General features: G+C 46.1%; 3 protein-coding genes and 2 pseudogenes across 4 annotated transcripts; 4 read left to right on the forward strand and 1 right to left on the reverse strand.

Moving 5' to 3' along the window:
- The first annotated feature begins 429 nt into the window (after nt 1-429).
- LOC147358291 (2-acylglycerol O-acyltransferase 2-like) lies at nt 430-15,528 on the forward strand (annotated as a pseudogene).
- Nucleotides 15,529-21,552: 6,024 nt separating this feature from the next.
- Nucleotides 21,553-38,271, forward strand: LOC147358292 (2-acylglycerol O-acyltransferase 2-like). Of its 2 annotated transcripts, none has more exons than XM_086338460.1 (6): nt 21,553-21,680; nt 31,715-31,893; nt 34,788-34,992; nt 35,309-35,483; nt 36,548-36,747; nt 38,004-38,271. In XM_086338460.1, exons 1-6 carry the CDS (start codon nt 21,599-21,601, stop codon nt 38,156-38,158), a joined length of 996 nt encoding a protein of 331 aa, XP_086194586.1. In that variant the 5' UTR covers nt 21,553-21,598; the 3' UTR covers nt 38,159-38,271. The 2 variants fall into 2 exon arrangements, with proteins under 2 accessions (XP_086194586.1, XP_086194587.1); XM_086338461.1 differs by lacking the exon at nt 21,553-21,680 and adding an exon at nt 26,629-26,734.
- Nucleotides 38,272-45,304: 7,033 nt separating this feature from the next.
- LOC147358293 (2-acylglycerol O-acyltransferase 2-like) lies at nt 45,305-64,550 on the forward strand (annotated as a pseudogene).
- Nucleotides 58,906-60,019, reverse strand: LOC147358294 (lysosomal enzyme trafficking factor-like). The gene has a single exon (XM_086338462.1). It carries the CDS (start codon nt 59,797-59,799, stop codon nt 59,308-59,310), a length of 492 nt encoding a protein of 163 aa, XP_086194588.1. The 5' UTR covers nt 59,800-60,019; the 3' UTR covers nt 58,906-59,307.
- A 22,947-nt stretch (nt 64,551-87,497) lies between the features above and the next one.
- Nucleotides 87,498-92,128, forward strand: LOC147358295 (2-acylglycerol O-acyltransferase 2-like). Its single transcript, XM_086338187.1, has 5 exons — nt 87,498-87,566; nt 88,321-88,522; nt 88,842-89,016; nt 90,318-90,517; nt 91,172-92,128. The coding sequence occupies exons 1-5, from the start codon at nt 87,498-87,500 to the stop codon at nt 91,324-91,326; spliced, it is 801 nt and encodes a 266-aa protein (XP_086194313.1). The 3' UTR covers nt 91,327-92,128.
- Nucleotides 92,129-102,243: the final 10,115 nt, after the last annotated feature.

Genomic DNA, 102,243 nt, shown 5'->3' on the forward strand with positions numbered 1-102,243 from the left:
AATATTTTCTCTGGACTTTGTGTGACCGGAAGTGCCCTTTTGTGTGTTAAGGACTGATACTGGGCTGTTTGTTAAGCAGTTGAGCTCCCCATGAATACAGAGAGCCAGAAGCTGCACAGCAAGGGTCCAATACCACACAGTACCTGCTCCCTGACACCCTCTCAGGGCCCCAGCCTGCCCAAAGGGACTTGCCCTTGTGAGAAGATCTCCCACCAGCACACAGGCTGACTCACACAGCCCGAGGAGCGCAGGAGCTGTCAGATGTGGTAGAGAGACTCAGAGCCTGTCAGGGTTGGACAGAGCTAGGGTCTCCTCCTGAAATCAGGCTGCCCTTTGACCTGGAACAAGTTTTCAGACATCATTTCTCACAAAAGATAAAGGGCCTACTGGGACCTAGCCTGGTGATGACAAAGGCCTAGCCTAGCCAGAATGCTGGATGGTGACAACAAGTGGGACAGAGGTCAGCAGCACAGCTCTGCCAGCAGCCACGTGGTCCAGCCAAGCCTCACCCTCTCAGGGGAATTGGGCTTTGCTAGGGATCAGGAGGAGGCAGAGATGGAAACATGGGAGCTGCTGAGGGAGTAAAGGAGGGAGAGGACAGAGCACATGTAGGTGAGACTTCCTGGTGAAGGTCAGGGTCAAGGTGAGGTTTAGGGAACAAGAGGCTGAGGTTTATGCCATTGTGCAGCAAAGTTCTATTGAGATAGAGGGGGGCAGGGCAGACAGCGACCCTGAGGATGCCTGGCCTTCTGTCTGGGGGGCTATTGTCAGGTTCAGGGGTTAGGAATTGACTCCCACCCCCCAGGTAGGGAGGAGCCCTGGGAGGTGCTTGAGCTGGAGCGGGTCACGGACCAGATGGAGAGGCAGTGGATGCCTCAGGCTGGGCTGAGCATCTGTCTTAGTGACCCTACAGCAGGGCAGAGTCAGCTCCCTGAGCCACTATCTAAGAACCCGCTACATGCTGGGCTCTGGATGGATGCTACACACACAGTATCTCAGTGTAACTGACAGTGACCTCTTTATGCAGATGAAGTTCATGTCTAGAATCCTGGTCCCAGTGTGAAAGCTGCCTGCGCAGGCATCCTGCTCTCACCTTGCCTACTGTGGCCTCAAATTCGGGAGAGCTGTACATTGAAAACAGCAATGGCACCAGCTGTAGCCACGGGCTAAATGAGGCTAAATCCCTAAATGAGGGCACAACCAATGCCAGCTCTTCCGTGTCCCTTCTGTTTGTAAATGCCTGGAGATGGATTTAAAAGACCTGAGAAGGTTTGTGTCAATCATAAACTTAGTTGGGACTTTTCTTAGATTTATGTCTTCCCCTCACTGTCTGCCAGAGAGCTAACCTGAGTGTTTCCTTCTTCAACAAGTTGAACAGGTGCCACGAAAGTCATGTTATATCCCCAGTGAGAGAATGGATAGAAATAGATGGGCACGAAAATTCCTTCTCTCAGCTATTTCAAAAGGGGCCCTGAATAGAACAAAACACCATCAAACGCTGGTCTTATCAGTAAATATCAGTTTGAAGGATCAAAAGAGTCACCTCCCTCAAATAGTGTTAAAACTGTCGGATGATCTTGTTGGAGTTGCCCTAGTTAGTGGGCATATCACCTCAACATGCTGTGGCACAGGTCCAGATTTTTGTGTTATTTCTTTTTCCTAACCCACCATCAACTTCTCTTTGTTGTTGTTTAGTCCCTAAGTCATGTCCAACTCTTTGCAATGTAGCCCACCAGGCTCCTTTGTCCACGGGATCCCCCAGGCCGAGATACTGCACTTGGTTGCCATTTCCTTCTGCAGAGGATCTTCTTGACCCAGGGATCAATCTTGTGTCTTCTGCATTGGCCAGTGGAATATTTACCCCTGAGCCATCAGGAAGCCATCTATTTGTAAAATACAACATAAATTACCCAGAAATGAAGAAAACAAAGAAAACGAGTTCAATCCAATTTTAATTTATTAGTTTAATTACACATAGAACTACTGTGCCACATTGCTCTAAGGTTTCTGAGCAGTCCTCTCCAGCTCTGTACTTACCTTGTCAGGAACCAGTAACAGGCAGCTGGTGGACACAGGCAGGTCCTCAGACCACACAGGGGCCGCGCTGCCCCAGGAAGTATGGTGCTGCCTGGCTGTTGGCCTGTAAGGGGCTTGTGAGGTGGGGGGCACAGAAACCCCGGTGGACTGCTGAGCGCTGTACACGGGTCACTAGGGGCTGTATCTCAGCCCCTGATACCTGGTAGGATGAGGGGCTCTGGGAAGGGAAGGACTCTTCTGAAGTACCACAGCTGCCAAGTGGCCAATGCAGGACTGGTCTCAGCTCTCATCAGGGCTCTTCCAACCTGCCTTGAGGGAGGACCCTGGAAAATGCCTCCCAGATGCACCTTCAAGGAAGGAGGGGTGGTTCGAGCTGCAGAGCTGCCTGCACAGGGGCAGCTGATCCTAAGACAGACCCAGGCAGGATGTCAGCCTCGGCCGCGTCAGCCCAGTTCAGGGCCGCTCTGATGGGCCATTCTGGTTTGCCCTTGCCCTCCGCCCAATTCCACTGTCTTCCTTCCTCATAAACTTTTCACACAGTGGGAATGCAATGAATAAAGTCATGGTCACCATTTGTGATGTTAAATGGAAATCAAGACCCCCAACTTGATATCTGTCTAACACCAGGAAATAAGATGTCTGAATTTACCAAGGAGGAGACATGATCTGCATCCATGGGACACTGATATATTCTGGGTGAGATGTATATTGGTGCTGCTGTTTTGGGAAAGCCTGATACCACTACTCTGTAGCTTGTGCAGTCATGTAGCCTTAGACCCGGCCGTCCCTCTGGCTGTTGAGACTGTGGCAGGGAGAAAGGACACAGAGGCTTAGACCAGTGAGATAATCAGCGATAATCAGAGAGGCTGGCTGTGGGGGTGGGAAGCAGCTTTCCTATGCAAGAAATACTTAAATCAACAAAGACTAGAACACGAACTTATCATAAAACGATATTCAATTGAACAGTGAACATTTCTTTTTCACAGAAACTTTTTAATGCTCAACACTAGGCACTATGCATGGGAACAGTATGTTTATTAAGTCCAAGAGAAAAGATAATTCACTGACAGAATGAAACAGTCAAATATATTCTTTTAAAATTTAGAAGTACTTTAATTGTAGACAGATTCAGGTAGAGCAGAATTCTAATCCAGATCCTCCCAAATTAAGTTCCTATCTTTCAGAGAAGTCTCTTCTTGACAGAATTGCTTTTCCTGTAATCTTAGTAGGTTCTGGAGTGACTCGCTACAGTGTTCACTCAACCCCAACAATCACCCACAACCAGCTAAGTGGACAACCATACCACGAAGCCTCCAGGGTCACTTTACACCTGTGCAGGGAACCTCTCAACACATGATTTCTGATTGTAACGAGACAGCTATCACTGAGAAGGGCAGCAATTTCATCAGACACTGACTGAAGCTTATTTGGGAGAATGGTGGTCTTCCTGAGAGAACTGATCCATAGCCTCTCTACTCATAGGTCTTTTTCTTCTATTCTGAAGATGTGTATTTTCCAGTCCATATAGTAACTTCAAACTTGGCCTGAGGCTGATGAAGGAACAACCTGTTGGATAATCCCCAGCAGAGAGCCAAGGATGGAGGCTGCCATGTTGTCCCGGCCCATCAAATATTTTTAAATGTTCTCAACCTCCGTTAAGCACTAAGAAACCACTGTTAAACCCAGTGAAGTACACGAGGAACCCCAGACAGAGCACTGAAAGTGCAGAGTCCTAACCAGTTGACTACCAGCTTAATTTATAATGACCTTGGAAAACTCTATGGCTATGTGGAGACTGCAGCAAGGGCAGGTGAGAGGAAGTCAAGTTCAGTTTTAGACAGGTTGTGCTGGAGCTGCTGAGGAGACTAGCAGAGAGGATGTCAAGTACCCACCTACAAAGTTAAGTCTGGAGCCCGGGGGAGGTCAGGCTGGAGAAGCAGTTTGAAAGATTCCAAGGCCATGAACCTGGATAAGGTCTCTGCGGGAGAGAGGGTGGAGAGAAGAGGGAGGGTCCAGGGACTGAGGGGGCAGGAGGACCCTCAAACACTTAGTCTGATGAAGGATAAGAGCCACCATGGAGACCCACGAGTAGCCAGAGGGGCAGGAGGCAAACCAGGAGAGGGTGGTGCCCACAGGCTAAGTGGTTTCAAGGAGGAGGGAGGGAACAGCTGTGTCTGAGGCTGCTGAGAGGTCAAGATGAGAGCTGAGCATTAACCACTGGATTCAGCAGTGTGGAGGCCACTGGTGAACTTGTCAAGGGCAGTTCCACAGGACAGTGATGTCTGAAGCCTGGAGGAGGGAGGACAGAATGGGAGGGGAGGGTGTTTAATGCACATGGCTCTTTCTTGAGCTGTGCTGTGCAGGTGAGCTGAGGAACAGGGCAGGAGATGGAGGAGACGGTGGGGCTGATGGATATTTATATGGGAGCTGGTATTGCTTGTTTGTAAAGGGAACAGTGGACCTGGCACGTGAAAGGAGACAATTATTGCAGCCAAGTAGTTCTGTAAGTGAAGGGAGGGCAGGATTGCGCTATACTTGCTGCTTCACTTGCTAAGTAATGGGCAAGATTTGAGCAAAGATGATCTGGCAGATAATGTATTGCCTGAGGAGTAAACTGTACTTCTCTTCTCCCATATTCAGCTAGGTTCCAACCAGGTGCTTTTAAAGATTTCTCCTAAGAATCTTGTTCCTGCAATGACACCTTACGGCTGGCTAGTAACCCACCCGCATCCCCTACGAGTGCTTAGAAAACTGCTGGCAGCAATGAACCAGAGGTGTCTCAGACCACAGCAGAGCTCAGAGAAGCTTCCTGAGACAGCAGGTCAAACAGCACGGTGGAGTTCGCCCCCTTGTTTGTGCCTTGGGGACGCAGGCTGCAAACATTCGCGGTCCTGTAGCGGGTCAGCTGTTTCCTGGCCGTGGGTAAGGCGAGCTGGTTTGGAAACTGGTAACCTTGAGCACCCGTCACTTCGGTGCACACAGTGCATTGATGGGAAGAAAATACAGATCCTAAACTGTTTGCTGGCTCAGCATCCTGCTCAGATGGCCATTGAGAGCTTTGCCAGAAGGAGTGTGTATGGTTACCTGTGCCCACCCCTAGCCCAGCCTGGTCCCTGGGACCATTAGGAACAGCACAGGGAGGTCTAGTAGCCCTGAGCCTGGAGCTACAGTGAGGGCAGCTGAGAGATGGAAGATGAGTCCACCAGTGTTAGAAATAAGAGATTGTACTTTGTCCCTTATCCTGAGGGCAAAGGGCAGCCCCAGGGGGGCTTTACATACTGAAATGATGTGGTCCAATCTGTGTGTGACAGGCTGCAATTGAGGAATCTCAATTGTGTTGTGGTGACTGGGGGAGGCAGATGACAGGGAGAAGTTGTTACTAAATCAGATTTGGGCCTGCTTTCCTGAGCACAGTAAAGCTCATATACTGATACTTGGTTGAGACAAAAATTTTTAGAAAGTGCAGTGTTTATTGCAGGAGCCAAGAGAGGAGTCTGAGTATGTATGGCTCAAAATTACAGAAACGCTGCCCGCCCCCCATGAATTTCAGGGAATGGTGTCTAGATACTGGATGAGGTAGAGATTCTGGGCACATGACCAGCTCCTAGACAACTGTCTGATTGTTTGGTGGTGAGGTAACTGGGAGCTAACATCACCAACCTTCTGGTTTCCCCCGGTCTGGGGTCTACAGGCTGGTGAGCAACTTCCTCTACCTGGTGGGGGTTCAGTATCTGCAAAACAGCTCAAAGATGAGGTTCAGAATGTTATCTATAGCCCTTGAGGAGTTACTAAAATTTCTTGATTTATTGAATAAGTAAAACTATTATTATTAATATTTTCTCTTGACTGTTTTCCTTTCTTTCTGTGTTTATCATTTCTCTGGTTCATTTGATCCTTTAGAAATTGGAGAAAGCTTATGAGGCCACAGTATTTCTACAAATAAAGGGCAGACCGAGGATATGAGAGGTCTTTTCTAGGAAGGCTGCATAGGCCCTGCTCAGGTACAAGGTCACGGTTTGCAACAGGGGTCACAACGCAGGTCTGTGGGCCACATACAGCCCCCTGACTCTTTCTGTATTTCTACAGCCCAAAAGCCAAGAATGGTTTTTACAGTTTAAATGCTTGAAATGATTTTGTATCTATGCAATATCCTCCTAGTTGCCTCTTGAGCCTCACATTCTGAATTATGGCTCTGAATTCTGAAAAGATTCCTTACCCTGATCTAGGGAGGCTAGCGGTAGGTAGAGGGATGGGACCGCTTTTCAAAGATACTTAAGAGATTGTCCATGGGCAAAATGTACAGACTGGCAAGAAAGTAAGGGCTTGCCGTGGGCCATACATGCTGTACATGTAGTGAACCATGTAGTGGCCATACAGCAGGCATCTGGGGGAGGGGCAAAGAAGTGACCAGAAAGTTCAACAGGGACCCGTCACCATGGACTCAGGTCCCAGACAAATACTTTCTAGTGGGTTACTTGTTTACTCTGTTCTTTTTTCTTTAATTCACACACTTACACAGAAAGGTAAGCTCCTTTCAAACAGGTGGTCTTGTTCTCGTCTGCATCTCTAGCTCCTTGAAGAGTTGATGTTGGTATATGTTTGTTAAATGAAAGAATGTTGGGAGCATAATGGAGCCAAAATAGTAGAATTGAATGCCAGGTCCCATCCTCCTAGCTTTCTGGATGACCTAGCCAACCTGGCTACACTCTCCAGGTCTCGGTAAAATGGGGTTTTGCATTTTTCTTTCTGAGTGTTATAAGGGGAAAGAAGGGATCTTCCTTTCTCAGGGACTGGAAATACTCCCAAGTTTGGCATTGCCTGCTGACAGGAGCTAAAAGGTGAGCCCAGGGTGCAGTATACTGTGGGGTGAGGAGAATTCTTTTGGTCAAGTGGAAATGCAAGCATTTAAAAAATCTTTTATTTTATTTTTCTGAGTGAAAAATGAATCCATGCTATTGTTACTCATTCAAAGAGAATACGTATTCTAAAAATGAATCCAGGGAAAAGTGAATCCTACCCCGCAGGGAGCCACTATGAACAACTTGGGTTTTATTCTCTAGACCGGATATGGGAGTTCTCATTTCATGGGTACAGAGGTTCAGTTTGGGAAGATGAAAAGAGTTCCAGAGATGAAGGATGGTGATTATTACACAGCAATATGATGAATTAATGCCATCGACAATACACTAAAAATCATTTCAGGTGTATGCCCAAGAGTAGGAATGCTGGGTTTTACGGTAGCTCTATTTTTGGTTTCATAAGGTATCTCCATTTAGTTCTCTATAGTGTCTTTGTCAAGAAAACCATAATATGAAAAGATCCATGCATCACAATGTTCATTGTAGCCCTATTTATAATAACTAATACATGGAAACAATCTAAATGTCCAATGACAGGAATGGATATAAATGGAATGTTTACTCAGTCATTAAAAAGAACAAATGATGCCATTGTAACCATATGGATGGACCTAGAAATTGTCATGGTGAATGAAGTAAGTCAGACACAGAAACACAAATATTGTATGATATCACTTATGTGCAATATCAAAAAAGGGTACAAATAAACGTATTTATTTATATAGCATGTGGACATTGAAACAAATTTATGGTTACCAGAGGACCAGGAAGGAAGGAAAAACTGGGGGGTTTGGATTGACATATACACGCTACTTCTTGCCTGGAAAATTCCGTGGACAGAGGAGCCTTGTAGGCTACAGTCCATGGGCTTGCAAAGAGTCGGACACAACTGAGCGACTTCACTTCATACACACTACTATCATAAAATAGATAACTAATAAAAATCTCTAGAGAGCATAGAAAACTCCACTCAAGATGCTGTAATGGTTTATATGGAAAAAGAACCAAAAAAAAGTGTGGATATATGTATATGTATAACTCATTTAATTTCCTGTACACCTGAAATGAACATAATATTGTGAATTAACTATAATATAAATTTATAAAAGATAATAAAATTAAAAAATTATTTTGATACATGTTATGTTTAACATAGGTTTTACTGCCATAAAACTTGAAAAGACAATACAAAGAGCATCAAACACAGCACTGAAATCAGCACTCTGAGGGCAGGTACATCTGTGCGTTGTTCACGGTTGTAGCACCAGCACCTGGCACGTTGCGTGTGCTCTGAATAAAGTGAGCCTCCGTGAGCCCTAACCTACTTTGGCTTATGCATTTTATTACTATTCAGACTGGGTCAAAAGTCCCCTCCCCCGGGTAGTCAGCCATGAATGACAGGCCCAGTTTATCCAACTTTCAAATGCAATACAAGTAGAAGCTGACCTTTAAGAGTTTGAGCACATGGTTTCATGGAGGGGATGGAATGGAGAGGACACAATATTTTCTAAGAATAAAGGCCATTGGCATCAGATTAAAGACAGCCCTACAGACCACCTGAACCTGAGTCAAAGCCGGGATTAGCCTGGGAAAAGGAACTCAGAATCCTAAGACTGGGAGGAGTTGCTCATTGAGCCTGTCCTAGCCCTTCTGCATTCCTGACGGACAGGCCAGGTATAGATTGCCCTCTTCCTTCCTCCCTTCTTCAGCAGGAAATGGCCTGGCAGCAGAGCAAAGAACTGAACAAAAGCTAAAGAGCTCAGGGAGTTGTATCCACACTGAGCAGCTTGGCATGGCCAGAACAAGAAGGGCATGTGGTAAGTGAGGCTGGAGCAAGAGGGACATCAAGTTAGCAGTGGGGAGGTTGAAGTCAGGCTAAGCTGTTTGAGCTGAGCCTCAAGGTTATGAGAAGTCATGTGGGGACTTCAGCTAAAGGGGAGACATATCTATGGAATATAGGATTTATCTATGGAAAGATGGGCTGAGGTAAACAGGAGGTGGGCTAGGTAGAAAGCCTCTTCATTCATAGAATGCATACTAGAAAGATTTCATCCTGTCACATCTCTACCCAGCATTTATTGAGCACCTGGTGAATACAGACTATTGAATAGGGCAGAGATGGCAGTAGAGGGAGAAGACTGAAAGGAACGAGGTGTCTGGGAAAAAGTGTAGTGGGGAAAAAGTCAGTTTGAAGTTAGGTCTACCTGGCTTCAAACCCAATCTCCCAGTGTGACACAGGACAAGCTCATTTCTTCTTCCTTTAAGGCAGAGTAGGCTGACCCCTTCTTCTTGGGGCGAGGCCTGGACAGGACTGTGCTGCTAGTGCTGGGCAAATGGGGAGAGCTTGTGCTTCATACCTCTGATCACTAATGCTCCTGCCTCCCTCCCCAGGCGTTGTCTGCTATGTGGTCTTCATAGGCCTCCAGTTCACAAGATTCTGGATCTTCAGTATCCTGTATGCGATCTGGTGGTATGTGGATCGAGCCGAGCCTTGGCAGGGGGGCAGGCAGAGTGATGTACTAAGGCAGTGGGTCATATGGAGGTACATGAAGGACTATTTCCCCATCTCAGTGAATAATGGGGGAGGTTGTGTTGTGGCCAGGATGGAAGTCCCCAAGTGTCCATGGGAAAATGTGTTCCTGTGTGCAGTGAGCAGAATACTGGGCTGGGAGGCAGGAGACAGACTTTTACCACTCTGTGACCTGAGAATAGTTGGTTTCTCTCTGGGTATGGTGTCCCATGTATAAAGATGCGGAGCAAATATTAGGATTGAGGTTTGAAAGAGATTTGGAGGTTCTGTGGGCCGTGTAGTATGGCACATATACATATCTTAGCACAGAGGTGTAAAGCCTTTAGTAGTGCAAGGCAGGGACAGGCCTTCATCTGGAGGCAGGCACTCTTCTGGATACAGAAGAGAAGCGTGTATAGAGTGTAACCTCTGAAGGTGAACATCATAGATTCTAATACAGGGTCTGCAACATGCCAGCTGTATGACCTTGGATGAGTTACACATGCTTGCTGAGCCTCGACGTCTTCATATGTAAAGTAGAGATGCTGCCACATACCTCCTTGAGGTATGTGGATTCCATGACCAGCAGGTCATCCTGGGGCCTTCTAAGAACAACATCTGGCTCTCTTTTCACACCTGGAGCTGCTATCAATTGCACATCTGAAAGAAAAGTGGTGCTGAGTTGCTCTGTGCCTGTCTTATCTACGTCTATTCTGTCCCTCCTAACGCGCTATCTCCCCCAGAGTATTTCTCACCTTGGGCACTATTGATAATATTGTGAGAAACTGAACCTGATTTCCAGAAATTCCACGCGCACAGTGTTCAGAATTGTAGGCCACTGTAGTCCTGTGGCATCAACACCTGCAGATGGCGGGCAGTACCCCCAAGTGTCCAGTAGAGGCAGAGATGACGTGCACTTTGACCTCTCTGTCCTGGACTGAGGCCTGAAAGGGGGCTACGGTAGGCAGATTCTGGACTCTGTCACCCCTCAGGAGAACTTCCAAGTCATCCACACCCCTTTACAGAGCAGGCCGTGCAGGAATTTTAGCATGGCAGGAGGTAGGGCAGCCAGGGAGAGCCTGCCGTCTACTGAAAACAAGTGCACAACCTTAAAGCTGTGAGGGGTTTTGTCCTAAGTTGTTACTGAGGACTGTAGTCAGCAGATAGCCTCTCAGCAACCTCGGAGGAGCTGTTCTGAAAGTAACGGAGGGGTCAGGACTTATGGGTTTCGCTGGGGGGAAAAAAACCACCTATGTAGACAAACATCAAAATATTACTGCCAGTCACAAAAAGCAGACAGCTCAAGTTATTGATTTTCATGTTTTTCTGTATATGGGGAGATGCAAAATCTGGGCTCACTGCAATCATTCCTTTGATGTGCGTCCTCACTCACTGTGACCAGTATCCTTTTTTCCTCCATCCTGACTTCCTTTCAAGAACCATCGTCAGTGGCAGCTACAGTGGCTGCTGGCTTGAAGGCAGGAAAGCAACATTCCTTGTCTTAACCACTCTGCTGGGCCTACTCCACATCACAAACCTTTGCACTGTGATTCTATGAAATCACAGTGAAATTAGGAGAGTTTCTAGTGAAATTAGGAGACTATGTCTGAGCACTAGAACTTTCTAAACACAGCCTATGGGCTTCCTGAGGACCTAATGGTAGAGAATCAGGCAGTGTTTCCCCTAGGACAAGCTGCCTCCACTTTATGCTGAAGATCAGTCCAGGATCTGGGTTTCTCTGTGAAGATTTCATTATCCCAGAGCAGCAGTGTCTACACAGACCAAGCCCTGAGCAGGGGTGCAGTGCTGTGGGCAGGCTGTGACCTGGTGTCAGGGAGTGCTGCAGACTTGGCAGGACACCTCCCTGACCCCTTCCCACTCACACTTGTGGGCCAGGACTTCATGTCCCTCCTCCTGGCCCCCACATCCCTGCACCTTGGAGTCTCTTACACTGAGTCACAGGGGCTCAGTGGTCAGCCCTGACCTGGGACAGAACTCCAGATGCCACAGCCCTTGGAGAGATGCTCACTCTCTCCTGCAATGGCTCCTTCATTCTGGGCGGGCTCTGCCTGGGATACGGTTTCCCTTCACGTAGGACAGGGGCTTGTGTCCCAGTCACCCTTCTAGGGGTTCTACCTCTGCCTTGGGCAGGGGCCTTCCTTATCTGGTGGGCTGTTTTGGCTTCATCCATTCATGGGTCCGTTCTCTCCCTCTTCATCCAACGGTCTCCCAGAGCATCTCCTCTGCTCCAGGCCTGCACCAGGGACGAGTATCCTCAGATAGGCGTCTCTAATTTCAGGACACTCACATGGGGGTGTGACAGCACTTGGGGACACATAGAAGAGGTCAGCACAGACAGTTAGCAGAGACTGGGGAGGGCATGAGGTGCAGCCCCGATTCACCAGGCTGCTGTCCCTGCAGCTGGTCAAGACTGCGGACCTGGACCCCTCCTGGAACTACCTCGCTGGCTTCGACCCTCTTGGGATCAGGGTGATTGGAGCTTTCACCAACCTGTGCACTGAGGGCACTGGGTTCTCCTCAGTTTTCCTAGGCATCCGCTCACATCTGAGGATGCTAAACTTGTGGTTCTGGGTCCCTGTCTTCAAGGGATTACATCACGTCCGTGGGTGAGTCTTCCCAAATCTAGCCAGCATGAGAAGGTGAGGGCTGGAGACATGGAGGAAGGATTTCAGGGAGGGCTTCTAAGATTTCTATACTTCTTGCAAGAGCATGTGCAGTGGAGAAGGAGGCTGGACACAAGAAAGCATTTCCCACATCTCTGTGCCCAGCAATGACCTTAGTGACGGATTGGGAAGAAGGGAATGATTTAGTCCCAGCCCTCAGGGAGCTCCCAGCTGCGGGAGGAGGGTGAGTGGAGACCTGCCACACGTACCCCACGGTCTCTCCCTGTCACCCCAAACCTAACCACCTTCCTCTTTCCCCAGGGCTGGTCTCAGCAGACAAGGAGAGTGCTGCTCACATTCTGAGCAGGAAAGAAAGCATCAATCTGCTGTCCATCCTTGTTGGGGGCATCCAGGAGGCACTGGATGCCAGGCCTGGAGCCTACAAGCTGGTGCTGTGGAACTGCAAGGACTTCATCAGGCTTGACCTGATGCATGGGTATTGGGGAGAGGGCTCTGGGTTCAACTGGAGGTTGATAAGGATTGTGTTTTTGTGGGATACACCAGAGATTAAGGCAGATTCCATTTTGGCAGGTAGATTCCCAATCCATTGACATTGAAGAGTCTATCTTGGTGATCAATGTTTTGTCTCATTTGCAAATACCCGGAGAAGATTCTAGAAGGGAGTTTGGTGATTAAAGGGAATAAGTGTCAAAGGTCATATTGTTGAAAGCTTGCATTACATCTGACTCGAAGGGACTTGGACAACAAAGTTTGAGACATAGCTTAGAGGCTGTTCTCCTAAAGCATCTGTGAAGAATACAAGGTAGCTGGGGCAGAAGAGATTTTTCAGAAAATTTGCAGATATTTTCTATGTAGGAGGACTCTTTGCAGCATTCTGGACTCCCTGTCATGTTACAACAGCCTGACAGTGGCCCTGAGACAGGCCAGGTCCCAAGGCTGTGGCAGGTCTGGGACACACCCGAGGCCTCCTACTTTTGTCCCAGGGCTCTGTCCTCTGTTCCAGTTCCTGCTTACTACGTCCCTTCAGTAGGCCAGGGTACCAGATTGTGCTTTCTTGCCTCTCCACACATCCTCTGTCCTGTCTCCCTCTAGGGCAGATCTGGTGCCGATCTTCTCCTTTGGGGAGAATGACATATTTGACCAGGTTGAGAACTCTCCTGGTTTCTGGTTGCGGTGGTTTCAGGACTGACTTCACAAGAGCACTAGAGGCTCCATCCTGCTCTTCTATAGCTGTGGAGTCTTCCAGTGCAGCTTTGGTCTTATGCCCTGCCACTCACCCATCACCACTGTGGGTGAGCCTAGACCCGGGCTGGGAGGGGAAGGGCTATTGTGTAAGAGGCCTGGGCTTGTGCAGCAAGGAGACCTGGACATAGAGCAGTACACCCTTGACTTTGTGGAGCACAAGTTCTAGAGTGTGAAACAGACACACAGGCAAGTAACCCTCTGAAAGGCAGTCCAGAATGAGAAGAGTAACAGGGGCATGAAGACCAGTAGCCACTACCAATTACTGAGTCCCTGCAGTGTGTCAGGCACTGCACTGGCTCCTTACATGCAGCGGCTTAGTCTTCCCAACAACTTGTGAGGAGGGACTCTCATCCCCATTTTATTGATTGCAAACACAGACCCACAGAAGGTAAATCACTTCCAAGAGATCAGCCTGCCCTTGGTAACAAAATTGAGTTTGATAAGGGTATTTGCCTTTTTATTATGCAAGACAAATCTGACCACAGGGTCTAACGACAGTAATTGGAGAAGGTGGACACAAGACCATGGCAGCTCTGTTAGATCTGTGTGTAAAGTAGCAATCAGCAGTCTCTGAAGGAGAGCCAGAGGGATTTCCTGGTAAATAATGGACATGGGCTTTAGTCCATAGACTTAGCACCATCTTTCAACTATTTGCTTTCTTCTTGAATTTCAACTAGGTTCCAAAGGCAGTACTAATAGAGCTGTTCATCTTCACTCACCCAGTCATTTCTTAGTTGAATACAAGCAAACCCCTCTACCAAACTTTCTTTGCATTATGGGGTGATGATGAAAGTGAAAGTGGAGAGTGAAAAAGTTGGCTTAAAGCTCAGCATTCAGAAAATGAAGATCATGGCATCCGGTCCCATCACTTCATGGGAAATATATGGGGAAACAGTGGAAACAGTGTCAGACTTTATTTTGGGGGCTCCAAAATCACTGCAGATGGTGATTGCAGCCATGAAATTAAAAGACGCTTACTCCTTGGAAGGAAAGTTATGACCAACCTAGATAGCATATTCAAAAGCAGAGACATTACTTTGCCAACAAAGGTTCGTCTAGTCAAGGCTATGGTTTTTCCTGTGGTCATGTATGGATGTGAGAGTTGGACTGTGAAGAAGGCTGAGTGCCAAAGAATTGATGCTTTTGAACTGCGGTGTTGGAGAAGACTCTTGAGAGTCCCTTGGACTGCAAGGAGATCCAACCAGTCCATTCTGAAGGAGATCAGCCCTGGGATTTCTTTGGGAGGAATGATGCTAAAACTGAAACTCCAGTACTTTGGCCAGCTCATGCGAAGAGTTGACTCATTGGAAAAGACTCTGATGCTGTGAGGGATTGGGGGCAGGAGGAGAAGGGGACGACAGAGGATGAGATGGCTGGATGGCATCACTGACTCGATGGACGTGAGTCTGAGTGAACTCCGGGAGTTGGTGATGGACAGGGAGGCCTGGCGTGCTGCGATTCATGGGGTCGCGAAGAGTCGGACATGACTGAGTGACTGAACTGAACTGATTCTCAGGAATGTTTACAGTGCTGCTGCCTCAGGATGGTTCCCAACAGAAGAAGACATGGCAGCTGCTTTCTGATCCACCTCGTCCCACAGACACAGTCTCTTCCAATCATGGCATCTGAGACTCCCAGATCCACCTTTCCCTGAGGTTAAGAGCCCATCCTTAGGGCTTACACCCTGGTACTGATTTTTTCTTGGCTATGTGACCTTGAACAAGTTATTTAACCTCCCTGGGGCTCATTTCCTCAGCAGTCAAACAAGAATAGAACCAAGTTATATCCCTACATAATTGTTAGGATAACATAAGAGATAATGCATAAAAATGCCTGCTGGCTGTGCTGTTGATATACAGATTGTTGAATTTGACCTAATATCTCAGAATCTATAATGCAAAATAGAATTGAACGGGAGGGATTTAGAGTGCTTATCTACTCAGATGACCACTGTAGTGGGAATACCAAGGTCCCTGCACTTTCAGTGGTTCCTGCTCTGAGCCACCACTCACCTCTGAGTCTTGCAGTGGGGAAGCCCATCAAGGTGCAGAAGACACTGCATCCCTCTCAGGAGGAGGTGGACAGGCTGCACCATGCTACATGAAGGAGTTGGAAAATCTCTTCGAAACCCACAAGCTCAAGTACAACGTCCCCAGAGACCAACACTTGGAGATCTGCTAAACGCCACCGAGAGGAGAGGCTCCTCCAAAAGGCAGGGCTGGCATTAGGGAGGATGGAGGGAGGTGCTGTGGCCCCAGAAGGCTTCCTGCAGGTGTCTGTTGAACACATCTCCAGAACCTTCACTGACCCCATGCCAGTCCTTGGGTCACAGCTGGCTCCTGGGAGAGAAGACCAGACTCTGGCATAGTGATTTGCTCTCCTGCTGTGACTCCTCTGTAATGGGTCCTCTTCGTGTCTGCCCACCTAAGAAATGGGAGAGATGCTGGGAGAGAATGATGTCTGTGTCTGTGTCCTTTGTGATCCTGTCACTCAATGAGCAGGACGAACAGCTGCTCCAGTGAGCAGGTTTCTCTTCCTCTGCCTTGAGTGACAGCGGAGAAGCCACCAGCAAGTACAAGGCTTTCTCCAGAAGCTCCTCCAGTCAAAACTTCCGGATTCAACCAGGCACTTTTGAGTTTCTGAGTCATCTGAGCCCTGGGCTGGCAGTCACAGAGGCCCACAGGTGGGGAAGGAGACTTCAGCTCTGTCACTGGCTAAAGGACCATGAGTATACCTCTTTAACCTTCTTCTAAGTCTCTGTTTTCCTGAGTGACTAAGGTGACCTCTGACCTCAGGTCTGATGCCACTTGAGTTGAGAGCTCCGTGAGTTAGCCCCTACATGCTTTGTAAATTCAGCCTCGAGCTTGACACAAAGGGAGGTCCATAAATGTCAGTTTACCAATGAAAGGATTCTGTTTCAGCCTTATTCTTTTCCTCCACCCTACTCCCCAACTGGGAACACTGGTCAAAGCCTCCCATTTAATCCCAGCCTGGCCCTGCAGCCCTGCTGCCATGGTTCCCCTTCCCACATGGTGGATCCAGAGGGCCACAGAATAGCATATTGCCCTTTCCTCCATGACCAGTCAGCTCCAACTACCATCTCTGCCCTGTTCTGTGGGAGACAAGGGGGAGGCTATGTACAGACACAGGGCAGACTAGGGAGAGAAGGAACATGAGGAGTGAATGGTCAGTGTCTGCAAGCAGGGTAGATGAGGACATGCCTCTGGTGAGAGGTATTCTGGGCCAGTGGTTAGCAACACACATCATAAGGGAGGGGACAGGATGGGAGCATAGGGCCAGTATTGTGAGCCTAACAGCTATGTGCAAAAATAGCTTTTCTTCCAACAGAAGCTAATAACACCAATACGTATGAATGTGGTCCATCTCAAGATGCAAATATGCGTCCAAGCCTGACCTAACCCTTATCAGTGACCATGTGCAAGTCACATCCCCTCCAAACCTCACTTTTGTTATCAGAGAAAGAAGCATCACAAAGTGGACCTCGAATCTTAGGAGTGGAATAGAGTTAATGAAATAACCATTCTACATCTTGTGAGGAAGGCTGGGAAAGTGAAAGGCACTCAGTCATGTCCAAATCACTGGGACCCCATGGACTGTAGCCTGTCAGGTTCCTCTGTCCATGGACTTCTCCAGGCCAGAATACTGGAGTGGGTAGCTGTTCCTTCTCCAGGGGATTGTACCAACCCAGGGAATGAACCCAGGTCTCCTCCATTGCTGGTGGATTCTTTACCATCTGAGCCACTAGGGAATGTTGGGGAGCAGGTGTAATTAGAAATCAGGTTGTATATGCTCCCAGCATCTCATGATGGCCTGTTCTGACCTGATCAGGTGGGTGCGATAGGTTCCCAAGAGAAGTGGGAATCAAGAGCAATAGGGTTGGGAGCGGGAATGATGGTTTCCACTGGGGAAGACCAAGGAGGTGGCAGGTGGGCACGACCATGAAGGCAAGGCAAGATTCGCCAAGGAGATAAATTTCTGCCCACTGCAATTTTCCATTCTTGGGTAATAAACTACTGCAGACCTTAGTGTCTGAACGCAGGAAGGAGTTACTATGCCTTCACTGTTGTGGGTGGCTGGGTGGTTCTATGAGTTCCTGCACGCTCACCTAGTGTGTTCTGGGACCTGCTGACCTCTTTCCTTAGATACCTCATCTCCTCCGATTGGTCAATGAATGTCACCTCCTTTATCACATCAGCTCCACACCCCTCTCAATCCCAATCCCTTGCCCTCCCAACTCACTCTCCTGATCACAGTCAGTTACTTCTGTTGTGGGCTTGCTTGGGGTGAAAGGCCATGAACACTAATAGATGAATGGACAATTATGTACCCTGGGCACTGGGAGCAACTGAGGCTTCCCACTCAGTTCATTCATGAGAAGGCAGGCAACCTGTTCTAGTGTGAGGGGACAAGAGCCTTGATTTGGGCTGGAGGGCCCACTCTCAAGCTCACTCACAAAAATTCTGGCAGAAGGCTTCAGAACCCTGCTTGTGGGCTTGTCAATTACCTGGTAGTTGCCACTCACCAGACTTCTCCAGAGCAAGCCTGTCATGAAGGAGAGACAGAGGGTGAGAGAAAGAGAGTTAGAGAGCACCACACACCGTCTACTACCTAACTTCTGAGTCACTTGCCATCAATTCTACCTTATTCTCTCAGTTGGATTCAAATTTAAGTCCAATGCACACTCAATAGGAGGATGTGACACCTGGAGGTGATGTCACTGGAGGCATCTTGCTGGCATTATCACAGTGATAACCCATGAGCCCTCAGAGACTAGATTAGGCAATTCCAATGCTGTGGGTGCTACTGGAGGCAGTCTGTCTGGAGGACAAAGGCTGAGATGTCCACACAGCAGAGCCCCATGTGGGGCAAAGTTGTGAGCACAGGTCAGAGGTAAGAATCACGGGAATTGTAAGAACCTGGGAATTCTGATCCCAGGCCTGGATGGGACACAGTACAAGGTGACAATCAGACTTAGGGCAGGTGGATGGGGGCTGGGGGATGGGGAGAGACTGGCAGGGCCAGAGGGAAGCAGATCCCCTCATTCACCACAACCTTGAGCCACACGAGGAGGAAGCAGACAGCGTGAACTCGGAGGAGTGCTGTCTAGTGGTGAGCCCACATAGTTATACCCACCCTGGAGTTCATGTGAACAAGGATGTGCTTTAATGTGTTAAGCACTGACACTAGGGTGTTCGTTCTGCAGTCAGCATCCCCATGGGTACAGAGAGCCAGGAGCTGCACAGCAAGGGGCCAACACTACACAGCACCTGCTCCCTGACATCCCTCTGTGTCCCCACACTGCCTGAAGGGACTTGTCCTCATAGGAAGATCTCCCACCAACACACAGGCTGACTCAGACAGTCCAAGGAGCACAGGAGCTGTCAGGTATGGAAGAGAGGCTCAGAGGCCCTCAGGGTTGGGCAGAGCTGGAGTCTCCTCCTAAAAGCAGGCTGCTGTTGACCTGGAACAAGTTCTCAGACATCATTACCCACAGGGAACAAAGGACCTGCTGGGGCCTAACCTGGTGACAGTACTGGATGGTAATGAAGTGATAGTTGACAAGGGGTCAGTCAGCACAGATCTGTCAGCAACCATGTGGGCTGGCCAAGCCTCACCCTCTCAGGTGGAATGGACTTTGCTAGGGTCAGAAGATGGGGGAGGTGGGAGTGTGGGAGTTGTGAGAGAGCAAAGGCAGAGAGGAGGGAGCGGTCAGAGCACATGTGGGTGAGATCTCGTGGTAAGAGTCAGGGTCAAAGTGAGGTTTAAGAAATAGGAGGTCAAGGTTTAGGCCTTTGCGCAGCAAACTTCTATGGAGATGGGATTGGGCAGTGCAGACAGGGTCCCTGAGAATTACTGCCTTCTGTCTGGAGGAGCTACTGTCCAGTCCAAAGGTTAGGAATTCATCCCCAGGTAGGGAGGAGGCCTCGGAAGTGCTTGAGCTGAAGCATGCCATGGACCAGATAGAAGGGCAGTGGATGCCTCAGGCTAGACTGAGCCTCTGTCTTAGTGACCCACAGCAGGGCAGAGTCAGCTTCCTGAGCAGCTTGCTAGTGAGCACCTACTCTGTGCTCACTCTGGGTGGATGCTGGGCAGGATCTCAGTGTAACTAACAGTGACCTCCTCATACAGATGAGGTTCACAACAGAGGTTAAAGACCTTTCTAGAATCCTGGTCCCATTATGAAACCTGTCTGCCCAGGTGTCCTGCTCTTACCTTGCCTTCTGTGTCCTCAATCTTGGCGGAATTATACACTAAAAACAGCAATGGAATCAGCTGGGTACACGCCCCACCCACCTGACCCCCCTGCTGGCTGCATGTCCCCTCACAACACTTACTCCCTCCCATCTTCACCTATAAATGCTTCATCCATAACTGAGGGTCCAATTAATGCCAGCTCTTCCTCATCTGTTCTTTTTATAAATGTTTGGAAATGGTTTTAAAAGACCTGAGAGGGTTTGTGTCAATCACCAACTAGGTATGGACTTTTTAAAAATTCCGTGTCTTCCTCTCACTTCCTACCAGAGAGCTGACCTGAGCGTTTCCTTCTTCTACAAGTTGAATTGGTGCCACGTCTTTCAAGTTACATCCCTATCGAGAGCTTAGATACAAATAGATGGGCAGGAAGATTCCTTCTCTCAGCTATTTTATGAGGGGCCCTGAATCGAACAATAACAGCATCAAGCACTGGTCTTATCAGTTAATATCGGTGCTGCAGGATTAAAGGGGCCACCTCCCTCACAAGGTGTTAAAAATGTCAAATGTTCTTATTGTAGTTACCCTAGATTAGTGGGCCTCCCTTACAACTCAGCTGGTGAAGAATTCACCTGGAATGTGGGAGACATGGGTTCAATCCCTGGGTTGGGAAGATCCCCCGGAGAAGGGAAGGCTACCCACTGCCATATTCCTGCCTGGAGAAGTCCATGGACTGTATAGTCCATGGGGTCACAAAGAGTCCACATTACTGAGCTATTTTCACTTCACTTGATTAGTGGGCAATATTACCTCAACATGTTATGTTAAAGGTTGAGATTTTTATATTATTTCTTTTTTCTAAGCTACAATGAACTACTCTGTTTTTAATTGCTTTTGTTGTTGATTTGGTAGTAAGTAGTGTCCAGCTCTTTGCGATCCCATGAAGTGTAGCCCAGTAGGCTCTTCTGTCTATGGGATTTCACAGGAAAAATACTGAACTCAGTTGCCATTTTCTTCTCCAGGGGATCTTCCTGACCCAATGTTGATCCTGTGACCCCTGCATTGGCAGGCGGATTCTTTACCACTGAGCTACCAAAGAGGTCCATCCATTTGTAAAATACTGTTGGGGGCCAGAGTGAGGTACTCCGCCCATGACAAAGGTCATGAGGAAGGAGGCTCGACATACGAAAAGGCGGGATTGAGCCTCAGGAGTCCCCCTGGAACTCCTCAAGCATCTACCCCCATAACCAGAGCCTGCCTACTTTACTACTTTGTGCTCTTACCTACATCTCTGACTTTACAGGGGGCTGTCCCCCACCACCTCTTTTGGAGAAGGAGTTAACTTAGAGCTCCAGTTTATAATAATTCCTGGGCGTGATAAGAGTGTTTTAACCTACAAACTCCTCTGAAGGTTCTCTGGCCTGCCTGACAGGCTTGTCCGGCCACATGTGATCGCTCACAGCACAAGATGCTTTAAACCTTCTAAAAACAGGTTCCTTAGAAAAGTTAGAAAACTATTACTATAAGTATAATGGGCTAATTAGAAATTGTGTTGGTGAAGGGTTTTTCATTTGTTGAGCCAATGTTTGTTGCTAAGTCTCTATATCCCCTGCCCTTACACACATTAATGAATATATAGAATTAACCTTTGATATTAATCACGTTAGACCTTAGGCTAAGTAAATTCTTTCCTTAACTAAAACCCACTACACCCTCACCCTGTAGGAATGTAACTTTATTTGGGTGGCGTCTGTTTTGAGAATAATCAGCCCTGGAGAAATAAGTGTCCTGATTGACTGAGCGCTGTCACAAGGAGAGGGTCATAAATTGTCAGCAGGCCCCCCTGGCCAGAAGATGATGTAACACCCCTAAGACCTCTGTATACATTTGTATGAAGCACCTGACTTTGATAAAAGTCAGGACTGCTGACCCCGCGTGACTTTTGCATAACATCTCAGTGTATAAAAGTAGACCATGGAAAATAAAGAATTGGGATCAGTTTCTCGAAATACTGGTCTCCCCATGTCGCTCTCTCTCTCACTCTGGTTGAGTCTCCATCTGGAGCGCGGAACCCACCATGCTTACTAATTATGCCTAGGCTTCTAAGATCCGACCGGGGAGGCCTCAGTGTCTCCTCTCCTTCGGGAGAACAGAAGGACACCTGCGGCCTACGTAAGTGGTGCAAACTTCTTGTCTTGAAGTTTTATTGGTCTCCCGTGTAAACCAAGCTACTCAGCCTCTTTTCTCCACTGAATTTTCCTACTGAGCTATCCTCATCCTATTACTCTTTATATCTTTGATAAAATATTTAAATAAATAGGTCGCCGACACCGTCCCCGCTTCGAATACCCTGGATCAGCCGGGGCAGGACCCCGGCAAAATACAGTATAAATTACCAAAGAAATGAAGAAAACAAATTGTTCAAATCCAATTTTTAATTATTAGCTTCATACACCTAGAACTGCTTTGCCACATTGCTCTAAGGTTTCTGAGCAGTTACTGTCCACCCCTATACCTTGTCTGGAACCAGTAACAGGCAGGTCATGAACAAGGCAGGTCCTCAGACCACACAGGAGCCACACTGCCCCAGGATATAAAGTGCTCCCTGGTTCTTTACTTGTCAGGGGGTTGTGAAGTGAAGGGCAAAGAACCCTGGTGGACGGCTGAGCAGTGTACCTGGGCCAGTAGGGGCCCCCATCTTAGCCCTGATACCCAGTAGGATGAGGAGCTCTGGGAAGGAAAGGACTTGTCTGAAGTCACATAGCTGGGAGGTGGCCAATACAGGACTGGTCTCACTCTCATCCAGGGCTCTTCCAACCTGTCTTGAGGGAGGACCCTGGAAATGACTGCTAGATACACCTTCAAGAAGGAGGGGTGGTCCCAACTGCAGAGTTGCCTGCACAGGGGCACCTGGTCCTAAGATAGAGCCAGGTGGAATGTCAGCTTTGGCCACTGTAGTCCAATTCAGGACTTCTTTGAGAACCTATTTTGGTTCAACTTCTCCCTCTGCCTAATTTCACTGTCTTTGCTCAAAATTTTCCAATAGGAGGAATGCAATGAATAAATTGCATTTCACAATTGCATTTAACAATCATGTTCACAATTCATGATAAGGAAATGGAAATCAATACCATGACCTGATATCACTCTAAGTTCAGTTCAGTTCAATTGCTCAGTAGTGTTCAACTCTTTCCAACCCCATGGACTGCAGTATACCAGGCTTCCCTGTTCATCATCAACTCCTAGAGTTTACTCAAACTCATGTGCATAGAGTCGGTGATGCCACCCAATATCTCATTCTCTGTTGTCCCCTTCTCCTCCTGCCTTCAATCTTTCCCAGCATCAGGGTCTTTTCCAATAAGTCAGTTCTTTGCATCAGGTGGCCAAAGTATTGGAGTTTCAGCTTCAGCATCAGTCCTTCCAATGAATATTCAGGATTGATTACCTTTAGGATGGACTGATTGTATCTCCTTCAGTCCAAGGGACTTTCAAGAGTCTTCTCCAACACCACAGTTCAAAAGCATCAATTCTTTGGTGTTCAGTTCTCTTTACAATCCAACTCTCACATCCATGCATGACTACTGGAAAAACCATAGCTTTGACTAGACAGACTCCTGTTGGCAAACTAATGTCTCTTCTTTATAATATGCTGTCTAGGTAAGTCATAGCTTTTCTTCCATGAAGCAAGTGTCTTTTAATTTCATGGCTACAGTCTCATTCTGCAGTGATTTTGGAGCCCACCAAATAAAGCCTGTCACTATTTCCATTTTTTTCCCCATCTATTTGCCAAGAAGTGATCAGACCGTATGCCATGATCTCAGGTTTTTGAATGTTGAGTTTTAAGCCAACTTTTTCACTCTCTTTCACTTACATCAAGAGGCTCTTTAGTTCTTCACTTTCAGCCATAAGGGTGGTGTCATCTGCATATCTGAGGTTATTACTATTTCTTTCGGCAAACTTGATTCCAGCTTGTGCTTCATCTAGCCCAGGAATTCTCATGATGTACTCTGCATATAAGTTAAATGAGCAGGGTAACAATATACAGCCTTGCCATACTTTCTTGATTTGGAACCAGTCTGTTGTCCCATGTCCAGTTCTAACTGTTGCTTCTTGACCTGCATACAGGTTTCTCAGAAGGCAGATCAGATGGTCTGATATTCCCGTCTCTTGAAGAAATTTCCACAGTTTGATGTGATCCACACGGTCAAAGGTTTTGGCATAGTCAGTAAAGCAGAAGTAGATATTTCTCTGGAATTGGTTTTCTTTTTCAATGACCCAATGGACGTTGGCAATTTGATCTATGTTTCCTCTGCCTTTTCTAAATCTAGCTTGAACATCTGGAAGGTCACAGGTCACGTACTGTTGAAGTCTGGCTTGGAGACTTTTGAGTATTACTTTGAGAGCATGTGAGATGAGTGAAATTGTGTGGTGGTTGGAACATTCTTTAGCATTGCCTTTCTTTGGGATGGAATGAAACTGACTTTTCCAGTCCTGTGGCCACTGCTGAGTTTTCCAGATAGCTGGTATATTGAGTGTAGCACTTTCACAGCATCATATTTAAGACTTGTAATAGCTCAATTGGTATTCCATCACCTCCACTAGCTTTGTTTGTAGTGATGTGTCCTAAGGCCAGGATGTTTGGCTCTAGGTGAGTGATAACACCATCATGATTATCTGAGACATGAAGATCTTTTTTGTACAGTTCATCTGTGTTTTCTTGCCACTTTTTCTTAATATCTTCAGCTTCTGTTAGGTCCATACCATTTCTGTACTTTATACTGCCCAACTTTGATGTAATGATATCACTCTCAGTTCAGTTCAGTTCAGTCGCTCAGTTGTGTCTGACTCTTTGTGACCCCATGAATCACAGCACACCAGGCCTCCCTGTCCATCATCAACTCCCGGAGTTCACTCAGACTCACGTCCATCGAGTCAGTGATGCCATCCAGCCATCTCATCCTCTGTCGTCCCCTTCTCCTCCTGCCCCCAATCCCTCCCAGCATCAGAGTCTTTTCCAATGAGTCAACTCTTCTCATGAGCTGGCCAAAGTACTGGAGTTTCAGTTTTAGCATCATTCCTTCCAAAGAAATCCCAGGGCTGATCTCCTTCAGAATGGACTGGTTGGATCTCCTTGCAGTCCAAGGGACTCTCAAGAGTCTTCTCCAACACCGCAGTTCAAAAGCATCAATTCTTTGGCACTCAGCCTTCTTCACAGTCCAACTCTCACATCCATACATGACCACAGGAAAAACCATAGCCTTGACTAGATGAACCTTTGTTGGCAAAGTAATGTCTCTGTTTTTGAATATGCTATCTAGGTTGGTCATAACTTTCCTTCCAAGGAGTAAGCGTCTTTTAATTTCATGGCTGCAATCACCATCTGCAGTGATTTTGGAGCCCCGAAAAGTAAAGTCTGACACTGTTTCCACTGTTTCCCCATCTATTTGCCATGAAGTGATGGGACCTGATGCCATGATCTTCGTTTTCTGAATGCTGAGCTTTAAGCCAACTTTTTCACTCCCCACCTTCACTTTCATCAAGAGGCTTTTTAGTTCCTCTTCACTTTCTGTCTGACTACACAGAGGCCCAGAGAAGATGTGTATCTGGACACTGCATATATTCTGTTCAAAGTCTACATTGGTGCTACAGTTTTGTGCAAAGCTTGGCACTACTGCTCTTTAGCTTGTGCAATCACATACTCAGCAGTCCCTCTGGCTTATGAGTCTGTGGGAGGAATAAGGGCACAGGGACAGAGACCAGTGAGAATGTTGTCATCTCAGTCCATCAAAGTGGCTGGCTGTGGTGGTGGAAAGCAGCTTTCCATCGCAAAAGATATTTAAATCAACAAAAGAATAGAGCATGAACTTGATGAAATGATATTTAACGACTTGTAAACATTTTCACGTGTACTCACTACCATTAGGAAAGCACTGTAACCACAATAAAATTTCCAAGGCACCTAGGCCATCAGCCATGAAAGGGAGAGTCATAAGCACTGGATGACCAAGATATTCCCTGTGTGACCACTTTGCAAAGCTCTGTGGCTATGTGGAGACTGGAGCCTGGGCAGGTAAGGGGAAGTTGAGTTCAGTTTTAGACAGGCTGTGATGGAGGTGCCAAGCAGACTGTGAGTGAGGATGTCAAGTACCCACTTACATAGTCAAATCTGGAGCTTGTGGGGAAGTCAGGGCTAGAGATACAGTTTGGAAGTGTTCGTCCTGAAGACAGACTCCATGGCAATGAGCCTGGAGGAGGTCTCTGAGGCGGGGAGGATGGAAAGAAGAGAGAAGGTCCAAGGACTGAGGGGACAAAAGGGCCCTGAAACACTTAGCCCGGTGAAGGATAAGAGACTCTGTGGAGACCCAGAGGTAGACGGAGGGGCAGGAGGGAAACCAGGAGAGCGTGGTGTCCACAGATCAAGTGGTTTCAAGGAGGAGGGAAGAAACAGTTGTGTCTGAGGCTGCTGAGAGGTCAAAATGAGAGCTGAGAATTGATCACTGGATTCAGCAGTGTGGAGGCCAGTGGTGAACTTGTCAAGGGCAGTTCCATGGAACAGTGGCATCTGAAGTCTGGAAGAGAGAGGACAGAATGGAGGAGAGGGCATGGGAATCAGACGGCTCTTCTGTGAGTTTTGCTGTTCAGGCAAGCTGAGGAAAAGGTGGCCAGAGAGGAGATAGATAGTGGGGCCTGGAGATATTTATATGGGAGCTCATAATTCGTATTTGTAAAGGGGAACCGTGGTCCTGGCAGGTAAACGGAGATAATTACTGCAGCCAAATAGTTGTGTAAGTGTAAAGAGTGCAGGCTTGCCCTATACTTGCTGCTTCAATTGCCTAGTAATGGGCAAGATTTGAGCAAAGGTGATCTGGCAGATAATGTACTGCCTGAAGAGTCCACTGCACTTCTCTTTCTCTGTAGTAAGTTTAATGAGGCCAGGTGATTTTGAATATTTCACCTAGGATACTGCTCCCTGCCAGGGTAGGTGCAATGAGATTCTACAGCTGGCTGGAAATCCACCCACAGTCTCCCGCACTCCCACAAATGCTTAACAAGCTCTGGCAGCAACAAAAACCAGCAGGTGTCTCAGACCACAGCAGAGCTCAGAGAAGCCTCCAGAGGAAGCAGAGGAATCAGCATGGTGGAGTTTGCACCTTTGTCTGTGCCACTGGAACGCAGACTGCAGACCTTCGTGGTCCTGCAGTTGATCTTCTCTTACTTGGCCCTGTGTAAGGAAAGCTGAGATGGATTTGGGAGGCCATGGGCACCTGCCGCTTTGGGTGTACATGGTTCATTGATGGGGGAAAGATACAGGTCCTAAGGTGGATGCTGAGCTCAGTGCCTGGGGATCACCTGGGATAAGGGACATCTTGCTCACGTGGCCTGAGGGAGATTTGCCAACGGGAGTGTGTCTGACTGTCTGCCCACCTCAGCTCAGCCTGGGACCTGGGAGTTCCCAGAGGAGGACAGAGAGTCAAGTAACCTTGGGCCTGGAGCTAGAAGGATTGCAGCTGAGAAAAGGCATCCAGACCCTCTGATGCCAGGAACAGTAGCTTGTACCTTGACCCTTATCTCAAGGACAAATGGGATCCCCAGGAGAACTTTAGGTACAGGAGTGACAAAGTCCAATCTACGGGAGACAAGCTGTAATTTTCGGATCTTCTGTGTTGGGGTGTTGGGGGAGACAGATGACAGGGAGCAGCTGTTAGCAAATCAGATTGGGTCTGCTTGTGGGAAGAAGCGGTAAACACAGTAACGCTCCTATACGGACACTGGGTTGTGATGAAAAAAGTGTAGGCTTCATTACAGGAGCCAGTCAAGGAGTCCAGAGAGTTAAGGCTCAAAATGCCTGAGAACTCTTTGATTACCAGGGAACGGTGTCTAAAGACTGGGTGAACTAGAGATGCTGGGTGCATGATCAACTCCTAGAGAATCGTCTGATTGCTTGGTGGTGAGGTAACTTGGAGTCACCATCACCAGCCTTCTGGTTTTCCCTGGTCTGAGGTCTATGGGCTGGTGAGCAACTTCTTCCACCTGCTGGGAGTTCACTATCTGCAAAACCGCTCAATGATGAGTCTCAATATTATCTATGGTTCTTGGGAACAAACTAAAAATCTTTGAATTTGTGGAATGGTTAAATGTTATTTATTTTCTTGATTGGGACTGTTTTCTTTCTCTGTTTATGATTTCTCTTTATAACTTTATTTTTGAAATTTGGTGAAGGCTTAGGAAGCTGAGGATTTTCTACAAATAAGAGGTAGGCAGAGGACATGAGGGATCTTTTCCAGGGAGGCTGCATAGGTCTTGCTTAATTACAAGGTCACAATCTACATCAGATGTCACCTCATAGACCCATGATTGAAAACTAGCCCCCTGATTGTTTTTGTGTTTGTATAGCCCATGAGCGAAGTATGGCTTTTGCATTTTAAATGATTTTGTGCCTATGCAATATCCTCCACATTGCCTCTTGAGCCCCAGTGTCTGAAATGCTTACAATTTGCCTCTTTAAAAGATTACTTCTCCTGGTCTAGGGAAGCTGGCAGTGGGTGGAGAGAAGGGGCTCTTTTCCAAACATATTAGGAGATGAATCTACGAGGCAGAATGTACAGGCCATCAGGAAAGTAAGTTTTCCCAGGAGGCGAGTAAATATTGCACATATGAGCAGATGGTTCATGCTGGCCTAGCGCAGTTCTTTGGGGAGGGGCAAAGATGTGGCCAGAAAGGTCAACTGCGACCTGTTACTCAGGACTCAGGCCCCAGCAACAAGTACTTTCCAGTGGGCTACTCGTTTAATCTGTTTCTTTCCTGTTCTCTAGAATTCACACACTCACGCAGGAAGGTAAGCTCCTTTCAGATAGTTGGTCTTGTTCTCATCTGCATCTCCATCTCCTAGAAGAGTTGATGTTGCTAAATGCTTGTTGAATGAATGAATGTTGGGATCATGATATGGACATGATAGTAGAATTGAAACCACCACTCATCCCACTAGCTTTCTGTGTGAGGTTAGCCCACCTCAACACCCTCTTTGGGTCTCAGTAAAGTGGGGTTTTGCATCTTTTCTTCTTGGTGTTATGAGGGGAAAGAAGGTGTTTTCTTTCTTTAGGGGCTGAAAATGCACCCAGGTTAGGATTTTGCCTGCTGACAGTACTTAAAGGAGAGGCCAGAGTGAGGGAGATGTTTAGATTGGCGGGGTGGGGGTGGGGGGTGGTGTCTTTCTGATCAAGTAGAAATGCCCACATTTTAAAATTCTTTTTTGTGTCTGAAAAACAAATGCATGCTATTTTAACACATCGAAACAAAATGTGTGTTCTAAAAGTCAAAGATTTCCCCCAAATCCTACCCTACAATGAACTGCCATTAACAGCTAGGTTATATTCTCTTGACCTGAATGGAAGTTCTAATTTCATGGGTACAGAGGTTCAGTTTACGAAGATGAAGAAGAGTTCTGAGATGAAGGTTGATATAGTTACACAACAATGTGAATTAATTTAATTACACCAAATTGACTCTCAAAAATCATTTCATGTATATTTCCAGGAGGGGGATTTCTGGGTCCTATTGTGTTTTAATAGTTTTATAAGAAATCTCTATACTGTTCTCCATAAGGCCTCTTTCATGAGCCCATAATTTGGAAGGAGAGAATCTCCCCAATGTTCATAATAGCACATTTACAATAGCTAGGACATGGAAGACACCTAAATATCCATTATAGTAATGCATAAAGAAGATGCCATAATACAGGCAATGGAATATTACTCGGTCATAAAAAGGAACATATGAACGTCATTTTCAGTAACATGTATGAACCTAGAGATTGTCAAACTGAGTGAAGATAGCCAAAGAAAGACAAATATCACATGATATCACTTATATGCAGAATCAAAAAGAGGTACAGATTTAGTTATTTACAAAACAGAAGTAGAAAAAAACATGTGGTTACCAGGGGATAGGGGGAAAGGATAAATTGGGAGATTTAGATTCACAACACTACTGTATATATAATAGATAACAACAAGAATCTGCTGTAAGCACAGGGATCTCTACTCAGTGCTCTGTAATGATCTGTATAGGAAAGGAATAAATTTAAAAAAAAAACAGAGTCAATATGTGTATGAGTTTAACAGGTTTACTTTCCTATACGACTGAAACTAATACAACATGTAAATAAACTATACTCTAAAAAGCAGAGACATTACTTTTCCAACAAAGGTCCATCTAGTCAAGGCTATAGTTTTTCCAGTGGTCATGTATGGATGTTCGAGTTGGACCATGAAGAAAGCTGAGAACCAAAGAAATGATGCTTTTGAACTGTGGTGTTGGAGAAGACTCTTGAGAGTCCCTTGGACTGCAAGGAGATCCAACCAGTCCATCCTAAAGGAGATCAGTCCTGGGTGTTCATTGGAAGGACTGATGCTGAAGCTGAAACTCCAGTACTTTGGCCACCTCATGCGAGGAGCTGACTCATTGGAAAAGATTCTGATGCTGGGAGGAATTGGAGGCAGGAGGAGAAGGGGACAACAGAGGATGAGATGGCTGGATGGCATCACCGACTCGATGGACATGAGTTTGAGTGAACTCCAGGAGTTGGTGATGGGCAGGGAGGTCTGGTGTGCTGCGATTCATGGGGTCACAAAGAGTCGGACACGACTGAGAGACTGAACTGAACTGAACTGAATGAAAACTTAAAAAAAATAATGAACTACCAAAGAGTCATTTCGATGACTAGTATATGGTAAACATATTTTACCATCATTAATATTGAAAGGACAAAACAAAGTGCTCCAAACAAACCCTGAAGCCAGCACCAGGAGGGCAGGAATTCCTGTCCGTTGTTCACGGCTTAACCACCAGCACCTGACAGGTTGGAGGTGCTCTGAAGAAAGCAAGCCTCTGTGAGCCCCAAACTATTTTGATTTATGCATTTTGCTAGTACTCAGACTGGGCTTCCCTAGTGCCTCAGCAGTAAAGAAACTGTCTGCAATGCAGGAGCCACAGGAGATGCTGGTTTGATCCCAGGGTCTGGAAGATACTCTAGAGGAGAGCATGGCAACTAACTCCAGTATTCTTGCCTGGAGAATCCCATGGACAGTGGAGCCTGGAGGGCTACAATCCACAGGGTTGCAAAGAGTCAGACACGACTGAAGCAACTTAGCACCCACGAATGCACTATTCAGACTGGGTCAAAAGTCCCCTCCTCCAGGAAGTTGGACATGAATGATAGTCCTGGTTTACCCTACTTTCAAGTAGACTACAGGTGTGGAATGGACTTCTTTATGAGTATGAGCAAAAGGTGTTCAGTGGAGGGAGTGGAATGGAGAGGACACAATATTCTCTAACAGTGAGGCTCAATTAGCATCAGATTAAAGACAGTCCCAAAGACCACCGTCAGTGGTTTTGACCTGAGTCAAAACCAGGATTAGCCTCTGAAGGGACTCAGAATCATAAGTCTAGGAGGAATTGCTCACTGGGGCTGTCTCTAGCCCTGGTGCAGTCCTGATGAACAGACCAGGCATGAGTTGCCCTCTTCCTCCCTCCTTCCTTCAGCAGGACAGAGCCTGGCAGCAAAGGAAAGAGCTCAGTAAAACTAAAGAACTTGGGAGTTGTATCAGCTGAGCGGCTTAGTGTAGCTGGAACATGAGGTGCATGTGATGAGTGAGACTGGAACAAGAGAGGGTTTGGGCCACCAGTGGAGAGCTTGAGCTCAGGCTGAGCTGCTTGAGCTGACCGTCAAAGTTATGAGAAGTCATGGGGGGACTTTAACTAAAGGGGGAATGTAGTGGGATTTATCTATGGAAAGATGGGCTGGGGGTAGACAGGAAGTGGGCTGGGTAGAGAGAATACCTTTTCTCTGGGGTTCTAAATATTGAGTACTGGAAAGAGTTCACCCAGTCACATCTCCGTTAGGCCTTTATTGAGCACCTGGTGACTACAGAGAGAAAAGGAGGTGGAGGGGGAAGACTCAAATGAATAAGCGATCTGGTGCAGTGGGACAATGCGAGTTTGAAATTAGGCCAATTGGTTTCAAATCCAGGCTCTCAATGTGACACTGGTGGTGTTGACAGCATTCTCTCCTCCTCGAAACCTTGGGAAGCTGGTCTCTTCCTCCTGGGAGAAGGGCTGGAATGGACAGTGTTGCTAGAGCTGGGTATATGGGGAGAGCTCGTTCCTTCATACCTCTGACCACTAATGGTTCCTGCTTCCCTTCCCAGACTTGGTCTGCTACATAGTCTTCATTGGCCTCCTGTTCACAAGATTCTGGATGATCAGTATCCTGTATGCGATCTGGTGGTACCTGGATCGAGCCACACCACGGCGGGGGGGCAGGCAGAGTGCTCTCCTAAGAGGTGCGACCATATGGAAGTACCTGAAGGACTATTTCCCCATCTCGGTGAGTAAGGGGCTGACTAGGGAGTGGTCAGGACCATCGTCCCCACGTGTCCATGTGGAAGTGTGACTCTGTGTGCAGTGAGCAGAATACTGGGCTGGGAGACAGGTGATGGGCTGTCATCACTATGTGGCTAGAGGAAGAGTCAGTTTCTGTCTGATAATGGTTGTCCGACTTCAGTGAGGTGAGGCGATTATGAGGACTGATGAATGAACAGGATTTGAGGAACCTTGTAGGCCATGTAGTGAGGCACACTTATGTATCTGACAGGTGTAAATCCCTCAACAGTCTAAGTTTGGTGTGAAGGAATCTGTAATGAAAACAAGCTTTCAGAGCATCTGGCTGACACTTTATCAGATGATGATACTGATACCCTGATAGGGAAGAAGGTGTGAGTGAGGATACAGAGCAGGTTCTTTTACTGCTTTTAAAGTGTGTGCATTGGCTCTGAGAATAGAAACAGAGCAGAGAGCCCTCAGGGTGTATCCTGCCCCTGTGTATTTGATATGTTATGTGTCCTTGGACAGAGCTTTGCTCATTCGGAATCTCAGTTTCCCCAGGGATCCTCTAAACAGTCCAGTTCCTCCTCTTCTGTCTATCTCTTAATCTCTGATCTCTGGCTTATGGTACCTCGTGTCCATTTTGTACACTGGACCCTGGACCCGGGGATTAGTCCTTAGGGATGCAGGCCCCTGAACTTTAGTGAACTGACTTTTGCTCCATTCCTGAATCCCAGACAGGCTAAACCCTTGGATGTAAGCGGTTGTGATGGTTAATTATCTAGTGGGGACAGGAAGAGGAAGGCAATGTGGACACAGAGAGGTGCCAGGCAGGGACAGGTGGCCCTCTCTGGACACAGGAGAGAAGAGTGTATACAGTGACACCTCTAGGAGTGGACATCATAGGTTGTAATACGGGTCTGCAACGTGTCAGTTGTGTGACCTTAGGTGAGTTACACATGCTCTCTGAGCTTCAGTTTCTTCATGTGTAAAGTGGAGATGCTGCCACATACGTCATTGGGTTGTGTGGATTCCATGAGACATCAGGTGATCCTGGGGCTTCTGAGGACAGCATCTGGCTCTCCTGTCACCCCTGGAACTGCTGTCTTTTGCACATCTGGCAGAAAAACTCTGCTGAGCATCTCTGTGCCGGTCTTATCTGTGTCTGCTCTGTCCCTCCTGTATCAAGGTTTCTCCTCCAGAGTATTTCTTGCATAGGACACTATTGACATTGTGGGAAACATATTTGTAGAAATTTCATGAGCACAGGGTTCAGGATTGTAGGCCCCTGCAGTCCGCTGGCAACAACAGATGCAGACGGCGGGCAGTACCACCGAGTGGCTAGCAGAGGGAGAGATGACACGCACTTTCACCTCCCTGTCCTGAACTGTCCCTCAGTCCTGGACTGAGGCCTGCAAGAGGCGCTGTGGCTCACAGAGTCTGGACTCTTGTCACCTTCCAGGACAACTTCCAAGTCATCCACACACCTTAACAGAGCAGGCCCTGCAGGGATCTTCGGTGGCCGTGGATAGGGGGTTCAGGGAGTCTCTACTGGAAACAAGAGTACAGCCTTAGAGTTGTCGGGTGTTTTGTTCTGAGGCCTTACTGAAGATTGTATTCAGAGATAGCCTCTCAGAAATCTCTGAGGAGCTGTTCTAAAAGGGAAGGGAGAAGTCAGTACTTATGGGGCTTTGTTGGAAAAAACAAAACCAAACTAGCCATGTAGCTAAACATCAAAAGATTACTGCCAGTCAAAAAGCAGACGTTTCCAGTTAATGATTTTCATGCTTTTCTACATATGGGGAGATACAAAATCTGGGCTCACTGCAGTATTTCCTATGATGTGCATCCTCACTCTCTGTGACCAGTATCCTGTTTTCCTCCATCCTGAATTCCTTTTAAGGCCCATTGTCAGTTGCAGCTGCAGTGGTTGCTGACTTGAAGGCAGGCAAGCAACATTCCTTGTGCTAATAATTCTGCTGGGGTACTCCACTCACAGTCCTTTGCACTGTGATTCTATGAGCTAGAGCCTAATGGTAGAGTTTCTAGAGAATTGAGGAGACTAATCTGAGCACTGGAGCTTTCTAAATGCATCTTATGGGCTTCCTAAAGAGGTATTGGTGGAGAATCAGGCAGTGTTCCCGGAGGACAATTGATTCCCCCTCATCCTGAAGATCATTTCAGGAGCAGGGTTTCTGTGTAATATATCACTATCCAGGAACAGCAGTGTCTACACAGGCCAAGCCCTGAGCAGAGGTGCAGTGCTGTGGGCAGGCTGTGACCTGGTGTTAGGAAGTGCTGCAGACTTGGCAGGACACCTCCCTGACCCCTCTCCACCCACACCTGCAGGCATCACTAGAGACTTCATGGGCCTCCTCCCAACCTCTACCTTCAGCATCCTGGGGTCTCTTACACTGAGTCACAGGGACTCAGCAGTCCAGTTCTTTACCCGGGACAGAACTCTAGATACCACAAATCTGGGTGAGAGGCTCACTCCCTCCCATGATGACTCCTTCATTCTGGTCAGGCTCTGCCTGGCACAAGGTCTGCCTTCACATGGGACAATGGCTTGTCTCCAGTCTTCTTCCCAGGAGTCCTACCTCTGCCTTGGGCACGGTTCTTCCTTCCCAAGCAGGCGGCACTGGCGTCATCCATTCGTGGCACTGTGTTCTCCGTCTCCATTCCATGGTCTCCCTGAGTATCTCCTCTGCTTCATGCTTGCACCAGGGACAAGGACCCTCAGACAGGCCATCTCACCACAGGACACTCAATGGGGTGTGATGGCACTGGGCACAGGGGGCACATAGAAGGTCAGCACAGAAACTCAGCAGGGAGATCGGAGTGGGGTTTGGAGGGGAGTGGGTGCAGCCCTGATTCACCAGATCGCTGTCCCTGCAGCTGGTCAAGACTGCCGAACTGGACCCCTCCCGAAACTACCTCGCTGGCTTCCACCCTCATGGGGTCCTCGCCACTGGAGCTTTTGCCAACCTGTGCACGGAGGGCACTGGCTTCTCCTCTGTTTTCCCAGGCATCCGCTCACATCTGATGTTGATGTACTGCTGTTTCTGGGTCCCTGTCTTCAGGGATTACATCATGTCTACAGGTGAATTTTTCCTCTCTTTCTATCCCAGGACGATAGGGGCTCAAGACATGAGGAGGGATTTTTAAGGAGGACGGCCAATTGTTCTGTACTTCTTTCAAATGAATGTGTAGTAGACAAGGAGATGAGACCCAAGGAAGCATTACCTGCAGCTCTGTGCTCAGTGGTGACCTCGGGGGGATATTGGGAAAAGGGGTAGTGATCAGTGCCGGTCATCAGGGCACTCCCAGCTGGGGAGTGGGGGATAGCCCAAGTCACATACTCCCGAACCATGCTTGCCCCCTTCACAATGTACGTGACCGCTTTCCTCTCTCCCCAGGGCTGGTCTCATCAGATGAGGAGAGTGCTGTTCAAATTCTGAGCAGGAAAAGAGGCGGCAACCTGCTGTCCATCGTTGTTGGGGGTGTCCAGGAGTCACTGATTGCCAGGCCTGGGGCCTACAAGCTGGTGCTGCGGAACCGCAAGGGCTTCATCAGGCTCGCCCTGACGCACGGGTATTGGGAAGAGGGCTCTGGGTTCAACTGGAGATTGGCAAGGATTGTAGTTTAGAGGGAAGACTGCAGAGGCAAATGCAGACCCTATTTTGGCTGGCAGGGTCTCCTTTCATTAATAATGAAGATTGTATGTTGGTGATAGATGCACTGTCTCAGGCCCACATACCCAGAGATTCTAGAAGGAAGATTTTGTAACTAAAGAGATTACACCTCAAAGGTCATATTGCTGAAACCTTGCATTACATCAGAGATCTAGGAACTCTGGGAGAATGGAGCTTGGGACATAACTTAAAGCTATTCTCCTATCTTTAAACATATGTGAAGAATACAAAGCTAGCTGGAAGAGATTTTCCCAGAATGTCTGCAGATGTTTTATATCTGGAAGGACTCTCAACAGTACTCTGGTTTGTCTTATGATCCTGTAACCAGAAAGGGTTAATCTTGAATTTGTGCTGGACCTGCTTTTGTGACTTTAACCCTCATCTGCAACTTTTGTTAATGTAGGAAGGCATAATGAATGAGCTGCCTAAGGAAGATAACCCGAGTTGCCCTCCTGTAAAGGATGTAAGGAAGTGAAACTCTCACATTCTCCTGCCTGAGGCTCCTCATTCTAGGGGGCATTTGCAAGGATCAAATAGTCTGTTTAGTTAGTTTCCTCACCTATATCCCAATCTATGATCCATAAAGAACTTGGCAACCTGGCCCTTTAGCATGGTTATTTGGAGGCACTAGCCTGCCATCTTCTTGGTCAGCCACTCCAAATAAAGTCCCTTCCTCGTCCCAACACTTTGTCTAAGATTCACTAGCCTATCTTGTGACAAGCAGAGCGAGCATGGACTCAGTAACAATCCAAGTGCCAGTCCTTGACCCTGAGAAGAGCCATGACCTGCTTGAAGTTATAAAAGAAGCCCTGGCAGGTCTAGGAGACACCCGAGGCCTCCTATTTTTGTCCCAGGGCTCTGTCCTCTGTTCCAGTTCCTGCTCACTAGGTCCCTTCAGGAAGCTAGGTGACCAGCTTGTGCCTTCTTGCCCTTCCACACACCCTCTCTCCTGTCTCCCTCTAGGGCAGATCTGGTGCCGATCTTCTCCTTTGGGGAGAATGACATCTATGACCAGGTTGAGAACTCTCCTGGCACCTGGTTGCGGTGGTTCCAGGACCAACTTCACAAGAGCACTAAATGCTCCATCCCGCTCTTCTATGGCCGTGGAGTCTTCCAGTACAGCTTTGGTCTTATGCCCTACCGCCGACCCATCACCACTGTGGGTGAGCCTAGACCCGGGCTGGGAGGGGAAGGGCTATTGTGTAAGAGGCCTGGGCTTGTGCAGCAAGGAGACCTGGACATAGAGCAGTACACCCTTGACTTTGTGGAGCACAAGTTCTAGAGTGTGAAACAGACACACCGGCAAGTAACCCTCTGAAAGGCAGTCCAGAATGAGAAGAGTAACAGGGGCACAACGGCCAGTAGCCTCTACTGATCACTGTGCCCCTGCCTGTGTCAGGCACTGCACTGGCTCCTTACATGCAGCGGCTTAGTCTTCCCAACAACTTGTGAGGAGGGACTCTCATCCCCATTTTATTGATTGCAAACACAGACCCACAGAAGATAAATCACTTCCAAGAGATCAGCCTGCCCTTGGTAACAAAGTTGAGGTTTGATAAGGGTATTTGACTTTTTATTATGCAGGAGAAGGAGGGTATAATTCTGACCACAGGGTCTAATGACAGTAATTGGAAAAAGTGGATACAAGGCCTTTGCAGTTCTGTTAGAATTGTGTGTAAAGTAGCAATCAGCAGTCTTTGAAGGAGAGCCAGAGGGATTTCCTTGTAAATAATGGGCATGGTATTCCATAGACTTAGCACCATCTTTCAACTATTTGCTTTCTTCTTGAATTCCACCTAGTTCCCAATGGCAGTACTAATAGAGCTGTTCATCTCCACTCACCCAGTCATTTCTTTGTCGAGTACAGGCAACCCCCTCTACCAAATTCCCTTCGTGTTGTGTGGTGCATATTCATGAATGTTTATAGTGCTGCTACCACTAGAGCATTCCCAAGAGAAGACACGGCAGCTGCTTTCTGATCCACCTTCTCCCATAGATACAAGCTCTTCCAGTCATGGCATCTGAGAATCCCAGATTCAACTTTCCCTGAGGCTAAGCGCACATCCCCAGTGTTTACTGGTACTGATTTTTCCTGGCTATGTGACCTTGAACAAGCTATTTAACCTTTCTGGGCCTCATTTCCTCAGGAGTCAAACAGGAATAACACCAGGTTATATCCCCATAGGATTATTAGGATAACATAAGAGATAATGCATGCAAATGCCAGCTGGCTGTATTGTTGATATATCAGAATCTTGAAGTTGACCCAACATCTTAGAAGCTGTAACACAAAATAGAATTGAAAGGGAGTGAGTTAGAGTGCTTACCTGCTCAGATGACCATTCTAGTGGGAACACCAAGATCCCTGCACCTTCAGTGGTTCCTACTCTGTATCACCACTCCCCTCTGTGTCTTGCAGTGGGGAAACCCATCGAGGTGCAGAAGACACCTCATCCCTCCCAGGAGGAGGTGGACAGGCTTCACCAGCGCTACATAAAGGAGCTGGAAAATCTCTTCGAAGCCCACAAGCTCAAGTACAACGTCCCCAAAGACCAACACTTGGAGATCTGCTGAGCACCTCCCCAGAAGAGGGGCTCCTCCAAAAGGCAGGGCTGGCATTAGGGAGGATGGAGGGAGGTGCTGGAGTTTACGTGAACAAAAATATGGTTTAATGTGTTAAGCACTGATACTGGAGTGTTTGTTAAACAGTCAGCATCCCCATGAATAGAGAGAGCCAGGAGCTGCACAGCAAGGGTCCCACACTACACAGCACCTGCTCCCTGACATCCCTCTGTGTCCCCACACTGCCCTAAGGGACTTGCCCTTGTGAGAAGATCTCCCACCAACATACAGGCTGACTCAGACAGCCTGAGGAGCACAGGAGCTGTCAGGTATAGTAGAGAGACTCAGCGGCCCTCAGGATTGGGCAGAGCTGGAGTCTCCTCCTAAAAGCAGGCTGCTGTTGACCTGGAACAAGTTCTCAGACATCATTACCCACAGGGCACAAAGGACCTGCTGGGGCCTAACCTGGTGACAGTACTGGATGGTAATGAAGTGATAGTTGACAAGGGGTCAGTCAGCACAGATCTGTCAGCAACCACGTGGGCTGGCCAAGCCTCACCCTCTCAGGTGGAATGGACTTTGCTAGGGTCAGAAGATGGGGGAGGTGGGAGTGCGGGAGTTGTGAGAGAGCAAAGGCAGAGAGGAGGGAGCGGTCAGAGGGCATGTGGGTTAGACTTTGTCTAAGAGTCAGGGTCAAGGTGAGGTTTAGGGAACACGAGGCTAAGGTTTAGGCCTTTGCGCAGCAAACTTCTATGGAGATGGGATTGGGCAGTGCAGACAGGGTCCCTGAGAATTACTGCCTGCTGTCTAGGGGACTCCTGTCCTGTCCAAGGGTTAAGAATTCATCTCCAGGAGGCCTTGGAGGTGCTTGAGCTGGAGCGATCATGGACCAGATAGAAGGGCAGTGGATACCTCAGGCTGGACTGAGTGTGGGTCTTAGTGACCCACAGCAGGGCAGAGTCAGCTGCCTCTGCAACTTGCTGTGTGCTGGGCTCTGGGTGGATGCTACACTGAGTATCTCAGTGTGACTAACAGTGACCTTCTCTTACAGATGAGGTTCATATCAGAGATTAAAGACCTTTCTAGAATCCTGGTTCCAATATGAAACCTGTCTGCCCAGGTGTTCTGCTCTCACCTTGCCTACTATCTTCCCAATCTTGGCAAAACTGTACATTGAAAACACCAGTGGCATCAGCTGGATACACACTTCCACCTACATGACACTATCTGCTGGCTGTATGTCCCCTCACAATACTTATTCCCTCCCATCTTCACCTATAAATGATTCATCCATAACTGAGGGTCCAATCAATGCCAGCTCTTCCTCATCCTTTCTGTTTATAAATACTTGGAAATGGCTTTAAAAGATCTGAGATGGTTTGTGTCAAGCACAAACTACGTATGGAGTTTTGTTAGATTCCATATCTTTCTCTCACACTCTACCAGAGAGCTGACCTGAGAGTTTCCTTCTTGTACAAGTTGAACTGGTGCCATGTCTGTCAAGTTACATCCTTAGTGAGAGAATGAATAGAAACAGATGGGCAAGAAGTTTCCTTCTCTCAGCTATTTTATGAGGGGCCCTGAATTGAACGAGAACAGCATCAAACCCTGGTCTTATCATTAAATATCAATGTTCAGTTCAGTTCAGTTCAGTAGCTCAGTCGTGTCCAACTCTGTGACCCCATGAAACGCAGCACGCCAGGGCTCCCTGTCCATCACCAACTCCCGGAGTCCACCCAAACCCATGTCCATCAAGTTAGTGATGCCATCCAACCATCTCATCCTCTGTCGTCCCCTTCTCCTCCTGCCCTCAATCTTTCCCAGCATCAGGGTCTTTTCAAATGAGTCAGCTCTTTGCACAAAGTGGCCAAAGTATTGGAGTTTCAGCTTCAACATCAGTCCTTCCAATGAACACCCAGGACTGATCTCCTTTAGGATGGACTGGTTGGATTTCCTTGCAGTCCAAGGGACTCTCAAGAGTCTTCTCCAACACCACAGTTCAAAAGCATCAATTCTTCTGTGCTCAGCTTTCTTTATGTCCAACTCTCACATCCATATATGACCACTGGAAAATCCATAGCCTTGATCAGACGGACCTTTGTTGACCAAGTAATGTCTCTGCTTTTTAATATGCTGTTGAGGTTGATCATAACTTTCCTTCCAAGGAGTAAGCGTCTTTTAATTTCATGGCTGCAGTCACCATCTGCAGTGATTTTGGAGCCCAGAAAAATAAAGTCAGCCACTGTTTCCCCATCTATTTGCCATGAAATGATGGGACCAGATGCCATGATCTTCGTTTTCTGAATGTTGAGCTTTCAGCCAACTTTTTCACTCTCCTCTTTCACTTTCATCAAGAGGCTTTTTTAGTTCCTCTTCACTTTCTGCCATAAGGGTGGTGTCATCTGCATATCTGAGGTTATTGATATTTCTCCCGGCAATCTTAATTCCAGCTTGTGCTTCCTCCAGCCCAGCGTTTCTCATGATGTACTCTATGATGAAGAATTAAAAGGGCCATCTCCCTCAAAAGGTATTAAAAATGTTAGAAATTCTTGTTAGAATTACCCTAGATTAATGGGAAATATTGGAGAAGGAAATGGCAACCCACTCCAGTGTTCTTGCCTGAAGAATCCCAGGGGCAGGGAAGTCTGGTGGGCTGCCGTCTCTGGGGTGGCACAGAGTAGGACACGACTGAAGCGACTTAGCAGCAGCAGCAGTGGGAAATATTACCTCAATATGTTATGTTAAAGGTCCAGATTTTTGTACTATTTCTTTTTTCTAATCTACCATGGACTAAACTATTTCTAATTTTTGTTTTTGTTGTTGTTTTGGTGCTAAATTGTGTCTAACTCTTTGTGATCCCATGAACTGTAGCCCATCATCCTCATCCGTCTATGGGATTTCCCAGGCAAAAACACTGAACTCGGTTGCCATATCCTTATCTAGGGGATCTTCCCGACCTAGCGTCGATCCCGTGTGTCCTGTATTGGCAGGTGGATTCTTTACCACAGAGCCACCAGGGAAGCCCATCCCCTTGAAAATACAATCTAATTTACCCGAGAAATGAAAGCAAAGGCAAGCCGTTTAAATCCAGTTTTAAATTATTAGTTTCAATACACATAGAACTACTGTGCCACATTTCTCTATGGTTTCTAAGCAGTTACTCTTCATCTGTGTACTTACCTTGTCAGGAACCAGTAACAGGCAGCTTGTGGGCAAGGCAGGTCCTCAGACCACACAGGAGCCACACTGCCCCAGGAAGTATGGTGCTGCCTGGCTGTTGGCCTGCAAGGGGATTGTGAGGTGAGGGCCACAGAACCCCTGGTGGACTGCGGGCACTGTACACTGGTCAGTCAGGGCCATCATCTTAGCCCCTGATACCTGGTAGGATGAAGAGCTCTGGGAAGGGAAGTGTCTGAAGTCACACACACATGTGTCTGAAGTCACATAGCTGGAAAGCGACCGATGCAGGACTGGCCTCATCTCTCATCAGGGCTCTTCCAATCTGCCTTGAGGGAGGGCCCTGGAAAATGCCTCTCAGATGCACCTTCAAGAAAGAGGGATGGTCCCAGTTGCAGAGCTGCCTGCACAGGGTCAACTGATCCTAAGACAGATCCAGGCGGGATGTCAGCCTCGGTCACTTTAGCCCAAATCAGGACCATTCTGATGGGCCATTTTGGTTTATGTTTGCCCTCTGCACAATTCCACTCTCTTCCTTACTCATAAATTTTCCAATAGGAAGAAATGCAATGAATGTTCACCATTTGTACGATCATTTGCATGGTTACCATTTGTGATGAGGAAATAGAAATCAATACCTTAACCTGATATCATTCTCAGTTCAGTTCAGTTCAGTACAATCGCTCAGTTGTGTCCCACTCTTTTCGACCCCATGAATTGCAGCACGCCAGACCTCCCTGTCCATCACCAACTCTGGAGTTCACTCAAACTCATGTCCATCGAGTTGGTGATGCCATCCAGCCATCTCATCCTCTGTCGTCCCCTTCTCCTCCTGCCCCCAATCCCTACCAACATCAGAGTCTTTTCCAATGAGTCAACTCTTTGCATGAGGTGGCCAAAGTACTGGAGTTTCAGCTCTAGCATCATTCCTTCCAATTTGCCTTGATTCATGGAGCTGACATTCCAGGTTCCTATGCAATATTGCTCTTTACTGCATCGGACCTTGCTTCTATCACCAGTCACATTCACAACTGAGTATTGTTTTTGCTTTGGCTCCATCCCTTCATTCTTTCTGGAGTTATTTCTCCACTGATCTCCAGCAGCATATTGGGCACCTCCCGACCTGGGGAATTCCTCTTTCAGTATCCTATCATTTTGCCTTTTCATACTGTTCATGGGGTTCTCAAGGCAAGAATACTCAAGTGGTTTGCCATTCCCTTCTCCAGTGGACCACATTCCGTCAGACCTCTCCACCATGACCCACCCGTCTTGGGTGGCCTCACAGGCAGGGCTTAGTTTCATTGAATTAGACAAGGCTGTGGTCTGTGTGATTAGATTGACTAGTTTTCTGTGATTATGGTTTCAGTGTGTCTGCTCTCTGATACTCCCTTGCAATACCTACCATCTTACTTGGGTTTCTCTTACCTTGAACGTGGGTTATCTCTTCACGGTTACTCCAGCAAAGCACAGCCACTGCTCCTTACCTTGGCCGAGGGGTATCTCTTCACCTCTGCCCCTCCTGACCTTGAACGTGGAGTGGCTCCTCTCGGCCCTCCTGCGCCTGCACAGCCAGCGCTCCTTGGATGTGGGGTTGCTCCTTTTGGCCACACACCCTGACCTCGGGCGTGGGGTAGCTTCTCCCGGCCACCGCCCCTGGCCTCGGACTTCCGGTAGCTCCTCTCGACCACGCTTCTTCGAGGTCCGTCATAGCCGGCATGCTTCTGCAGTGCTGTCCGTCGCGGATAAGGCATAAGCCTAAGGAGAGTTCTTCTTTAAGTCCAATTTTCACTTCAGTGGCTGCAACTCCATTGCCTGGTACAGGTTCTCAGTGGAGAATGGAGCACAGGTGAGATCGGTCAAACCTTGCTCTGACATGCTGAACGCCACAGGAGGCAATTTTCTTGAACACCTACTACATCGATTGGGCTTCCCTGGTGGCTCAACTGGTAAAGAATCTGCCTGCAATGAGGGAGACCTGGGTTCGATCCCTGGGTTGGGAAGTTCCCGTGGAGAAGGGAAAGGCTACCCACTCCAGTGTTCTGGCCTGGAGAATTGTATGAACTATACAGTCCATGGGGTCTCAAAGAGTCAGGACTGAGCGACTTTCACTTTCTAGATATCATTCTGCTGCTGCTGCTGCTGCTAAGTCACTTCAGTCATGTCTGACTCTGTGTGACCCCATAGACGGCAGCCCACCAGGCTCCCCCGTCCCTGGGATTCTCCAGGCAAGAACACTGGAGTGGCTTGCCATTTCCTTCTCCAATGCATGAAAGTGAAAAGTGAAAGTGAAGTCGCTCAGTCGTGTCTGACTCTTAGCGACCCCATGGACTGCAGCCTACCAGACTCCTCCATCCATGGGATTTTCCAGGCAAGAGTACTGGAGTGGGGTCCCGTTGCCTTCCCCCAGATATCATTCTACCCACCAGCAAATAAGATGTCTGACTACACAGAGAGCCAGAGAAGATATGTATCTGTGGACACTGCACATATTCCATGTAGAGTCTACATAGATACTACAGGTTTGTGCAAAAGCCTGGCACTACTGCTCTTTAGCTTGTGCAATCACATACCTACCCCTTGACCCAGCAGTCCCTCCAGCTTATGAGTCTGTGGGAGGAATAAGGGCACAGGGACAGGGACCAGAGAGAATGTTGTCATCAGAGTCCATCAAAGTAGCTGGCTGTGGTGGTGGAAAGCAGCTTTCCATCGCAAGAGATATTTAAATCAACAAAAGAATAGAGCATGAACTTGTGATAAAATTATATTCAACTGACTTGTAAACATTTTCAAGAATACTCAGATCCATTAGGAAAGCACTGTAACCACAATGCAATTTCAAGGCACCTAGGCAGTCAACCATGAAAGGCAGAGTCCTAGGCACTGGAAGACCAGGATACTCCCTGTGTGACCACTTTGGAAAGCTCTGTGGCTATGTGGAGACTGTAGCATGGACAGGTGAGGGGAAGTCAAGTTCAGTTTTAGACGGGCTGTGATGGAAGTGCCAAGCAGGCTGTGAAGGAGGTTGTCAGCTACCCACCTACATAGTTAAGTCTGGAGCAGAGAGGGAGGTCAGGGCTGGAGATGCAGTTTGGAATTTTTCTTCCTGTAGACAGACTCCAAGGTCACGAGCCTGGATGAGGTCTCTAGGGGAGAGAGGGTAGAGAGAAGAGAGAGTTCCGGGGACAGAGGGGCCCTGAAACACTTAATCTGGTGAAGGGTAAGAGCCACCATGGAGACCCAGGGGCAGCCAGAGGGGCAAGAGGGAAACCAGGAGAGTGTGGTGTCCACAGACCAAGTGACTTCAAGAAGAGGGAGGGAAGAGCTGTGACTGAGGCTGCTGAAAGTTCAAGACCAGAGCTGAGAACTGACCATTGGATTTAGCAGTTTGGAAACCACTGGTGAAGTTGTCAAGGACAGTTCCATGGAACAGTGGCATCTGAAGTCGAGAGGAGGGAGGACAGAATGGCAGGAGAGGGTGTGGAAATCAGACGGCCCTCCCTGAGTTGTGCTGTCCAGGCAAACTGAGGAAAAGGGCAGGAGATGGAGGAGATGGTGGGGCCCAGAGATATTTATATGGGAGCTGGTACTGATTATTTGTAAAGGGGAACCATGAACATGGCAGGTGAAAGGAGACAATAACTTAGCCAAGTAGTTGTGTAGCTGGGAAGAGGGCAAGATTGCCCTACACTTGCTGCTTCCCTTGCCAAGATTTGAACAAAGGCGATCTGGTAGATAACGTATTGCCTGAAGAGTCCATTGCACTTCTCTATCTCTGTAATAAGTTTATCTAGGCCAGGTGAGTTAAATGTTTTCACCTAGGATACTGGTCTCTGCCACGGTAGGTGCAATGAGATTCTAGGGCTGGCTGGACACACCACAAAAACACCCCAGCTCACACAAATGCTTAGCAACCTCTGGCAACAAGTGTCTCAGACCACAGCAGAGCTCAGAGAAGCCTCCAGAGGAAGCAGAGGAATCAGCATGGTGGAGTTTGCACCTTTGTCTGTGCCACTGGAATGCAGGCTGTAGACCTTCACGGTCCTGCAGTTGATCTTCTCTTACTTGGCCCTGAGTAAGGAAAGCTGAGATGGATTTGGGAGGCCATGGGCACCTGCCACTTTGGGTGCACATGGTTCATTGATGGGGGAAAGAAACAGGTCCTAAGGTGGATGCTGAGCTCAGTGCCTGGGGATCAGCTGGGATGAGGGACATCTTGCACACATGGCCTTGGGGGAACTTTGCCAACAGGAGATGTCTGACTGTCCATTACCACTCAGCCCAGCCTGGGACCTGGGAGTGTCTAGAGGAGGACAGAGAGTCAAGAAACCTTGGGCCTGGAACTCAAAGAAGGGCAGCTGAGGAAAGGCATCCGGACCCTCTGATGCCAGGAACAGTAGCTTGTACCTTGTCCCTTATCTCAAGGAAAAGGAGATCCCCAGGAGGGCTTCAGGCACAGAGGAGTGACAAAGTCCAATCTATGGGAGACAAGCTGTAATTTAGGGATCTTCTGTGTTGGGGTGTTGGGGGAGACAGATGACAGGGAGCAGCTGTTAGCAAATTAGGTTTGGGTATACAGTACTTGGATGCAATCTCAAAAACGACAGAATGATCTCTGTTCGTTTCCAAGGCAAACCATTCAATATCACAGTAATCCAAGTCTATGCCCCAACCAGTAACGCTGAAGAAGCTAAAGTTGAATGGTTATATGAAGACCTATAAGACCTTTTAGAACTAACACCCAAAAAAGATGTCCTTTTCATGATAGGGGACTGGAATGCAAAAGTAGGAAGTCAAGAAACACCTGGAGTAATGGGCAAATTTGGTCTTGGAATACAGAATGAAGCAGGGCAAAGACTAATAGAATTTTGCCAAGAAAATGCACTGGTCATAGCAAACACCCTCTTCCAACCACACAAGAGAAGACTCTATACATGGACATCACCATATGGTCAACACCAAAATCAGATTGATTATATTCTTTGCAGCCAAAGATGGAGAAGCTCTATACTATCAATAAAAACAAGATCAGGAGCTGACTGTGGCTCAGATCATGAACTCCTTATTCCCAAATTCAGACTTAAATTGAAGAAAGTAGGGAAAATCACTAGACCATTCAGGTATGACCTAAATCAAATCCCTTATGATTATACAGTGGAAGGGAGAAATAGATTTAAGGGACTAGATCTGATAGATAGAGTGCCTGATGAACTATGGAATGAGGTTCATGACATTGTACAGGAGACAAGGATCAAGACCATCCCCATGGAAAAGAAATGCAAAAAAGCAAAATGGCTGTCTGGGGAGGCCTTACAAATAGCTGTGAAAAGAAAAGAAGCGAAAAGCAAAAGAGAAAAGGAACGATATAAGCATCTGAATGCAGAGTTCCAAAGAATAGCAAGAAGAGATAAGAAAGCCTTCCTCAGCAATCAATGCAAAGAAATAGAGGAAAACAACAGAATGAGAAAGACTAGAGATCTCGTCAAGAAAATTAGAGATACCAAGGGAACATTTCATGCAAAGATGGGCTCGATAAAGGACAGAAATGGTATGGACCTAACAGAAGCAGAAGATATTAAGAAGAGGTGGCAAGAATACACAGAAGAACTGTACAAAAAGGATCTTCATGACCAAGATAAGCACGATGGTGTAATCGCTGACCTAGAGCCAGACATCCTGGAATGTGAAGTCAAGTGGGCCTTAGAAGGCATCACTACGAACAAAGCTAGTGGAGGTGATGGAATTCCAGTTGTGCTATTTCAAATCCTGAAAGATGATGCTGTGAAAGTGCTGCACTCAATATGCCAGCAAATTTGGAAAACTCAGCAGTGGCCACAGGGCTGGCAAAGGTCAATTTTCATTCCAATCCCAAAGAAAGGCAATGCCAAAGAATGCTTAAAACTACCGCACAATTGCACTCATCTCACGTGCTAGTAAAGTAATGCTCAAAATTCTCCAAACCAGGCTTCAGCAATACATGAACTGTGAAGTTCCTGGTGTTCAAGCTGGATTTGGAAAAGGCAGAGGAACCAGAGATCAAATTGCCAACATCCACTGGATCATAGAAAAAGCAAGAGGGTTCCAGAAAAACATCTATTTCTGCTTTATTGACTATGCCAAAGCCTTTGACTGTGTGGATCACAATAAACTATGGAAAATTCTGAAAGAGATGGGAATACCAGACCACCTGACCTGCCTCTTGAGAAATTTGTATGCAGGTCAGGAAGCAACAGTTAGAACTGGACATGGAACAACAGACTGGTTCCAAATAGGAAAAGGAATACGTCAAGGCTGTATATTGTCACCCTGCTTATTTAACTTTTATCCAGAGTACATCATGAGAAACACTGGGCTGGAAGACGCACAAGCTGGAATCAAGATTTCTGGGAGAAATAACTTCAGATATGCAGATGACACCACCCTTATGGCAGAAAGTGAAGAGGAACTCAAAAGCCTCTTGATGAAAGTGAAAGTGGAGAGTGAAAAAGTTGGCTTAAAGCTCAACATTCAGAAAATGAAGATCATGGCATCCGGTCCCATCACTTCATGGCAAATAGATGGGGAAACAGTGGAAACAGTGTCAGACTTTATTTTTGGGGGCTCTAAAATCACTGCAGATGGTGACTGCAGCCATGAAATTAAAAGACGCTTACTCCTTGGAAGGAAAGTTATGACCAACCTAGATAGCATATTCAAAAGCAGAGACATTACTTTGCCAACAAAGGTTCGTCTAGTCAAGACTATGGTTTTTCCTGTGGTCATGTATGGATGTGAGAGTTGGACTGTGAAGAAGGCTGAGCACCGAAGAATTGATGCTTTTGAACTGTGGTGTTGGAGAAGACTCCTGAGAGTCCCTTGGACTGCAAGGAGATGCAACCAGTCCATTCTGAAGGAGATCAGCCCTGGGATTTCTTTGGAAGGAATGATGCTAAAGCTGAAACTCCAGTACTTTGGCCAGCTCATGCGAAGAGTTGACTCATTGGAAAAGACTCTGATGCTGTGAGGGATTGGGGGCAGGAGGAGAAGGGGACGACAGAGGATGAGATGGCTGGATGGCATCACCGACTCGATGGACGTGAGTCTGAGTGAATTCTGGGAGTTGGTGATGGACAGGGAGGCCTGGCGTGCTGCGATTCATGGGGTCGCGAAGAGTTGGACACGACTGAGCGACTGAACTGAACTGAACTGGTGCATGTGGGAACACAGTAAAATCCCTCTACTGACCCTGGGTTGTGGTTAAACAAAACTGCAGGCTTTATTGCAGGGGCAAAGGAAGGAGTTCAGGGAACTAAGGCTCAAAATGCCTGAAACCCCTTTGATTACCAGGGATTGGTGTCTAGAGACTGGGTGAGGTAGAGATGCTGGATACATGACCAACTCCTAGACAATCGTCTGATTACTTGGTGGTGAGGTAACTTGGAGCCACCATCATCAACCTTCTGGTTTCCCCTTGTCTGAGGTCTATGGGTTGGTAAGCAACTTCCTCCACCTACTGGGAGTTCAGTATCTACAAAACCTCTCAAAGATGACTCTCAATATTATTTTCAGCTCTCAGGAACAAACTAAAAGTCTTTGAATTTGTGGAATTGTTAAACTCTTACTTCTTTTTCTTGCTTGACTGTTTTCCTTTCTTTCTGTGTTTATGATTTCTCTTAATAATTTTATTTTCAAAATTTGGAGAAGGCTTAGAAAATTAATTTTCGACAAATAAGAGGTAGACAGAGGACATGAGGGATCTTCCAGGAGGGCTGTATAGGTCCTGCTCGATTACAAGATCACAATCTACAAAGGGGGTCAACATGTCGATGGACGTGAGTCCAAAACCAGCCCCCTGCTTGTTTCTGTACTTGTACAGCCCGTGAGCAAAGAATGGTTTTTACATTTTAAATGCTTGCATTTTAAATAATGTTATGCCTATACAATATACTCCAAGTTGCCTCTTGAGCCCATACGTCTGAAATATTTACAATTCAAAAAGGATTACTTACTTCTGGTCAAGTGAGACTGGCAGTGGGTGGAGAGAAGGGGCTCTTCTCCAGTGATATTAGGAGATGAGTCTACAGGGCAGAATGCACAGGCTGGCATGAAAGTAAGTGTTTCCAGGGGGCCAGTAAACACTGCAAATGTAGTGAGCAGCTGGTTCATGCTGGGCACAGAGAAGGTGATTAGGGAAGGATGAAGAAGTGGCCGGAAGGTCACGGAAGACTGGCCTGTCACTGAAGACTCAGATCCCAGAAAGAAACACTTTCCAGTGGGTTACTTGTTTAATCTGTTTCTTTCCTCTTCTCTATAATTCACAAACCCATGCAGAAGGTAAGCTTCTTTCAAATAGCTGGTCTTGTTCTCATCTGCATCTCCATCTCCTAGAAGAGTTGATGGTGATAAATGTTTGTTGAATGAATGAATGTTGGGAGCATGACTTGGACATGATAGTAGAATTGAAGCCACCACTCATCCTATGAGTTTTCTATATGAGTTTATCCAATCTGGATATCTTCTCTGGGTTTCAGTAAAGTGGAATATTACGTTTTTTCTCTTCTTGGTGTTATGAGGGTCAAGAAGGGGTTTCCTTTCTTCAGGGACTGAAAAATACACCCGAGTTAGGATTTAGCCTGTTGACAGGAGTTAAAGGGTGAGCCCAGAGTGAGGGAGATGTTTAAATATGGGTAGTTCTATCTGATCAAGTGGAAATGCCAGTATTTTTAAATTCTTTATTTCTAACTAAAAAACAAATACATGCTATTTTAACACATCCAAACAAAATGTGTGTTCTGAAAGTGAAAGACTTCCACCAAATCCTACCCTACAGGTAACTGCTATTAACAACTTGGTTTTATTCTTTCAACCTGGATGGGAGTTTCTGTTTCATGGGTACAGAAGTTCAGTTTAGGAAGATGAAAAGAGTTCTGAGATACAGGCTGGTATAGTTACAAAGTAGTGTGAATTAATTTAATGCTGCCAAATTGTCTCTCAACAATCATTTTGAGTATATGCCCAGGAGTGGGATTGCTGGGTCCTACGCTTGCTCTAGTTTAGTCTTACATGGAATCTCCATACTGTTCTCCATAAGACCTCTCTCATGAGCCCATAATTTGAAAAGATACAAGCACCCCAATGTTCATAACAGCACATTTACAATAGCTAGGACATTGAAGCCACCTACCTATCCATTAGAGTAATGGATATAGAAGATGTGGTATTGTGATAATGGAATATTACTCAGTCATAAAAAAGAAACAAATTAATGCCATTTCAGTAACATATATGGACCTGGAGATTGTCAAACTGAGTGAAGATAGTCAAAGAAAGACAAATATCACATGATATCACTTATATGCACAATCGAAAAAAGGTATACTAATGTACTTATTTACAAAACAGAAGTAGAGGAAAAAACTTATAGTTACCAGGGGTTAAAGTGAAGTGAAGTCGCTCAGTCATGTCTGACTCTTTGCGACCCCATGGACTGTAGCCTACTATGCTCCTCTGTCCATGGGATTTTCCAGGCAAGAGTACTGAAGTGGGTTGCCATTTCCTTCTCCAGAGGATCTTCCTGACCCAGGGATTGAACCCAGGTCTCCCGCACTGTAGGCAGATGCTTTACCGTCTGAACCAGCAGAGAAGTTCACCAGGGGCTCAGGGAGAAGGATAAATTGAGAGATTTAGACTGGCAAATAACACAATTGTATATACAATAGATGACAATAAGAACCTGCTGTATAGCACAGGGCTCTCTACTCAGTGCTCTGTAATGGTCTATATAGGAAAAGAATTAAAAAAGAAAAAAAAAACCAGAGTGGATATATGTATGTGTATAACAGATTTACCTCTCTATACACCTAACACTAATACACATTGTAAATGATTTATAATCTAATAAAACTTTAAAACAATAATAAAATACCAGTCATTTCAATAACAAGTATTTTGTTGAAGATATTTTACCACCATAAAAATTGAAATGACAAAACAAAGTGCTCCAATCACAGCACTGAATTCAACACCACGAGGGCAGGGCTTCCTGTCTGTTGTTCACGGCTGTATCACCAGCACCTGGCATGTTGTGTGTGCTCTGTAGAAACAGCTTTTGTGAACCCTAATCTACTTTGGCTTATGCATTTTACTATTCAGATGGGGGTTCCCCAGTAGCTCAGCTACTGAGTACTGAGTACTGTAGGCAGGAGATAGCCTCTCAGGAATCTCTGAGGAAGTGTTCTAGAAGGTAAACGGGAGGAGTCAGGATTTACAGGTTTTTGAGGGGGGAAAAAACAAAAATATGTAGTTAAACATCAAAAGAATCTGCCTGTAATGCAGGAGCCATAGGAGATGTGGGTTCAATCCCTGGGTTGGGAAGATCCCCTGGAGGAGGGCAGGGCAACTCATTCCAGTATTCTTGCCTGGAGAATCCCATGGACAGAAGAGCCTGGCTGGCTATAGCCCAAAGGGTTGCAAAGAGTCAGACACAACTGAAGCAACTTAACACCCATACATGCACTATTCAGACTGGGTCGAAAGTCCCCTTCTCCAGGAAGTAGGCTATGAATGACAGGCCCGGTTTACCCTACTTTCAAATAGACTACAGGTGGAGGATGAACTTTAAGAGCATAAGAACAGGGTGTTGAATGGAGGGAATGGAATGGAGAGAACACAGTATTCTCTAGCAGTGAGGCTCCATTGGTATGAGATTAAAGACGGACCCACAGACCACCTGACCCAGAGTCAAAGCAGGGATTAGTCTGTGAAAGGGACTCAGAATTATAAGTCTGGGAGGAATTGCTCACTGGGGCTGTCTCTAGCTCTGCTGCAGTCCTGACGAACAGGCCAGGCATGAGTTGTCCTCTTCCTCCCTCCTTCCTTCAGCAGGACAGGGTCTGGCAGCAAAGGAAAGAGCTCAGTAAAACTAAAGAACCTGGGAGTTGTATCAACTGAGCAGCTTAGTGTAGCTGGAACATGAGGTGCATGTGATGAGTGAGACTGGAACAAGAGAGGGTTTGGGCCACCAGTGGGGAGCTTGAGCTCAGGCTGAGCTGCTTGAGCTGAGCCTCAAAGTTATGCGAAGTCATGGGGGACTTTAACTAAAGGGGGAATGTGGTGGGATTTATCTATGTTGAGGTGAGGGTAGACAGGAAGTGGGCTGGGTAGAAAGAACGCCTTTTCTCTGGGGTTCTAAAGAATGGATACCAGAAAGAGTTCATCCCGTTACACCTCCGTCAGGCATTTATTGAGCACCTGGTGAATACAGACAGAGAGGGAGGTGGATGGGGAAGACGCAAGTGAGTAAGCAATCTGGTGCTATGGGAAAATGCGAGTTTGAAATTAGGCCAACTGGTTTCAAATCCAGGCTCTCAATGTGACACTGGTGGTGTTGACTGCATTTGCTCCTTCTTGAAGCCTTGGGAAGCTGATATCTTCCTTCAGGGGTGAGGGCTGGACTGAACAGTGCTGCTAATGCTGGGTAGATGAGGATAGCTCGTTCCTTCATATCTCTTACCACTGAAGGTTTCTGCTTCCCTTCCCAGACATTATCTGCTACATAGTCTTCACTGGCCTCCTGTTCACAAGATTCTGGAGGATCAGTATCCTGTATGTGATCTGGTGGTACCTGGATTGAGACACACCACGGCAGGGGGGCAGGCAGAGTGCTTTCATAAAATGCTGGGCTGTATGGTAGTGCGCGAAGGACTATTTCCCCATCTCAGTGAGTATGGGGCTGGCTAGGGAGTGGTCAGGACCATCGTCCCCATGAGTCCATGGAGAAGTGTGACCCTGTGTGCAGTGAGCAAAATATTGGCCGGGGAGGCAGGAGGCAGGTTTCCACCACTCTGTGGCCAGTGGAAGAGTCAGCATCTGTCTGGCTACAGTTCTCCAACTTCAGTGAGGTGAGGCCACTATGAAGACTTGATGAAAAAATCAGGATTTGAGGAACCCAGTAGGCCATGAAGTGCAGCAAAGTTATGTATCTTCCAGGTGTAAATCTGTAAGGAATTTACAGATTTTACAGTGGGGTGAAGGAATCTGCAATGAAAACAAAATTTTCTGAAAGCATCTAGCTGACACTTCATCAGATGAAGATACTGGTACCCTAAAAGGAAAGAAAGTGTGATCAAGGACATAGAGCAGGGTCTTCTATTGATTTTAAAGTGTGTGCATTAGCTCTGAGGTTAGAATCAGAACAGAGAGCTCTCAGGATGTATCCTGCCCCAACTTTGATATGCTGTGTGTCCTTAGACAGAACTTTGCTCATTCTGAATCTCAGTTTCCCCAGGGATCTGCTAAACAGTCCGATTCCTCCTCTTCTACCTATCTCTTAATCTCTGATCACTGACTCATGGTACCTTATGTGCATTTTGTACACTTGACCCTGGACCCAAGGATAAGTCCTTAGGGATGCCGGCCCTTGAATTTGAATGAACTGACCTTTGTCCATTACTGAATCCCAGACAGACTAAATCCTTTGATGTAAGCATCTGTGATGGTAAGTTTCTAGTGGGGACAGGAAGAGGAAGGCAGTTAGGACACAAAGAGGTGCCAGGCAGGGACAGGTGGCCCTCTCTGGACACAGGAGAGAAGAATGTATACAGTGACACCTCTAGGAGTGGACATCATAGGTTCTAATACAGGGTCTGCAATATAGCAGCTGTAGGACCTTGGGTGAGTTACACGTGCTGTTTCTTCATGTGTAAACTGGAAATGCTGCCACATACATCATTGCATTGTGTGGATTCCACGAGAGATCAGGTCATTCTGGGGACTTCTAAGGACAGCATCTGGCTCTCCTTTCACACCTGGAGGGGCTGTCGATTGCACATCTGGCAGAAAAATCATTCTGAGCCTGTCTGTGCTTCTGAGAGGATTTCTCAAATAAGGCACTGTTGAAATTGTGGGAAACCGAGCTTTATTTGCAGAAATTTCACCTGCACAGAGTTCAGAATTGTGGGTTTCCTTGGGGACTCGACTGGTAAAGAATCTGCCTGTGATGTGGGAGACCTGGGTTTGATCCCTGGGTTGGGAAGATCCCCTGGAGAAGGGAACCACTACCCGCTACAGTGTTCTGACCTGGACGATTCCATGTTCTGTATGGTCCATGAGGTTGCAAAGCGTCCATAGGACTGAGCGATTTTGTTTTCACTTTCACTGCAGTCCTGTGGCATCAACACCTGCAGAGGGTGGGCAGTCCCCCTGTGTGGCCAGCAGAGAGAATGATGACATGCACTTTGACTCCCCTGTCCTGGACTGTCCCACTCCAGTGTTCTTGCCTGGGGAATCCCAGGGACGGGGGAGCCTGCTGGGCTGCCATCTATGGGGTCGCACAGAGTCGGACACGACTTAAGTGACAGCAGCAGCAGCAGTCCTGGACTGAGGCCTGCAAGGGGCACTGTGGCGCGCAGATTCTGGATTCTTGTCACCTCCCACGAGAACTTCCAAGACATCCACAAACCTTTACAGAGCCCTTACAGGCCTTGCAGGATTCTTAGGATGGCAGTGAATAGGGGGCCATGGAGTCTCTGCTGTCTACTGAAAACAAGTGCACAACCTAAAAGCTGTCAGGGGTTTTGTTCTGACACATTGCTGAGTACTGTAGGCGGGAGATAGCCTCTCAGGAATCTCTGAGAAGGTGTTCTATAAGGTAAAATGGGAGGAGTCAGAACTTAGGGTTTTTGAGGGGGGAAAAAAACAAAAACATGTAGTCAGACATCCAAAGATTATTGCCAGGCAAAAAGTAGACGTCTCCAATTAATGATTTTCATGTTTTTCTACATATGGGGAGATAAAAAGCTGGGCTCATTGTAACCTTCTTGAGTTCAAGGCCCATTGTCAGCAGTAGCTACAGTGGCTGCTAGCTTGAAGGCAGGCAAACAACATTCCTTTTCCTAACAACTCTGCTGGGTTTACTCCACATTAAAAGCATTTGCACTGTGACTCTATGAGCCACTGCCTAGTGGTAGAGTTTCTAGCAAAAGTAGGAGACTTACTTCTGAGCACTGGAGTTTTCCAAATGCACCCTATGGGCTTCCTAAGAGCTAATGGTGGAAAATCAGGATATCCCCAAGTACAACTTCTTCCCCCTCATGCTGAAGATCAGTCCAGGAGCTGGGTTTCTGTGTAAGATATCATTATCCCGGAGCAGCAATGTCTCCACAGACCAAGGCCTGAGCAGGTGTGAAGTGCTGTGGGCAGGCTGTGACCTGGTATCAGGAAGTCCTACAGACTTGGTATGACAGCTCCCTGGCCCTTCTCCACCCACACCTGTGGGCACCACTAGAGACTTCATGCCCCTCCTCCCAGCCCTACCTTCAGCACCCTGGGGTCTCTTACACTGAGTCATAGTGACTCAAGGGTCCAGCCCTCCACCCAGGACAGAACTCCAGCTGTCACAGTCCTTGGAGAGATGCTCACTCCCTCCTGAAGTGGCTCCTTCATTCTGGATGGGCTCTGCCTGGGACAGGGTTTCATGTAGGACAGGGGCTTGGGTCCCTGTCACCCTCCCAGGAGTCTCACCTCTGCCTTGGGCAGGGGGCCTTCCTTCCCTGGTGGGCTGTATCAGCTTCATCCATTCATGGGTCTGTTCTCTCCCTCTGTTCTACGGTCTCCCAGAGCATCTCCTTTGCTCCCGGCCTGCAATGGGGACTAGGCTCCCCAGATAGGCTGTATCTAATCTCAGGACACTCACATGGGGGTTTATAGCACTTGGGCTCAGGGGACACAGAAGAGGTCCGTACAGAAAATCAGCAGGTGGACCAGCAGTGGAACAAGGTGCGGCCCTGATTCACCAGGTTGCTCTTCAGCTGGTCTAGACCGCCAACCTGGATCCCTCCTGGAACTACCTCGCTGGCTTCCACTCTCATGGGGTCCTTGCCACTGGAACTTTTACCAACCTGTGCACGGAGGGCACGGGCTTCTGCTCGCATCTGATGCTGCTGCACTGGGGTTTCTGGGCCCCTGTCTACAGGGATTACAGCATGTCAGGGGGTGACATGCCCCTGCCACTCTTTCTATCCTAGGATGATGAGGGCTGAAGGCATGAGGAAGGGTTTTTTTTGTTTTTGTTTTTTTTTTGGCGTGAGCCTACCTTGAAATGTTTATTAACGCTGTTCCAGAGAGAGCTCTCAGTGACTAACAGTTGAGGCTTCATGGTGCATAAAAACCCCTGGCCCAAAAGAAAGAAAAAAATAACTACACTCCAGCCCAGTGACTCTCAACCCTAACAGACTTGCTTGAAGAGCTCTCAAAACATGATTGCCTTGGCCCCTCTCCCAGGGATTGATAGCTGGGAAGGGACCCTGGCATTGTTTATATGAGTTTTGCAGTTTTTTTATTTCCTTGAGTGATTATAATATTCAGACAGAGTTCAAGACCCACTCACTGCCTTAGATCAAAACAAAAATATCAATGCATGATGATTCCCAACCATGGTCTAGAATTATGTAGAACATTATAAACATATTGGAGAACTTATAAAGTATGGCACTTATTTGATGCAAAAACGAGACATGTGGTATTGTGGTAACCTTTTCTGCCAGTGTTTTAGAGAGATTGAGAACATTAAATCCATCAAGAAGGAAATCAACAGTAGATAATTTTAACAAAGACTTTAACACAACTCATGGTAAATAAACATGCAGGTTTGATTATTCTCTGGGTGCTGTCACTTCAGAGCACTTTATCTGATGATTCCACTTCCCCAAAGAAAAGCTTTTTAATTATGAAAGCTTTGTTTGAAGTAGAATCAAATTCTAAGGGAATCACATTTTTCCCTTCAAAACTGTAGTGGTGGTGTTTTTTTTAATGACTTTATTTCTTTATTTTTGGCTGTGCAGGGTCTTCAGCTGCTGCATGGACTTTTTTCTAGTTGCAGCAAACGGGCTACTCTCTAGTTGCAGTATGTGGGAGAGTTTACTAGAATTTTAAGTCTAAGAAAGTCTCCCTCAATAAAATACGGAATTACTACTTTACAAGACAAATAGCAAACTCACAAACCTTTCATTACATCATTTGTAAAACAAAAAGTGATGGAAATAATGTTCTTAAACGATTTCCAAACTAGCACTGCCTCAGGACAAATCAAATAAATAAAACAAGAAACTGTGCAATGACTCTTCTTAAATTATGTCCTTTTTTTGATAAGCAGTACAGTAGAATGATATAGCTGGAGATCTGAAGCCAGATATCCTGGGTTCAAATCCTGGCTCTTCCACTAGCGGTGTGACCAACAGCAAGTTATTAATTCTGTGTGCCTCAGGCTTCCTCATTTTCCTCTTCTGTAAGGTGGTGGTACTAGTCCCAACACATACTTGCATCATAGAACTCTCATGCAGTATGAATCTGTATATCTCAGGAATCTGCCTGCAGCCATGCATACTTTTAGTAAGTACTCAAAAGATGCAAGTGATTTGGTTACCTGTCCCTTGCAAAAACATGTATTTCAAACTGTTATTTAATTTGAAGACTCAGTGTATCAGTGTCTTGTAGCAAAAAAACATTTCAGTAACTAGACCTTTGGAAGTAGTAAAGGACAGAAATGAGACTACTGGAGAAGAATCTGATTGTGCCAAGGACACCTGCTTTATCTTTCAAGTAAAAGCTTCCTATGGAATGCCCAGCCTTCCATTCTGGTCAAACCTGACTTAAAGCTGCTTGAAGACTTTGATTTTCAGTAGCTCATACAAAGAGAAAAACCTTTCTTCAGTTCTTTTCCATTTATTAGCATGGTTAGGCAGACAGTACCCAGTGCTGAAACATCTGTCATCTGTGAGAAGCCCTACAGCTCAGGGATTAGGAATAAAGGCATCAGATGCCGGGTTAGGCTCTGGCTTTGCTTCTTGGCTATGTGACCTTCAGCAAGTTACAGAACTTCTGCTCACTGTCCTTATCTGTAAAATCTGGATAATAATAACTGTTATCTCATAGGGCTGTTGGAGGACTACATGAGTTGATTCATGTTAAAGCTCTTAGAATAGAGCCCAAGAGAAGCACCAAAAAATGTTACAATTCTTATTAGAAATCAGTGTAAAACATTTCTCTGGTATTGATGACATAACTATAAAAATATATCTTGATCTCAACCAGAAAAAAAAAATTCCTGAAATCTAGGTTTCCATTTTTCAGTTATTTGTGTTGTTACCAGACATGAGGTAGTGAGTACAAATGCAAGAGGCGGTACAGGGATCACATCTCCATGCAGTTAACCTATTGCCTGAAGACTAGACTTTAGGCAGAAAAGAAAATCAGAGGGATGGTGACTTGAGAGCATCCTTTAGATAGCACACATCTGACAGGGATTGGACTACTTTCATTGAACACCTTGTTTCCATTTTCTATGTGTTAGATTGCTCAGCTTTCAACCATTTAGTCTTTTCCCAAGTAGTTTTTTTTTTTTTATTGCATTAATAATTCTAGCTAAGGAACAGCACCCGTAGCATTACCAAAAGGAAGATCACATTTTGCTTCTCAAGACACCCATCGCCTCAATAATTTCATACCAATTTCTCACAAGCTGATAGCAAACGAGCATAGTGCCTTAGCTACAATGGGATGAACTGGTGTTTTAGTTTGAAGAATTTTAAAGCAAGCCAAGTAATTGTATAAAATTTAAATTTTATGACCATGTTTGGACCTTTTTACATTAAACACAATGGAAATGTTCATATTCATTTTTCCCCAAAGGAAAATTTTCTGAATTATCACTATGTTGCACAGTAAAATAAAAATATGAGTCCAGGTACTTATTCAAGTTTCTAAGGAATGCAAATAACAGATAAAATTTTACTTCCAAAATCTGAAGTCATCCACATGATTTTGGAGTACTGATTCTCAGTCTTTACCTAAAAACTCATTATTCAGATAAAGTTAGCCCCCTAGCCACATTCTTTAAAAAGCTTCTACCCCACCACAACTTCCTGAGATCTGTGAAGCAACTGCGGTCTTGTGATCAGGCTCCATATCATACTGGCAGTTTTGTACTTGTAAGGAAAAAATGATGACGGATTTTATGTGTCAATCAGTTGTAGTCTGCTGATCTGATTAGACCCCTTGACAAATGCTTGGTGGCGATTGCATATAACTGCCAAGCATATGGGAATAATACAGTAGCCCACCGTTTTGGGGTCAGCTCTTGTACAAGAGTAAAGGAATAAAAACATCTGTAAGTAAGGTATCAGAAAAACAACTGTCCAGAACCAAAAAGGCAGGGAGAGCAACCGAGTTTTCAAGGAGTGTGTCCACGTGGTTCCTTCAAGGGGCTCCTCTGGGTGCTGTTGAATGTGTTCCAAGGCCAGCCTGTTGTAAGTCTCATTGATTTCAAAAACGTAGTAAAATGCTGCTGCACTTGCTAATAGATACAGTCCCACTCCGATCCATCCCATCCGCTGACGGAAATTCATCATTCTCCATGCTCTGTGCAGTGGTCCCGAAAATCTTCCTGTTCCCACGGCAAGCATTAAAGAGTCACTCAGTTCTGAATAATCGGGTGGCTTTGGCATTTCAGAGAAAAAGCCACTATAAAAGAAATCCCCCGGGGTCACCGGCTGGGAGAATGGTGAGCACGGCCAGCCTGGAGCAAAGACTGAGTGTGATTAAGCACAGCGTGACTGCAGCCGGTCACGCGGGGGGCTGGCCCCCGTCGCTGCTGCCCGAGCCCCAGCCTGTGTCGGTCGGCCCAGCCGGCAGGCTTCCCCCGACGCCTGGGCCTTCCCTGCAGCCGGCCCCGCCCCCGGTCGCGCAGCAGGGACCGCAGGCCGCGACCAGGGCTGCGCAGGCGGCTCCAGACCCGGGCCTCTCCGCCTTGCAGCGCCGAGAGCCCAGTGCCGGGCAGCGGCCACCGGCCGAGGCTGCAGAGCTGGGCAGGTCCCGGGTCTCACCTCCCGTCCCATGAGGAAGGGTTTTAAGGAAGGTGGCCAACTGTTCTGTACTTCTTTCAAGTGAATGTGTAGTAGACAAGGAGATGAGACCCAAAGAAGCATTTCCCACAGGTCTGTGCTTAGTGATGTGCTTGGTGGGAGAATTGGGAAAAGGGAGTTCCCTGTTGGCAGGAGAGTCGGGTAGAGCCCAGGCAACATAGTCCTGAACCGTGCTTGCCGCCTTCACTCTGCAGGTGACCACCTTCCTCTCTCCCCAGGGCTGGTCTCATCAGACAAGGAGAGCACTGCTCACATCCTGAGCAGGAAAGGAGGCAGCAACCTGCTGTCCATTGTTGTTGGAGGCGTCCAGGAGTCACTGAATGCCACGCCTGGAGCCTACAAGCTGGTGCTGCAGAACCGCAAGGGCTTCATCAGGCTCGCCCTGATGCATGGGTATTGGGGAGAGGGCTCTGGGTTCAACTGGAGATTGGCAAGGATTGTAGTTTGGAGGGAAGACTGCAGAGACAAATGCAGATCCTATTTTGGCAGGGAGAATCTCAATCCATTGACAATGAAGATTGTATGTTGATGATAGATGCACTGTCTCAGGCCCAAATACCCAGAGAAAATTCTAGAAAGAAGATTTTGTGACTAAAGGGATTAAGTCTCAAAGGTCATATTGCTGAAAGCTTGCATTACATCTGAGACCCAGAGAATCTGGGTGAATGGAATTTGGGGCACGCTGGAATGTGAAGTCAAGTGGTCCTTAGAAAGCATCACTACGAACAAAGCTAGTGGAGGTGATGGAATTCCAGTGGAGCTATTCCAAATCCTGAAAGATGATGCTGTGAAAGTGCTGCACTCAATATGCCAGCAAATTTGGAAAACTCAGGAGTGGCCACAGGACTGGAAAAGGTCAGTTTTCATTCCAATCCCAAAGAAAGGCAATGCCAAAGAATACTCAAAGTACCACACAATTGCACTCATCTCACACACTAGTAAAATAATGCTCAAAATTCTCCAAACCAGGCTTCAGCAATACATGAACCATGAACTTCCAGATGTTCAAGCTGGTTTTAGAAAAGGCAGAGGAACCAGAGATCAAATTGCCAATATCCACTGGATCATGGAAAAAGCAAGAGAGTTCCAGAAAAACATCTATTTCTGCTTTATTGACTATGCCAAAGCCTTTGACTATGTGGATCACAATAAACTGTGGAAAATTCTGAAAGAGATGGGAATACCAGACCACCTGACCTGCCTCTTGAGAAATTTGTATGCAGGTCAGGAAGCAACAGTTAGAACTGGACATGGCACAACAGACTGGTTCCAAATAGGAAAAGGAGTATGTCAAGGCTGTATATTGTCACCTTGCTTATTTAACTTATATGCAGAGTACATCATGGGAAACGCTGGACTGGAAGAAACACAAGCTGGAATCAAGATTGCTGGGAGAAATATCAATAACCTCAGACATGCAGATGACACCACCCTTATGGCAGAAAGTGAAGAGAAACTCAAAAGCCTCTTGATTAAAGTGAAAGTGGAGAGTGAAAAAGTTGGCTTAAAGCTCAACATTCAGAAAACGAAGATCATGGCATCCGGTCCCATCACTTCATGGCAAATAGATGGGGAAACAGTGGAAACAGTGTCAGACTTTATTTTTTGGGCTCCAAAATCATTGCAGATGGTGACTGCAGCCATGAAATTAAAAGACGCTTACTCCTTGGAAGGAAAGTTATGACCAACCTAGATAGCATATTCAAAAGCAGAGACATTACTTTGCCAACAAAGGTTCATCTAGTCAAGGCTATGGTTTTTCCTGTGGTCATGTATGGATGTGAGAGTTGGACTGTGAAGAAGGCTGAGCGCCGAAGAATTGATGCCTTTGAACTGTGGTGTTGGATAAGACTCTTGAGAGTCCCTTGGACTGCAAGGAGATGCAACCAGTCCATTCTGAAGGAGATCAGCCCTGGGATTTCTTTGGAAGGAATGATGCTAAAGCTGAAACTCCAGTACTTTGGCCAGCTCATGAGAAGAGTTGACTCATTGGAAAAGACTCTGATGCTGGGAGGGATTGGGGGCAGGAGGAGAAGGGGACGACAGAGGATGAGATGGCTGGATGGCATCACTGATTCGATGGATGTGAGTCTGGGTTTACTCCGGGAGTTGGTGATGGACAGGGAGGCCTGGCGTGCTGCGATTCATGGGGTCGCAAAGAGTTGGACACGAATGAGCAACTGAATTGAACTGAACTGAGAGAGCTATTCTCCTATCTTTAAATATCTGTGAAAAATACAAGCAAGCCAGGGCAGGAGAGATTTTGCTAGAAACTCTGCTGATGTTTCAAATCTGGGAGGACTTTCACCAGTATTGTGGTCTCCCTCTCATGATCCTGTAAACTGAAAGGGTTAATTCTGAATTTATAATGAATCTACTTCTTTAATTTGCTACTTCTTGTTAGTGTAGTAATAAGCATAATGATCTGCCTAAGGGAGATAACCAGAGTTAAAGGAGTTTTGGGGCCTAGAAAAGAAAACAACAATCTCAAAGGCTCTTGCTGAATTATCTAACTTCAGAGAAAACAAAACCGAACTTTAGGTCCCACCCTGACCTGATGCTCCAGGCCGGTTGTATCTATCTGGGACTTACCACCCCGTGTCCAGAAACCTTCCACCCCATACACCTGCCAGATACTTATCACTCCCTGCCCAGAAGACTTATCACCCCCTGCCCAACTACAAATGCCATCTCAACTAAAGAATACCCAAAACATCCCGCCTGACTAACGTTTCCCTTATGGCTTCCACAAATCTCCCTTTAAATATGAAGCTCCCTGATCCCTCTTGGGCTCAGCCTGGCTGTTAGGCCGACTGTTGCCCCTCCTTGCCTGAATAAAGGTAACCTACTTCCGTTGAGGTCATCTCTCCTTTTCTGCCTCGGGGGAAACTATACCTTATATTCTTGGTGCAGAACCCCGGAGAGGGCGAAGCACTCCTCTCTCTCTCTCTCTCTCTCTCTCTCTCCCTCCCTCTCATTGTTTTCCCTTTTCCAGGAGTCTGGGAGCATGAACACCCCAGAAAGTTCACTTTCTGCTGGGGCTTGTAAGTTCCCTTTGGGGACGCTAGTGCCTTCGTGAGCAGTACAAGCCTTGTGCTAAGGCTTTATTGGTGCTTCGAGTACCCCCAGGCCTCGGCTCTACCCCCTTCCTCTCTCTCTGATGACCTCTGGAATAGGGAACTCTTGCCATTCAACCACTCTACATGCAACACTCCTCTCAAGCAGGCCCCTAGATTAAGGTAAGATCTGGACAGTGCTCTAGAGGCGCCTAGAACTCAGTCCTCTCAGGGTCCCGGGAACCCCCAGCCTAGGGCCACTCTGTAGGTGATGGTGCGGGACGCTCCATCTAGCACAGAGCTCCCTTCTCATAACTCCTACTGTGACTACGAATAGGACCCTTGCTTGCCTTCAATAGGCTCCAATAGGAGCCTCTGCTTGCCTTTCAATTATGGGGTCTGGCCAATCTGTCCCAAAAGATTCCCCTCTGGCCTGTGTTCTCAAAAATCTCAAATCGCTCTTACTCACTGAACTCAAAGCTAACCACTTAAAACAACTCTGTATACAGATCTGGCCTCAATACCAATTTGACAATCAAGACTGCTGGCCTGAAGTTGGCACATTTGACTTTAACATTCTTCAAAATCTCACCGACTTCCTTAAACGGAATGGCAAGTGGTTGGAGGCCCCATATGCCCAAGCCTTTTGGGCCCTTTGGATCAGGCCCTCCCTATGCAAGGCCTGCTCCACCCACGAGGTCCTTCTATGCACCTTGCCTCCCAAGCAAAAGGGCTCTTCTTCCTCAACTAACAGCTGACCTTGACCTTCCACGCCCCTGGAGTTTGACCCCGCGGACGAGCCCCCTCCCTACCCACCACCCCACCAACCGTCTCCTTCCCCCTCATCCAACTCACCTACTGACCCCAAAACCTCTCCTGACTCCCCCTCGACCCCACTACCCCATCTCCCCGACTCCCCCTTCCCCCTTACCTCCCCCACTGCCACACAGGTCATGTACCCAACACGTGTTTCCTCTGAGAGAGGTGGCAGGACCAGAGGGCCCCACCCGAGTCCATGTGCCATTTTCATTGTCAGACATGAGCAAAATAGAAGAAAAGTTAGGATCATTTTTGAAAATCCTACCAGATACAGAAAAGAATTCCTGAGACTCTCCCAGGCCTATAACCTCACGTGGAGTGACGTCTATTATATCCTAAATGCCACTCTCACCCCAGATGAAGAAGACCATATCTGACAAGCAGCGAAAGCCCATGCTGATCATTTACATAACCAAGACCAGGATAGCCCAGTTGCTGATGAGGTGGTGCCTCAGTTAGATCCCCACTGGACTTACCAGCTTGGTGACCCAGGTATCAGGAGACTCAATCATATGATTACCTGCATTCTAGAACAGAAAAATACTCATATCCATGTCAATTATGATAAAGTCAGGGAAATCACCCAAGGGGCAGATGAAAATCCAGCCTTACTCTTGGCACGCCTCACAGAGGCAGTCCAGAAGTATACCAACGTAGATATCACCACCCCTGCTGGGTTACTCTACCTTCATGTTCAATTCATCAGCCAGTCTGCCCCTGACATCAGACACAAGCTTCAACAACTAGAAAAGGGGCCCTGAGACCCCCAAAGAGACCTTCTAGAAGTAGCCTTCAAGGTGTTCAATAATATAGAGGAGGAGGCTAACAGAAAAAAAAGACCGTGGACTGGTTGGATCTCCTTGCAGTCCAAGGGACTCTCAAGAGTCTTCTCCAACACCACAGTCCAAAAGCATCAATTCTTTGGCGCTGAGCCTTCTTCACAGTTCAACTCTCACATTCATACATGACCACAGGAAAAATCATAGCCTTGACTAGACAAATCTTTGTTGGCAAAGTAATGTCTCTGCTTTTGAATATACTATCTAGGTTGGTCATAACTTTCCTTCCAAGGAGTAAGCGTCTTTTAATTTCATGGCTGCAGTCACCATCTGCAGTGGTTTTGGAGCCCCCCAAAATAAAGTCTAACACTGTTTCCACTGTTTCCCCATCTATTTGCCATGAAGTGATGGGACCAGATGCCATGATCTTCGTTTTCTGAATGTTGAGCTTTAAGCCACCTTTTTCACTCTCCTCTTTCACATTAATCAAGAGGCTTTTGAGTTCCTCTTCACTTTCTGCCATAAGGGTGGTGTCATCTGCATATCTGAGGTTATTTCTTGCCGGGAGCCGGCATATTGCATATTGAGTGCATATTGCATATTGAGTGCAGCACTTTCCACAGCATCATCTTTCAGGATCTGGAATAGCTCAACTAGAATCCTATCACTGCCAGGAGCCAGCGTGAGGAGCTCCACCCATGACAAAGGTCATGAGGAAGGAGGCTCTGCATACGCAAAGGCGGGATCGAGCCTCAGGAGTCCCCCTGGAAATTCTCGAACATCTACCCCCAAAACCAGAGTCTGCCTACTTTCTGCTTTGTGCTTTCACCTACACCTCTGACTTTACGGGGGGCTGTCCCCCACTACCTCTCTGAAAAAAGAGTTAGCTTACAGCTCCAGTTAATAATTCCTGAGTGTGACAGTGTTTCAACCTACAAACTCCTTTGGAAATCCTCTAGCCTGCCTGAATAGGTTTTTCCGGCCACATGTGATTGTTCAGAGCCTCCCAACTGTGAGAGGAGGGAGATGTTCTAAACTGTCTAAATACAGATTCCTTTGAGCAGTTAAAAGATTGATTAGAAATTGTATTGGTGAAGGGTTTTTCACTTTTTGGGCCAATGTTTGCTGCTAAGTTTCCATATCCCTTACCTGCTGTGTCCCTGGCAGTATATTGATTAATATAATTGGTGTAAGTAGTAGCTTTAATGTTTGTAACCTGGGACCCTTGAGTTAATTCTTTTTCTTGTTATAGCCCACCACACCTTTGCTCTGTAGGAATGCAACTTTATCTAATGCTTTTGGAGGGTGGCTCCTGACCAAGCACCTTTAGAGAAAAATAAGTTTTCTGAAGAAAGGGTCTTAAAATGTTAACAGGCCTCCGGGCCAGAAGATGATGCAAATCACCTAAGCTTTTGCATATGATAAGTTTGCAGGAAGAAAGCCTGGCTTGCTGCATGACTCTACCCCCTCCCCCATTATCCTCTATGCATAACTTAAGGTATAAAAACTACTTTGGAAAATAAAGTGCGGGCCTTGTTCACTGAAACTTGGTCTCCCCATGTCGTTCTTTCTCTCACCTTCTGGCTGAATTATTCAGCCTCTTGTCTCCACTGAATTTCCTCACTGAGCTACCCTTATTTCAGCCTCTTTTCTTCACGGAATTTTCCTACTGAGCTATCCTTATTCTATTACTCTTTATACTCTTAATTAACGTTTAATTAAGCAGTTGTTTCCTGATCCTTGCCGACGCCGTCCCCGCTTCGAATTCCCTGGATCCACCGGGGCTGGACCCCGGCAATTTCTCCCAGCAATCTTGATTCCAGCTTGTGTGTCTTCCAGCCCAGCATTTCTCATGATGTACTCCGCATATAAGTTAAATAAGCAGGGTGACAATATACAGCCTTGACATACTCCTTTTCCTATTTGGAACCAGTCTGTTGTGCCATGTCCAGTTCTAACTGTTGCTTCCTGACCTGCATACAAATTTCTCAAGAGGCAGATCAGGTGGTCTGGTATTCCCATCTCTTTCAGAATTTTCCACAGTTTATTGTGATCCACACAGTCAAAGGCTATGACATAGTCAATAAAGCAGAAATAGATGTTTTTCTGGAACTCTCTTGCTTTTTCCATGATCCAGCAGATGTTGGCAATTTGATCTCTGGTTCCTCTGCCTTTTCTAAAACCAGCTTGAACATCTGGAAGTTCATGGTTCATGTATTGCTGAAGCCTGGTTTGGAGAATTTTGAGCATTATTTTACTAGCATGTGAGATGAGTGCAATTGTGCGGTAGTTTGAGCATTCTTTGGCATTGCCTTTCTTTGAGATTGGAATGAAAACTGACCTTTTCCAGTCCTGTGGCCACTCCTGAGTTTTCCAAATTTGCTGGCATATTGAGTGCAGCACTTTCACAGCATCATCTTTCAGGATTTGAAATAGCTCAACTGGAATTCCATCACCTCCACCAGCTTTGTTCATAAGTGATGCTTTCTAAGGCCCACTTGACTTCACATCCCAGGATTCTGGCTCTAGGTCAGTGATCACACCATCATGATTATCTTGGTCATGAAGAACCTTTTTGTATAGTCCTTCTGTGTATTCTTGCCACCTTTTCTTAATATCTTCTGCTTCTGTTAGGTCCATACCATTTCTGTCCTTTATTGAGCCCATCTTTGCATGAAATGTTCCCTTGGTATCTCTAATTTTCTTGAAGAGATCTCTAGTCTTCCCCATTCTGTTGTTTTCCTCTATTTCTTTGCATTGATCGCTGAGGAAGGCTTTCTTATCTCTTCTTGCTATTCTTTGGAACTCTGCATTCAGATGCTTATATCTTTCCTTTTCTCCTTTGCTTTTCGCCTCTCTTCTTTTCACAGCTATTTGTAAGGCCTCCCCAGACAGCCATTTTGCTTTTTTGCATTTCTTTTCCATGGGGATGGTCTTGATCCCTGTCTCCTGTACAGTGTCATGAACCTCATTCCATAGTTCATCAGGCACTCTATCAGATCTAGTCCCTTAAATCTATTTCTCACTTCCACTGTATAATCATAAGGGATTTGATTTAGGTCATACCTGAATGGTCTAGTGGTTTTCCCTACTTTCTTCAATTTCAGTCTGAATTTGGCAATAAGGAGTTCATGATCTGAGCCACAGTCAGCTCCTGGTCTTGTTTTTGTTGACTGTATAGAGCTTCTCCATCTTTGGCTGCAAAGAATATAATCAATCTGATTTTGGTGTTGACCATATGGTGATGTCCATGTGTAGAGTCTTCTCTTGTGTTGTTGGAAGAGGGTGTTTGCTATGACCAGGGCGTTCTCTTGGCAAAACTATATTAGCCTTTGCCCTGCTTCATTTCGTATTCCAAGGCCAAAGTTATCTGTTACTCCAGGTGTTTCTTGACTTCCTACTTTTGCATTCCAGTCCCATATCATGAAAAGGACATCTTTTTTGGGTGTTAGTTCTAAAAGGTCTTGTAGGTCTTCATAGAACCGTTCAACTTCAGCTTCTTCAGCTTTACTGGTTGGGGCATGGACTTGGATTACTGCAATATTGAATGGTTTGCCTTGGAAACGAACAGAGATCATTCTGTGGTTTTTGAGATTGCATCCAAATACTGCATTTTGGACTCTTTTGTTGACCATGATGGCTACTCCATTTCTTCTAAGGGATTCCTGCCCGCAGTAGTAGACATAATGGTTACCTGAGTTAAATTCACCCATTCCGGTCCATTTTAGTTTACTGATTCCTAGAATGTTGATGTTCACTCTTGCCATCTCCTGTTTGACCACTTCCCATTTGCCTTGATTCATGGACCTAACATTCCAGGTTCCTATGCAATATTGCTCTTTACTGCATCGGACCTTGCTTCTATCACCAGTCACATTCACAACTGGGTATTGTTTTTGCTTTGGTTCCATCCCTTCATTCTTTCTGGAGTTATTTCTCCACTGATCTCCAGCAGCATATTGGGCACCTCCTGACCTGGGGAGTTCCTCTTTCAGTATCCTATCATTTTGCCTTTTCATGCTGTTCATGGGGTTCTCAAGGCAAGAATACTGAAGTGGTTTGTCATTCCCTTCTCCAGTGGACCACATTCTGTCAGACCTCTCCATTGTGACCCGCCCATCTTGGGTGGCCCCACATGGCATGGCTTAGTTTTATTGAGTTAGACAAGACTGTGGTCCTAGTGTGATTAGATTGACTAGTTTTTTGTGATTATGGTTTCAGTATATCTGCCCTCTGATACCCTCTTGCAACACCTACCATCTTACTTGGGTTTCTCTTACCTTGAATGTGGGATATCTCTTCACCACTGCTCCAGCAAAATTCAGCCACTGCTCCTTACCTTGGACGAGGGGTATCTCCTCACCACCACCCCTTCTGACTTTGAACATGGAGTAGCTCCTCTCGGCCCTCCTGCGCCCATGCAGCCAGTGCTCCTTTGAAGTGGGGTTGCTCCTCCTGGCCGCTGCCGCTGACCTTGGACGTGGGGTAGCTCTTCTCGGCTGCTCCAGCGCTGTCACAGCCTGGCACTCTTGGCCAGCGCCCCTAACCTCGACATGGGGTAGCTCCTCTTGGCTGTGCTTGTGCGCCATCGCAGCAGCGATAAGAAAGCCTTCCTCAGAGATCAATGCAAAGAAACAGAGGAAAACAACAGAATGGGGAAGACTAGAGATCTCTTTAAGAAAATTAGAGATACCAAGGGAACATTTCATGCAAAGATGAGCTCGATAAAGGACAGAAATGGCATGGACCTAACAGAAGCAGAAGATATTAAGAAGAGGTGGCAAGAATACACAGAACTGCTGGGAGCCAATGTGAGGAGCTCCGCCCATGGCAAAGGTCATGAAGAAGGAGGCTCGACATACATAAAGGCGGGATTGAGCCTCAGGAGTCCCCCTGGAAATTCTCGAGCATCTACCCCCAAAACCAGAGTCTGCCTACTTTACTGCTTTGTGCTCTTACCTACACCTCTGACTTTACAGGGGGCTGTCCTCTACAACCTCTCTCTGAAAAAGAGTTAACTTACAGCTCCAGTTAATAATAATTCCTGGGCGTGACAGGAGTGTTCCAACTTACAAACTCCTCTAAAGGTTCTCTAGCCTGCCTGACAGGCTTGTCTGGCCACATATAATTGTTCACAGCCTCCTAACCATGAGAGGCACGAGATGCTTTAAACCTTTTAAAAACAGATTCTTTTGAGAAGTTAGAAAATTATTAGTGTAGTATATTCACTAATTGTATTGGTGAAGAGTTTTTCATTTGTTGAGCCAATGTTTACTGCTAAGTCTCCACATCCCCTGCCCTTATACACATTAATGAATATACAGAAGAAATAAGTATTAACCTTTGAAATTAATCACATTAGACATTAGGCTAAGCAAATTCTTTCCTTAATTAAAACCCACTACACCCTCACCCTATAGAAATGTAACTTTATCTGGTACCTTTGGAAGGTGGAGTCTGTTTCAAAAATAATCACCCCTGGAGAAATAAGTGTTCTGGTTGACTGACTGCTGTCACAAGGAGAGGGTCGTAAATTGTCAGCAGCCCCCCTGGCCAGAAGATGATGTAACACCCCTAAGACCTCTGTATACATTTGTATGAAGCACCTGACTTTAATAAAAGTCAGGACTGCTGTCCCCGCGTGACTTTTGTATAACATCTCAGTGTATAAAAACAGACCCTGAAAAATAAAGAATGGGGTCAGTTCCTTGAAAGACTGGTCTCCCCATGTCGTTCTTTCTCTCACCTTCTGGCTGAACCCCCATCTGTAACGTAGAGGCTCATCAAGCCTACTAATTGTGCCTGGGCTTCTAAGATCTGACTGGGGAGGCCTTAGTGTCTCCTTTCCTTCGGGAGAACGGAAGGATGCCTGCGGCATACGTAGGTGACGTAAATTCCTTGCCTTGGAATTTTACTAGCTTTCCACGTAAACCAAGTTATTCAGCTTCTTTTCTCCACTGAATTTTCCTACTGAGCTATCCTCATTCTATTACTCTTTATATCTCTAATTAATATTTAATTAAAGGTATCGTATCCTGATCGCCGAAGCCATCTCCCCTTCAAATTCCCTGAATCCACCGGGGCTGGACCCCGACAAAGAACTGTACAAAAAAGATCTTCATGACCAAGATAATCACGATGGTGTGATCACTCACCTAGAGCCAGATATCCTGGAATGTGAAGTCAAGTGGGCCTTAGAAAGCATCACTACGAACAAAGCTAGTGGAGGTGATGGAATTCCAGCAGAGCTATTTCAAATCCTAAAAGATGATGCTGTGAAAGTGCTGCACTCAATATGTCAACAAATTTGGAAAACTCAGGAGTGGCCACAGGACTGGAAAAGGTCAGTTTTCATTCCAATCCCAAAGAAAGGCAATGCCAAAGAATACTCAAAGTACCGCACAATTGCACTCATCTCACACACTTTCAAAATAATGCTTAAAATTCTCCAGGCCAGATTTCAGCAGTACATGAACTGTGAACTGCCAGATGTTCAAGTTTGATTTAGAAAAGGCAGAGGAACCAGAGATCAAATTGCCAACATCTGTTGGATCTCAAAAAAGCAAGAAAGTTCCAGAGAAACACCTACTTCTGCTTTATTGACTATGCCAAAGCCTTTGACTGTGTGGATCACAGCAAACTGTGGGAAATTCTCCAAGCGATGGGAATACCAGACCTCCTGACCTGTATGCAGGTCAAGAAGCAACAATTAGAACTGGAGATGGAACAACAGATTGCTTGAAAATCAGGAAAGGAGTATGTCAAGGCTGTTTATTATTTAACTTACATGCAGAGTACATCATGAGAAACGCTGGAGTGGATGAAGCACAAGCTGGAATCAAGATTGTTGGGAGAAATATCAATAACCTCAGATATGCAGATGACACCACCCTTATGGCAGAAAGCAGAGAAGAACTAAAGAGCCTCTTGATGAAAGTGAAAGAAGAGAGTAAAAAAGTTGGCTTAAAGCTCAATATTCAGAAAACTAAGATCATGGCATCAGGTCCCATCACTTCATGGCAAATAGATAGGGAAGCAATGGAAACAGTGACAGACTTTATTTTGGGGGGTTCCAGAATCACTGCAGATGGTGACTACAGCCATGAAATTAAAAGACACTTGCTCCTTGGAAGAAAAGCTATGACCACTTAGACAGCATATTAAAAAGCAAAGACATTACTTTGCCAACAGAGGTCCATCTAGTCAAAGCTTTGGTTTTCCCAGTAGTCATGTATGGATGTGAGAATTGGACTATAAAGAAAGCTGAGCGCTGAAGAATTGATGCTTTTGAACTGTGGTGTTAGAGAAGACTCTTGAGAGTCCCTTGGACAGCAAGGAGATCCAACCAGTCCATCCTAAATGAAATCAGTCCTGAATATTCATTGGAAGGACTGATGCTGAAGCTGAAATTCCAATACTTTGGCCACCTGATATGAAGAGCTGACTCATTTGAGAAGACCCTGATGCTGGAAAGATTGAAGGCAGGAGGAGAAGAAGACAACAGAGGATGAGATGTTTGGATGGCATCATCGACTCAATGGACATGAGTTTGTGTAGGCTTTGGGAGTTGGTGTTGGACAGGGAAGCGTGGCATCCTACAGTCCATGGGGTCGCGAAGAGTTGGACACGACTGAGCGACTGAACTGAACTGAACTGAACTGCATATTTATAAATGAGAACCATGGATTTGGCAGCTGAAAGAAGACAATTACTGCAGCAAAGTAATACCGTAGGTGAAAAGAGGGCAGGATTGCTCTTTACTTGCTGCTTCCCTTGCCAAGTAATGGGCAAGATTTGAGCAAAGGTAACCTGGTATTGCCTGAAGAGTCCACGGTACTTCTCTTGCTCTGTAACAAGTTTACTCCAGGCCAGGTAACTTTAAAGATTTTATCTAAGATACTGTTCGTGGCCAGGTTGTTGCAATGAGACCCTAGGGCTGGATGGACACCCACCCCCAGCCCTCACAAATGTTTAGCAACCTCTGTCAGGAACAAAAACCGGCAGGTATCTCAGACCACAGCCGAGCTCAGAGAAGCCTCCCGAGCAAGCAGAGGAATCAACATGGTGGAGTTTGCACCTTTGTTTGTGCCCCTGGAACACAGGTTGCAGACCTTAGCGGTCTGCTTGGTCTTGCGTAAGGAAAGCTGAGATGGGACTGGGGGGCCATGTGCACCTGCCACTTCAGGTTCTCTTGGTACACTGATGGGGGAAAGATACAGGTTCCAAGGTGGGTGCTGAACCTAGTGCCTGGGGGTCACCTGGGATGAGGGACATTGTGCTCTCATGGCCTTGGGGAATTTTTGCCAACAGGAGTGTCTCTGACTGTCCATGCCCATGTCAGCCCAGCCTGGGACCTGGGAGTGTCTGGAGGAGGACAGAGAGTCAACTAACCCTGGGCCTGGTGCTGAAAGTGGGAAGAGGGAACCCTGGGCCTGGTGCTAGAAAGAGGGAAGCTGAAAAAAGGCATCTGGACCCTTTGATGCTAGGAACAGATGCTTGTCCTTTATCCCAAGGCAAAGGGGATCCCCAAGACGGCTTTAGGAACAGGAGGTCAAGTCTGTGGGAGACAAGCTGTAATTCAGGGATCTTCTGTGTTGGGGTGCTGGGGGAGAGGGATGACAGGGAGCAGTTGTTACCAAATCAAATTTGCGCCTGCTGTGGGAACACAGTAAAGCCCCTCTACTGACTCTGGGTTGTGGTGAAACAAATTGCAGGTTTTAATACAGGATCCAAGCAAGGGGTCCAGAGAGTTAAGGCTCAAAATGCCTGAAACCCCTCTGATTACCAGGGAATGGTGTCTAGAGACTGGGTGAGGTAGAGATGCTGGGTGCATGATCGGCTCCTAGAGAATCGTCTTATTGCTTGGTGGTGAGGTAACTGGGTGTCACCATCATCAACTTTCTGGTTTCCCCTGGTCTGAGGTCTATGGGCTGGTGAGCAACTTCCTCCACATGCTGGGGGTTCAGTATCTGCAAAACCATTCAAATATGAGTCTCAATATTATCTATGGCTCCTGGGAACAAGCTAACAGTCTGAAATTTGTGGAATGGTTAAACTGTTGTTTATTTTCTTGCTTGACTGTTTTATTTTCTTTTTGTCTTTATTTATGAAATTTGGTGAAGGTTTAGGAAGCTGAAGATTTTCTACAAATAAGAGGTAGGCAGAGGACATGAGGGATATTTTCCAGGAAGACTGCATAGGTCCTGCTTGATTACAAGGTTACAGTCTATAATAGTGATCACTACGTAGACTCATGGGTGAAAACCAGCCCCCTGATTTTTTTTGTATTTGTACAGCCCATGAGCAAAGAATGGCTTTTACATTTTAAATGCTTGCATTTTAAATGATTTTGTGTCTATGTAATATCCTCCAAGTTGCCTCTTGAGCCCCAATATCTGAAATATTTGCAATTCAGCCCTTTAGGAAAGGATTACTTATTTCTGCCTAGGGAGACTGGGAGTGGGTGGAGAGAAGGAGCTCTTTTTCACTGATATTAGGAGGTGAGTCTACAGGGCAGAATGTACAAAATGGCACAAAAGTAGGGGTTTCCAGGGAGCCAGTAAATGCTGCACATATAGTAAACAGATGGTTCATGCTGGGCATAGAGCAGGTGTTTGGGGAGGGGCGAAGAAGTGGCCAGAAAGGTCAACAAGGACCCGTCACTGAAGACTCAGGCCTCAGAAAAAAATACTTTCCAGTGGGTTACTTGTTTAATCTATTTTCTCTGCTCTGTAATTCACATACTCACACAGGAAGGTAAGCTCCTTTCAAATTGTTGGTCTTGTTTTCATCTGCATCTCCATCTCCTAGAAGAGTTGATGTTGCTAAATGTCTGTTGAATGAATGAATGTTGGGATCATGATACGGACATGATAGAAGAATTGAAACCACCACTCATCCCACTAGCTTTCTGTGTGAGGTTAGCCAACCTGAACACCCTCTCTGGGTCTCAGTAAAGTGGTGTTTTGCATCTTTTCTTCTTGGTGTTGTGAGGGGAAAGAAGATGTTTCCTTTCTTCAGGGACTGAAAATACACCCAAGTTAGGATTTTGCCCGCTGACAGGAATTAAAGGGTGACCCAGAGTGAGAGAGAGTTTAGACGGGGGTGTTGTTTCTGATCAAGTAGAAATGCCTCCATTTTTAAATTCTCTTTTTCCAACTGAAAAACAAATACATGCTATTTTAACACATTGAAACAAAATGTGTGTTCTAAAAGTCAAAGACTTCTCCCAAATCCTACCCTATAAGGACCTGCTATTAACAACTTGGTTCTACTCTCTCAACCTGGATAGTTCTTGTTTCATGGGTACAGAGGTTCAGTTTAGGAAGATGACAAGAGTTCTGAGATAAAGGCTGGTATTGTTACATGACAGTGTGAATTAATCTAATGCCTCCAGATTGACTCTCAAAAACCATTCCAAGTGTATGCCCAGGAGTGGGAATGGTGGATACCATGGTTGTTCTATCTTAGTTTTATAAGAAATCTCTGTACTTTTCTCCGTAAGACCTCTCTCATGAGCCCATAATTTGAAAAGATACAAGCACCCCAATGTTTATAACTTCACATTTACAATAGCTAGGACATGGAAGCCACCTAAATATCTATTAGAATAATGGATAAAGAATATGTGGTAATATAGGTAATGGAATATTGCTCAGTCATAAAAAGGGACAAATTAAGGCATTTTCAGTAACATGTAGAGACATAGAGTTTGCAAAACTGAGTGAAGATAGCCAAAGAAAGACAAATATCTCTTACATACAGAATCAAAAAAGGGGTACAAATGTACATATTTACAAAACAGAAGAAGAAAAAAAAACTTATGGTTACCAGGGGATAAGGGGGAAGGATGAATTGGGAGATTTGGATTGACAAATAACACTACTGTATGTACAATAGATAACAGAAAAACCTGCTGTATATCACAGGGATCTCTACTCAGTGCTCTGTAATTATCTATATGGGGAAAGAATAAAACAAAAAATCAGAGTGGATATATTTATGCATATAACAGACTTTTTCCCTATACACCTGAAACTAATACAACATTGTAAATGAACTATATTTTAATGAAAACTTAAAAAGAAAGTACTGAAGAGTCATTTTGATGATAAGTATTGTGTTAAATCGGAGAAGGCAATGGCACTCCACTCCAGTACTCCTGCCTGGAAAATCCCATGGATGGAAGAGCCTGGTAGGCTGCAGTCCATGGGGTCGCTGGGGGCTGGACACCACTGAGCGACTTCACTTTCACTTTTCACTTTCATGCATTGGAGAAGGAAATGGCAACCCACTCCAGTGTTCTTGCCTGGAGAATCCCAGGGACGGGGGAGCCTGGCAGGCTGCCATCTATGGGGTCGCACAGAGTCGGACACGACTGAAGCAACTTAGCAGCAGCATTGTGTTAAATATATTTTACCACCATAAAAATTAAATAGCCAAACAAAGTACCCCAAACACAACACTGAAGTCAGCACCATGAGGGCAGGAATTCCTGTCCGTTGTTCACAGCTATACCACCACCACTTGGCACATTGTAGGTACTCTGTAGAAAGCGAGCCTCTGTGAGCCCCAAACTACTTTGATTTAAGCATTTTCCTACTGCTGAGATTGGGCTTCCCTGGTGGCTCAGCAGTAAAGAATCTTCCTGCAGTGCAGTAGCTACAGGAAATGTGAGTTCAGTCCCTGGGTCTCAAAGATCCCCTAGAGGAGGGCATGACAACTCACTCTAGTCTTGCCTGGAGAATCCTCTGGACAGAAGAGCCTGGTGGGCTACAGCCCATAGGGTTGCAAAGAGTCAGACACAACTGAAGCAACTTAGTGCACCTTCAAGTACTATACAGACTGGGTCAAAAGTCTCCTCTGGGAACTTGGCCATGAATGATAGGCCCAGTTTACCCTACTTTCAAATAGACTACAAGTGGAGGGTGACCTTCTTTAAGAGTATGAGCACATGGTGTTTAGTGTAGGGAATGGAATGGAAAAATTCAGTATTCTCTAACAGTGAGGCTCCATTGGCATCAAATTAAAGACAGCCCCACAGACCACCTCACCCTGAGTCAAAGTTGAGATTAGCCTGTGAAAAGGACTCAGAATCTTAAGTCTGAGAGGAATTCCTCACTGCAACTGCTCCTAGAACTGCTGCACTCCTGATGATCAGGCCAGGCATAAGCAGCCCTCTTCCTCCCTCCCTCCTTCACCAGGACAGGGCCTGACAACAGAGGAAATAGTTCAGCAAAAGTTAAAGAGCTCAGGGAGTTGTATCCACATGGAGCAGATTAGTGTGGCCAGAATATGGGCTGCAGGTGGGTGAGTGAGGCTGGAGTAAGAGGAGTCTGACCAGCAGTAGGGAGCTTGAGGCCAGGCTGAGCTGCTTGAGCTGAGCCTCAAAGTTATGAGAAGTCATGAGTGGACTTTAACTAAAGGGGGGATATACATTTCCCTGTGGCTCAGATAGTAAAGGGTCTGCCTACAATGTGGGAGACTCAGGTTCAATCCCTGCATCAGGAAGATCTCCTGGAGAAGAAAATGGCAATCCACTCCAGTATTCTTGCCTGGACAATCCCATGGACAGAGGAGCCTGGTAGGTTACAGTCCATGGGGGTCGCAAAGAGTTGGATGTGACTTCACTTTCACTTTCATGGTGGAATTATCTGTGGAAAGATGGGCTGGGGTTAGCCAGGAAGTATACTGGCTAGAAAGAATGGATACCAGAAAGAGTTCATCCTGTTACATTTCCAGCAGGCACTTATTGAGCACCTGGTGAATACGAGAGCAAGGTGGAGAGGCAAGACCAAGTGAGAAAGCAGTCTGCTGCAGTGGGAAAATGTGAGTTTGAATTTGGGCCAACTACAGGCTCTCAATGTGACACTGGTGTTGTTGACTGCATTCTCTCCTTCTTGAAGCCTTGGGAAGCTGATCTCTTCCTCCTAGGGTGAGGACTGGACAGGACAGTGCAGGCTGGGCATAAAAGAGAGCTCGTTCCTTCACACCACTGACCACTAATGGTTCCTGCTTCCCTTCCCAGACTTGGTCTGCTGCGTGGTCTTCATTGGCCTCCTGTTCACAAGATTCTGGATGATCAGTATTCTGTATGCGATCTGGTGGTACCTGGATTAAGAAACGCCACAGCAGGGGGACAGGCAGAGTGCTTTCATAAAGCACTGGACCTTATGGAAGTACATGAAGGACGGTTTCCCCATCTCGGTGAGTAAGGGGCTGACTAGGGAGTGGTCAGGACCATAGTCCCCACGTGTCCATGTGGAAGTGTGACCCTGTGTGCAGTGAGCAGAATACTGGGCTGGGAGACAGGTGATGGGCTGTCACCACTATGTGGCTAGAGGAAGAGTCAGTTTCTGTCTGATTATGGTTGTCTGACTTCAGTGAGGTGAGGCCACTATGAGGACTGATGAATGAACAGGATTTGAGGAACCTTGTAGGCCATGTAGTGTGGCACACTTAAGTATCTTACAGGTGTAAAACCTTCAGTAGTCCAAGTTTGGAGTGAAGGAATCTGTAATAAACATACATTTTAAGACAGCATCTAGACCACACTTTATCAGATGATGAGTCTGACATCCAGAGATGGAGGAAGATGTGAGCAAGGATATAGAGCAGGTTCTTTTACTGCTTTTAACGTTTGTGTATTAGCTTTGAGGATAGAAGCAGAACAGACAGCCCTCAGGATATATCCTGCCCCAACTCTGATATGCTGTGTTTCTTTGGACAGAGCTTTGCCCAATCTGAATCTCAGTTTTCCCATGGATCCACAAAACAGTCTGATTACTCCTCTTCTGCCCATCTCTTAATCTCTGATCTCTGACTCTGGGTACCTCATGTTTTTATTTCCAATATTCTGGGAGGTGGGTCATAGAGGATCCTGCTGTGATGTATGTTGGAGAGTGTTTTGCCTATGTTCTCCTCTAGGAGTTTTATAGTTTTATAGTTTTATACGTTTAGATCTTTAATCCATTTTGAGTTTATTTTTGTGTATGGTGTTAGAAAGTGTTCTAGTTTCATTCTTTTACAAGTGGTTGACCAGTTTTCCCAGCACCACTTGTTAAAGAGATTGTCTTTAATCCATTGTATATTCTTGCCTCCTTTGTCAAAGATAAGGTGTCCATATGTGCATGGATTTATCTCTGGGCTTTCTATTTTGTTCCATTGATCTATATTTCTGTCTTTGTGCCAGTACCATACTGTCTTTGTATGGTACTGTGGCTTTGTAGTAGAGCCTGAAGTCAGGTAGGTTGATTCCTCCAGTTCCATTCTTCTTTCTCAAGATAGCTTTGGCTATTCGAGGTTTTTTGCATTTCCATACAAATTGTGAAATGATTTGTTCTAGCTCTGTGAAGAATACTGTTGGTGGCTTGATAGGGATTGCATTGAATCTATAAATTGCTTTGGGTAGTATACTCATTTTCACTATATTGATTCTTCCAATCCATGAACATGGTATATTTCTCCATCTATTAGTGTCCTCTTTGATTTCTTTCACCAGTGTTTTATAGTTTTCTATATATAGGTCTTTAGTTTCTTTAGGTAGATATATTCCTAAGTATTTTATTCTTTCTGTTGCAATGGTGAATGGAATTGTTTCCTTAATTTCTCTTTCTGTTTTCTCATTATTAGTGTATAAGAATGCAAGGGATTTCTGTGTGTTGATTTTATATCCTGCAACTTTACTATAATCATTGATTATTTCTAGTAATTTTCTGGTGGAGTCTTTAGGGTTTTCTATGTAGAGGATCATATCTGCAAATAGTGAGAGTTTTACTTCTTCTTTTCCAATTTGGATTCCTTTTATTTCTTTTTCTGCTCTGATTGCTGTGGCCAAAACTTCCAAAACTATGTTGAATAGTAGTGGTGAGAGTGGGCACCCTTGTCTTGTTCCTGACTTTAGAGGAAATGCTTTCAATTTTTCACCATTGAGAATAATGTTTGCTGTGGGTTTGTCATATATAGCTTTTATTATGTTGAGGTACGTCCCTTCTATTCCTGCTTTCTGGAGGGTTTTGTTTTTTTTTATCATAAATGGATGTTGAATTTTGTCAAAGGCTTTCTCTGCATCTATTGAGATAATCATATGGTTTTTATTTTTCAATTTGTTAATGTGGTGTATTACATTTGATTGATTTGTGGATATTGAAGAATCCTTGCATCCCTGGGATAAAGCCCACTTGGTCATGGTGTATGATCTTTTTAATGTGTTGTTGGATTCTGATTGCTAGAATTTTGTTAAGGATTTTTGCATCTATGTTCATCAGTGATATTGGCCTGTAGTTTTCTTTTTTTGTGGGATCAGGTTTTGGTATTAGGGTAATGGTGGCCTCATAGAATGAGTTTGGAAGTTTACCCTCCTCTGCAATTTTCTGGAAGAGTTTGAGCAGGATAGGTGTTAGCTCTTCTCTAAATTTTTGGTAGAATTCAGCTGTGAACCCGTCTGGACCTGGGCTTTTGTTTGCTGGAAGATTTTTGATTAGAGTTTAAATTTCTGTGCTTGTGATGGGTCTGTTAAGAGTTTCTATTTCTTCCTGGTCCAGTTTTGGAAAGTTGTACTTTTCTAAGAATTTGTCCATTTCTTCCACGTTGTCCATTTTATTGGCATATAATTGTTGATAGTAGTCTCTTATGATCCTTTGTATTTCTGTGTTGTCTGTTGTGATCTCTCCATTTTCATTTCTAATTTTATTGATTTGATTTTTCTCCCTTTTGTTTCTTGATGAGTCTGGCTAATGGTTTGTCAATTTTATTTATCCTTTCAAAGAACCAGCTTTTGGCTTTGTTGATTTTTGCTATGGTCTTTTTTGTTTCTTTTGCATTTATTTCTGCCCTAATTTTTATGATTTCTTTCCTTCTACTAACCCTGGGGTTCTTCATTTCTTCCTTTTCTAGTTGCTTTAGGTGTAGAGTTAGGTTATTTATTTGACTTTTTTCTTGTTTCTTGAGGTATGCCTGTATTGCTATGAACTTTCCCCTTAGGACTGCTTTTACAGTGTCCCACAGGTTTGGGGGTGTTGTGTTTTCGTTTTCATTCGTTTCTATGCAAATTTTGATTTCTTCTGTGATTTGTTGGTTATTCAGCAGCGTGTTGTTCAGCCTCCATATGTTGGAATTTTTAATAGTTTTTCTCCTGTAATTGAGATCTAATCTTACTGCATTGTGGTCAGAAAAGATGCTTGGAATGATTTCTATTTTTTTGAATTTACCAAGGCTAGATTTATGGCCCAGGATGTGACCTATCCTGGAGAAGGTTCCATGTGCGCTTGAGAAAAAGGTGAAATTCATTGTTTTGGAATGAAATGTCCTATAGGTATCAATTAGATCTAACTGGTCTATTGTATCATTTAAAGTTTGTGTTTCCTTGTTAATTTTCTGTTTAGTTGATCTATCCATAGGTGTGAGTGGGGTATTAAAGTCTCCCACTATTATTGTGTTATTGTTAATTTCTCTTTTCATACTTGTTAGCATTTGTCTTACATATTGCGGTGCTCCCGTGTTGGGTGCATATATATTTATAATTGTTATATCTTCTTCTTGGATTGATCCTTTGATCATTATGTAGTGACCATCTTTGTCTCTTTTCACAGCCTTTGTTTTTAAAGTCTATTTTATCTGATATGAGTATTGCTACTCCTGCTTTCTTTTGGTCCCTATTTGCATGGAAAATCTTTTTCCAGCCCTTCACTTTCAGTCTGTATGTGTCCCCTGTTTTGAGGTGGGTCTCCTGTACACAACATATGTAGGGGTCTTGTTTTTGTATCCATTCAGCCAGTCTTTGTCTTTTGGTTGGGGCATTCAACCCATTTACGTTTAAGGTAATTACTGATAAGAATGATCCCGTTGCCATTTACTTTATGGTTTTGGGTTTGAATTTATACACCATTTTTGTGTTTCCTGTCTAGAGAATATCCTTTAGTATTTGTTGGAGAGCTGGTTTGGTGGTGCAGAATTCTCTCAGCTTTTGCTTGTCTGAAAAGCTTTTGATTTCTCCTTCATATTTGAATGAGATCCTTGCTGGGTACAATAATCTGGGCTGTAGGTTATTTTCTTTCATCACTTTAAGTATGTCTTGCCATTCCCTCCTGGCTTGAAGAGTTTCTATTGAAAGATCAGCTGTTATCCTTATGGGAATTCCCTTGTGTGTTATTTGTTGTTTTTCCCTTGCTGCTTTTAATATTTGTTCTTTGTGTTTGATCTTTGTTAATTTGATTAATATGTGTCTTGGGGTGTTTTGCCTTGGGTTTATCCTGTTTGGGACTCTCTGGGTTTCTTGGACTTGGGTGATTATTTCCTTCCCCATTTTAGGGAAGTTTTCAACTATTATCTCCTCAAGTATTTTCTCATGATCTTTCTTTTTGTCTTCTTCTTCTGGGACCCCTATGATTCGAATGTTGTAGCGTTTAATATTGTCCTGGAGGTCTCTGAGATTGTCCTCATTTCTTTTAATTCGTTTTTCTTTTATCCTCTCTGATTCATTTATTTCTACCATTCTATCTTCTAATCCACTAATCCTATCTTCTGCCTCTGTTATTCTACTATTTGTTGCCTCCAGAGTGTTTTTAATTTCATTTATTGCATTATTCATTATATATTGACTCTCTTTTATTTCTTCTAGGTCCTTGTTAAACCTTTCTTGCATCTTCTCAATCCTTGTCTCCAGGCTATTTATCTGTGATTCCATTTTGATTTCAAGATTTTGGATCAATGTCACTATCATTATTCAGAATTCTTTATCAGGTAGATTCCCTATCTCTTCCTCTTTTGTTTGGTTTGGTGGGCATTTATCCTGTTCCTTTATCTGCTGGGTATTCCTCTGTCTCTTTATCTTGTTTAAATTGCTGAGTTTGGAGTGTCCTTTCTGTATTCTGGCAGTTTGTGGAGTTCTCTTTATTGTGGCGTTTCCTTGCTGTGTGTGGATTTGTACAGGTGGCTTGTCAAGGTTTCCTGGTTAGGGAAGCTTGTGTCGGTGTTCTGGTGGGTGGAGCTGTATTTCTTCTCTCTGGAGTGCAATGAAGTGTCCAGTAATGAGTTATGAGATGTCTATGGTTTTGGGGTGACTTTGGGCAGCCTGTGTCTTGAAGCTCAGGGCTGTGTTCCTTTGTTGCTGGAGAATTTGCTTGGTATGTCTTGCCCTGGAACTTGTTGGCCCTTGTGTGGTACTTGGTTTCAGTGTAGGTATGGAGGCGTTTGATGGGTCAATTAATGTTCCTTGGAGTCAGGAGTTCCCTGGAGTTAGGGTTTGGACTTAAGCCTCCTGCTTCCAGTTATCGGTCTTATTTTTACAGTAGTTTCAAAACTTCTCCTTCTATACAGCACCACTGATAAAACATCTACGTTAAAGATGAAAAGTTTCTCTACCGTGAGGGTCACCCAGAGAGGTTCACAGTATTACATGGAGAAGAGAAGAGGGAGGAGGGAGTTAGAGGTGACCCGAATGAGATGAGGTGGAATCAATAGAGGAGAGAGTGGGCTAGCCAGTAATCACTTCCTTATGTGCACTCCACAAATGGACCGCTCAGAGATGTTCACAGAGTTATACAGAGAAGAGAAAAGGAGGAAGGAGACAGAGGTGGCCAGGAGGATAAAAGGGGGGAATGAAAAGGAGGGAGACAGATCCAGCCAGTAATCAGTTCCCTAAGTGTTCTCCACCGTCTGGAACACACAGAAATTCAGAGTTGGGTAGAGTACAGAGGGGTTAGGGAGGAGACACAGGTGACCTGGTGTCTTAGGAGAGTCCAAAGGGAGAGAGAGCAGTCAAGCCAGTAATCTCACTCCCTAGTGAAAAATGGGTACTGAAGATTGGGTTCTTAAAGGTACAAAATTGGTAACAGATACATAAAAGCAAAAATTAAAAATCTAGAGTAGAGTTTGGAATTTCAAAAATACGATGTCAAAGATAAGAAGATGGAGAAGGAAATGGCAACCCACTCCAGTATTCTTGCCTGGGAAATCCCATGGACAGAGGAACCTGGTGGGCTACAGTCCATGGGGTCGCAAAGAGTCGGACACGACTGAGCGACTTCACTTTCAAGAAATAAATAAATGTATTTATATTGCCCTAAAAAAAAAAAGATAAGAAGAAGGAAAAGAAAGAGAGAAAAAATGAACAGACAAAAACAAACAAGGTCACGAAAATTATAAAGAAAATATAGGTACAAAATTGATACCTAATACCAAAAAGCAAAAGTTAAAAATCTAGAGTAGAGTTTGGAATTTCAAAAATACAATGTTAAAAAAAAGGAGAAGAAAAAGAAAGAGAGAAAAACAAACAAACAAAAACAAACAAAGTCGCAAAAATTATAAAGAAAATACAGGTACAAAATTGATAACAAATACCAAAAAGCATAAATTAAAAATCTAGGGTAGAGTTTGGAATTTCAGATATACAATGTTATATAAAAGAAGAAGAGAAAGAAACAGAGGGGGAAAAAAGTCACAGAATTTATTAAAAAAAACTATAGGTACAAAATTGATAACAAATACCAAAAAGCTAAAATTAAAAATCTAGAGTAGAGTTTGGAATTTCAAAAATACAATGTTAAAGAAAAGAAGAAGAAGAAGAAAAAAAACAAGGTCAAAAAAATTATAAAAAATGTATATGTGAAGTTTGCATTAAAAAAAAATAGGGTCTCTCTTTTTTTGCAAAGTAATAGGTTATAAAAGTGAAAATTAAAGGGATAATAGAGGATGTAAAAAAATTTTTTTTAATTAAAAAAAGAAAGAAAGAAAGAAAGAATGATCATAAAAATAGTAAAAATATATCTAGGACTTTCTCTGGTTTTGTTGTGAGTATTGTGGGTTCAGTTCATTTTTGGCTAGTTCCTTGGTCCGACATATTTCTCAAGATCTATAGGCCCCTTCCTATGTAGTTGGTACTAACCACAGGGTTTTAATCTATTGCCTGTAGCTTCCAAGGTGGTTCCCTCTGTTATAGCTTCTTCTGTTTGCTGGTCTCTTCAGTGTCTGGTTTCCACCCTGACACAAAGGAGACGTTGGAGGACACTTTTTTTTTTTTTTTTTTTAGGCTCACTTGTTCAGTTGCGCTGTGGGGAGGGAGGGAGGGATGCTGCAAACAAATAACACTGGCGTGTGCTCGCAGTGCCTCAGCCACACTGGGTCTGCCCCCGCTCACTGCGCGTGTAGCCTCCCTGCCCACACTGCTCAGGCTCTAGGTTGCTCCACCGGGAACCATCTGTGGCCGGCCCTGGGCTGCCTGCACCTCCCAGGTCCAAGCCGCTCAGGTTCTGGCACTCGGGTAGTCCTCAGAGGTGCAGACTTGGTTGGGCCTGTGTTTTGTGCCCTTCCCAGGTCCGAGCAGCTCAGGTGATGAGGTGTTTGGCGAGCACGATTGCTGCGACTTATCGCCTCCCCGCCGCTCGGTTGTCTAGGTGTACAACCGGTGCACCTTCTCAGGCAGATGTTGACCATCCAGACCCCCAAGAAGTTTTAGTTAGCAAAGGAGCCTGCTTACAGTTTTATAGATAATGTCTCTCTGGGGCTGCGATTGCCCCCTTCCGGCTCTGGCTGCCTGTCACCGGAGGGGGATGGTCTGCAGCCGGCTATCTCTGTTCAGTCCTTTGTTCCATGCACGGGCCTGGCGGTGTCTTAGGTTAGGGCTGGCTTTTCGCGTGGTAGATATCCCACAGTCTGGTTTGCTAGCCCAAATTATTTCGCTCAGATAGCGCTTGGGGTATTCAGGCCAGATTCTTGCGATGCAACCCACGCTGCGCCTCCCTGCCCAGCCCCCGCTTGCTAATGGCAGATGCAGGCGTCTGCGCTGCTTCTCCACTGGGGGAGTTACCGTAGGGCTCACAATCTGTGGGTTTTAATTGTTTATTTATTTTTCCTCCCTGTTATGTTGCCCTCTGTGCTTCCAAGGCTCGGCACAGATTTGGCAGTGAGAAGGTTTCCTGGTGTTTGGAAACTTCTCTCTTTTTAAGACTCCCTTCCCGGGATGGAACTCCGTCCCTCCCTCTTTTGTCTCTTTTTTTGTCTTTTATATTTTTTCCTACCTCCTTTCGAAGACTTGGGTTGCTTTTCTGGGTGCCTGATGTCCTCTGCCGGCATTCAGAGTTGTTTTGTGGAATTTATTCAGCGTTTAAATGTTCTTCTGATGAATTTGTGGGGGAGAAAGTGTTCTCCCCGTCCTACTCCTCCGCCATCTTAGCTCCTCCTGGGTACCTCATGTTGATTTTTGATACTTACTCTGGCCCCATGTATCAGTCCTTAGTGATACAGCCCCCTGAATTTGAGTGAACAGATCTTTGGTTCCTTTCCTAAATCTCAGACAGACTAAACCCTTGGATGTAAGCAGCTGTGATGGTTAATTGTCCAGTGGGGACAGGAAGGGGAGTGCATTTGGGACACAGAGAAGTGCCAGGCAGGGACAAGTGGCTTTCCTTAGGACACAGGAGAGAAGAATGTATAGTCTTCTGCGTATTTGATGTCTGAAGACGCGTATTCGATGTCTGAAGGTGGACATCAAAGGTTCTAATACAGGGTCTGCAACATGCCAGCTGTATGACTTTAGGTGAGTTACACATGCTCTCTGAGCCTCGATTTCTTCATGTGTAAAGTGGGAATGCTGCCACATACCTCATTGGGTTGTGTGGATTCCATAAGACATCAGGTGATCCTGGGGCTTCTAAGGACAGCATCTGGCTCTCTTTTCACACTTGGAGCTGCTCTCTGGCTCTATTTCACACCTGGAGCTGCTGTCAACTGCATCTCTGGCAGAAAAATTGTGTGGCATGGCTCTGTGTCTGTCTCATCTACATCTCTTCTGTCCCTCCTCTAGCTAGGTATCTATCTCCCCTGGAGGTTTTGTCAGTTGGGCACTACTGAAATTTTGGGAAAATGAACCTGATTTGCAACAATTCCACCTGCACAGTGTTTGGGATTGTTGGCCAGTGCAGGCCTTTGGCATCAGCACCTGCAGAAGGCAGAGAAAACAGAGGGAGAGATGACATGTAATTTGATGCCTCTGTCCTGGACTGAGGTCTGCAGGTGGCACTGTGACTGGTAAAGAACTCCCAAGTCATCCACATACCTGAAGAACAGGCCTTGCAGAAATCTTAAGGTGGCAGGAGGTAGGGGGCCAGGGAGTCTCTGCTGTCTACTGAAAAGATATGCACAACCTAAAAGTTATGAGGGGCTTTGTTCTGAGACCTTACTAAGGACAGTAGTCAGGAGATAGCCTCTCAGTAATCTCTGAGGAGCTGTTCCAAAAGGCAAGGGAGAAGTCAGGATTTACAGGGTTTTGCTGAGGAAAAAAAAAAGCATGTAGTTAATCATCAGAAGATTAATGCCAGTCAAAGAGCAAACTCAGTAATGATATTAATGGTTTTCTACACATGGAGAGATGCAAAATCTGGGCTCACTGCAATTGTTCCTTTGATGTGCATCCTCACTGTCTATGACCAGTATCCTATCTTCCTCCATCCTGAATTCCTTTCAAGCCCCATAGTCAGTGGCAGCTACAGTGTCTGCTGGCTTGAACGCAGCAAGCGACATTCCTTGTCCTAACAACTCTACTGCAGCTACTCCACATCACAAGTCTTTGCACTCTATGACTCTTACTCTAGAGCTGCCACCTAATGGTAGTTTCTAGTGAAATTAAGAGACTATGTCTGAGCATTGGAGCTTGCTAAACACACCCAATGGGCTTCCTGAGCAGCTACTGGTGGAGAATCAGGTAATATTTTCCCCAGGAAAAGCTGCCTCCACCTCATGCTGAAGTTCAGTCCAGGAGCTGGGTTTCTATGGGAAGATTTCATATCCTGGAGCAGCAGTATCTACCCAGACCAAAGCCTGAGCAGGGATGCAGTGCTGCGGGCAGGCTGTGACCAGGTGTTAGGAAGTGCTGCAGACTTGGCAGGATACCTCCCTGAGCCCTCCCCTCCCATCACTAGGGACTTGTGCCCCTCTTCTCTGCCCCCACTTCACAGCACACTGGGGTCTCTTACACTGAGTCACAGGGATTCAGGTGTCAGCCCTCCACCCAGGACTGAACTCCAGCTGCCACTGTTCTTGGAGAGATGCTCACCCCCTCCTGCGATGGTTCCTTCATTCTGTGCGGGCTCTGCCTGGGATAAAGTCTCCCTTCATGTGGCACAGGGGTTTGTGTCCCCGTCACCCTCCCAGGAGTCTTGCCTCTGCCTTGTGCAGGGGCTCTTCCTCCCCTTGTAGGCTGTATCAGCTTCATCCATTCATGGGTCCATTCTCTCCCTCTTCATTCCATGTTCTCCCAGAGCATCTCCTCTGCTCCAGGCCTGCAACAGGAACAAGGATATTCAGACAGGCTGTCCCTAATCTCAGGACACTCACATGGGTGTGAGAAAGCACTTGGGCACAAGGAGCACATAAAAGAGGTCAGCACAGAAAGTCAGCAGGTGGACCAGCAAGGGCACAAGATGAAGCTCTGATTCACCAGATTGCTGTTCCTTCAGCTGGTCAAGACCACTGAGCTGGACCCCTCCCAGAACTACCTCACTGGCTTCCACCCTCATGGAATGGGGGTGATTGGAGCTTTTACCAACTTGTGCACGGAGGGCATGGGCTTCTCAGTTTTCCCAGGCATCTGCTCACATTTGATGATGCTGAACATGTGGTTCTGGTTCCCTTTCTTCAGGGATTACATCATGTCAGTGGGTGGGTCCTCCTACTCCAGGTATCCCAGGAATTTTGTGAGGGCTGAAGGCATGACGAGGGATTTTAAGGAGGGTGGTCAAATGTTCTGTATTTCTTCCAAGTGAATGTGTGGTAGACAAGGAGATAAGACCCAAAGAAGCATTTCCCACAGTTCTGTGCTCAGTGATGACCGTGGCGAGAGAGTTGGGCAAAGGGATAACACTCAGTGCTTGTCATCAGGGAACTCCCAGCTGAGGTCTAGAGTAGAACCCAGGCCACATACTCCTGAACCATCCTTGCCTCCTTTACACTGTATGTGACTATCTTCCTTTCTCCCCAGGGCTGGTCTCAGCAGACAAGGAGAGTGCTGCTCACATTCTGAGCAGGAAAGGAGGTGGCAACCTGCTGTTCATCATTGTTGGGGGCGTCAAGGAAGCACTGAATGGCAGGCCTGGAGCCTACAAGCTGGTCCTGCGGAACCGCAAAGGCTTCATCAGGCTCGCCCTGATACATGGGTATCAGGAAGAGGGTTCAGAGTTTAGCTGGAGATTGGCAAGGATTGTATTTTGGAGGCAAGACTGCCGAGGCAAATGCAGATTCTATTTTGGCAAGGAGAGTCACAATCCACTGACAATGAAGAGTCTGTCTTGGTGACCGATGTACTGTTTCATGCTCAAATACCCAGAGATGATTCTAGAAGAAAGATTTTGTGACTAAAGCATTAAGTCTCATGGATTATATTGCTGAAAGCTTGTGTTACATTTGAGACCTAGGGAATTTGGGGAATGGAGTTTGGGGCATAGCTTAGAGCTGTCTCTCATCTTGAAACATCTGTGAAGAATAGAAACAAGCCAGAGCCGAAGATATTTTTCCAGAAATTTTGCAGTTGTTTTATACCTGTGATGTTTCTCGGCAGTATTCTGGTCTCCCTGTCATGTAACTGGGAAGGGTTAATTTTGAATTTATGCTGGATCTGCTTCTGTGCCTTAGACCCTCATCTTGCAGCTTTTGTTGGTGTTCAGTTAAGTCACTCAGTTGTGTTCAACCCTTTGCGATCCCATGGGTTGCAGCAAGCCAGGCTTCCCTGTCTATCACAAACTCCCAGAGCTTGTTCAAACTCATGTCCATTAAGTCGGCGTGCCATCCATCCTCTAGCTAGCATTACTTTGCTAGTGTGTGAGATGAGTGCAATTGTGTGGTAGTTTTAACATTCCTTGGCATTGCCTTTCTTTGGGATTGGAATGAAAACTACACTTTGTTAGTGTAGGCCCACATAATGGCCTGCCTAAGGGAGATAACCTGGGCCACCCACCTGTGAAGGATTGCAAGCAAGTGAAGCTAACACATTCCCCTACCTGAAATTTACCATTCTAGGGGATGTTTGCAAGGATCAAATAGTATTTCTACTTTGTTTCCTCACCTCCTCCCCATCTCTGATCCATAAAAGAACCTGGCAACCAGGCCCTGACAAGATGGTTATTTTGAGGTGCTAGCCTGCCATCTTCTCAGTCAGCCAGCTCCTGAAAAAGTCAATTCCTCATCCCAACAGTACATCTCAGATTCATTGGCCTATCTTTCAGCAAGCAGAGCTTGTACTCGGTAACAATCCCACTGCCAGTTGGTGGCCCTCAGAGGAGCCATGACCTGCCTGAAATCATAAACCATGGCAGGTCTGGGAGACACCTGAGGCCTCCTACTTTTGGTCCAGGGCTCTGTCCTGTGCTTGAGTTTCTGTTCATAGGTCCCTGAGGGAAGTTGGGTGACCAGCTTGTGCCTTCTTGCCCCTCCACACGCCCTCTCTCCTGTCTCCCTCTAGGGCAGCTCTGGTGCCGATCTTCTCCTTTGGGGAGAATGACATATTTGACCAGGTTGAGAACTCTCCTGGCTCCTGGCTGCACTGGTTCCAGGACCAACTTCTAAAGACCACGAGATTCTCCATCCCGCTCTTCTATGGCCGTGGAGTCTTCCAGTACAGCTTTGGTTTTATGCCCTACCGCCGGCCCATCACCACTGTTGGTGAGCCTAGACCTGGGCTGGGAGGGGAAGGGCTGCACAACAAGGGGCTTGGGCTTGTGCTTCAAAGGGATGTGGACAAAGGCCAGACACATTCTTGATCTCATGGAACTCATGTTCTAGATTGAGAAACAGACACACAGGTCAATGTAAAGCAGTCTGGGGAGGGAACTCTAACTAAGATAAACAGACCATTCTCCACTGCTGATTTCTGAGCACCTACTGTGTGGCAGGGACTGCACTGGCTCCTTACAAGCAACTGCTCAGTTTTCCCAACAACTTTTGAGGCAGGGACTATCATCCCCATTTTATCAATGGTGAATGTAGACTCAGAGAAAGTAAATCACTTCCAAAAGATCACCCTGCCCTTGAGTAAGGATGTTGAAACTTGAATCAGAATCTACTTGACTTTTATTATGCCAGAGAGGAGGGTTTGATTCTGAAAGGAGAATCGGAGAAGGTGAATACAAGAGAAGGGAATTCCAAGTCTGTTAGTATTGTGCATAAAATAGCAATCAGCAGGCTGTGAATGAGAGCCTGAGGAATTTTCCTTTAAATAATGGGCATGGGCTTTAGTGCATGGACTTAGCAGGATCTCTTCAGCTATTCAGACATTTCTCCTTGCTCTGGGCCACCACTCAGCTCTGTGTCTTGCAGTGGGGAAGCCCATCGAAGTGCAGAAGACACCACATCCCTCCCAGGAGGAGGTGGACAGGCTGCACCAGCGCTACATGAAGGAGCTGAGCAACATCTTCGAAGCCCACAAGCTCAAGTACAATGTCCCAAAAGACCAACATTTGGAGTTATGCTGAGTACCTCTCCAGAGGAGGGGCTGCCCCAAAGGGCAGGGCTGGCATTAGGGAGGATGGAGGGAGGTGCTGTGATCCCAGAAGGTTTCCTGGAGGTGTCTGTTGAACACATCTCCAGAGCCTTCACTGATTCTTGCATCTCCACCCCATGCCAGGCCCTGGGTCACAGCTAGTTCTGTGGCAAAGGAGACCAGACTCTGGCATCAGTGATTTGCTCTCCTGCACTGACTCCTCTGTAGTGGGCCCTCTCCTTGGTTCTGCCCACTTGAGAAATGGAAGAGATGCTTGGAGAGAATGATGTCTATTTCTCCATCCTCTGTGGTCCTGTCACTCAATGGGCAGGACAAGAGCAGCTCCATTTGGCAGGTTTCTTTTCCTTTGCCTTGAGTGACAGCACAGAAGCAGCCCCCAGCTGCAATTCTTTCTCATACAAGCGCCTCCATCCTGCAACCTGCCTGTCTCAGCTCCTCCCTCCCTGAGATGAAGAGGAGGGTGAGGCCACACCCCCCTGACTTATCCTTGCACTTTTGAGTTTCTGAATCCTCTGAGCCCGAGTGCCAGCCAGAAGGGCCGGGAAGTAGGGAAAGAGGCTTGAGCTCTGTCACTGGATTGAGTGACCAGGGGCAGACCTCTTCACCCTCTGTCTGAGCCTCAGTTTCCCCAAGGGACTGTGATGACCTCTGACCTCAACTGTGATGTCACATGGGCTGAGAGCTCCACGATGTGGCCACTACTCCTCATTTGTAACTTCAGCCTTGACCTTGACATAGAAAGGAGCTCCATAAATGTCAATTCATCAATGAAAGGATTGATTCAGTCTTCTTTTCCTCCACCCTAATCCCCAACTGGGAGCACTGGTCAAAGCCTCCCATTTAATCCCAGTCTGGCCCTGCAGCCCTGCTGCCCTGTGTCCCCTTCCCAGATGGTGGCTCAGATGGGCCAGAGAGTGGCATGTTACCTATTCCTCCCTGACCAGTCAGCTCCAACTTACCACCTCTGCCCTGTTCTGTGGGAGACAAGGGGGAGGCTATGTGCAGACACAGGGCAGACCAGCCAGAGAAGGAACATGAGGAGTGAGTGTTCTGTGACCGCAAGCAGGGCAGACAGGGACATGCCTCTGATGAGACGAATTCTGAGTCACTGGGTCTGCGACACACATCATGAGTGAGGGACAGGATGGTAGGGTAGGGCCAGTACTGTGAACTCTCACGTCTAGAGTAGGAAAGCAAGTTCTTTTCCTTCCAGAAGCTAATCACGCCAATATGTACAAATGGAGGTGGGATTATTTTATGAATGTAAATTTGGGTCTAAGCCTGGGCCAGCCCTTTTCAGTGACTTTGCAAGTCAGATCCTTTTTAAACCTCAGTTTTGTTTTCAGAGAAAAAAGCATCACAATTCATAGCTTGGATTTATGAGTGGGAAAAATAATATTTTGAGATCATTGATCATTCTATGGCCTGTGAGGAGTGATGGGGAGTAGATGTAATTAGATTCTGGTTGTAAATGTGCCCAACATCTCATGATGACATCTTCTGACCCTAAAAGGTGGGTGCTATAGGGTCTCAAGAGAGGCAGAAATCAAGAGCAGTGTGGTTGAGAGGGGGAGTGATGGTTTCCACCAAGGAAGAGGGAGGAAGTGGCAAGTGGGCAGGACCATGAAGGATGGGCAAGATTTGCCAAGAGAGAAGTACCTGCCCACTGCAGTTTTCTAGTACTGGATATTGAACTGGTGCAGACATTAGTGGCTAAAGAGGGCAAGGATTTGTTATGTCCACATCTCTGTGGATGGTTGGATGGTTATTCTCAGAGTTCCTGCTCTCCCACCTGCAGTGTCCTGGAAACTGCTGATCTCTTTCTTTTGACTCCTTATCTCCTCAATTTGGCCAATCAAAGGTCACCTCCTGGGACTTTTCTGGAGGTCCAGTGATTAAGATTTCATGTTTCTAATGCAGGGATGTAGGGAACTGGGATTATATCCTTGGTCAGGGATCTAAGGGCCTTCCCAGGTGGTGCTAGTGGTAGAGAACCCACCTGCCAATGTAGGAGAAGCAAGAGATGGGTTCAATCTCTGGGTCAGAAAGATCCCCTGGCTGAGGGCATGTAACCCACTCCAGTATTCTTATATCCTGGAGAACCCCATGGACAGAGGAGCCTGGCAGGCTACAACCCACAGCATCACAAGGAATCAAACTTGACTGAAGCGACTTGGTACATGTGCATGCAGGGAAATAAGATCCCATATACTGCATGACATGGCCAAAATATATAACTGAAGTCCACTTCTTGTCAGATGTCAGCGCGCTTCCCTTAACCTGAAAACCTGCTCTCCCAGCCCAGTGTCCTATATCACAGTTCAGTTCATTTTAGTCTCTCAGTCGTGTCTGACTCTTTGCAACCCCATGGACTGCAGCACACCAGGCTTCCCTGTCCATCATCAACTCCCAGAGCTTACTCAAACTCATGTCCATTGAGTCTGTGATGCCATCCAACCAGTTAGTTACTCATATTGTAGGCTAGCTTGGAGTGAAGAAGCCAAGACAATAAGTAGGTGAGTCGTCAACTATGTCCCCAGGGAACTGGAAGCACCTGAAGGTTCCAATTCAGTTCACCCAGGAGGAGGCTGTCAACCTGCTCCAGGAGGGGACAGTTGCAGAGCTTAGAGTGGGGCTGGAGGATCCACTCCCAAGCTCTTCCATGCAGTTGCTGGCAGAAGGCTTCAGAGCCCGGCATGTGGGCCTCTCCAACACACTGCCCAGTGCTACTCACCAGGACTCTCCAGAGCAAGCCAGTCACAAAGTAGATGGAGCAAGAGTTCTAGAAGGAGACTAACACGCGCGCGCGCACACACACAGAAACCACATACCTTCTACAACCTAGTCTCTGAGTCACTCGCCATGAATTCTACCTCACTTTATCAGTTCCATGCAAGGCCCTAAGTCCAGCTCACACTCCATAGGATGGCGTGACACCTGGAGTGAAGTAACTCAGGGTGTATTGCAGGCACTACCACAGCAACAGCCCACGAGCCCTCAGGGATTGGACTAGGCAACCCCAGTGCTGTGGGTGTTGCAGGAGGTTGTCTGCCTGGAGGACACAGGCTGAGATGCCCACACAGCAAGGCCCTGGTGGGTCAAAGGTGTGAGCATGTTTACATTTTACATTTTTAAATGGTCATGTGTTTATGTGATATTCTCCAAGTTGCCTCTTTATTGTCATAGTATAAATATCTTTAAGCAGGATCTTTAAGAAAAGATTACTTCCCCTGGAATAGGGAGACTGGCACTTTGGACAGAAGGTGCCCCTTTCCTGAGAAAGTTAGGAGATGGGTCCACAAGATAGGACTTTTAGGCTACAGGAGACTAAGGGCTTCCAGTGCAGAAGCTAACAGAATACATACATTAAACAGCTGGTTCACACTGGACATAGAGCAGGCATTTAGGGGAGAGGAAAAGAAGTGGCTGGAAAAGTCAACTAAGACTGTCACCAAGGACTCAGGGCCCAGAAACAAATACTTTCCAGTGGGTTATTTTTTGTTTACTGTTTCCTTTCCTCTCCTTTATAATTTACACACTCACACAGGAAGGTAAGCTCCTTTCAAATAGTTGGTCTTGTTCTCAGTTGCATCTCCAGCTCCTAGAAGATTGGTGTTGATAAATGTTTATTGAATAAATGAATGTTTAATGCACAATGGAGCCAAAATAGTAGAATTGAATGCCAGGTTCCATCCTACCAGCTTGCTGTGTGAGTTTAGCCAACCTGCATACCCTCTCTGGGCCTCTGTAAGGGAAAGTTTTACATTTTTCCCCTTTGGTGTTATGAGATAAAAGAAGTGGGTCTCCCTTCCTCAGGACTGAAAGACTCCCAAGTTAGGATTTTGCCTGCTGACAGGAGTTAAAGGGTGAGCCCAGTGTGAGGGCAAGGTTGGGGCAGGGGACCGGGGGTCTTTTGGTCAAGGGGGAATGCCCTGCATGTGGGTTTTTCCTAACATTTTTTTTTTCTAAATAAAAAACTAACACATGCTCTTGTAACACATCTAAACAAAATGTTTGTCCTAAAACTGAAAGTTTTCCCCATTATTAACAACTTGGTTTTATTCTCTAGAGCTGGTTTTCTGAAAGTGGGAGTGGCCCACACAGACTTGATTTTGCCTAAGGGCAGAGACCTAACAAGGCTCTTTATCTTGGGCTTCCCTTGTGGCTCAGTTGGTAAAGAATCTATCTGTGATGTGGGAGACCTGGGTTTGATCCCTGGGTTGGAAAGATTCCCTGGAGAAGGGAAAGGCTACCCACTCCAGTATTCTGGCCTGGAGAATTCCATGGACTATACATGGGTCCCAAAGAGTCAGACATGACTGAGTGACTTTGACTTTTCTCACTGTGGTGACAAAATAAATAAATACAATTCAGGTCAAAAGCTGCACATTTTGTCTCCAGTGACATTTTACCTCCTTCCTCCAGATTTGTGGGAGTCAGCTTGAGAAGGCCAGGAATTTCTGCCCATCTACAGTTGCACCACCAGCACCTGATGCATCGTAGGAGCTCTGTGTAAAGTGAGCATCTGTGAGCTTCAGCCTACTTTGTCTGGCTTATGAATCTTACTACTATTTAAATTGAGTCAAACGTCCCCTCTTCCTGGAAGCCTACCAGGAATGACAGCACAGTCTGTTCTACTTTCAGATGGTGTAAAAGTGGAAACTGACCTTCTTTAAGAGTATGAGTGTATGGTGTTGAGTGGAGTGAGTGGGTTTAAGGGGGAGCAATGTTCCCTGAGAATGAGGTTCCACCGACATCAAATTAGTTTCAGCCCCACAGACCCCCACCTGTGAGAGGAAGCTGGGATTAGCCTGTGGTAGGGACCCAGAGTCATAGGTCAAAGGGAAATTCCTCACTGGGCCTGATTGTAGCCCTGCTTCAGTCCTGGCTACAGGCCAGTGACAGGCTGGTTTCTTTCTCTTTCCCTCATTCAGCAGGAAAGGGCAGGGCAGGCAGAGGAAAGTGCAGAAGCAAATACTAAGAGGTTGAAGGAGCTCAGGGTGTTGTAGGAACACTGAGTAGCTTAGTGTGGCCAAGAGTCCAGGGTGCATGTGGGTCGGTAAGGCTGGAGCAAGAGGGATTCAGGCCAGCTGTGAGGAGCCTGAATGCCAGGCTGAGCTGCTTGGATTGTGCTTCAAAGTTATGAGAAGTTGAATTAGAGGGGAGATCTGGTGGGATTTATCTATGGAAAGATGGACTGAGGGTAGGTAGAAAGGGGCTGGGCAGAAAGAATGTTTCCTTTTTTCTGAGATCCCAGCAGTGGAAACTAGAAACAATTAATCCAATCACAACTCCCCTAGTCATTTATTAAGCATCTGGTGAATATAGATTACTTAACTAGACAGAGTGAGATGGAAGGGAAGACTGGAGTGAATAAGCAGCCTTGTGCAGTAGAAACAAGTGAGTTTGAAATTAGATCTACGTGGCTTCAAATCCAGGTTCCCAATGTGACGCTGCCCAGGCTGTGTTCCCTCTTCCTTGAAGTCAAAAGAGTCTGATTCCTTCCTCCTGGGGTGAGGGCTGGGCAGGACAGTGCTGTTGGTGCTGGGCATATGGGGAGAGCTAGTTCCTTCACACGGCTAACCACTAATGCTCCTGCTTCCCTTCCCAGCCATTCTCTGCAGTGTGGTCTTCATAGCCCTTCTGTTCACAAGATTCTGGATATCAGTACCCTGTATGCCATCTGGTGGTACCTGGATTGAGCCAAGCTGAGGCAGGGGAACAGGTACATCAAAAGTGTAAGATGCTAGGTCATATGGAAGTACATGAAGGACTATTTCCCCATCTCGGTAAGTATGGGGCTGGCTAGGGAGTGGTCAGAACCATAGTCCTCATGAGTCCATGGGGATGTTTGACCCCATGAGCAGTGAGCAGAATACTGGGCCGGGGGCAGGAGACAGGCTTCTACAACTATGTGGCTAGGAGACAAGTCAGCTTCTGTCTGGCTGTGGTTCTCCAACTTCAGTGAGGTGAGACCACTATGAGGACTGATGAAGGAACAGGATTTGAGGAAATGTGTAGGCCATGTAGTGCAGCACACTTAACATATCTTAGAGGTATAAAACCTTCAGCAGCCATGCTTGGAGGTGCAGGTATCAAGTCTTGTCCTTAGAAAACATCTAGCCCAACACTTCTTCAGTAAGAAGACTGTCACCAGGAGAGGGACAAAGGTGTGACCAAAGACACATAGCAAGTTCTTTTAGTGGTTTTAAAGTTTGTACATTAGCTTTGTATAAGGCAGTAAAGCAGAAAGCCCTGAACTGGTTCTCAGGATGGATCTTACCCCAAATTCCAGGATGCTATGTGCCCTTGGACAGAGTCTTTCCCCATTCAGAATCTCAATTTCCCCATGTATCCAGTAAGCATACTGCTCCCTCCTACTCTGAGTATCTGTTAACCTCTGACTCTCTGATTAAGGAAACTTCATGGCCATTGTGGAAAACTGACCATAGACTCAAAGGTCAGTCCTAATTGAAGAAAACAATAATTTTAGTGAATTTAACTCCTTTCTAGTATTACAAAAAGACTAAATCTTTGTATGTAAGCCCCTTGGCAAGAATGGCTTATTGTCAAAATATGATAGAAAGGCAGTAAGGACACAGAAGTGTGCCAGACAGGGGCGTGCTGAAGGACAAGAGCGACTGTGGAGACCCAGGGACAGCCAGGGGGGCAGGAGGGAAACCAGGAGAGTGTGGTGTTCACAGGCCAAGTGATTGCAAGAAGAAGAAAGGAACCAACTGTGTCTGAGGCTGCTGAGAAGTCAAGATAAGAGCTGAGAATTGACCACTGGATTCAGCAGCATGGAGGCCACTGGTGAACTTGTTAAGGGCGGTTCCATGGAACAGTGATGTCTGAAGTCTGGAGAAGGGAGGGCAGAATGGGAGTGAAGGATGTAGAATGCAGACGGCTTATCCATTGGGCATAGGAGGGGAGGTGGAGGAGATAGTGGGGACAAGGGATTTTTAGACGGAGGTTGTTACTGCATATTTATGGAGGAGAACACTGGACATGGATGGTGTTGGAGACAATTATTACAGCCAAGATTAATAGCTGGGAATGTGTGAAGAAGACAGGGTTTCTCTACACTTAGTGCTTCACTTGCCAAGTGATGGTGAGAGTCAAGCAGATAAAGAAAGATGCTTTGGCTTATAAAGCATTACCTGAGGAGACAAATGTCCTTCTCTTCCTCCATCTTTACCTGGATCCAAAAGTCTGGACTCAGGTCAGTTCAAAAATTTCTCCTAGGAAAGAGGCCCCCATCCTAAGGGCAGGGCACACTGGGGCTGGTTTGAGTTGGACACCCACCCACCAGCCCTCACAAATGCTTAGATAACCTCTAGAGCAACAAAATCCAGCAGGTGTTTCCAACCACAGCAGAGCTCAGAGAATCCTCTGGAGCGGGGAGCTGAGAAAAGAGATGTGGGCCAATTGGTGCCAGGAGCAGGACTTTGTACATCGTCCCTTATCTTGGGGACACAGAGGAGCCCAGGAGGGCTTTAAGTACTGGAGGGACGTGGTCCAATCTGTGTGGTACATGTCCTGTGGTTGAAGCCGAGAGATTCGTTGTGTTTGGGGTGTGGGAGGTAGACAGATGACAGGGAGCAGTAACAGTCTATATCAAGGGTCCCTAAGTATTGTTCCATGGTCAAAATCCAGCCCATTGGCCATTTTCATATCTATATACTCCATGAGCCATTTTAAATGATTTTCACATTTTAAATGATTTTCACATTTTAAATGATCACGTGTCTGTATAAAATTCTCCAAGTTGCCTCTTTAGCCTCAAAGTATAAATATTCACAATCAGGCTCTTTAAGGAAAGATGACTTACCCTGGTCTAGAGTGGCTGGCGGGGATGGAGAGAAGTGCCCCTTCTCAGAGACGGTTAGAATGGCCCATATGGTAAGCTTTAAAGGCTGGAGGAGAGTAAGGGCTTCCAGTAGTGGAGTAAAGACCAGGTATTTAGGGGGGAGCTGATTCGTGCTGGACACAGAGCTGGTGTCCATGAATGTTTGTTGAATGAATGAATGCTGGGAGGAAGATGTAGCCAAAATATTAGAACTGAATACCAGGTCCCATCCTACTCTCGTATACCCTCTTTGAGCTTCTGTAAAGTGGGGCTTTACATTTTTTCCCCTTTGTGTTATGAGGTGGAAGAAAGGGTCTCCTTCCCTCAGGAACTGAAAAGACTCCCTAGCAAGGATTTAGCCTGCTGACGGGAGTTAAAGGGTGAGCCCAGAGAGGGTATTCAGGTTTCATTCATTCAACAAACATTCATTCACTTGCCTTCATTCATTCAACAAACATTCATGGATACCAGGGTGAGCCTAAGTAGGGGGCTTCCCTGGTAGCTCAGCTGGTAAAGAATCTACCTGCAATGCGGGAAACCTGGGTTCGATCCCTGGGTTGGGAAGATCTGCTGGAGAAAGGAAAGGCTACTCACTCCAGTATTCTGGCCTGGAGAATCCCATGGACTATACAGGTCACAAAGAGTTGGACACGACTGAGCAACTTTCACTTTCACTTCAGGGTGAGGGCGTGGTGGGATGTGGGGAGGTCTCTTGGTCAAGAGGATGCCTCATGTGTGAGTTCCTTCCTAACATTTTTTTTCTAATTACAAAACTAGTTCACCATATTATAACACATCCAAAGAAAATTTGTATGGAATGTGAAAGATTTCCCCTAATCCTGCCCTCCAGGAACCACTATTAACAATTCAGTTTTATTCTCTAGAGCTGGTTTTCTAAAAGTAGGAATGGCCCACACAGACTTCAATTTTGCCCAAGGGCAGAGACCTAGCTGGGCTCTTGTTCTTCACAATGTAATGACAAAAACATAAATAAATAAAATTTAAAACAAAATCTTAGACATCTTGTTTCCGCTGGCATCCTGTCTCCTTCCTCCAGATTTATGGCAGTCAGCATGAGAAAGCCAGGAATTTCTGTTAGTTCACAGTTGTACCACTGGCACTGACATATCATAGGAGCTCTAAGTAAAGGGAGCATCTGTGCACCCCGACTTACTTTGTTCGGCTTGTGAAAATTAGGGACAAAGGTGTGACCAAGGACACACAGCAAATTCTTTTAGTGGTTTTAAAGTTTGTGCATTAACTTCGGGTAAGAAGTAAGGCAGAAAAACAGGCACGAACTGCTTTTCATGATGTATCCCGCCCCAAATTCCAGATGCTGTGTGTCCTTGGTCAGAGCCTTGCTCAGTTAGTTCCTTAGTGTCCTCATGTATCTAGTAAGCACACTGCACCCTCCTACTCTGAGTGCCTCCTAATTTCTGACTGTCTCAGGGCACCTCACGGCCATTGTGGAAACCTGACCGTGGTCTCAAGGATCAGTCGTCTCATTGAAGCAGACTTAATGATCTGAGTGAATTTAACTCCTTCCCAATATTACAAAAGACTAAATCTTTGGATGTAAGCCCCTCAGCAAGAATGGTTTATTGTCCAGATAAGATGGAAAGGCAGTCAAGACACAGCAGGATATCAGGCAGGGGCAGGTGACTACCCTCTGGAAACAAGAGAGAAGAATTATATACAGTGTGACCTATGGAGCTAGAGGGATTAATTTCTAATACCAGGTCTGCAACATACCACTGTGTGATGTTGGATGAGTTACACAGTCTCTCTGAGCCTCCATTTCTTCATATGTAGGGTGGAAATGATGTCATATACACAATTGGGTTGTATGGATTCCATGAGACATCAAGTCACCCTAGGGCCTTGAAAAAGCAGTGTGTGGCTCTCTTTGCACCTGGAGCTGCTGACAGTTGTCCATGGCAGATAAATAGTGCTGAGGAGCTCTGTGCTTGTCTTATCCAGAGCCCTCCTGTCCTTCCTACACTGAGGAAACTCTCAAGGAAGGTTTCTCAACCCAGGCACTATCGACACAGGTAGGACACTGGACTTCATTTGAAGAAAACCTACGTGCACAGTGTTTGAAATTATTGCCCACTGCAGGCCTGTGACAAAACAAGCAGCAATGGGCCAAGTGACCTGCAGAGAACAAGATGACATACATTTTGATTCACCTGACCGCGAGTGGGAGGCTTCAGGAGCAGCCCTCTTACCTGCAGATTCTGTTGTTGTTGTTCGGTTGCCAAGTTGTGTCTGACTCTTCACAACCCCAAGGACTGCAGCAGCATGCCAGGTTTTGCTGTCCCTCATAATCTTCCAGAGTTTGTCCAAGTTCATGTCCTGAGTCAGTGATGCCATCCAACCATCTCATCCTCTGTCATCCTCTTTTCCTTCCACCTTCAGTCTTTCCCAACATCAGGGTCTTTTCCAATGAGTCAGTTCTTTGCATCAGGTGGCCAAAGTATTGGAGCTTCAGCTTCAGCATCAGTCCTTCCAGTGAGTATTCAGGGTTGATTTCCTTTAAGATTGACTGGTTTGATCTCCTCACGATCCAAGGGACTCTAAAGAGTCTTCTCCAGCACCACAGTTCAAAAGCATAAACCAAATCCCTGGATACCACCCATACCTACAGTCTGAAGGGAGACATGGCCCTGCCCTCAGGGAACCCCCCTCCCAGTCTGAAGGGAGACACAACCATGCCTGAGGAACCTATTCTAGAAGACTCATATCCCTGCCTTAGGAAGCTACAGTCTGAGGGGGAAATACAACCCTGCCTAAGGGAGCCAAACTATGAGAGTGGACACAGTCTTGCCTAACAGAGTCCAAATCTGAGGGCAAACACAGCCTTGCATCAAGGAGCCATCCTGAGAGGAGACACAGCCCTCTGCTCAGAGCTCCAGTCTAAAGGAAACAGAGCCCTGCCTCAGGAAGTAGAGTGTGAGAGTAGACACTGACTTTCCTCAGGCAGATCTTGTCTAATGGGAGGTTTGTCTCAGGGAGCCTGATAAAGAGGAGTTACATGCC

This window comes from Bos grunniens, chromosome 15, assembly GCF_055505025.1.
Source record: "Bos grunniens cultivar Pamir isolate PY7600 chromosome 15, Bosgru_T2T1.0, whole genome shotgun sequence".
Classification (NCBI taxonomy): domain Eukaryota; kingdom Metazoa; phylum Chordata; class Mammalia; order Artiodactyla; family Bovidae; genus Bos; species Bos grunniens.

Coding starts and splice junctions, on each gene's coding strand:
- LOC147358292 (XM_086338461.1), top strand. CDS start 26,644: ATGGTGGAGTTTGCACCTTTGTCTGTGCCACTGGAACGCAGACTGCAG. Junction 26,735..31,714: donor CTTCTCTTACTTGGCCCTGT/GTAAGGAAAGCT, acceptor TTCCCTTCCCAG/ACTTGGTCTGCTACATAGTC. Junction 35,484..36,547: donor AGGCTCGCCCTGACGCACGG/GTATTGGGAAGA, acceptor GTCTCCCTCTAG/GGCAGATCTGGTGCCGATCT.
- LOC147358295 (XM_086338187.1), top strand. CDS start 87,498: ATGTCTGAGCATTGGAGCTTGCTAAACACACCCAATGGGCTTCCTGAG. Junction 88,523..88,841: donor GGATTACATCATGTCAGTGG/GTGGGTCCTCCT, acceptor CTTTCTCCCCAG/GGCTGGTCTCAGCAGACAAG. Junction 90,518..91,171: donor CCGGCCCATCACCACTGTTG/GTGAGCCTAGAC, acceptor TGTGTCTTGCAG/TGGGGAAGCCCATCGAAGTG.
- LOC147358294 (XM_086338462.1), bottom strand. CDS start 59,799: ATGCCAAAGCCACCCGATTATTCAGAACTGAGTGACTCTTTAATGCTT.